This window comes from Filicampus tigris, chromosome 21 (genome assembly GCF_054856515.1).
Source record: "Filicampus tigris isolate MCC_2025a chromosome 21, RoL_Ftig_1.0, whole genome shotgun sequence".
NCBI lineage: Eukaryota > Metazoa > Chordata > Actinopteri > Syngnathiformes > Syngnathidae > Filicampus > Filicampus tigris.
The window spans coordinates 14,644,215-14,788,393 of record NC_141237.1 but is presented as its reverse complement, the minus strand read 5'-3'; the positions used below and the strand labels follow the sequence as shown (position 1 = coordinate 14,788,393).

The following is a 144,179-nucleotide window of genomic DNA, read 5'->3' as shown; positions in this document are numbered from 1 at the left end:
ATTCAGCCTTCTCCAAGTCACGTCATTACGAACCTTTACCCAAGCCACAACACTCCCCGCCTTTTTCGACACCTTGTTCACTGCGTACTACTTCACCTAGTCCCGTTCTTCTAGTTTACCTTCCTCACTATCTGTACTTCCAAGCCCTCCTGTCTCGTGTGCGTCCCAACCTCTATGGTGGCAGGCTGATGATGAGGCAGGGCCCCTTCCCGGCGCCTCAGCAATTGCCGGCCCCCGTCCCAGTGCCTCACCAGTGCCATGCCCTCTTCCCGGCACCTCGGCAACTACAGGCTCCCACGCCGGCTCCTCTGCAGTGCCAGGCCCCCTTCCCGGCGCCTCAGCAAATGCGGGCCCCCGTCCTGATGCCTCGGCAGTGCCAGCCCCCCTTCCTGGCACCTCGGCAACTACAGGCTCCCATGCACCCTGTGCCTCAGCAGTGCCGTGCCCTCTTCCCGGCACCTTGGCAACTACAGGCTAACATGCTGGTTCCTCTGCAGTGCCAGGCCCCCATCCTGGCTCCTCAGTACCACCAGGCTCTGACTCTTCCCCAGAGGCGCAAGCTTTGCAGATTCCTTCCGATCCTGCTATGGCGGAACAAGGTCTTCGGCTGCCCTCTGACTCTGCTCTGGCGGCGCAAGGCCTTCGGCTGCCCACTGACTCTGTTCCGGCGGCTTAACCTCTGCGGCTGCCCTTGAATTCTGCTACGACGGCACAAGGCCTTCGGTTGCTCTCTGATTCTGCTCCAGCAGCAAAAGTCCTTCGGCTGCCCTTTGATTTTGTTCCGGTGGCACAACCTCTGCGGCATGTTGTCATTTGGACCCAGGCTTAAAAATGCACACGCATGTCCTACATGTTATGTTTTTAATAAAACAAAGAAAATATTCGTGGGTTGCTGTAGCTTTTATTGAACATGGCCGCAACATTCGTCTTGGTTCCATACACTGTTTTTCTCCTTCCCATCCTGCCGCTGCTTCTACTACAGATAGTACAGTAGGTTACTTTAGCATAGACAGCCCCCTGGTGGAGTAGCTGTACTCACTAAATAATTTCTAATCGGCACACTCCAAACATTTAATTTGGAACGTGGCTTACAGTCAAATACGTGTGAATTGGATAACAGTGCATTCCTGAGCAAGAGAATGTCTTAGGACGTTGTGAAGTCACGAGGACCCACTGCGCGTCCCTCACCCTGTGTCGTGTTGGGAACACCCCGGCTGTAACTGGATCCTTCTCATTGGTCGACAAAACGCGTACAGGAACGCCCAGTGGCCGTTCTTGTATCCTTACAGGAACGCCCCGGCTGCAGTCGGACCCGTCCCCTCAAGGTTAGCTCATGCAATGAGTCTCTACCATAACAACCATCTCGCCCAGACTTCAAATTCGTGCCAAACCGAATTTACTTCTGTTAGCACTGACGTTAAAGACAGGCTAAAGCACTGCTTCCGGGAAAAGGACCGCTGGTCACATTGTAATCGAGATTTTAAAATATCCCTGCACTTTCGCATTTTGGATTAACATATTTTGGATTCTTCGCAATTATCTGGGAATAAAAAAAATATCAGGAAAACGATACATAATCCAATTCAATGGCTATATTTTTATGCAAAATGGCTTGTATTTTATTTTTTAAACCAGCTCCAATTATTGAAAAACAAAAAACACCCCGTTTTTTGTTTTCAGATTTGCGTACCTAAATTGGAAATAGAATGGGTTCGGCGACAAATTTTAAGAAATGGCTTAACTAAGCATGACCGGAGGTGTATTTTAGTCCGGCCCACTATCGGCACTCGTGTGCGTGTGACGTGCTCGGGAGGTGGCGAAAATTCATCTCAGCCTACTCAGTGAAAGGCATCTTTTCAGGCTTCTTTCTACTCCCGCGTCGGTGCGAGCGACAACTGCTGTTATAGGGATTGTGGCATTGATCCCCCCAGCCCCCACCCCAACCCCTCTTGCAATGGTATGCACCAGTTGCAGGTGGGAGTCGCGGGTTACGTGACGTGACAATGAGCAAATACAAACACGCTTGAGCGCACGTTGCTGTCTCACACTGGTGCGACATTAACAGGTGACATCTATGTATGGCCAAACAGATTACTTATTTTACCTAAATATCCATACGAATGGGCTGCTGAGTTGAATGATCCTAATGAGTCAACATTATACGACTTATGATTTTGATTCTGATTCCAATACTTTCTGTAGGGCATGCTTGTCATGTGCAAGACACAGTATACTAGGTAACTTGAGACCAAGTAACACTTTACCACAATATCCATTTCATCTTATTCATATGTTCATTTATTTTTATTATTATTATTTTTTTAATTGAACCGAAGTAAGGAGAAAATTATTGTTTGGTCATCATAGATGCTTTTTCACAATGGCTAGAACTATTCCCTATACCAAACATTCAGACGCGTTGACGGTGGCAAAAGCACTTTGCAGGGATATCATCTCCAGATATGGCATTTCTAAAATACGTACAATGATGGTGGTACCCGTTTTGTTGACCAAATTGTGGAGAAAATAGGAGTGATGGTTCACATTGATCTGAGAATCTTGGTGCTTACCACCCTCGAAGTGCTGGATTGGTGGGAATAATTAATGGGACAGCAGAAAATAGACAGAGATAATGCATTAATATAACGGGAAGTACTTTTCATAATAAGATAACGCTTAGACAATGTGTACGCGTGAAAGACATGGCAAGTACTTTTCATGATGGAATAACGCTTAGACAACATTACGCAAACGGGGTAGCAAGAGAAGGTTACATTTTTCTCAAACAGTAATGAGACAAAACACACACACACACACACACGGAAGGAACATCTGTTGGCATTTATGGCGTACTTTCAGTAGACCAAATACCAGATGATAACACGCCACTCGATGACGCAATACTGACAGACATGCAAAATAGTGAGTGAACCTTTTGGGAAAATAACTGGGTAATAGGAAATGTTGAATCATATGTAGTAAAGAAGGTGACCCCATCCTTCCATAAGGCCTGTTTACGTGGGTAGCAATTAAGAGTCGTGGGCCTTGTCACGTCTCTTCAGTGGGGAAGGAGGGTATAGATTGTGGAACATCGCTTTGCTGCATATCGATGTCGAGCATTTGACTTGTATAAACCGTAATTCAGAAAGAAATGCTACTTACACATACAAGCACAGTATCCTTTAGGTGGGTTTTTATTATTCGGCTGAACAAAATAGGACTATACTAATATTGCCTAATGCTAATTAATGTGTTCTCAAACTGGGTTGAAATTGCACTATTACTGTGACAAGGACATTGTGTAAATATATCAGTACGGTATACCACAAATGATTTGGAGTGATAATGGAAGTCATTTTGTAAAGATTGTTGAATAACGGGACAAATCTTTTGGTTATCCAGTTAAAGTGCATGACTGGTGAAAAGAACAAGCTGCACTGTAAGAAGATTAAAAAAATAAATAAATAAATAAATAAAAGACCGTCCGTTTGAAATTCTGTATCGAAGACTATTTATGTTACCCATTATAAATAACCCATTAGGTCCTGGGCGAATGGAAGACATTGACTGAAGTAACTATATGAGGAAAATGTTTATGGTCTACGATGAGGAAGTGAAACTGTCTCATGAAATGCCAGATGAATCTCTTCCCCTACAAGAAGGCCAGCCTCCCATCAGACCTTGTGAAACCCCAAGTGTTGGTCCAGGCTGCAATGGGAAGGCCATTCCAAGTGGTGTTGACAACCTTGACTGCTGTGAGGACTTGGGACAACCCCAGCTGTTTTGGAGTTGTGGAGTCACAAGGCCTGGCCATCGCACAGTCACTGACTATCCAGGCTCCCTCTTACGTCGACGGGAGTATGAGATGCGATCTGAACCAAAGGTGGGCTGTCCTTCCCTTGCCTTTCCTGAAGAGGCAGGAGAGAGAACTGGCACAAGAGCATTGTGCAACACACACATTTGATCAAGTACAGGAAGAGAACACCTTTAGTTGCACCACATAGAGAGGTGAAGTGCTGGTAACCTCTCCCTCTTGAAGAAAGAAAGATGATTGGAGCCAAGACGGGACAGCTGGTGGTGGTGCTGAGATGCTCGACTGTTTGAAATGTTTTTTACCCATAAATGTAACAGACCTTTGTGCTCTGGTGACTTTGTTATTACTTGTGTCTGTACATCCCATGCCTGTACAAAAGTTAACAACTAAATGATCCACTGCCATGGCAAAACATTGGCAACATCAGAAAAGAGCCGTAAATTGGCAAAACCAAGATGATCCAACATGCATTGATGCCATTGGTGTTCCCCGTGGGGTTCAGAGTGCGTACAAATTACTAGTGGATCAGATAATAGCAGGATTTGAGTCCTTCCTTTTGTTGGTGGTGTTAAAAACATAGCAAGAACGTAGACAGGATCAACTACATCCATTGCAACATACAAAAATTGGGCAATTGGACACAGAGTGGGTTTGAAGCTGTGCATGAACAGCTATCAGCCACCTAGCTTCTGGCGTTCCAAAACACGACGGTTGTTGATGTGTTGTTGGTTGGGAGAGGAGAATGTGCTATTATTGGAGAGCAGTTCTGCACATTCGTTCCCAACAAAAACAGCTGCAGATGGCAGCCCCACCGAGGCCGTAGAAGGATCCTGATCCCTTGAATGGCAGGATGAAGGAACACTCTGTCCCACGATCCATGTGGGACTCCTGGATGAATGCCTTGGGAAAATGCGAAGCTCTGGTCTCCTCAATTTCGGTATCATTCGCTGTTTTTGCAGCTTCTTGACCTTGTGTGGATATTATTTGTTGTATTCCTTGTCTACGCTCTCTCCTTAACAGATTGACGACAACAGCACTCCCCCCCCCCCATTTGGAACCAAATGGCTCAATTGTATCCTTTACTGGATCGTGACATTAAAGGTGATGATGATGATGATTGTTACATAGCTGATTCATTTCCAGATTTAGGTGACTATGAATACGGATTAACGGTGCTTCTGAGGGTAAATATTTTGTTTTCATAAGAAGTAAGAGGGGTAAATATATTTGTTTTTGATAGAATCATTTTTCAGCACTATAAACTTGTTTTAATTGTGTAAGTTGAAGTTGCTTGTGAAGAAAGTGGAATGTGAGTAGGACGCAGCCGCAAAACAGGAACGATGCTCTTATCGAAGAGCATCCTGTGGTAAGACGCTGAGTCCTTGGGACAGAATAAAACAATAACAATGGACTGTGCAAATGTAAGAAAAACAGAGGGGAATGTAAGAAGAATGATGTATATACTGATTCATGTGTTAGATCTTTCATAATTAAGCTTGTTAGCTTTGTAGGTTTAGCTTTATATTATATAAAAACAGGGGGGGATAATGTATGTTATTATTCATGTGTTGGATTCTTGTGGACAAGGCCTGTTAGCTTTATTAACTCGTGGGTTTAGCTTTAGCTTTTTCCAAATCGACGCCTAACTTGCTTGATGTGCCTTGCTTCCACATATGTATGCTAATGGCTCACACAAACACACACACGTATACAAAACAAGTTCATAGTGTTCCAGCTGCTTTCGCTCCCCTTTCCCTTAGAGCTGGAACACCTTTGTAATCAGGGACTCCGAAGAAAATAAAAAGCGAGGAGACGCGGGAGCCGGGCAGAGGGCTTTAGGAATCTTAATCGTACACTTCCCTGCGCTCTCCTTGCAAGTAAAAAGACAATATTGTTGTAGAGTGTCTTCTCTCCTCATTGTGTACATTGTTTACTAATGTCTCACTTAGTGTGAACCTGACACATTGTAATCGAGATTTTAAAATATCCCTGCAATTTCGCATTTTGGATTAACATATTTTGGATTCTTCGCAGTTATCTGGGAATACAAAAAATATCAGGAAAACGATACATAATCCATTTCAATGGCTATATTTTTATGTAAAATGGCTTGTATTTTATTTTTTAAACCAGCTCCAATTATTGAAAAACAAAAAACACCCCATTTTTTGTTTTCAGATTTGCGTACCTAAATCAGAAATAGAATGGGTCCGGCGACAAATTTTTAAAAAATGGCTTAATTAAGCATGACCGGAGGTGTATTTTAGTCCGGCCCACTATCGGCCCTCCTGTGCGTGTGACGTGCTCGGGAGGTGGCCAAAATTCATCTCAGCCTACTAGGTGAAGGGCATCTTTTCAGGCTTCTTTCTACTCCCGCGTCGGTGCGAGCGACAACTGCTGTTATAGGGATTGTGGCATGCACCACGCAGCTCGTTGCTGCAAAGTAAGCATAAGCAAGCTACTCACCCACGTTCTCCCTTAGCCGCCACCTTCCAGATCCTTAATAAAAGTAAATGCAATACAACTTGTGTCCACGAGTATATTAAGCTGCAGCACTCAAGCATGACGCTGGCACATCAAGGTGGAGTTCATGCACTTCTTTTGGCGTTCACTACTTCCGGAAATACGACAAGCTTGCTGTGTATAGGGGTTTGCGGTTATGCTTTTATTTCGTAGGCCAGGAAGGAGGGGAAGTGTAGAAAATAAATAAGTAACTTGACTACGACCTCTGGCTGGCTGTTGAACCCAAATAATTATACAATATGACAAATCCAGCCCGAGACTCGCAATGCAAGTAAACACGCACATTGGCTACGTACTACTGCTGCATTTGAAGCGTGTCCACAGCAGGTTCAAATTGTAAATTAGCCAGATAATGATCTTTAAAAAGCCTCTGCCGTTAGAGCATTTCTCCCGCGGCGACGTCAATCATGGATATTTTTTTTTTCGACCTGAGCTGGAGCTGTGAAGCCAAGCCTCAAACTGCTTTGGCCTGTTTTTGTCCGACTTTGGCATTGAATGAAGTGCACAATTGGTCAAAAGTAGAAACAGTACAAGGAAGCGCAAAATGCATAAAACTTTTACCTTTGACCTCTTCATGCCAGGAACCATTTTAGAGAGGTTCAAGGTCAGACAAGGGATAAGTAAGTAGTACATGAGTATCATGGATTGGTGAAACTAATCAAGGTCCTACATGGTCACCTATGACTGATTAGCGCTTCATAAGGAGGGACTGAGGCTGGTCTCAGTACATCACTAAGCACAACATACGCACGGCGGCAAGAGCTTTTGGGGGACAAGGATTTGAATTTCCAGCAGCATTTGGCACCTGTTCACAAAATGACCAATATCTACTTTAATAGCCATGGAATAACACGATTTGATTGGACAGCAAACTCGCCTGACTGGAACCCATTGAAAATGAATTGATTGATTTTTTTTTTTTTTTTTTGTATCGTTCTGCCATAATCATCAAAACGGAAACACAAAGTGCATATTGAAATTTGTGTATATTTTTGCTTTAAACTGCATGTTTTTTTTCCTGTAATTCTTATTGTTGTTGGAAAGTGTCTTTGAGTACTATGAAAGCACTTTCAAATAAAATTTATTCTTATTATTTTTAGATAAAGGCCTGAAATGTGTCACTTTGTGTGGTGAACTAATATAAAAAACAAGTTTCACTTTTTCAAACAAATGACTGAAATAAATAGATTTTACCTTGACATTTTTATTTTTTTTTGCACCCACCTGTACTCTGTTTTACTCTAATAATTTTCAACACAGATTAAAGTACAAAATAAAGTGCACTTATTTTTGCATTAATAATTGGTGACTAAATCTTTTGGGGGAAATCAAAGTCACAAAGGATTGCGTACAGAGGAATCGTTGAACAGAAAAGAAGTCGGCAGATGATTTGGTTCTTTTCTCGCATTTGACACATTCTCAAGGAAACAGGGTCAGAGGTCAGCCGTGCTTCTGATTGGGTCCTCACCTTAAGTCATTCAGTATCAGACTTTTGTAGACCCAATGTGAAATGACATATAAATATGTCATTGGGATAGAATGTGTTTTAAAGACAAGTGCACTTCCTTCTTGGATGAGGTGAGCTTTTCGTGTGGTTTCAGACTTCACTGGATGACTGCTCCGCCCCAGCCTCAACCGCTCAGTTATCTGTGATCACACAAGCCATTTGCCACACAAGACAAAAAAAGCAGTTCAATGTGACAAGGTGAAACAAAGCGCCTCACAGGCCAAACCAACAAAAAATAAACTTTGATTTGATCTTTCACCATTGTGCTAAGTAACGCCCCATGAAACAAAACCAAAGTGAAATCCATTACCCAAAGCTAACTTTCTAACACGAAGAGGAGGAAAAGGTTTGAAAGGACATGGCAGCTTATTTCCCTTCCTGTTGTGTGCTTCATTGGAGCAACAACAAACGCACACACCAGGGGCGGAGCCATGGGTGGGCCTGGGTGTGCACAGCCAGTCAATTATCTGGCCTGGCACCTGGGTGGGTCCGAGCATATTTCAGCGGGGGGATGGGGGGCAGTGCCCAATGACCCCCTCATATTGCAGACCAGACATTTAGACAAACCACAGTGCACTGCTAGCACGGTATCTGGATACATATTTAGATTATGGAATACTTCAATTAACATGGAGATAATAATTGAAAGTCAAACTATTTTTAGAATTTTCTTGACTGGTTCCAGATAAACGAGAACACCGAGCTGTATTTCAATGTTGCTCTTTCAGTTTTGAAAGGAAAAATTCACTTTTTCGACTGGAAATGCCTGTTTCCAAAAGTCACATCCCAGTGATCAAGAGAGACACATACAGATCACCCACGAAGCTCAGCACACGTGACTGGTTTGTATGCTTTCACTTTTGTTTCTCCAGATTTGTGGGGCGAGTTTGCTTTTCAGACGTTTAGTTGAGCTCTTTTGTGTTTCCTCGTCACTCCCTGCACATCGAGCACAAAGCAGCAAGGGTAAGCTGCCATTTCCTTTTCTCCTCTTTCTCTTATATGAGCAAATTAGCTTTCAGTACTGCAATTTACTTGAATTTTTTTCCACGGTGGCTTTAAGTAGCACGTTGCCGAAACTTGGATGTCTTTTTGTTGTTTGACTTTTCTCTTGGTTTTACCAGTGTGAGTTGTTGGATTGAAATGTTCTTTTGAAGTGTACAAGTGGTGATAAAGCGCTTTTGTGTGATCCCAGATAACTGCATGCAGGCAGACGCACCGCGGCTCTCCTGAGAGGAATCTTGACTGAGTCTATGTCTTCGCAGGGACTATGGCTGCAAGAGTGGAGGACGACCTCAAATGTTCGTACTGTTTGGACATCTTTAAAGATCCTGTCATGCTGTCGTGTAGTCACAACTTCTGTTGTGCGTGTGTGCAGCAGTGGTGGGAGCAGAAAGGAGATCGATCGTGTCCGGTATGTCGGACTGAGTTTAGATTGATTGATGTACCTATGAAACACCTGAACTACACTTGTACACCATTGTGAATGCTTCTTTGTTTTTTTTAATGATTGAGAATAGCAACCCTTATTTTTCTAATACACCTTGTTAAGGCATCTTCCATACAATTAAGACAACATAATTGTGTAAGGTCTAAGTGCAAAATACCACATCATCTACAAATGTACCTATGAAACTCCTGAACTACACTTGTACATCATTGGACATGCTTGACTATGTTTTTTTTTAATAGACTGAGAAGAGCAACCCTTGTTGTTCTAATACAGCTTGTTAGGACGTTTCCCATACAATTATCAGGTTAGTTTACAATTAAGGCAACACAGGTTGGAAAGTCTAAGCGCAGGTCTCTTCATACCACAACACAAACGGCTCTCCCCCCCCACTCCACCCCTCCTTTTCTGCATGTAAGAAAGACTCCCTAAAATACAGACAGACAACGTGTGTGTGAGTGTGTGCATATCATAAGTCTTACAAAGAGGTGCTTTGTTCATCACGTTAATTAGGAAGTTAGCCTTGGAAAAATGTGTGGGTGTAGGCCTATACAGATTTTTATGTCGTCAGGATGGGAAAGCCCAAAATTCCAAATAACCCATGACCTTTCAAATCGTAAATTAAGAGTCAAATGCAGAGAGGTGTGAACGATATGAACGGAGTGGCACAAGAAGAAGAAGAATCTCGGTGGAGCACCACCTCAAAGAAACTCAGAGACAAACAGACCATAAAAAATGGACAGTAAGTACATACTTTAAAATACTTCTCCTAGTTTCATGACCAACACGAGTTTGTCATCTAAATGTGATCTTGTTTATCGATAATGGATTAAGATAAGATAAGATAAGAATGCCTTTATTGATCCCACAGTGGGGAAATTTTCATTGTTACAGTAGCAAAGATATAGGTCACACAGGGGCGGCGGCATAATGTGGCCATTAATGTATAACATTGACAGCAAACATTTAGAATCAAACCTATGTAGATATACGCAGTAACATGTGTATATACACATGTGTATACACACCAACCTACATCTACATAAAAAATATGAGGAACACTCATTTCGGCCTGTACATAGTACAGAGGAAAAAATACTCTAAGTGACAGTGCTGCAGTGCTGTAGTGAAATGTAAGGAACAGCATTGGATAGAAATAAAACTAGACTAACAGTAGTGGGGAATGTTGAGTATTGCACGGTATTACAGTAGTGGGGAATATTGGGTATTGCACGATATGAGCTCAGGTGCAGGACTGCACAATTGCACTAATGACCGCCAGTTTGTAGATACTACACAATGTTCTTGTTAAAGAGTCTGACAGCAGCAGGCAAGAAGGAACGGCGGAATCTCTCCTTTGCACAGCGAGGGTGTAACAGTCTGTCACTGAAGGTGCTGTGGAGTGCTGTTAGGGTGCCCTGGAGGGGGTGGTCCGGGTTGCCCAGCATTGATGACAGCTTGGCCAACATCCTCCTGTCCCCCACCGAGTCCACAGAGTCCAGGGAGCAGCCCAGGACAGAGCCGGCCCTCTTGACCAGTTTGTCCAGCCGCTTCTTGTCCCGGGCCGAGACGCCGCCTGCCCAGGTGACCACTCCCTGGAAGATGACCGATGCAACCACCGAGTCATAAAAGTTCCTGAGGAGTGTCCCCTGAACCCCAAAAGACCTCAGTCTCCTGAGTAGGAAGAGTCTGCTCTGACTCTTCCTATAGAGGGCGTCTGTGTTGTCGCACCAGTCCAGTTTATTGTTCAGATGAACACCCAGGTACTTGTAAGTTGAGACTCTCTCAACATCTGTTCCCCGGATATTCACTGGTGCAGGTGAAGAGTGCTGGCGCCTACCGAAATCCACCACCATTTCTTTGGATTTCCCCGCATTGATCAGGAGGCGGTTCTGCTGGCACCAGTCCACAAAACCCTGAGTAAGTTCTCTGTACTCCCGATCATCTCCGCCTGTGATGAGGCCGACAATCGCAGAGTCGTCAGAGAACTTCTGCAGGTGACAGGTAGGGGTGTTGTAGTTGAAGTCCGAGGTGTAGAGGGTGAACAGGAAGGGAGCCAAGACAGTTCCCTGTGGGGCCTCCGTGCTGCAGAGGAGCACGTCAGACACACAGTCCTGTGTCCTCACATACTGTGGCCGGTTTGTGAGGTAGTCCTGGATCCATGTGGTGAGGTGGTGCGCCACCCCCGCCCGCTCCAGCTTGTCTCCCAGTAGGGTGGGCTGGATGGTGTTGAAAGCACTGGAGAAATCAAAGAACATGATCCTCACAGTGCTCCCCGCCTTCTCCAGGTGGGAGAGTGAAGTGTGGAGGAGGTAGATGATGGCATCATCCACACTGATGCCAGGCTGGTATGCGAACTGGAGTGGGTCCATTGAGGAGCTCACCAGGGGGCGCAGGTGGACAAGGACCAGTCTCTCCAGGGTCTTCATCAGGTGAGACATCAGCGCCACTGGTCTGAAGCTGTTGAGCTCCTTCGGGTGGGGGGTCTTTGGCACCGGGACCAGGCAGGATGTTTTCCATAGCTGGGGGACTCTGCCCAGCTTCAGGCTCAGGTTGAACATGCGCTGGACAATTCCACACAGCTGGTCTGCGCAGGATTTGAGGAGCTGGGGGCTGATGCCATCTGGACCCGCTGCCTTCCTCGCCTTCATCTTCTTCAGCTGGTTCCTCACCTGAGATGTTGTGAAGGCCAAGGCTGGACAGGAAGGAGTGGTGGCTATCTGGTGTAGCTGGGAGCTGTGGAGAAAAGAGGGGAGGGGGTGACACGCCCAGCAGGAGGAGTAGGTGGAGACTGCAGCAGGAGAGACTGAGTGGAGGCAGGCATCTGATCGAACCTATTGAAAAAGAGATTCAGCTCATTTGCCCACTGCAGGTCCCCCCCAGTCCGGGTCTTGGGTTGTCCGTGGCCTGAGATGGTCTTCAGGCCCCTCCAGACTCCCCTGGCGTTATTCTGCAGCAGCTGCTCCTCCATCCTCTTCCTGTAGGACCTTTTCCCCTCTCTGATCCTCCTCCTCAGCTGGCGCTGCACAGTCCTCCGCTCCTCTATGTTGCCTGACGCAAAAGCCCTCCTCTTCTCCTTCAGGAGAGCTTTTATGTCTGGTGTGATCCAGGGTTTGTTGTTGGAGAAACACCTTACTGTCCTGGTGGGTATGGTGTTCTCCATGCAGAAATTTATATAGTCTGTAACAGTGTCCGTTAGACTACTAATGTCTTCCCCGTGAGCATCGCTGAATACTTCCCACAGTTGTGCTGAAGCAGTCCTTTAAGGCCTCCTCGGCCTCTCCAGACCATCTCTGAACCGTGCGGGTCACAGCTGGCTGCCTGCGGACCAGAGGTTTGTACACAGACTGGAGAGCCACCAGGTTGTGATCAGCTTTGCCCAGCGGGGGGAGGGGCAGTGATGTGTATGCCTCCTTGGTGTTGGCATAGAAAAGGTCCAGTGTTTTATTGTCTCTGGTGTGGCAGGTGACATACTGTGTGAATGAAGGCAGAGAGGAGGAAGGGGAGGCATGATTGAAGTCACCAGAGATGAGTACCAGGGCATTTGGGTGCTGTGTTTGTAGCCTGCTCACTGCTGCAGTCAAGACATCACAGGCTGTGTCGCTGCTGGCAGCTGGTGGGACGTAGACGGTCACCGCGATCACGTGACTAAACTCTCGCGGGATGTAGAATGGCCTCATGCCAACAGCTAGCAGCTCAATATCCCTGCTGCAAAGCTGCTCCTTAATCGTGATGTGCCCAGGATTACACCATCTATCGTTCACAAACACAGCCAGCCCTCCTCCTTTCCTCTTTCCACTCTCCAGCGTCCTGTCCGCGCGTATGATTTGGAAGCCGTCCAATTCTACGACCGCGTTCGGAGTTAGCGTCGTTAGCCACGACTCCGTGAATAGCATCAGGCTAGCCTCCCGGAAGTCCCTCTCGTGCCGGGTAAGCGCCGCTAGCTCGTCCATCTTGTTGGGGAGCGATCTAACATTCCCCATGATAACAGACGGGAGGACGGGATGGTATCGTCTCCTCCTTTCCCTGCGTTTAACCCCCTTTACCCCCTAAAACTTTAACATTTACTAATATTGACCTTTTCTTCATTAATAATGCAAGTATTGTGTAGACTCATATTTAATCACATAACATTTATTCAAATGAGTCAGTCTCAACCTTTAAAGTCATCCACATTTACCTGATGAATCCCTATATTTATTAATAATGCAATTAATGTGTAGACTAATTATAACGTGTATTTGAACATCTGCTATTGTTGAACTTCATGTTTTCTTACATCTCCAGTGTTTAAACATCGACCTGTTACTTTAACAGTGAGTGATGAATATCAAGTCCAACAGCGGCTGACTGTCAATTTGTTGAGATATTTAAGATTGGTTGAAATAGTAAGGTATACATTGTTGTGATGCGGTAAAAGATGATCTGTAATGTTAGGAAGAGTATCTTTCAGTTCATTTGAACCTAGCATGTGTTTAACATGAGAGTAACTGTCAAATGTATACAGTTCTTACACGCAAACCGATTTGAAAGTTTTGTTTGTTGGTTTGCTTTTAAATCATGCCCTGTCTCACTCAATTGTTTGGGTAAGACGAGGGTCCTTAACAAGGAAACCACATGTTGAGAAAAATGAAGGTATCAAGATAAGTTTATGAAGTCATGTCAACTTGAATGTTGGTTTTAAGCTAACCAACAATACAATGTGAGTATACATGCTAAATAAAGTGAATGTCATTATCAAAGTTATTTGAACTCAAATCATAAAAGTTGAAAGCTTTGAATGAAGTGAATGTCATTATCAATGTTATTTGAACATGCTTAGCTCAATGATTTTATGTTTAACTTGCATTGATGTATTTCTAGAGTTACGTTTGAGAGTGTAGAACTGTGACTCTCAGGTTTTTACATGCTTTTTATGACTATCACAATTTTAAGCAGACAAACGCATACTTTTACCAGCACAAATGTTTGAATACAGAATCCTGATATTTTAAAGGTCATTATGAAAGTTCATCTAACAAAATTTTCAAATCGGTTTGTGTGTAAGAACTGTATACATTTGACAGTTACTCGCATGTTAAACACATGCTAGGTTCAAATGAACTGAAAGATACTCTTCCTAACATTACAGATCATCTTTTACCGCTTCACAACAATGTATACCTTACAATTTCAACCAATCTTAAATATCTCAACAAATTGACAAAGTCAGCCCCTGTTGGACTTGGTATTCATCACTCAAGCAGCTGGTTGGAGGCAAATTGGTGAGAGGATGGTTCGCTCAGGGTGTCTCTGATTTTGCATGTAACTTTAATCCTTGTAGTTTTCTCATCCTTCCTGCTAAGGTGGATGTGAGGAGGTCATAAAAAAGATAAGCCATCTTGAACACTCCAGTGAGTGGTGGTCTACTCACGTACTGGTGAGGAACTTTTATTTCATGTCTGTACATGAATATACAAATACGACAGAGTTTTAGGATGAAACAAGTAATATTATATTGTATAGGTTTTACTTCCTGCTTTGATTAATGTGTTTACATCAATCTCTCACCATGATTCTAAGCAAACATTTATGCTAGTAAAAGTATCCATTAAAGTAACAGGTCATGTTTAAACACTGGGTATGTAAGAAAACATGGTCAACAATAACAGATGATCAAATCCACAATATAATTAGTCTATACATTAATTGCATTGTTAATAAAGACAGAGGTTCATCAAGTAAATGTTAATGATAAAGTTTTTAAAATGTTGAGACTGACTCATTTGGAAAAAAATGTATGTGGGTAATTAAATATGAGTCTACACATTAATTGCATTAATAAGAATGATAGGGATTCATCAGGTAAATGATTTTAAATGTTGAGGCTGACCTTTTGTAAAAAAACTTATATAGGTGTTTAAATATGAGTCTACACAATAATTGTGTTAATAATAAAGAAGGTCAGTATTAGTCAATGTTAAGGTTTTTAAGCATTGAAGCTGACCAACTTGTAAAAAACCTTATGTAGGTGTTTAAATAAATGAATTAATTTTTAAATGAAATATTATTTCCACAATAATGGTTTAAACTCTCCCTGACACGTCTGCATTTATGGTTACTGACGGTTGGAGGTTCATAAGCAGACCATTTGGGTACGTTCTTCTTAGGCGCGCAACAGAGGAGGGGGACTTTTTTTAAAAGCTAAGAAAAAAAAACACACCAAGTTACATTGTACGCTCTGTTTACAGACAAGCTAGTGATTAGGGTTCCTTTGTCACTTACCTAATATGTAGGGAACTTGTTACACCTCAGTACTGTTGTGAAAAGAAAAAGAATACATATTAATCATTCAGAATTTTTCAAAAGTGAGTTTATTATTATTCTAGACTAGTTGCCCCTCACCCATCCTAAATGGACACGCATTTTGATGACACAAAGCTTCAAGAAATCGCCGGTAAGCCACCGTTTATCTACATTCTTCTGGTTGACTCCCCCTGCCATGCTCACATGTGCACGCGCATACGCGCACGCTAACAGCAGTCCCGTGGTTGTCAAACGCAGCGTCTGTAAGAGACAGATTGTCAATGAGTGAATTGGAATCCTGCAGTCTACTGTCAACCGCAAACCTACTAGCAGATTGGACACCATCACCCGAAACAAACGCGGCAGTCACTGAGGGAACAGGATCTGGTGGGACGTCAGGCACTTGACTGTCATTCTCTCGCACACAGACATCTGTCGGAAGCCCAGAGACTTCCTCAGACTGCTTCTCTTCTTCAATGTCCACCAACTCATCAATGAACTCCAGTTCCTCTCCGCCAGTGGCTCCTGATGGTAGGGCAGACACCCATGCTCTTGTACGATACTCCACAGAATCCATCTTGCCTTCATCGTCCACCTCAGCCTCACTGGGATCCACAGAACTGGACATGGTAGACACATCTACCTCACATGAAGGAACATCTTCAGAGAGTGGGAGGAAGTTCACCGGCATAATTAAGTTGCGATGCACAACTTTCTCCCGCCCAGTGGAGGTATGCTGGATCCTGAAAGTGTGGCTCCCTTCATTCAATGCCACCACCAAATAGATGGCGTTCTCCCAGCGGTCTGCCAACTTTTTCTTCCCACGCTACCCTTTGTTGGCCAGCATCACTCTCTCCCCCACCTCCACATGTGCTCCACGCACTTTCCGGCTGTAGAGATCTGTGTGCCGCTGTAACTGCCTGGATGCGACAGTCTGCGCAATGTTCATCGCCTGCGACAAGTCCTTCCTCAATGACTGGATGTGTCGATCATAGTCTGGGAATTCGGGGCCACTAAGAACAGAGCCAAAGATGATGTCGACAGGAAGTCTTGGCACTCTGCCAAACATCAGCAGGAATGGAGCAAAGCCTGTAGTCTCGTGGACTGTACAATTGTAGGCGAACGTCAGAGACTTCAGAGCTTCCGGCCACCTGTTCTTCACTCTGGGAGGGAGGGCACGAATCATGTTCTCCAAAGTTAGATTAATTCTTTCACACGAACCGTTTCCCATTGGATGATATGGCGTAGTATGACATTTTTGCACGCCAGCCACGCTCAACAACTCGGCAATCAGAGCACTCTCAAAATTGGCTCCTTGGTCAGAATGCAGACGTCTAGGAAAGCCATAGATGCTAAAGTAATTGTGCCAAAGCTGATGTGCAACTGGTTTTGCAGACTGGTTGGGGCATAAGAAGGCCTGTGCCATCTTTGTGAAATGGTCCGTTACTACGAGCACATCCAAGGACCGATTAGTGGAATCTTCAGCCAACCAGAAGTCGATGCACACCAACTCAAGAGGCTCGGAGGTTCTGATGTTTTCCAAAGGCGCCCTGGCTTCTGATTCGGGTGCTTTGCTCACTACACACCGTCTGCAGCGCCTCACATACTCCACCACATCCTTGTGTAAGTTGGGCCAGTGAAACCTCTGTCTTGCAAGGTACAACGTCCGTTGTTGCCCTTGGTGGACCGCCTCATCATGGACACCTTGCAGAACACTGGAGCGCAATGAGGTAGGGACCACATACAGATGTGTCTTCTTCTTGGTGACATGGTTCTTTGCTACACAATACAGGACACCATTCCGCACCACCAACTTTCCCCAACTCTTCAACAGTCTCACTGCACCAATTGGTTCTCTAGCACGTTCCCTTCTCGGTGGTCGTCTGCCCCTCTATACAAAGAATATCACTCTGCTGAGAACACTGTCATCCCTCTGCTTCTCCATCAACAACTCCGGAGAGAGTACTTCTGCCCCGCCAATCTCCGTCACAGCCTGTGGGCAATGTGCATTAAAAGTGCGTGTGGGCACACCTTGGAATCCTGCAGTTCATGTGCCTCGAAAACAGCTGCCACCTCCTGTGATGTCAAAGTGCCCGTCTGAACCACTGATGCACACTGCAAGGCAATAGGCTGGACGTCAACTGGATGAACAGACCAGCAGAATGCTTCCTGCACTCCATGAGCACACATTGCCGTCGCCTCCGCAAGCAAATCTTCATAGGGCACTCTGGTCAACCGGTGTAATGCACTAGGCTGCACAAACGGTTCGCTGCTCAATGCATCCGCAACTACATTTCTGGGACCAGGAATGTACTTTATATCAAACTGTAACGATGACAACTTTGCAACCCATCGATGTTCACACGCATCAAATCGGGCCTTGGACAGAATTCACGTGAGCGGATTATTATCTGTCCACACAGTAAACTGATGGCCCCTCAAACAATATTGAAAGTTGTCGCATACTGCCCACTTTAAAGGCAAAAAACTCTAGCCTATGAGCAGGATATCTGGATTGATCATAACAGTGATTCACTTGCAAATGCAATGGGCCTTGACATGGATCCACCAGCCGGAACTTGAGAGCACAGCACCAAGACCATTGCAAGAAGCGTCCACTGACAACAAGAGTGGCTCGTCGAAGTTTGGATGGGGCAGAGGGACCTGGTCCAACAGTGCCTGCTTCAACAGCTGAAAAGCCTGCCCACACGCATTGGTCCAGTCTTCAGCACATAATTTTCTCTGCGACTGTTTGCGCTTCTTTCCTTTACCATGCGGACTCTTGTTGCCAGTTGTAAGACTGAACAAAGGCTTTGAAATAGAACAACTTTCAATGAACTGCTGGTAAAACACCACCATTCCAAGGACTGTCCGAATTTTCCGCTGTGAGGGGATCCTCGTTCCAGGCTCCATGAGATCTGATTCAGTTAGAGAGGTTATGGCCACTATTTTGTCCGGATCAGTTTTGATGCCATCAGCGTCGATAATATGCCCCAAAAATTTCACTGACTTTCGGAGGAAATGACATTTCTTTGGGGCAAGTTTGAGGTTATGAGCCTTGAGCCGTCGAAAGACCATCTCCAGCCTCTCTATGGCCAAACACCAAAACGTCATCCAAATAGCACAACAAGCTGAGGAAGTACTGATCTCCAAATATCCCTAGCATCATCCTCATGAATGTTGCTGGACTATTGCATAGCCCCTGAGGCATTCGATTGTATTCGTACAGTCCAAAAGGCGACGTGAATGTTGTGTACTTTCCATCATCAGGATGCACTTCCACATTGTAGTATCCAGCAGTGAGTTCCATCGTGGAAAAATAGGCATTACCTCCCAAGGCAGCCAGGGCGTCAGTTGGGTGTGGGAGAGTGTGAGCGTCTTTCACTGTACGAGCATTGAGCCATCGAAAGTCATTACAGATCCTCACGTCACCAGACTTCTTCCACGCCAATACCAACGGTGACACAAATTCACTGCTGGATCTTCTGATGATTTCTCATTCCTCTATATCATCCAAAGCTTGCCTCAGTTTCTCATATTGCGTTGATGGGATGCGCTGACACGGCAGTCTGAAAGGAGTTTCGTCCACAACTCTAATTCGTTGAAGAAAACCATCGACTTTTCCGCAATCCATCTTGTCCCTGGAAAAGATGGACTCAAACTTAGCAATAAGGTTAACCAAATCGGTCTTTGCAAACTGAGGAGATACCACAGGAGTCAATGTCAGACAGTCCAATGTCAAGCAACATTGAGTGAGACGAATTAGTCAAACATGGCTCCAATAGAGGGGGAGAATCAGGCAAGCTGGAGGCTCCAGTGGTTAGACTACTCATGTCATGGTCGTTTAGCAGTGCTGTTGATTGTACATATTGCTGGACACTCAATGGTGGATCACTGACATTCTCAGAACTGTCGAAGCATTCTACAGCCATACATGAATGCACATCAGCCACTTTAGTATTTCGTCTCAAAGTAACAGGCTTGTCCGTGGGATTTATTACCTTTAAAAGGCAACCACCCATCATCTGCAAGCAAAGCCACGGTCCTTCCCACCATGACTTATTTAGGTCTCGATCTTGCGCTTGTGGGTTCCATCATGACTGTGCTTCCAAACGGCAAAACACTCATTTGCTGCATCTTGCCACAGACCAAGTGTTCAGTCATAGGCTCCAGTGCGACAGCTCTCTTCAACTTAACAACAACAACAACAACTTTCGAGCCATCATCAGACAGGCCGGCCATCTTGGCCACCAAACTCAACAGCTCCCTCTGTCGTCCTCCGTCACTTTGCATCTGAGTGGAACCGTCATCAAAAAAGACTCCTCTCCAGCATGAGACGGTGAACCAGATACCTCCGTAAATTACTGCCGATGATGAGACTATCACTCTGGCCCTCAACCACAAGTATTGGCACAATTACCTTGCAACCATAGGCCTCCACTTCCAGGTCACACACGCCTGATGGTTTAGCTTTCGAACCACCACATCCTATAAAAGACAACATCAGTGGGCTTAAAGGCTGTTTCACTAATCACATTTTGCTCCAACAATTGAGGGACAACAGCGGAGCTCGGGGTACAAGCCATCGAGCCACTGTCCAACATCACCTTGACTGGAACTTTTCCACCTAAAGTTACATTTTCATAAAACAATTCATCATGTGGTTTCAGTCGATTAATGTTTTGGAAAACTGGTCTATGTCCTTGTTCTTTTTCCTCACACATTCTTACATAGATTGATTCCAAATCATCATCATCATCATCATCATTGTCATTCTTAATTTCAAAGGGGTCACGCTCCGGCCTAACACATGTAGGCCAACTAGTTTTCCTCTTGTGGTGCTGAAGGTTTCAGAACCCTGGCTCCGATGGTTCCAGGCCCGGGACACTCAGCCCGTGTGTGATCAGGTGCAAAGTAGGCAAAACACAAGACAACTGGCTCTGCAATGGGAACGAGTATTGTCTCCTGTGTCCCCACAAATTATACATGGAGCCATTTGTCTGTTTACCACTGTCTGGCTTGGTCAGGTAGGGACAACAAGTCCATCAATCCTTGACGTCTGTTGAGACTGCTGTTTCAGCATATGCTCCAACATAGCTAAGATGCGATCGAGACGATCAGAGGAACTTTCACCATGTTGGTCGGCCGGAGGTGTACAGAGAGGTACAGTAGAAGGCGTCCTCTTACTCTCAGATGTCACACACAGACGGGGAGCCACTCCCTGCTGCTGCAATGTTATGGTCGTGGCCTATCTCGGATGTGAAAACAGTCGTTGGTCCCTATTGTGCTCAAAAAGCTTTTCATGGACATCAGCTGCAACGGTTTGCACTTAAACATCAAGGACAACTCTGGATCCGGACAGTGACATGAACATTGCACTCAAGTCATGTGTCAGATCATCAAATGTCTTGTTTTGTCTCTTAAGGCAGTCCTCCATCATTTCCATAGCTCTGTTCAATCTTTACCAGTAGTCAAAGGGGTGTTCACCTGAGTCGGGCAATGTGGCATAAAAGTCAGCAAGAGGCATACCAGAACAGATAGTGTCACTAAAATGCTGCTTCAGTATTTCAAAAATGGGATCTGGACCCACGGACAACTGTAAGGATGGCTTACTGCGCACGCCCACCCTAACCAATTCCCGTGCCCTCCCAACCAATTTACTTAGCACTTCCTCTGCCTGTTCTGCCACCGGAATCCCCTTCTTTCTCATGTAAGACGTCATCATAGCCTCCCATTCCCAAACTCTATATGCATCTTGACCATCCCCTTGAAACAGACCGGCTCCTTACTGTCAGACCTAACCATTACTTTTAGCAATGAATCATCTGCCACTACAATGTTTGATGACCCATGCATGCTAGGACACGGCCCACAGCTTAAGCGTGATTCAATACTGCTATGCGGCTATGCTTTCACCAATTGAGAGGCCTATTTCGGATGCCATGCATGTCCTAAGTTCTTCAGCCCTATTGTTATCCCCCAATTTCGAAGTGAGAGGAACATCCTGAGAAGTCACATGACAAGAAACATAATTTTTCTCAAAAACTGGGTCTTCCTTTGCCTGGCGCTGGCATTGGAGTAAATGGCAACAATCCTTTTCCCCTCCCAAAAACATTACTATCAGCCATCCTTCACAAAAAAAGTAGACCCACAAGTTATGTAAAAAAACTACAAACCCACCAGAGATAAACCCTATTGAAAATAGTACCAGAGAAAAAAAATACAGCATTCACCAACACCGGCATGAATTTAAGCATACTACAGTAGGCAGTGAACCAGAAAACACTGTACATTGAAGCAACACCACCACCTAGTGGTCAAAATATAAATCCTACTGCGACCACAGTTGACGCCATGAAGACCGCGACGTCCGCGCGGCCCCGAGAAGCTCCAGGAAGTAGACGTGAACGCTCGTTCCAACGAGCGCCGGGTCGCAGCACCAATGTAACCCTTCTTGTTTGTGATGGAGCTCAAATCTCCTGCTCTCTGCGTTGTTTTATGTGGGAACAGGTGACAGGAGACATGATGGTTGCTCGGCTCGTTTACTTCCTGTAGAAACACACGACGTGCGATGGTCAGTCCCCAAAAGAGTTATCAGCACGCTCGGTAGCGACACAAATGGACTGGCGGCAATTTCGACACAACCAGCCATATACATCCACCGCATGACAGAGAGGGGCGCTGTTGAGCCATTATGTTTAAACAAGTGGAATCATTCCAGTACCACAGTAACTCTGTTACATACCCCCCTGCCGAATTCCACTTGTACCCAACAAAAAAGAAAATAAAAATCTGACCAACCCACCCTCAACATGAACATCACAGGTATAACCACCACAACAACATTCATACATAAATACTGTAAATCTCTCCTTTCTTGTGAAACTGATGGACATACAACCTAAAATTACAGTCATGGTACCCAGTTATTACAACCATTTCAAACAACAATTAGTATGGGAAAAGGCTAGTCAAACTTCATCACCATACACAGGGAATGTAAATATGCCTGTTACATATCTACAATCACGACTATGAATTTCTCACACAAAATACCTCGAATCCTATTATAAAAGGTGCAGTAACAACAAATCACAAACTATAACCCACATTGCCTAATGCATGACCTCAATAAGTCTAATAACAGGTTTAATCGATCTCACTCACCTCGGCGGCGACACAAATGGACTGGCGGCAATTACGACACAACCAGCCATATATATCCACCGCATGACAGAGAGGGGCGCTGTTGGGCCATTATGTTTAAATAAGTGGAATCACTCCAGTACCACAGTAACTGTTACATGTGCAATAAGGTATTATACAACTTGCACGAAGCGGCGCCTGAGAACTAGGGCTGCCAAGATTAGTCGACTAATCACGATGATCAAAATCGTCGACCCGTCGTTTATTTAGATATTTATTTAGGGCATCATTTTTCTCTGGAAACTGCCGCTTCTTGCGCTTCTCCTGCTAGCTGTTTTACTGGCTGCAACACACGCGCAGTACTGGTAATCCTGCAAAACACATGCGCACTACTGGTAATCCGGGTCATTTGGGATGTAAACATAAGCATTGTGGCTATAGGAGTGTAAGGGCTAATTCGTGTTGACAACTGAGTCCGAAAGTTGCGGCACATTTCACCAAATATACTCAATACAATGCAAACCTGCCTTTCATGGCAGCACTATGGGGGTGCCCGATCATTTAAAAAAAAAAAAGCTGATTTTATTTCTGACATCGACACACTCATGTCCAGAAGCTAACTGCAGTTAGCATACACACGTTACAGTGCATGTTTGATGTAACGTTGTAACACAATGTCCTACTTTGTACGTGAAAATATCGTAGCATCTACTATGGATTAAGGAGCCATTAGTCAATGAACTTGCATTTATTAACAACCAAAACTGTGTGTGTTTATGGACATCAAAGCAGGAAGAGCTCGCTCTCTCTCTCGCGAATAGAGTGATGCAGTCATGAACTGGGAAATATCAGCACTCAACACAAACATGACATAAGAAACTTTGTCCCAATTGGCATATTTGACTTGGGCTCACTGCCCACGCGACACAAAGCAATGACCTAAAAAAAAATTGCACATTTAACAAAATAAAAGAGTATGGCCAGAACACATATCAATACCATAAAATTGCCAATTAAAAGTACCTAGAAAGGATTGCACCACATCAAGTAAATGCATCATAAAAGCAAGTAAGACACGAATAAAATATTAAAGTGACCTAGTGCACCTGATGTGTGTCACACCAATTTGTTCAAGATAGCCACGGAAGATGGGACAAAAGAAAGCTTGTATCTGTTGCTTTTACATTTGAGTACTCGATAGAGTCTACCCAAAGGGAGCAACATTTGCCACTGATCGGCATAATATAATTAAATCCATAATAAAGTTTGTTTAAATTATACTACTTTATAGTGCAAAAAGTTGTTCCTTTTTATTCCAGGTGCATACCACATTTTGATTGTGTGCATCAATTTAGTAATTATGAATTATGCATACTAGTGAAGAAAAAAAAAACTTTTGGATAAAGGTTAATTTAAGACCAAATTAAAAACCAATACTGTCAAGTCCGACAAAAGGCGAGGAAAAATGTGGATCCCAAAAACGCAGAATGAGACAAAAGCGACGAACAGAAAAATCTTTGATTACAAAATCAAAAAATGACCGACAAAGTATGAACAAAGGACGCTGGCGAAAACAAGGCCAGGGAACATCAAATAGAGAACACAAATCGCTCGCACAAGGCAAGGAAATATTGACAAAACGAGATTGCAAAAAAAAACCCCAATAACACGAAACACAAAGTGCTCAGTCAAAGTGACGAGGAACAAAAACTTTATATAACAAAACCTTACCGGAAAAATCGAGAACAAGATACGAGAACGTGACGTCCAGAAAACAGCGCTTGGGCTGTGAAGCGAGCAAGGTCAATAATCCGACAATATGTGGTGGTGAACAGTGTCCTTTTAAACCTATCTGATTCTGATACGCCACAGGTGCGCAGCTGAAGGGAACGCCCCCCACTCCAGCTGGGCTGCAACTAACACAGAGAGAAAGAGAGAGAGAGAGAGAGAGAGAGAGAGAGAGAGAGAGAGAGAGAGAGAGAGAGAGAGAGAGAGAGAGAGAGAGAGAGAGAGAGAGAGAGAGAGAGAGAGAGAGAGAGAAGAGAGAGAGAGAGAGAGAGAGAGAGAGAGAGACAGAGCGCGCCTAGAGCAAAACATGACAAATACAGTTGTTTATTTGAATTTTCTTTAGCACTGTGCATTTTCCAAATCGACTCCTCTGATTTCATTATCTTCTATGTTTAAAAAAAAAAGTGTTGGAACCCAAGAAGAGTGAAATATGTTTACAAGTACAGTATTTCTTTTTGTATTTATAGATAATTTCACTATAGTAGTTTAAGTCTGTGCCCTGTGATTGGCTGGCAACCAATTCAGGGTGTCCCCCGCCTACTGCCTGAAGACAGCTGGGATAGGCTCCAGCACGCCCCGCGACCCTTGTGAGGATAAGCGGTATCATAATGGATGGATGGATAGTTTAAGTCTGCATAGTGTATAGTTTTGGTTCCATTTTAAAAGCCACTAAATAATTACAGCAAAAATTTTAAGGCGAGAGTATCGCCGACAATTTAAGTTGCTCCCTCATTTATTAACATGTCAGGAATGATGGTTTAAGTTGCAAAGTTTAATACAAATTGAATGTACTATCATCTTAATTGTCTTTATGATTAGTTTGTACAAATTAAGAATTCAAGCTGTAAACGAATGATGGTTATTAAAGAGCAGCAACTTGCTGCTGCTATTTGCCACAATTTATATATTATCTGATTCGTCGATTAATCGCGACTAATGTTAATGATTAGTTGACGAGCAAAATAATAGTTTCTGGCAGCTAACCATAAACCAATATGGCAATTCCACATTTACGGACATCGCATAATCAGTTAAGTGTTAGAGTCAGCGTGCCCTGATCTGACCAGTCTTCAGAGGATCAGCCCTACAGACCGGGCCAGCCAGGGAGGAGACGAGCCCACATTACTGTATGTTTCGATTTTGAAGACAGTATAAATGTGAGGGCTGCATGTTAGACCAGGCACCTTTCTGCCCTCGCTTGTCTCGGGTGAGAGCATTCGCGAGGATGGAAAAGCTGCGCAGATCTGATCATTGTATGATTCCTGAACTTCAGAGATGGAAAAGAAAAGAGACGAGAAAATTCATTCGACTTGTGTGAGTCTTTATTTACATTGGATACTGTTGGAAAATTTCAGCAGGTCACTCACTTGGGATGTAAGCTCAATTATTAGTTCACAAACAACAACCATTTTCCAATGCGTGTTTGTTAAAACTTTCACGAAAGCATCCAATGTAAACACACAAGTTGATTGAATTATCTCGTCTATTTCTTTCAATCTCTGAAATGCAGGAATCAGACAAGGTCAGATATGGGCTTCTTTTCTTACCTCGCGAGCATTTACACCCATGGGGGCGAACTGAGAAAAAGGGCGCTGTCTAAGATGCAACCCTCACATATATAGTGTGTCCTGTCAGATAAGTCTAATAAAAAATGTGGTTTCTGATCTTCTCCATCTATGGGTCATCACTCCAAGGACCAGCTCATCTGGGCTGGAGACATTCTTGGTCACAAAGTTCTTCTACCCCTGTTAGATGTTCCTCAAAGCCACATTCTATTCCACTAGACAAAGTTGTATGCGTGCACTTATGTGAAAGCCTGTTAGTGTGTGTGTTACACAATACACAAATAGTTTTCTTTCTTCCCTTACTATTGATTGTTATATAACTGCTTAAGTGTAAGGACATTTAACGGTTTGTGTGTGATGACCATAAATGTGTAATGCAATTGCCGTCTGATCAACATATGGCTAGCATATTGGCTAATATAAAGCCATCCATCTAGAGTCAGTAATTACCAGCCTAATATTGGACAAATCCTTCAATACCTAGTAGGGAGTTGTTTTTTTTAATTTGCTGATTGGGTTTATGGCCTCGAGACCTGCAAAACACACAGCTGTATATTGCCGTGTCTCCCGATGACACAGGAACCATTGATACCCTTTTATATTGCATTTTAGATATTAAGTCATGGATGGCAGAGAGTTTCTGTCAGCTCAATCACGACAAAACTGAGGTTTTAGTTATCGGTCAGAGAGAGAAACTTTTACAAAACTACAAGATTTTAAACCCTCAGAATGTGTGAAGAACCTGAGCGTCATCTTTGACTCTGAGCTCAGCTTTATTCCTCATTTTAAAAATGTAACTAAGTTACTAAGTTGTCATGTCTTTTTAACGCAGTTTATCAGGTTGTGTGCGTGCATGTGTGCGTGCGTGCGTGTGTGTGTGAGTGCTGATGTACTGGCGGATATATGTCTTTGGGTTTATTGGGACGGAGGACGGGATACGGGTCTTCCTTTTATGTTGTGTTTTTGACATTTTTATTGCACAGCACTTTGAGATGCATTTTTGTGTATGAAAAGTGCTATATAAATAAATTTGATTGATTGATTGGAAACATTCCAACACTAGTAGTATGTTCTTTTATTTATTTATTTTTATTGCATGTTTGCACTTATACTGTAGGTACTGTATATATGCTGACCAGTAGTCTGATGATATCATTTTTTTTTATACAGGAAGTCCTCAATTTACAAGCGAGTTCTGTTTCTACACTGGCTATGTTACCTGAATTTCCGTGTATGTCGGATTTCACCGTTAAAGTCGAAATTTACATCAAAATGCATGGTATAAAAAAACGAAAATACATTAAAATAAAAAAAGATGCTGTACTTTGCATTACTGCTGAGAGTTGGATGGAGAAGAAGGAGAGGAGGGCGAAAAAGGCAAAGATATTGCTGGCGCGCAGGCACGATCGAGACACTCTGTGCATGCACAAGCGCAAGGAATACTGGTCTTTGTAGTACAAGAAGTAATTGTATGCGGATGTGCGGTGGTTGCACGCCAAATACACAAGCAGAGCTAAATAAGATTAGAGACGCAGCACAAAAGAGAACTTTTGGAGCGATGAGGAAACCGGCTGCTTCATTCCTGTGGTGAGTGACATGAATATCAAATAAAATTGTATTGTATTGTATTGTTTAGCATTTCACTGTAGTGATTAGCACACTTGGCGACCCCTCGTTCGCCTCGGCGGTGAAAACGCTACCTGTTAGTGGGGTCTTTTATTTGTCACAACGGAGCAGATGATACCCAGCTCGTTGCTGCTTTGCACGGACTTAGTATACATAAAGTCTGTGCTGCTACAGGGCAAGCTAACTTACCACCTAGCATTCAAGCAGCTGCGAACAAAATGACTTCCGGGAGTACTGTAGTGTAATCGGAACTCATCTGGCTGTCCTAATCACCTTCAATTCTACAGATAAACCATAATACCATGTGTATTTGACTTCTTGTGTCTCGCAGACATCAGTTAAGATGTTCGTCCTGAGCGGCGGAGGCCAGAGCACCCTTGCATGAAAGAGGAAGAGGAGGATGAGGAAGTCCGCCATTTCAAAGAGGAAGAGGAGCAGATGTCTCTTTGCATCAAAAAAGAGGAGGAGCCGGAGCATCCTGACATGAAAGAAGAGAGAGAAGACCCCCACTACATAAAAGATGAGGAGGAGGAGGAAATGTTTAAGCTACCATCAACCGGTGTCCCTTTGAAGAATGAAGATGACGGTCAAAATAAATGTGAGGTGAGCAGAGGGGCGGAGACTCCAAGCAGCAGCTCATGTCAACACATGTCAACAGAAGGTGATGGTGACCACTGTGGAGGATTGCAAGCAGACGGCCTCTTTGCTCCACTATCAGAGAGTGACGACATGTCGTCACATGCTGATGCTGATGATGATGATGATGATGAGTTTATAGGTGATGACAACAAAAGCTGGAAATGTTCTCACTGTGGAGCACATTTGCTTGTAAGAAGAGTTTGAAACAACACATAAGAATACACACTGAAGAGAAATCTTTCGCCTGCACAGATTGTGGCCAAACATTCTCTCGAAAGGGGAACTTAAAAAGACACACAAGAAGCCACACTGGTGAGAAACCTTTTTCCTGCTCAGTTTGTGGCCAAAGAGTCTCTCAGAAGGGAACTTTAAAAACACACGCAAGAACACATACTGGTGAGAAACCTTTTTCCTGTTCAGTTTGTGGCCAAAGATTCTCTCTGAAGGGAATCTTAAAAACACACACAAGAACACACACTGGTGAGAAACCTTTTTCCTGTTCAGATTGTGGTCAAAGATTCTATGAGAAGACACTTAAAAATACACACAAGAAGCCACACTGGTGAGAAACCTTTTTCCTGCTCATTTTTTTTCACCAAAGTTTCTCTCAGAAGGAAAACTTAAAAATACACACAAGAGGCCACACTGGTGAGAAACCTTTTTCCTGCTCAGTTTGTGGCCAAAGTTTCTCTCAGAAGTGAAACTTAAAAATACACACAAGAAGCCACACTGGTGAGAAACCTTTTTCCTGCTCAGTTTGTGGCCAAAATTTCTCACAGAAGGGAAACTTAAAATACACACAAGAAGCCACACTGGTGAGAAACCTTTTTCCTCAGAAGTTTCAGGTCAAGAGGCACAAGTGTGCTAATGAGAAATGCAGGCATCAAAAAGCATCCAATGAACATTTAAATGTTTAATATCTTACATGTACACCATAATAAGTGTTTGAAAAAGCTGCATTTTGTTTGAATGGGATCTTTTATTATGTCGTCTTGTGGTCTTTGTGGACAAGTGTTGAGAATCAGCACAGGTGCTAAAACACCTGAAGCAATGCACATTGTGCCTTGTCCAATGTTATAGTGATCGCCATATGAACTAAGTTAATGCTTGATGAAACAACAGACTGTGAAGAAACGTTGACTTTTGATGGGGAAAGTGGGGAATTGTAAATATGATTCTGAATGAAATGCAAATGATCAGTAAGTCTTTGTCAACGAAAAAGGTTGAATACAGTATGTTGACATATGAGGTCCTTGTTTAATTAAGCTATTCAGTGTTCAGGTATTTGTTTGCTTATTATCATTTTTTCTTGATTTATGTATATATTTATCTTAGGCTAGGTTCACACCGCAGATCTTAATGCTCAATTTGGATTTTTTGAAAAAAATAAATTTTTTGTGTGTAAGAGTTCATATTACATTATAAATGCGACCTCGGTCTTGACTGCTGTATGAACACATGCGTTGTCAAAGTGGCCCGCATGCGCAGAAGAAGAGACGACGTCACACCCGACGTTGTGTTTGCGGAAGTAAATGTGGTCCATCGTGCCGGGGCATTTATACAATCAAGCGATTAGGTAGCAGGTAGAAATACTGTAAATACAGTATTTGGAGGAAATTATGAGGCAAGGCTTTAAAGAGCCGCTAATATGAAGATCTCTTTTTATTACGTTTTTTAGTCATAAATGCATTTCCCCAACCTGACTACGTGCACAAAGTTGTGAGAGCAACTATCCATGTTTCCCTTTCCTGTGGCCGTTTGAGTCAACAAAGCTCAATCAGCACTGAAAAACGGGCCGTTTCAGCAGTCTGAATATACTTCCCTAACCACACACTAACCCGCCCCTTTTTGGTAGTACGTCCCACACTAAGCGCGAACTCCGCCTTCAGCCGGCATACAATTAAGTGGCTTACGCAGAGGACAACGTGGAAGCCAGAAAAGCCCGTCGAAGCTACTCTGTAACAGGGTGCAAAAAGGACAACAAACACCCTTTTCTTCTCCCTCCATACGAGCCACAGAAAGGCTTGTGGTTGAGGTTTATTTATAAATCGAATGTGCCCAAAGTGTGTTAGTTTGTGGCAAACATTTTGCTGATGACTGTTTCAGCAATTTGGGACAATTCAAACGTGGATTCGCTGGGGCTTTGCCCGGGATCAATACCAACTCTGTCTGGAGCTGAAACTAACCCTGTCCAAGTAAGTCTATTTTCGGAGCAATTTCCTTCAGATGTGATATATTGTGGACTTGTTTGAGTCGTTAGCTTCGCGGCTAACAGCCCAACATCGATGCTATCTCGAAGCGTGTGAATATATCACGTGTTGTGATTCACTTTACAGTTATAAACGAATGCTCTTTGTAATTTAGCTTTATCAATGTCTCTTTCCAATCCTTGAAGTGAGATGCTTATGTGCTTATGTATTTCTGAATCTCCTGCTACTGTTCGACACTGGCGTGTCGTCATTCATCGCAGCCTAAAAGTACTGTAGTAATCACATACGTTAGCTTCGCGGCTAACAGCCCGGTTACTATAACATCGATCTCTAAGCGTGTGAGTATATAGCACGTTGTGAAACTCAAACGAATGCTATTTGTAATTCAGCTTAACAATGTCTCTTTCCAATCCTTGAAGTGAGATGCTTATTTGCTAATGTATTTCCGAATCTCGTGCTGCTGTCTACATTGTTTTTGTCTGCAATCAAAAACTAAATCGGCATGCTGAAATGTTTAATTCTTGACCCATCCTCCCAGCAATGTATATATTGTAGCAAGTCAAACAAGACAGTTGAGTGATCAACACAGTTTTTATGTTTTTTATATTTGTAGTTAATCTGTTTTATTTGTTTTATTAAATGTTTTGGTAACAGGCCAGCACAACTCCGTCAGTCCAATCATTGGCTCAGCAGTCCCCCATTCAAGTAGCAGTGGTTCAACAGGCCATTGTTCACCCCCTCTCAAGGAGTGTTGCCTGCCAGACGGACATATTACCCACACGTTGTGTAGGGACTCAGCTGGCTCAGAGAACAATGCAGTCTCACTTCAGAAGTAAAGGTATGAACAACGTCCAGTCTCCTTTAGAATGTTAAGATCACAAAGCAAATAATTTTATTTGTGTTCAAGCAATGAAAGCAGGAGTGCTTCTCGGATGTTTGTGGTATTCTCAAAAATGGCTCTTTGGTGCTCTTCAGTCGAGGGATAAACGCAGGACTTAAATAAATGCTAGAAACTGAGGCACTCAAAGTTATTTTGAATTAAAAGGCCTTTATTTTAACATGGCCAGTTGGAGAAAATGCCTACGCGTTTCAGCCGTGGCCCAATCGGTGACATCTTTGTTTGTTTGACTATACACGTCAGTCGTAAGTCCATTATTATTTGAGAATGAGTGATGTAAGGATTGTGTTGGCATATAAATATTATGGAGCGGTTCCGGCGACACTTAGGTTATTATAACATTATTGTGTGGTTGTTAGCATTGCTTTTGTGGTGCAAAAAAAATGTTAGATTAGCTGCCTTAAAGTGCAGTGGTACAATTAATATGTAGAGGAAATGTTTGATCTGCTCTACTGAAAAAGATATATTTTTTTGGTCTTCTTCTGTGTTTTGATATAGAGAGGTATTCTCAACCCCCACACACCAGGGCTGTAAGTATATAGTTTATGAGGATTGCATCATGCAGCTTTTCAATAAATGTCCGGTCTGCACTAAGAAATGTGATGTGAGGACCCAGCGGCTTGGAACTTATCTATCGGTGAAGCAGTCCTGCCCACATTGCACATTTTGCAGACAGTGGAATAGCCAACCTGTCCTGGGGAGCACGCCGGCTGGGAACATACACTTGTCTGCAGCTGTGTAACTGAATGGTGCTTCCTTCATTCAACTTGAAAAGGTAAATTTTTTTTCAAAATAAACATACTTTTAAAGCACTCATAGAGCGCAGACCTCTGCTTAGCAAAACAATTTCCCCATATAGTATCCTTGACAGATTTTCTAGTTTTATTGTCCACTAACAAGCACAACAGCAACATAACCTCTTTGGTGGACGTAATAAAAATATGAGTGGATTATTTTTACATCAATTTAAATGTCCATCCATCCATTATCTGTACCGCTTTTCCTCACAAGGGTCACGGGGCGTGCTGGAGCCTATCCCAGCTGTCTTTGGGCAGTAGGCGGGGGACACCCTGAATTGGTTGCCAGCCAATCGCAGGGCACACAGAGACAAACATCCGCACTCACAATCATACCTAGGGGCAATTTAGAGTATCCAATCAACTTACCATGCATGTTTTTGGAATGTGGGAGGAAACCGGAGTACCCGGAGAAAACCCACGCAGGCACGGGGAGAACATGCAAACTCCACACAGGGAGGCCGGAGCCGGGATCGAACCCACGACCTCTGAACTGTGAGGCGGACGTGCTAACCAGTCGACCACCGTGCCGCCTCAATTTAAATGTATTTTATTTATTTCTCTTCCACACCAACAGGTCAACAAAGCAATGAACCTCCAGTATTAAACATTTCGCCGGCATGCCAGATCTTTTATTGAACCGGCAGTTGTTAATCACTGGAAAGTTCAGCAGGATGAGATTCTGCAGCGGCTGTGTGAAGAAAGCAAAGTTATACTTGGTGGTGACACGAGGGCTGACTACCCAGGTATTATGTTACTGGAATATTGCAAATATATGAAGACTGGAGACCGAAGTTAAAAAGTGCACCCTTATTTCAATATTTGAACAAAGTATTTTAACAGGTCCTCAGCAAAGTATGGGAGTTATACCATGATGGATCTCAAGACAAACACAGTTGTGGACTTGCAACTGGTCCAGGTGAGATTTTGAAAAGTGCCGAGTGGCACTTGTCAAGTGGATTGACCTTTGAAAAATCAAAGTCCGTTTTGTATTTTCTCATAATCAGTGTTTTCTATGTTGCCAGAGCAATGAGGTTGGTGGTAGCTACCATATGGAGAAAGTGGGTCTTAAGAGGAGCCTGGCATCACCATTGACTGTATTGTCACAGATCGTCATCCACAAGTGCAAAAGTTTCTCAGGGAGCGAAAGACAACGCACTACATGATGTCTGGTACATGGCAAAAGGTATTTATTTTGATTTTCTGTCTGTTGATAACGCTTCAGGTTTCCCCTCTTCACAGGTTAAGGGTCTGGGTATCATCCTTGACAGCACTTTATAAATCCAATAAGACATCAATAGCACCACCCACTCAGCCCACTTCCACATGTGCAACATGAACCGTTTCAACACTTACCCCACATCAAACACCACCTAATTCCTTGTGAACAGACATGTCATCTGCCATGTGGATAGTTGTAACTCAAATCTCCTTTTTTCCAAGTGGTCCAGAACTCTGCCACCAATACCATTACCCAAACTCCATCCTACATGGTAGTGCAAAAATGGCTTGTTATTTTACTAAATGTATTGTATGTTTCTCTCACTGTAGGAATTGCAAAGAAACTGGATGTGATCAGCAAGACGAAGGACTGCGTAAAACTCAAAAAGTGGATGAAGTGCATCAACAACCACATCTACTGGACAGCAGCTTCCTGTACATCTGGTCCGGAGAGAATTGCAAGGTGGAATGCGATTCTGAACCACGTGCGAAACATCCACACACATGAGGATCCTCTTTACCCAATTTGTGAGCATGAAATCCGCAAGACAACGGACAAAAACAAATGGCTCCAAGCAGGTATATTACCAATGCAGACAACTACACAGCTACAGTGAATTCCACCTGAGAGCAAATTGTACTATAAAAGATATTATTTTCTAAAATGATGTTTCCATTTCATTCACAGAATCACCAGCTTTTGACAAGTTGGCAAGGTTACTTTAAAAAAAAAAAAACGCTGAAGGATTTTGTAAAACTAAGGCCTCACCTACAAACTTCATCTTTGGAATCTTTTCATTCCGGCATCCTTCGTTTTTCCCCCCAAAATGTTGTCTTTCCCTTCATTGGAATGCTCTGCAGGTATAAAAAAAGGGTATATTTGACACTTGTGGTTCAAATTGTATTCATTATTACTATTATTCACACATTTTTCGTAATGCTTCATTTGGCTGCAAAATACTGAGCGACCACAGGCAGAGACAAGGGAAGGTGTGCCTCGCTTCAAACAAAGCACTTCAGGGGGAGTGCAGAGCCAAACCTCTGAAGACAAAGTCAACGTATGGTAAGGGTTCATTAAATTCAAACAATTGTTTTGGGGTTTAAATGTATTTATCTATATATATTACATGAAATATGTAGAAAGACACAATAATAACAAAAATAAACACAATTTAACCAAAGACATTTGTCCTTGTTATATGTTACAGGTTATGTTGAAGACCTGGACCTCATTTTTGATTAAGTCTTTTCCAATCCTGCGCCGTACACTGATGCAATGTTGGCCATCCCTGTGCCTGAGGACCTATCAGCCCAGTATGAGAGGCCCGACAAGGCTGTTGCCAGCTATGTGTCCAGGTTCAGACGAGGGCCTGTTTGAATCTGGTGTACTGGCTGTCGTCCTCTGGAAATTCAGAGCGGATGCGAAGGACCACACGCGCTGGAATATCCACCCTGATTGTGCGCCCAAGGAGTCCCCAGCACCAGTTCACAAAAGAACGATATGCCAGATACCTGAAACGACTACAATAAAAAAAAAAATTTCAGCGTGGTTATTGCATTATTAATTCTAATTTCACTAATTTGTGTTACTAATATAATTTTTTTTTTTTCCCACAATTTTGTTTATTCATGAGACTGTAAATTAAAGCCTTCTCAAAACATATTTTACTGTTGTTCTGTAGTGCAGTGGCCTGTAATCTGCTCTGTAAATCTGCATAGCGTTTTGCAATGAGTACACATTCAGGCAGACAGGGTCCACGCCCTGGCCACGTCTTCGGCCGCGTCTTGGCCGCACCTTGTCCACACCCACCAAAATCTGCTCGTTTCATCCTAGACCTAGGCTGTCAGTGACCTTCCTGTCGGAGCCTATAATTCGACAACTAGGTGAAATTCTTTGAAAAGTGTTTTGATACAGAATTAGGGAGTCCAGAGGATGGTTTTTTTTGTGGGGAGTTTGGAAATATGCCAAATGGGAAACTTTCCATGGGAATTGAGGATCATTTGACTCATTCACTGCCAAACATTTTCGGGCCCTCTTTTGTCCTAGCGTTTGAGATAAAGTTGAAAAAAAAAATGTATATAAATAAATTCCAAAGGTCATATAGTAGCGGCTCTTTAAAGTACAAATCGACCCAAACATATTTTTTTCAAGCACATGTTCCCAGCAGGCCCACTAATTGAAACACGCCATTCTGATTAATATTGCATTTGTGGAATAAGAGTTAAGCAGCAAAATCCGCCCATTTTTAGCCATTTTTAGGGGGGGGGGGGGGTCATTTTGTCATTCCTGTCACCTGAAAATGACATCACAGTTGCTCAGGGCTCACGTAACGACCAATCACGGCACAGTTTCAGAAAACAGTTCAGCCGCGATTGGTCGTTACCTGAGCCCTGCGTCTCGTCAAACTATAAGAGATGGCTCCTATAAGTAGAACAAAAATAATGTTCCCATAAAAGCAAAGCCTTTGTTTTTGTTTTTTTATTCCTTCTTTTAAAATTACATTAAATAATTGACCTGTTTTATCGGCCACTGCTTGTTGCAGACAAACCTCTTGTTTGTTAACAGAGAAGTGGTTCAATTTGCAGCACAAATGTCTGTCGGTGACTTAATGACAGTGCTCAACTCACGCTTCTCCACCTCCACCCAATTTCCAGCAGCCAATCATATCGTAGCAGGGCGTTTCCTGCCCGCCTCTACTTGACCGCAGTCAAAAACACACCCAGCCAAATAATTCTTTCCAAGTTAGTGCTGAACGGACTGGACCCTCCACACGGGACCTCCATCACTACTTGAAAGGACTACAACATCATTTATTAAGTCTTTGTGCCCGGATTAGCTCGTTTTGGTGCGCGTTGATGCCTCTCGGCCTTATCTTATTTTAGCTTCGCTCGCTAGTCGCTAACAAAGAGAAACACTCTACTCATCGTCAAGTAGACATTTGTTTCAATTGTCGTGTGAAAATGTGTGCGAGAACAACACTAAAGTACGAGGAGGAACTTTGTGGAATAAGAGAAGAGAACGAGCAAGATCTTCAAAATGCTGGGCAAAGTTTGTAAGCAGCCTCGTGTTGTGCTACACAGAGCAGGGTTGTACACTTCTTACTCTCATTTGCTTTGTAAAGAATGACTTTCTATTGTTAAAAATATGTCACGTGTTTGTAGGGATGGGAATTTCGACTAATTTGCCCGCCGTCTAGTCTCAAATTTTAATTGCGACTAGTCGACTAGTCTATAAGGAAGAAAACTTGAATTTTAATACATATTGAATTCAAAGTTTAAAATGCAAATGTTGTGTGTATTTAGGGGCTATTTTAGCCCAAACATTCAGGACAGTTTGTTAATTTAAATTCTATTGATGTAACAACAACTGACTGAATAAAGGTGAACAATTGAAAGAGAAATACATTTCTGATACATTTTCCCATGCAATGCATGGCATTTATTATGAATAATGTAATGAGTAACGGTACCGACTCCCAGTCCAGCAGGGTCTTATTCGCTAGCGCCATGTTAGCTGCATTATCATGCACACAGGCGACGACTTTATTTTGTAGTGCCCACGTACCCATCACACTACTCAGGTGAGCAGCTAAGTTTTCAGCTGTGTGTCTTTCCTCCAAGGCGCATGTCTGAAGCACACTGCTGCGGAGATTTCCTTCGTCCACATACGTTATACACGTTATAGTCATGTAAGATTCGGTGGCTATGGACGTCCATCCGTGTGTAGTTAAGGCATTGGGCACACGTGCTTCGAGTCCCAGAGATTAAATTGGAAAAAAAGCACCTCAAAATTAATAATTTGTTCCTCAAATTGATTGGGGAAATTGCCCATCAAAGAAAAAAAGTTATTTCAAGCCGCCTTCTTATTATTATTATTTCATGTCTTCTTGTGTAATACAGACGTCAGTGAAAAATATCTTCGTCCTGAGCAACGTATTTAAAAGGAAAAGGGGGAAAAGCCCTTTCACATCAAAAAGGAGGAGGAGGAGGAGGATATCACCAAGTCACTACTGACTTCTGCCCCTTTAAAGAGTGAAGATGAAGACAAGGGTGAGAATGAGGAGGACAGAGGGGGAGAGTCTCCTGACACTGATGATGACGATGATGATGATGATATTATGTTGATGAATAATTTTGTTTGTGATGATGATGATGATAATTATGTTTATGATGATGATAATTATGTTTATGATGATGACGATGATGATGAAGATGAACAAGCTAAAGGTGATAAGGCATATAACACTGACAACAAATGCTGGAAATGTTCTCAGTGTGGGAAAACATTAAGTTCAAGGAGGTCTTTAAAAGTGCACACAAGAACACACAGTGGAGAGAAACCTTTTTGCTGCTCAGTTTGTGGAAAATGCTTCTCTGTAAAGTCAAGTTTGACAGAACACACCAGAACACACAGTGGAGAAAAACCTTTTTTGCTGCTCAGTTTGTGGCAAAGGCTTCTCTCGAAAGTCACGTTTGTCAGGCCACACAAGAATATACAGTGGAGAAAAAACTTTTTCCTGCTCAGTTTGTGGCAAAGGTTTTTGTGTAAAGTTGCATTTAACAAGCCACATAGGAACCCACACTGGCGAAAAACCATTTTCCTGCACAGTTTGTGGCAAAAGCTTCTCTGTAAAGTCAAGTTTGACAGACTACACAAGAATACACAGTAGAGAAAAACCCTTTTCCTGCACAGTTTGAGGCAAAAGCTTCTCTGTAAAGTCAAGTTTGACAGAACACACCAGAACACACAGTGGAGAAGGGCCTTTTTCCTGCTCAGTTTGTGGCAAAGGCTTCTCTCGAAAGTCACATTTAACAGACCACACAAGAATACACAGTGGAGAAAAACCCTTTTCCTGCTCAGTTTGTGGCAAAGGTTTTTGTGTAAAGTCGCATTTAACAAGCCACATACGAATCCACACTGGCGAAAAAAACTTTTCCTGCACAGTTTGTGGCAAAAGGTTCTCCCAAAGGTCACCTTTAACAATCACACAAGAGCCCACAGAGAAACATTTTTCATGCTCAGATTGTGGTAAAAGCTTCTATCGAAAATCTGATTTAAGAACACATATGAGAACACATACTGAGAATAGACCATTCAGTTGCAGTGCTTGTGCTAAAAGATTCTTCACTAAACAAGTGTGCTGAGAATAGCAGCGATCATTGAAGCTTAAAAAAAAAAGAAAGAAAGAAACTGAAAGAACTAGCTCCTTGTGGTAAGCTGTAAAAGTGAAAATGATTTTTTATGAAATGTGATATATTGAATTTAGATTTTTGCAAAGAGCTTTTAAAGACACATTTTAAAGACAATTTTATCAGTGACAGAAGAACCATTGTCTTAACATGTGTTGAAATGTTTTGTAGGTGATGAGTCCATAAACCCAATCAGCAATTTACAAAACAACTACTTAATCAATGCCTGTTTGTTTTATCTTTCAAGAAAGTATCCAATGTAAATAAAGACTCACACAAGTCGATTGAATTTGCTTGTCAGTTTTCTTTTCCATCTCTGAAGTTCCGGAATCATACAGCTTTTCCATCCTCGCGAATGCTCTCACCCGAGACGGGCGAGGGCAGAAAAGGCGCGGTCTAACATGCAGCCCTCACATTTATACTGTCTTTAAAATTTAAACATAATGTGGGCTGGTCTCCTCCCTGGCTTGCCCTGCCTATGGGGCTGATCTTCACAGCTGGTCCCGTGCTCAGATCAGGGCACTCTGACTGAGACTTTTAACTGATTATGCCATGTGTATTGTATTTTCCGGACTATAAGTCGCATTTTGTATGGTTTGGCTGGGGGTGCGACTTATACTCTAGAGCGACTTATGTGTGAAATTATTAACACATTATTACCTGTTTATCATTTCACATGTTATTGCAGGTCCAACGGCCCACATGTGGGTTTTCGCGTCGTGCCCGCGGGAAATTCGCTATATACAGAACAACTACAAAGTATTCCCGGGCATGTTGTTTATGGTTAGAAAACTGAGTTTCCGCAGATTCGAATGATACCAAACATTATACATATACAATCATATCTGCAGGCTCGACGAGCATTTAAGTCAAACAATCGCTAACACACAAAAAATAAGGAACTCACCATTTCAGCCTCATAAATGTCCGGCACAATTTCATAATCCATCATCATCAATGATCATATTACGTTGACAAGGGTCCAGTAAAAGTATTCCAGTAATATAGTTAGTCCACAACGTGCCTGAGATGCACATCCTTCGATGGCTTTAATCACGAGATTTCAAAGAATAGGCTGGACCTTATGTTTGATTGATTGCTTACTTGATCCAATAAACAAATGTTTCCCGTGTCAGGAGTTCAACAACAGCCAATGAGCAAATTAAATGCGTAAATAGTACCACCCCTGCATATGGACGATTCGTCAATTGTGTTTGCAGTCACAACCAAACTTGCTCAGCTGGTGATTGACACATTCAACGGCCAATGAAATTCTTTAAAAAAACAACCGTTAAGGTGAGTTTAAAGTTATCTTACCTGTTGTAAATTCCTCATTAGTGCTTCGTTTATACATGCATTGGTTTACTGTTTAATTTGTGTGTTTTACACCAGGAATGTTTTTGGGCAGCTCTATTGTATGGGTCCTTTCTTTCTGTTGATTTATGTCGGGCATATTGTTGGACAGCTAAAAGGGGGCCCAACGAGAGATGTTTCGAGTCTGTTAGCCGTTAGCAGCAGATGCGCACCTCTTCGTCGTTGTGTACGCGCCGGGATTGAGCTAGTTGTTGAGCTCTGTGGAATGGATTGGAGTGCTATTAAAGCCACGTTGTTCCCTATCACTGTGTCCGGTCACGCTCTTTGATTCGAGGGACTGTGTGGATGAGGCTCTGGTGAATCCCCCCAAATTCCCCAATTGTGTGTACAATTTAATATTTTGATTTATATGGACACATTTATTAGCGTTACGCGACGAAGACAACTTAGCTTCCGGGGAGTGGAGGGGGGGGGGCTATGTGTAATGTAATGTAAGCATACCGTTCAGCCTTTTGTTGTCTCTATTGTATTTTTATTATAAATTGTTCGTCATTTAAATTTTAAATGACATGTCTGTTCTTGGCGTTGGATTTTATTAAACACATTTCCTCCCAAAATGCGACCTATACTCCAGTGCGACTTATATATGTTTTTTTCTACTTTATTATGCATTTTATGGCTGGTGCGACTTGTGCTCCGGAGCGACTTATAGTCCGGAAAATACGGTAATTCCCATTTTGGTTTTTGGTTAACCTGTTGGCTAATATAAAGCCATTCATATAGATTTAGATCCTTCACACCCTCTTTTGGCCTCATAGGCTGAGGCCGACATAATTTGGAATTGAATAATTTGAAAAAAAAAATCTAATGGATAAAGCGCACTTCCCTCTTTCGGCCTCAGTATTTACATAATTTACAATTTAATAATTTGTTAAAAAAAAGAGCACCTCCCTCTTTCGCCATAAATTTAGACCCATGTAGTGTGCCAGAAAGATCGAGATGCAGCTGTGAAGATAGCCCCTGTGACTATTTGTGACCCCTAATGAAATCAACTAATAAGTGTGCCAAGAGTGTCATAGAAAAGGAAGGCCAAGCAAGAGAAAGGTCACAGCAAGGTAACGGCCCTAAACATATACGCCAAAGGGGCCTAGTCTAACAACCCCATCTGAGTGACTTTATGGATCACTCAGCTAAAACTTGAGCTTTTCTGAAAAATGTTCATCCCTGTTTTGAACTGGCCTAAAGGTCAGTTCATCCCACCCCCGTTTGTGTACCTTGACCCATATGTGCGCGTGATCCCCTACTATTCGGCAATGTTTCAGGGTACAAACAACCCCCCCCCTCTCTTTAATTGCCATTGAGTCACTAGTGTGGTGCCGTCGTGGAAAACGTCTAAACAATGCAACCAAAATAAGTGATCTGTAATGGACTGGGTGCGTGTTATTTATTGGTGTACCCGATGCGAGCAATGAAGGACATGAGCAAGCAAAATCAACCTATATGCTAAATCAGTTATCGGGGACCCTAAACTAGATGATGTCGTTCTCCTCGTTGAAGTCCTCCGGCCTTGGAACCTCCGGGACAGGCATGACGATATGCCCCTCCCACTGGGCGGCCTGGTAGGGTACTATTCCCCACGACTGCCCACCGCACGATTGGTACTCCTGACGACCAAGGCCCTAATGCAAAGAACACACCAGCATCCACAAAAAACGCCTAGCACTATGCCTCTGGACATATAAATAAAGATGTGATGATGATGGCGGCACAGTAGTTGACTGGTTAGCACGTCCGCCTCACAGTTCAGAGGTCGTGGGTTCGATCCCGGCTCCAACCTCCCTGTGTGGAGTTTGCATGTTCTCCCCGTGCCTGCGTGGGTTTTCTCCGGGTACTCCGGTTTCCTCCCACATTCCAAAAACATGCATGGTAAATTGATTGGACTCTCTAAATTGCCCCTAGGTGTGATTGTGAGTGCGGATGTTTGTCTTTGTGTGCCCTGCGATTGGCTGGCAACCAATTCAGGGTGTCCCCCGCCTACTGCCCGAAGACAGCTGGGATAGGCTCCAGCACGCCCCGCGACCCTTGTGAGGATAAGCGGTATCGATAATGGATGGATGGATGTGATGATGATATTTAAGATAAGATGATTATTTATGGCAATAATGAAGATTTAACAGGTAGTCCTTTCCTATTATCCAGCATCGCCATTGTAATGCTCAGACTAATAAACTGAATTCAAAACTTTCCAAATAATCGACAAAGTTAAAGATACTTAACTATCGGAAAATATACAGGAAATGTTTACTGAAAGGGAGGGGAACTTTAAGTTAAGGGGACAACTTAAATTTCAAGGTTTGCGATACACGCACGACAAAAGCTCTTTTGTTGTGCGTGTTAATATACAATGTCCCATAATATTTTGTAAATTAGAATGTTATATGGACATTTTACTGGTAATATTCATAACAGTTATAGCTTTTTAATCTATAACAACCTCTTTAGAAAGCATTGTATAATCGTAGTAATCATAGTTAGCTTATTTTTAAGTACTTAATTATTCTTGAATACTGTATTGAATATTATAGGAAAAGTTGAATCTCACATAAAGGGTAGGACTAGATAAGCTTATATGGGTTTGCCTTTGCCCATATGTTTAATTCCTGTTTATTTTATTTTCACAAAAATTATTTTAGTTACTATTTACTTAATGGTTTTGTTCATCCATCGATGTCTGCAAAGTATCGTAACAGCTCATGAACTAATCAAATTTCGTTTAATTGGTCATAGAATTATTTAATTACTAAAAAATTATTTTGCGCGTCTATTTTTGCCAAGGTCATATCAAATAGTCCACCTTTCAAAAAATATTTTCAAAACAAAATGACGATTTTCTCAATATATTTGTATTATAATTGAAACTCCACTACTTTTGTTAAAATTATCTTAGCAACTATGTCAACACCATTTCCTCAATAACGCTTTTATATTTTCAAAAATGTTGAACAGTCATGTGACATGAAATCAAAATAAAACACTGTTTTTATTCAGACGGTTATGGACAATGTCAAAACCCTTAACGAGGACATTCTACATCCTCCAGCTAACTATCATTTGGGATCTCAATCAAATTTTAAACGTTAATAATGACTCTCACCCACATATTCCACTCACCAAACACATCATCAGTAGGGTAAAACTAACCTGTCTCACGACGGTCTGAACCCAGCTCACATAGTCAATTTTCAGATTCATCAACACCTGTCTTGTCGACGGTCTAAACCCAGCTCACATAGTCAATTTTCAGGTTCATCAACACCTGTCTTGTCGTTTGTCCATTTACAATCCAATTATTAATTTACTTGTTGGATGAATTTGGTGGGTCAAAGATGTTTTTTTTTTCTTTTCTCACAGCAATATTGAAAATCAGTACCTGGGGATGCAATGGGATCATGGGTTGATCAGTCCCACAAACCATTGTTTACCCAGTGCTGAGGAGGGCTTGGTCCAAATCAGGTTTTCTTTCCTGGGGGCTCGTCCCTTAAACATTCTCTCAAATCTCATACATATTCACACCTTTATTCACTTGGTTAGTATTTCATTCACTCCCCAAAAAGGTGCTTTCCAATTGCACTCAGGAACCTCCGTTCTGGCACGTCCGCCATTTGTACACTAGAAATTGTGCTAGCATTTCCTCAATTCAACCAGCGGGTGCCAAATTTTGATCACTGTTAATTTGCCCATCCAATCACTGTGATGTAGCTCCTCTTGTTCCTTCTGGACGTAGCTGAGAATCCGGGACCTGTGATGTCAAACAGCTTGTAGATAACAATATTCGCAGTCTGGTATATCATGAAACGATGTCTTGTCCCTTAAAACTTGTCAAGTCAGAGTGAGGGTAGTATTAACTTCACAAAACGTCTATTGTCCAGCCTAGTTAAATTTAATACAAATAACTTGGTAAATAGATAAAGAACTATTTAATCAATTTTCCTCACCAATTGCAAGTATTTCCTGTCTTAAGCATATTTTTTCTTAAACATGGAAAAAAAGAATGTATTAATTGGAAAACAACCAAAATCTCCCCAAACAGATACTCATCATCCCAAAACATTCACATTTTAAATCCCAAAAATAAAAACACAGCTCTTCTTAAAATGTATTCTAAACACTGCCCCCCGAACTCGCCCCGCCCGCCCCCCACCCCCAATTTTTGTTTTTACACCTTTCCTCAGGTTTGGAATCGCAGAGTGGCCAGGGGTGGCCATGCCCTGTCACCCTGCAGAAAAATGTATCTCTAATTTTTCTGCCATTTTAACATGGATGCAAGAACCTATTTTTTGTCCTCTTGATCCCATATAAAAAGTTTTCTAGTATAAGTGAATAATATGTGGATCCTCTGTGCTGTAAAATAACCACATACCAAATGAATACATTTTAATGAATTTCCACTGGTCAATTCCATAATGATTCGATTCCCCCCACAAAAAAATATATTGTTTATTTTTTGTATACAGTGTATACCTTCAACATTCCGTAGTGATTGGTTGTAGTATTGTCTTTCTCTGCTCCTAAAAGTCATTACAGATAATTGAAGACTAACAAAATCACTCACACTTAGATCGTGAACGAAAACAAAGGCATGCTTGTTAACCCAACAAAATGAAAACATCCATCCATCCATTATCTGTACCGCTTCTCCTCACAAGGGTCGCGGGGCGTGCTGGAGCCTATCCCAGCTGTCTTTGGGCAGTAGGCGGGGGACACCCTGAACTGGTTGCCAGCCAATCGCAGGGCACACAGAGACAAACATCCGCACCCACAATCACACCTAGGGGCAATTTAGAGTATCCAATCAACTTACCATGCATGTTTTTGGAATGTGGGAGGAAACTGGAGTGCCCGGAGAAAACCCACGCAGGCACGGGGAGAACATGCAAACTCCACACAGGGAGGCCGGAGCCGGGATCGAACCCACGACCTCTGAACTGTGAGGCGGACGTGCTAACCAGTCGACCACCGTGCCGCCCAAAATGAAAACATTACTTTGAAAATGAGAACTTACTGAAGGTACATTTACCTTTATAAATTCAACGATATCTCCTGCCAAAATGTCCGTTGCTTCTGTCTATCAATTAATATGAGCCATGAGCTCTCAGGGGACATTCATTCAGTGTCCTCGTCTGAGAAAGTCTGGCACCATAGCAAGATAGTCATGAGACAAAACAAAATCTTAACTGGAACGTAACGGAATGCAACGCATCCGTATCGTAACATACCATCGAGCCCTTGATTGTATAAAGATTTCTGTCAATCAAGGTACTAGAAGCCCTGATATCGAGCAAAAGAGAAGGTGGGTAAGTATAAAAAGAATATAAAAACAACAGTTACTGCTAAAAACAAATAGAAATAAAGATCAAAATAATAGTAATAACAACAAGCAAATATTAGCCATAGCACACTTAAAGGGACGGTTTTCACTAACGAGTTAATTTTATATATATTTTTGATCAGGAAAATGAAAAAAGTTGTCATTTTCTATTTTATCAATAAATTTGGGAGAAATTAGGAAATAAGTGACTCTATGAATAACACCCCTTGTTAATGAGCAGAATGGCCGCGCCCCCTACCGTTCTGTCCTTGTTCGGCCGGAGTCACGCGAGAGACCGATTCCAAACTCTCCATTGGAAATCATTGTACTTTCATTCCTTATAACGTCCAAAAACGGCGATCAATTGGCACCAAAATGTGTGGACATCTCTACTAATGCCCACTTCAACATATCAAAAGGATTAACCTCTCTGTGGCTGATTTATATGAGTATGAGGAAATGTGGAAGTCAGCAGAGCTACATAGGCTGGAACCAGCGCACACTGCTTCATTGCTTTAAAAAAAAAAAAAAAAACCCTACTTCTTTGCTGATCACGGTTAGGACGGGCGAGGCATTAAACACCAGTCAGGATATTTACAGAGACTGAAGTGGAAATGAGACGTGCACATTTATTTGGATGAGGAGTGCCCCAGATTTTCGGCTTACAAAGCGCCGTCCAATTTGGAAGGCAACAGCCGAAATGGCACGTTCCAATGCGGCCACACTCTCGGCTGTGCAGTCAGCCTTGCTGGAACTTTTCGTTCGCTGTTCGATGAGGACTTTTGTCACTCTCAAGCCGCTTCACTCGGGCAGAAGGGGGCTGCTAGCAAAAAGCAGAGACACCGCGCGCGACTGCTTGCGAGGCGACATGAAGACAGGCTCATCTTCACCTCCACACGCTGGGCGGACAGTAAGGAGCTAATGTTGTTGTGCTAACGCCTTTTGTTTTAACGGCCTGAAGCTAGTTGTTGCTAAACGTCCGCTGTCCCAATCCTACCTTTAACCGGGGAGGGAAGCGGGGGGCTCCAATCTTCCTGCTGCTGCTGCAAGCAGCTCCTGAGACACGTGTTTAGCGTCGCTAAATATAACCAGTCGGGGTTCGTGTGCGCATTCATGCTCTTGCCCGCTTCAGCTTGTGAAAGTGGAGGAGCAATCACCACGGTATTTTTGATTTTGTGGAGGTGATCATGATGAGATCACGTTTTATGTCAATAAATCCAAACGATTGTGCAGAACACTTTTATACTTTCACAGTTTGAAGTGGACAAGAGTAGTAATGTGCATTTCAGTCACCGTTTTAGACAACAGAATTGACAAAGCGAGCAATATTACCAAGCATGCCTTCCTCGCGTGACGTAGACCGCTGAGACTGAAAACATAACATAAGCCACGCCCCCTTTTGGGGAGTGGAAATTTGTTGTAAACCTAATCACAAAAAAAGACCTTAAATCACTACAGAGTCTTTTGAGGTGGGCATTTTAGTACTAATGTCGTTTTTACATGCAAACCTATTATACAGATATAAGTGCCAATGTTAAGCTCACCCAAGTGTCCCAAGTCTTCCATGCTCAAAAGAGAGTGGGAAGAAGTCTAAGACTCATTAAATTCCACCCCTTCTCCATTTTTTCTTAATTTATATCTCTATTCTTCATGTGTGGTAAAAATTACTAAAGATATTACCAAAAATGAACCCCTAAATACAGCAAATACTTCAAATGTATAAATACATCAGATATATACCATCATTATAAATCCACTTAGACAAGATCCGGAGTCCATCATCCAAAAATACCAAAACACCCAGACCAAACTCATAGTGAACATAATTATTGAAGTACAAATCAGCAATACTCTTAAACACCTAGTGACGCTCTCCCACTCGCGTTACCTCTGTATTCCCTGAATATATAACATTTATATTTCATTTCAAATTGATTTATGTGTGATAAAGTTAAGGTAGTGTTGATATATCACTCATAAAAGAAGTAATTAATTGTATAATTGAATCCTTCTGCTGTATTTGCAACCAATCATGCAACCATTTTTAAAATAAAAATAGCAAAGGTGATTTCAATTTATGAAAATGGTTAAAAGCCCATTGTGTCAATTTATAGACCCGTTTCTTTTTTACCTCAATTTTGTAAACTACTTGAAAAAATTTATAGAAATACTTGATGTTTTTGTTGAAAATTTTTTTTTAGTAAATTACCACCGGTCTGGCTTCAGAAATAAGAAAATATAGCTATATCAATTAATAAAACCCTATGCTGTGGGTGTATTTATTGATTTACGTAACATTTTATACTATTCGTCACTAATTACTTCCGCAGGATTGCCAACAATATGGCATAATCAGTGTTCCACTTAAAAATGGTTACGCAGTTATTTAAATAATAGGTTTCAATATGTTATAGCAACCCTTGCATCCCCAAAGAGAGTCTCGACTGATACCTAAGGTGTCTGTTTATTTTAGTTGTAGCAGGATCATCGTCATCAAGTTCATCATAGCACCGTGAAAACTGTGTGCCAGGATAAACAAAACAAGCAAGTCACCCTCCAGTCCTCACAAGACAATCATAATTTGTGCATCAATATTAAAACATCAAACAATCACTCATTTACTCCAAATATTCCATATACACTAATACAAAATCACAAGTACAAATACTATTTTCAAACCATCAAAGGAAATTAACAAGCACGTCTCACTGCGCTCACCAAGGATGCTTAATGTTAAATAATCTTCCCTTCTGACACAGGCGTCAAGGTCCCTTTTTGCGTGCAAAAGAAGCATAGGTCAAGCTAGAGCCTGGAGATCAAACTTTGTGGCTCAGGGTCACACAAAGCAGCTTCCTAATTACTCACACCTTTTGTGGTTACCTTTATAGGTCTGCCCCTTGGGGAGCTACGGTGTCACTCAAAGGACGAAATTCAATCGCCAAAGCACACAAAGTCCATACACATTTCAAAACGTCACACATCAACCATTTAAAGCACATATAAAACAGAAAAAAACACTCATTAGATTTTTATATTTATAGAAAAAGGTAAAGTAAACAAAGACACATTTAAGTAATAAAACCTGCTTTAGTGCAGACAAAACATGTTAGGGGGGGAAAAAAAATATTAACACTGAATCACACCTGTGAAAATTAACATGTGGTATTCCATAGGCTTTGGCATCGGGACCTAAATTGTTTATTATTTACTTGAATGATATTTGCACTTCTCAAATATATGAACATTTGTAATATTTACTGGTGATACAAACGTATTTTGCTCAAGGGATAACATGAAGCAACTAATACAAACTAGAAAAGGAATTCATTGTGTTTTAAAAAGTGGTTTGATTGCAATAAGTTATCATAAAATTCAAATAAAACAAAATGTATGATGTATGGTGATACGCAGTTTAACCTCTGACATATTGTTCTCAAGTGTGGGGAAATGTTGATAAAATACAGGTGTCAAAATCAAGGGACATTCATTTAAAACGTTTGTTTATTTGAAATATGAAAAGTGAGGGCCAATATAAAATGCAGATGAGTTTCAGTTTGGGATGTGAAATTATGGAATGGACATGTGATGATGTGTTGAAGCGGTTGTAGTTTTTCGTTGGGGTTTAAGAAAAACTATAAAATGTAAAATAATTCATGCTTATAGTGCTATAGATCAAATGTAGAACAGCTAGAGATAATGTGTGTATATTCATTTCTTTTAGGAAAAAAAAATTCTAGGTGTTTTACGGAACAGTGCCGGATAAACCATAATAAGCTTGGCGCTTCAGTTTATTGCTTTTTTTTTTTTTTTTTGTAACACACACTGTAAGAAACAAGAAATTCAGTTGACTTAAAAAATATTTATGTGGGAACTTGTTGTCTTACAAATAATGAGTAAACTTAACTTGAACTCTTTACGCTTAAGCAAGCTGTTAATATTGGAGATACAGTACTACCACCACTTAATTATTTTGAATCTCTAATTATAGTGCTAAATAGGTATCACGGCTGTCACTCGTATAGCGTTTATCTACATTTGGTACTCAGAAGTGCTTCACACAGTGACCTCATTTATCTAGTGATGACGCAGCATCAGGAGCCACTGGGGTTTCAGTATCTTGCTCAAGGGTACTTCACTATGGTCACAATGGCTGGGGATTGAACCAACAACCTCTGGGTTGGGAGATGATCACTCCGCCGCAGTGCTTATCTATTCGTTTTAAGTCTGCAACACTAACCTTGAATTAATGACAGTTCGATACTAAACTCTCTTTGTAGTCTGAGTGTGCAAAACTTGAACTTTATTCCTTTTAGTGTTAAATATGTTTTTGGAAGTTGCACCTAATGTATAGTAGGTCTTATTTGATTGCCATGCAGTAAAAATCTATAAGATAATGCAAGACTTCAAAACATTATCTGCTCCTGCAAACACACCGATTAACAATTGAGATGTTTTGTCAACATAATCAAAAATAAAATAGAATAAAGGGAGGTGAAACCATACAATCAAGCTAGCAATCCCGCTGCACACGAGCCTGTGTGCATGTTCGAATAATGAAGGAAATTGGTGGCCAAAAACAAGCCTTTGTGTGGAAGAACCCTCATACAGTACATATTGGTGGTTTATGACACCACCTGTCCCCCCATAGACAATGTTGTCCTTTCAAACATTCCCAAAACACTTTCCTCCGAGCTCCACTACCGTTCTACAACTGAATGGAGTGTGTATGGGGGATTCTCCACACAAAGACTTGTTTTTACCAGCAGATGCCTCTCTGCAAGGTACCACAAACATCCTAATGTGCTGTTGACCGGTGTACTAAACAAAACAAAAAAAGTGACTCGTGATATTGTTTCATAATACAAACAAATGTTTATAACCAACACATTTGAGGAGATGCTCGTTTGAATCCCCAAACGATGCCACATTCTGGTGGTGGGGTGATTGATTGGCAAATACAACATTGTAGAAACTTTGATTATGAAAAAAGGTACACGTGTGTCACCTGTGAAATTAGCTCATCAGCGGCTGGACGGAGGGTGGAGGCATCCTGGCTGGTCTGCCTGCTGCCCTCCTCCGCTCCCTGGTGCCCATGAGCAGTGCTGGTGGATTGCATGTGTGACCCACACAAAATATGAGGTCACGTTTTAGTTAATTTGGGATATTCAATTTGATAAGAGGAAATGTATTTTCCAGGTTGACTTAAAATACTGTATTTGTGTGAACATATTTAGGCAGCAGGGAGCAGTATAGGAACCGCGTAGCACCAGTGGTGCAATTGTGTTAACGACAGGCTGCCGTAAAGTGGCGTTGTGTCGGAGCTGCTGTGAGCTTGCCCTTCTGGCACGATCTGTTGAACAAGCACCAACCGTTCTCCTTTGCTGATCATTTCTCCTGCATTTACAGGTTAGTGATGTGCTGAAATGACACCAATTACATTTATGTGTTTTAGTAGTATCGTTAAAATACATTTGTGAAACTTTATTCAAGGCCAACTTTATCTAGTTGGTACATATAAATGCCATGAGGAAGATGTCGCGTGTGAGTTTGTGTAATGGCCGCCACTGTCGTCATCTGAAGCTGTCGTGTACTAAGTTAACCAAGAGGTTAAATGTCTTATGTTCTAAAGAATTCAGATGTGTCCAATTCATTCTCTGATAAGTTGAATTTGTGTTTAGTGTTTATAGGATAAGGAAAACATGTTTTTATATGATTCAAATTTGACAAGACTACAATGGAATGTACAGAAGGATATACTAAGTACAGCTTCACCTTATTAATGACTACAGTATTACAGTAAATGTAAAGATTTCTGTTTTGTTTAATTAATATATTGACTATGCTTTGTGGTGGTAAACTAAAATGTTCTTTGATGAGGGCGTAAAGCCTATGGACAACATTGCTGTGTGTTTGAGAAATTGTAATAAATTCTGGCAAGAGCCAGTGAACAAGCAGCAACCGATCTCCTTTGCTTATCATTTCTCCTGCATTTACAGGACTATTATCTGCTGACACGCCTGCCAAACCGGGGCCTGTTACACATGGATTCGTCCTCTTCTTCACTGTTGGAGGAACTCGTCAGTAGCTGTGCATGTGATGCTGACGCCTTGGAAGAAGGGAATTGCAACACCAAAAATATCAATGAATGTATGCATACAGTACAATATACAATGTGGGGGGAAAAAGCACATCACGACTGTATATTATGTATTGTATGTATGTATGTATTAAATTGACTCTTACCTGGTGTATTACTCTGCCACGTAATTTTGTAATATGTGGGCAGAGGTAGGAAAAACTTGTGAAATTCCACTGGTCCGTAGCTGTTAACAGCTCCTCTGTCCAGACGTCTTGATGCTGTTTGCGATTCCTTCTTCTTGTTTTTTTGTTTTTGGGTTAACTTGAATATTTACTGTTTGACATTTGATGGACTTTATATCTTGTTCAAGCTATTCCTTATGGAAGGATTTAACATCCATCCATCTGAGCCGCTTATCGTCACAAGGGTCGCAGTCGTGCTGGAGCCCAGCGATCTTTGGGCAGCAGGTGGGGTACACCCTGAACTGGTTGCCAGCCAATCGCAGGGCACACAGAGACAAACAACCATTCACACAAGGATTTAGGGTGTTCAATTAACCTACCATGCAGGTTTTTAGAATGAAACCGGAGTACCCGGAGAAAACCCACGCAGGGACGGGAAGAACATGCAAACTCCAGAGAGGAAGGCCGGGGCCGGATTCAAACCAGCGACTTCTGCACTGTGAAGCGGACATGCTTACCAGTCGCCCACCGTGCCGCCGGATTTAACGTGATGTACAAAAAAATTGGGTGTGGTAAAAAGATATATGCCGATCAATTTATGTGCACAGAACTCAAAACATTATACAACATTTAAAAAAGTAACATCGTATTTATTTATGAAATTTGTACTGGCCCAGTCAAGCCATTGTCAGCAACATTCGGGTGGCCCGACACTCATGTAGTGGCCACTGTCAATATAGAACCCTGCAAAATAGTGTGTGTGCGTGTATGCACTGTAATGTACAGTGTATTCTGTAAAAATGTAATGGTCCTTTTTTTTATCTTCATTTTTATGTTTTTTCTCATATTCATTCTAATTCATCGTGGTGGTGTTTTTTATAACAGGAAAGCCTGAAATGTTTTCTGTAATTTCTCACTTTTATTGTATTTTTCATTTGTTATAATTTATTTGCACTTGAAAACAGGGCGCAGGCCAGGGTGAGCGCAGGCCTACCCAGTGAGATTCTTGAAAAAAGATACTTTTGCATTTTTATTAAATTGTTTTTTAATTTGTTTCGTTGTTTTTTTTTAATATTAAGAATGGCATAATTGTGGTTATCTAAGGAAGATCTGAACTTCATATTATGCAGTTTGTCATTTTATTTGAATATACGATATGTCGGGAGAAGGGGATTGTGCTCAGTGAGAATAATATTCAAGCCCACCTTGATTTTTCCAGGCCAATCCATTAGCCACGTCCTAGCTCTGCCCCTGCCTGAAGAGTCGGAAAAAAATGGATGACCAGTGAGAATAAAAGATTTTCTTTAAACGTGAATTGCTGTTTTCTTTTTTCAGTGATCTGTTTATATAATATACAATAAAGACCAACGTAAAGGCAATAAACCAGAGAATAAAAACTATTAATTACATAAAGCCTAACTTTAAGGCTATTATTGACAGTAACGTTGAACATTTAGATAATTATTATAAAATATCGAATAAACGCCATTAAGTTCCACTGAAAACAGCGTTTAGAAAATGTTATGCACACCTTTAAAAATTAATAAGCCTATTTTCTCGAAGATTCAAACATTGAAAAATGTGCTTAAAATGTCAAGATGTCATAACAATACATGTCTTTGGGTTTGTTAGGAGGGAGGACGGTTGCGGTTCTTCCTTTTATGTTGTATTTTGGACATTTCTATTGGACAGCACTTTGAGTTGCATTTTTTTTTGTCTGAAAAGTGCTATATAAATAAATTTGATTGATAACAATACAAAACATTAGATCTAAAACAAAACTACTTTGCTCATTCCATGCCTTCGATTTCTTATTCAACTGAATTTAGACTGCTCAATCAACTTCTGAACAATTAAGGACGTAAGTGACGTTTGTTCACGCTTTGACCGGGATCCGAATACACAATAAAAAAAAAAAAAAAGAACCCTTGCCTCCAAAGGCCGACATTCCTCTCGCAAGACACTCATTTATCGCGATAGTTCAGGCGTGCCCACAATCCGTGGATGGGCTGGCCAAAGCTAGTTTGGCGGGGTTTTTACTTGAGCCGTTTTGTTGAGATTTTTTGTGTTTTTTCGTCGCTCGCTGCACATGATCGAGCACAAAGCAGGAAGGGCAAACTGCCATTTCCCTTCCTCCTCTTTTTCGTATCTGAGCAAGTTAGCTTTTAGGAGTGCATTTTGCTTTCGTTTTCTTCCACCGCGGCTTTACGTAGCACGTTGGGGAAACTTTGATGTGTTTCCAGTGATTCTGTTGGAGGTGTTTTGCTCCCACGTTTGAAATCTGATCTGTTGTTTTGCATGAGAGTTTTTCTACCAAAGAGATATTTGACATGGATTGATCTGTTCAATGAACCCAAAATGAGAATCAATTTGGACTTTTTTGAGATTGTGTAAGAACTCAATCTGAGCGAAATGTCATTGTAGTTTTCCAAAATGTTACAAATAAATAATGACATGTTTCACATAAGGATTTTTGCTGTATTTTATTTCAATATTTATTTACCTCTTTCAATATTTACAGTATTTATTTTATCCATCCATTATCCAAACCGCTTATCACCACGACGATCAGTACTGCCTGGTTTTGCGACTGCCCGGACCTCTCACCCCCAATAAAAAACCTGCACCTTTCAGAGTGGCCTTTTATTGTGGACAGTGTAAGGCCCACCTGTGCACAACTGATGGTGCCTAATCAGCATCTTGATATGGCCCCCCCCCCCCCCCCGGTGAGGTGGAATGGATTATCTTGGCAAAGGAGAAGTGCTCACTGTCACAGATTTAGACTGGTTTGTGAACAATATTTGAGAAAAAGGGTGATACGGGCAGTCCTCGAATTACAACATACAAGACCTATGATATTTTGACTTCACGACGCCGTGCCGTCTTCTCTTCTTTTGTCCCCACCACCATAGCGACTACAGTACGTTCCCATGATGTCAATATTCGGGTTAAGGTCAAAATTTCAATCTCTGAAACATTTTGAATAACCTGTTTACATGAATGAGCGGACAGAGTTGTTCCGGCATTTGAATAACCCAATACGAACGGCAACGCACGGTGTCATGGCCCAAATGGACGTCATTTCCGCTTGTTCATTTCAACTGTCACTCACCACAGGAATGAAGCACTCGGTTTCCTCCTCGCTGTGCTGCGTCTCTGAGCTTGTTTACTTCTGCTCTGACATGCGTGGAAATTCAGGTTAAATCGCCAGTGTAGGAATGGAACTCGTTCGTAAATTGAAGATTTCCTGTATTGTGATTGTGGAAACAGCTTTTGACCTTTGAGTTCATCTCATAAAAAATGGGAGCCAAAACAAAAGTGTTGTGTTTATATTTTTGTTTGAGTATGTGTGTGCGGGTGAGCGCATACATATATAGAGGGGTGCACATAATATTTTTCATGGGTTACTCACATGAGTACCAGGAGATTGACTTTGGTACTCACTAGTGGTTCAACGGATCACATAGGAGGAATCGATCACAGTTCAGATCGGTCACAGATTTTGAGTCACTGATGGGATTGTGTTTCGGATCAGCAAAAAAATAAATAAAAAAAGATATTTAGAACTTTGAGTTCATTTATTTTAGAAAACACGTTTGCCCATTTTTAAAAAAAAATCCTAATGTCTAATATGGCCATTTAGGATTTAAGAATGCAATATAAGGCAGGATACCTTGTTATTGTATACACTGTATAGAATAAAATCAGAACATTCTTATTTTATAGGTGGTACAGTGTGTAAAATAACAAGGTATTCTGCCAGACATTTTGAGCTGAATGTTTTCTGAAAATTATATTTAATGAGAAAAAGTGTTTTTATAAAATAAATGACAAGACAAGGTTTTATTTTTTTCATAATGAAAAAGACCTTGTAGTGCAATTTAAGGCGCCTTCCTTTACACATTGACAGCGCATTACAAAATAATCTCCACAATATTGAAAAAGAAGTTTAAAAAAGGTAAGCCAAGATGTTGAACTACCAGCCAGGCACTTGTGCTAATGACAACAGCTGCTAGCCACTAACGCCGGAGACTTGTGCCGTATCATACAATGACAGCGTAATTAACTAGTGGTTTGTTAGCGTCCTAAATTAGAGACTGAATATACATACATATATATATATATATACATACACACACATATATATATATATATACACATACATACATATATACACATACACATATATATACACACACATATATATATATATACAGACATACATATATATACACATACATACATATATATACATATACACATATATATATACACACATATATACATATATATAGAAATATATATATATATATGTATATATATATATATATGTATATATATATATATATATATAGAAATATATATATATATATGTATATATATATATATATATGTATATATATGTATATATATATATATATATAGAAATATATATATATATATGTATATATATATATATGTATATATATATATATATATAGAAATATATATATATATATATATATGTATATATATATATATAGAAATATATATATATATATATATATATATATATATATATATATATATATATATATGTATATATATATACTTATTAGGTGTGCGCAACAGGTCGTTTAACCGTTTACGATTTACTAAACATTTCGCATTTTACTAGTCGGTTAAACGCGGCATTAAGTATCACGCATCTTGTTCCACACGCCCCTGCCTCGGCCTCTGTAAACAAGCTGAGCACCAAGAGAGAGAATTGCTTCCCCCCCGCACCTACACACACATAGTAGGGGGCGGGGACACTAAGTTTGGGGAAGAATATTTAGAAAAGTAAATTCTGAAGATGCCGAAGCTACCACGAAAAAACCCCAGCACCGTTTGGCAGTATTTTGATGCAGCAGATGACAGTGGGCATGGCGGCGGAACCTGCCAGACGAGCATGACAGCGTTTGTTCCAGCCAGGCGCTGTGATGCTCGCCGCACAGCAAAGATTACCCAACTAATTTGTGAAATGACTACCCGCGATATGCTGCCGCTTTCTTTTGTTGAAGGCAAAGGGTTCGAAAAATTAATGCTGTATATCGAGCCTGAGTACGCGTTGCAAAGTCGCAAAACAATCACGTCCCAACTCGAGAGTAGCCATAACCAAATGAAAGAGGAGATGCTACGAGCGCTTGATGCTACGAGCAACTATGTGGCTCGCTATGTGGAGTTGATCGCTGCTGACTTAGGGCAAAAGCAGAGTACACGCTGGACCGGTCAAATGTCCATTACAGGGCTCTTCATCATTGAAAAACTGTGGTTTCGCCTTCCAAATGAAAATTTAATTGGAATGACAAACATTTTTGTAACATATGTATGTTCCCTCTCTCTCTGTTTTTTGAGAGACATCTGGTGGTCTTGTCTTTTGCTTCATGCTCTTCTGACTTTCCTTTGCTCTCTGCTGGATAAATCATTGGTAGACTTCACTTTCCTTCTTCCTTCCATCTCTTATTTCTTTCTCTTTCCTTTATTAAATATTCTTTGGATTTCACTGGGTCATTGTAACCCTTCGCCTGTACTCTGTCTCTGCTAGGCTTTTTGGCACTTCGGTGTTTTTCCCTTCAAATTAAGATAAAATATGAAAAAGAATATTGTTAAAATCAGAAAGATCTATGTATGACATATGTATTATATTATTTAAAACTTACTTTATTCAAAATTAAACATCATATTGTCAGACAGTTTTGAGCATGTGTACAGAGATAGAAAACAGTACATTTAGCATTAAAATCAAAAGTGCTCATTTTATTGCCGAAATGAGGTGTTCGGTAGTGACGGTCGTTAAAACCACATGCTGATTTTCAGACTTTGGACGGCACATAACTTAATAATGCTGTCAACTAATTACTCGCCATGTGCCCAGTGATGAACATGAAGGTAATGTCTCTTACAGGTGAAATTTCTGGGGATGTGGCTAAAACCAAGCCCTGCATACAGACAAATACTCTTTGCGCTTTGGTAGTGACATGAAAAGTTGGGACAGGTTGTTTTTTTTTTTACATAAAAACCTGTAAATCTTTCACCATACATTTAAAAGCAACCAAAATGTTCTATTAAAGTAAAGCATTTTTTAAATTGGAAAAAATCTACTTTTTTTTTTTTTCATGAATTGAAATTCAGGAGTTAGAGATTGGGACAGCCACCTCCCAATAGGAAGTGACATATAAAAGATTATTTTTTGTACATTCAATTTAATAGTATCTCAATTAATGCTCTGTGGTAAAATAGATCATAACAAGATATTACTAAATATGCAAGGTCTGAACACATTCATTGTTTTCTTAAATTTGATTTTCATTGTGGGACAGCAATTTCAAACAATTCGCTAGAATGGCTCATATATGGATGTACATATATCAAGAAATAATAAGAACAAGCAAACAAATACCTGAACACTAAATAGCTTAATTAAACAAGGACCTCATATGTCCATCCACCTATCCATTATGGATACCGTTTATCCTCACAAGGGTCGCGGGGACCTCATATGTCAACATATTGTATTCAAACATTTTCATTGACTCACTGATCATTTGCATTTCATTCAGAATCATATTTACAATCCCCCACTTTCCCCATCAAAAGTAAAAGTTTCTTCACAGTCTATTTCATCAACCATTAACGTAGTTCATATTGAGATCACTAAAACATTGGACAAAGCATGTGCATTACTCAAGGTATTTTAGCACCTGTGCTAATTCTCAACACTTGTCCACAAAGACTACAAGAAGACAAAAGATCCCATATTCAACGACATGCGGCTTTTTGCAAACACTTATCATGGTGCATAGGTAAGATATTAAACATTTAAATGTTCATTGGATGCTTTTTGATGATTGCATTTCTCACTAGCACACTTGTGCCTCTTGACCTGAAACTTCTGAGAGAATCTTTGGCCACAAACTAAGCAGGAAAAAGGTTTCTCACCAGTGTGACTTCTAGTGTGCATTTTTAACTTTCCCTTTTGAGAGAATCTTTGGCCACAAACTGAGCAGGAAAAAGGTTTCTCACCAGTGTGGCTTCTCGTGTGTGTTTTTAAAGTTCCCTTTTGAGAGAATTTTTGGCCACAAACTAAGCAGGAAAAAGGTTTCTCACCAGTGTGAGTTCTTGTGTGTCTTTTTAAGTGTACCTTTTGAGAGAATCTTTGGCTACAAACTGAGCAGGAAAAAGGTTTCTCACCAGTGTGGCTTCTCGTGTGTGTTTTTAAAGTTCCCTTCTGAGCGAATCTTTGGCCACAAACGGAGCAGGAAAAAGGTTTCTCACCAGTGTGGCTTCTAGTGTGTGTTTTTAAGGTTCGCTTCTGAGAGAATCTTTGGTCACAAACTGAGCAGGAAAAAGGTTTCTCACCAGTGTGACTTCTTGTGTGTATATTTAAGCTTCCCTTCACAGAGAATTTTTGGCCACAAACCAAGCAGGAAAAAGGTTTCTCACCAGTGTGGCTTCTTGTGTGTATTTTTAAGCTTCCCTTCACAGAGAATTTTTGGCCACAAACCAAGCAGGAAAAAGGTTTCTCACCAGTGTGGCTTCTTGTGTGTATTTTTAAGGTTCCCTTCTCAGAGAATGTTTGGCCACAAACTGAGCAGGAAAAAGGTTTCTCACCAGTGTGTGTTCTTGTGTGTGTCTTTAAGGTTCCCTTCTGAGAGAATCTTTTGTCACAAACTGAGCAGGAAAAAGGTTTCTCACCAGTGTGGCAACTAGTGTGTCTTTTTAAGTTTCCCTTCCGAGAGAATCTTTGGCCACAATCTGTGCAGGCGAAAGGTTTCTCTTCAGTGTGTATTCTCATGTGTTGTTTCAAACTCTTCTTACAAGCAAATGTGCTCCCACAGTGAGAACATTTCCAGCTTTTGTTGTCATCACCGATAAACTCATCATCGTCGTCATCGTCATCATCATCATCATCATCATCATCATCATCATCATCATCATCATCATCATCATCATCATCATGTGACGACATGTCGTCACTCTCTGATAGTGGAGCTAAGAGGCCATCTGCTTCCAATCCTCCACAGTGGTCACCATCACCTTCTGGTGTCATGTGTTGACATGAGCTGGTGCTTGGAGGCTCCGCCCCTCTGCTCACCTCACATTTATTTTGACCTTCATCTTGACTCAAAGGGACACCAGTCGATGGCAGCTTGCACATCTCTTCCTCCTCCACCTCCTCCTCTTTGATGTAGTGGGGGTCTTCTCTCTCCTCTTTCATGTCAGGACGCTCTGGCTCCTCCTCTTTGTTGATGCAAAGAGACATCTGCTCCTCTTCCTCTTTGAAATGGTGGACTTCCTCATCCTCCTCTTTAATCTGAGGGCGCTCTGGCCTATGCCGCTCAGGGCGAACATCTTGACTGATGTCTGCGAGACACAAGAAGTCAAATACACATGGTATTACGGTTTTATTTGTAGAATGAATTAGAATGATTAGGACAGCCAGATGAGTTACGATTTCAACATACTCTTTGGCATTAGCAAACTGACTGACTGATTTATTTTTTTTGGGGGGGGGCATCTTTGCGGTGTCCTTCGTATATTTATGATACAATGCAATAGGTTTTAATGATTTCATATTTTGTGTCTTTACACTATCATTTAAGCCACTTTAATAAATTATTGTTGCAAATGCATTCATTGCTATAGCGATGTAATAACCTCACTAAAATCGATGCACTGCAAAGGAATACAGATCGAAGGAATACAAAAGCCTATCAGCTAGAACATGAGGTTGTATCACGTTAAAAGCTGATGAGAAATCAACAAAAAGCAGTGTGACATGGTTCTTACTGCCTTCCAGATGTTTATACACAAGGTTGTATTTTACTCAATGATTTATAGAGACAACCACCGCTGTATACAAAGTGCTGTACAAATAGCAAAAATATAAGTCATACAACAACAAAGAAATCAAATTAATTATGAAGACAAAAACATAATGCGCCTCACATTTTCAATGGGAGACAGGTCTGGACTGCAGGCAGGCCAGTCTAGTACCCACACACTTTTTAACACGTGCAGAATGTGGTTTGGCATTGACTTGCTGAAATAGGCAGGGGCGGTTTTTGACGCAGTGCTGCCTGAGGGATCGAAGGTCATGGGTATTCAGTGTCCCAGCTTTTTTGGAATCGTGCAACCATCAAATTCTAAGGGAATGATTATTTGCTAAAATTAATGTTGATCAATTTGAACATCAAATATCTTGTCACTGTAGTGTATTAAATTAAATATAGGTTGAACATGATTTGCAAATTATTGTATTCTGTTTTCAATGTATTTAACAACATCCCAACTTCATTGGGATTGGGTTTGTAAATGCTTTTCAGAATTGGAATGTCATGGAAACATTTAATTTCAGTTATAATTGAATGATGTTTATATGCTAAAATACTTGTCACTATGTAATGATTTACACTCATGGACAAAATGGTTGGTACCCCTCTGTTAATGGAAAGCAAACAACAAAGTGGGGCCCAAAATACCTGCTGAGAGGTGCAGAAGTCTCATTGAAAGTTGGAAATCCTTTGATTGCAGTGATCGCCTCAAAAGGTTGTGCAACAAAATCTTCAGTTAAAGAAGTCAACCCAAACATATCTTTGTTCAAGAATATGTTCTATGCAGGCCCACTAGTTGAAACAAGGCATTCTGATTAATATTGTGTTTGTGCAATATGAGAAATCCACTCATTTTTAGCCATCTCAAGGGACGGCCATTTTGTCAATTCTGTCGACTGAAAATGACATCACAGTCGCTCAGGGCTCAGATAACGTCCAATCATGGCTCAGCTTCAGAAAACAGGTGAGCTGTATTTGGTCATTACCTGAGCTCTGAGCAACTGTGAACTGTAGGGGTGTAACGATTTATCGAAACTCGATTTTACATCGATATAAATGCTTAAAGCATGCATCAATATAAAAAATAAAAGAATCGATTCTCAACGCCATGTTAACCATAGCTGCTCGCTCACATATCTGCTGTAAACAGACTGAATACGCACATTGGGTAAATTACTTGACATTACAACCGCCAAGATTAGATTACCAACACGACAACTTCAACGATCAAAATCATCAACGGTTGATTTTAATAGTCGACGCGTCGTTTATTCTTCATATCTAATTATTTGCCGTTGTGTTTTTCTCTCGACAAATGCTTCTCCGCATCGCACATGCGCAGCAGTGGTAATCCGGGTCATCCGTGACGTAAACAGAAGCATTGTAGGATATGGCGTCATGTCTCCCGAATTAGCGCTAACGCTAGCAATCGATGCCCGATTTCATTTCTCACATTGGGACGGTCGTTTCGGAAAGCTAGCCGTAGTTACCAAACACTAGGGATGGGAATTTCGACTAATTTGCCCGCCGACTAGTCTCAAATTTTATTTGCGACTAGTCGACTAGTTTATAAGCAAGAAAACTTGAAATTTAATACATATTGAATTCAAAGCTGACAATGCAAATATTTTGTGTATTTACAGTAGGGGCTATTTTAGCCCAAACATTCAGGACAGTTTGTTAATTTAAATTCTATATTTATATTTATTTCAATAAATGTTTTGTTATTATTTTTCAGAAGAGCTTTATTTTTGAGAAGTTCAAGACAATACAATAATCCAGCTGTTACTGAAAGCATGCTACTGAACACCAATTGATTGGCTAACCTTGTCTTGCTTTAGAAAGAAAATATATATGACAACGCTGCATTTTAAGGGCAAGCAAGGAAAGTATCTAATCCAAGCAATTTATGTAATCATATGGTACCTGATGTATCTGTATGTACAGTAGCTGCCGCTACGCATGATATAAGATAAATATTAGCTAGATATGTGCATTTGTGTGTTGAACTTGTTGGCTCAATATTGCAATTAGACGCATTTAGACGATTCTGACTTTGGGTCATGAGCCGCATCGAGGCCGCGTCGGCCGAATGAGCCGGCCAGGCCGGCCCGGATTACCGACCGCGTAAGGGCGACTGCTGCCACCGTGGTGTCCCAGCGGCCGCTGCAGCTGTGGAGATCTGTGGGAAGGGCCCGCCCCGCCCAGAGTCGCCACCGCCGCTGCCCACGCTTGCCGGCCGGAACGAGGAGCTGAGCGCGACTGGGGGCTAGCTAACGTGCTATTGTTGCTAAGCAGCTTGCGGCAGGAGCCCGAGGCTGCGCGCCACACATGTGATTTCTCATCGCTCCGGGACAGTGGTTGTAAGCGAGTTTATGCTTACAATGCCTACAGACGACCTTGTTGTCATCTGCTGCATCAAAATACTGCCAAACGGTGACGTTGTTTTTCGTGGGAGCTTCGACATCTCTTTTCTTCCCCAAACTTAGTGTCCCCGCCCTCTACTATGTGTTCGTGTGGGCGGGAGAGAGAGGAGCAATTCTCTCTCTTGGTGCTTGGCTTGTTTACAGAGGCAGAGAGACGTGAGGAACAAGATGCATGATAATGCAGCGTTTAAACGACTAGTAAAATACTAAACGTTTAATAAATCGTAGACGGTTAAACGACTAGTCGCGCACATCCCTACCAAACACTGGAGGGCGTTTCAGCATGTTGAATTGGCGTCGTAAGTCGTGACATTTGGTCACTCTGATTGGCTGTTAGCTTGCAAATCAGCGCTCGGAGCACCAACGGGAAGTGACAAATGCGAATAAACAGTGAGCACGCCTTTACGGAATTAATCTTCTTACAAGTACAAGAGCGAGGGTTGACATTTTAAGTATTTCACGATACCATGTCAAGAACGTGAGGGTCTTCGCGTTGGAGTTCATCGTGAGCAAAGAATATAGCTGAATGCATTGTTTACGTTTTTATAATCCGTCCCCGGCCAATAGCTTTGCGGTTGGAGTTTTCTAACCATGAAAAATAGTGACTACCGCCGCCGATGGTATGAAAGGGTATTACATTTCACGCATGCGCAGAAGGTACTTCAATGGTCAGCGTCGCTGTCTGTCCTTGCGGTGTAGTTTTCCAGGGTGAAGTGCCGACAGCCGGCCCAACGCCAGAGGGGGTAAGCGTCTGTCGCAGTTGGCCAACGTCGGATTGGTCTATGACTCGTTAGAATGTACTAATTTAGGTTGCTTAAGACTGCAATTTTTTCTCCATTCCAGGTACATACCACATTTTGAATGTGTAGATGAAATTAGGCATACTGTATTAGAGAAGCAAAACAAAACGTTTTGGATCAAGGTTAAATAAAAACCAATTCAAGTGTTTAGTTTAGTTTTATTTAGCGCGGTGCTTTTCCCTAATCTTACTCATTTGATTTCACTCTACTCTACGTTAAAAGAAGGATTGGTGCCCAAAAAAGTGAAATGTTTTTTTACAAGAAAATTTTTTTACTTGTAAAATGGCCACTGAGATGGCTAAAAACTTATTCCACAAACTCAATATTAATCAGATTGCCTTGTTTCAACTAGTTGGCCTGCATACATGTTCAAATGTTTTAGTGTTTAAAGTTTTTAAACTTGTTGGGATTCATCTGGCAGTATGGAGCCCACCTTAAAGACTCATTGTCTTAAGTATAACTTGAATGGCAACCCACAGATGCTATCCTTACAAGTCCTTTTTCCTTTCCAAGATGTATAACATATTGAAGTTGTTCAAAGGCGAACTCATTTTATTTTCATATGGTTACAGAATTTAAAGCTCTTTCTATTTTCACAAAACATCTATGAAGCTCCATTTTCAGAGAAAACGTGGTCAGTTGTATGCTAGATTTGGTGTAAGTGACAATCTACGACTTGTCAACAGTTTCTGCACTCAAATATATCCATGTCGCAATGAACGGTTTCTCAAATTGATACTCATTAACTGAGTATTTAATGGATTTAGCATTACGCTTTGAAATCTTCCGGGTGGGCGAAATCGTGAAGAAGGCATGACGTCATCGTCACGTCTCTAACTTGCTGGCTGTGAAGTGTGCCCGTCATGGTTTTCGTCATTTCGATTCTCCTTTAATTGAACAATAAAATGGAGCGAGAAATACTTACCGACAGCTTGTCAACGCCATCTTCAGAGTCTAAAGACGCCGCCGCTGGGCAAGCGACGTCACGCACGCACTCAGCTGGCCAGTGGGCTGACCCAGCTCACGAAAAAAAATCGACTTTTCTGCATCTTTTTCGAGGCCTTTTCATTTTTATTTTTTACCAAAGTAATCATTGCAATCTTATTATTTGTACTTGTACTCCTTCTTAAAGTTTTTGTAGGTAATTTTTTTCCGTGTCCCATACATTTTAAAGATCAACACAAAACGGAAGTCTTTCTGATCAGTTTACAGATTCAGATTTCATGAGATGGCTCACAAAATTGAACAGCAGCAAAGTAAATATCGTTGCCAAAGGGCTGAAATGATACTCTTGGGGTCATCTGCATCTCTTGAAAAATGTCAGTTGTCCATCAGTCTGTGGGCATGCTGTGTGTGGAACAACGATTGCTCATATGGTTATCACAAGGAAGTCGACTGGTTTCCCACTCAATGTAAGGAATATCCATGCCTATAAACACAGAGAATTTTAGATTGTATGAAGTAACAGCAGACCCAATTTTAAATAGCACTTGTAGCTGGTCAATTAGAAAGCTAAACATGAACTAAATGTTTGATTCAAATCACATATTTGCATGTACTTTACCTGTTGTCTGATCCTGGAACTGGATAATGCAGTCGATGTGGCCGAGCTCCTCCAGCTGCTTAGGAGTGATGTGGCTCTCCGTTCACAGTGGATGGTTGTTCCAACCAGTGCGGAAAGTATCAACCTGCAAGCAGTGAGAGGAACACAAAGGAGCAGGAGAAGACATGTGTTTCAGTGGCAATGCTGAGGAAGTGCTCTTCTTCAAGGAAGTGGAGAACATCATAGATACTTACAGGTCACAGCTGCCCACAGGTTTCTTCAACTGCCGCTCAATCCTTGAAAAAATAAACAGTATATCTAAGTTATTTAAAAAAATATATATTTTATCCACAATGAGTGCACATATTTAAACTTTAAAATATCCAACCTATTTGAAACCATACATTTGTTTGTTTTGCATTTGTGCTTAACCCATTTGTTTGGAATTAGGGGTGGGCAATATGACGATATTAGATCATTAAGCGGTTTAACATGTTCATGATCTCATAAAGCCGAAAGATCGTTTGATCGTCTACATGGCACATTCTAAACAGCTTAGCTCAATGGCGGCGCAAAGCCGCTGACGCGTGTGCCCGACCAACCAATCACAGCAAGCACAGTGCACGGTACGTGACACTCCCCGCCTCCCTGTTTGTTTGTATAGTGGGAAGCTATAGCGGAAAGTCACCATGAAGCAGAGTTGGTCCCGAAAAGAAACTCCACATCCACAGTGTCGATTTCGTTTGGTTTTTCGTCGGAGGAGAAAGCGCAAACCAGTTATTTGCAAAGTTTGCAGAGGCCCGGTCCAGATGTCAGGGCCGACAGCCAAAGCAAACGGAGATCAGCCAGAGGAACCCGCTAGCTCCAAGCTAACGCAACCCGCGGTAACGGTCATTTAACAAGAGCACTCCATATGAAAAAACAAGCAAGCAGTGTAAAGAAGTAACTGAGGCAGTGACTTATTACCTTGCTGAAGACATGATTCCATTTCCAAAACTGTGGAAAACGAGGGCTTTAAAAGATTCTTCAAAGTACTAGACCAGCGTTACGAGCTGTGTTTTTATGTTTACATTATGATACCTTTTATGTTTTTACACTCACTGCACATTTTGATAAAAACTGTCACTATTCAAATTAAAACCTGTTCAGAAAGCTTAGCTGACTTAGTCATTTTTTCCTTTTAGAGTTTTATACACATTTTAAATATGTTTTATATGTTTAACATGAGGAAATGGTCAGAAATGTGCAAATTAGTCTTAAAAAAAACAAACAAAAAAAAAGAATCGTGATAAAATCGTGATCGTGATTTTATTTTTAAAAAATCGTGACATGATATTGCCCACCCCTATTTGGAATTTAACCTTGTTTCATATTGCATGTCATTACCCCCTTGTGCAAGTGGGACACAAACAGAACGATAAACTCAAGAGTGTAACGACTTTGGTTGAGGCAACCGACAGTAAAATTCTGAAAATATTTTCAAAACGTTGTTCAACATTCTAGTTCCGCATTCATCATCTCAATTATTAAAGGGCAAAAACAGGAGTGATGTAGGCTTTAACCATTTCCACCCTGTAATCACAAACAATACAAAACAAGTAAGAACGGTGTCTCAAACTAGTAGTACAAAGACGTTTCAAACATTGAAATGTTGCCCTGCGATCAATCGGCTGGCAACCAGTTCAGGGTGTAACCCTGCCTACCTACCTGTGACCCTTGTGAGTATAAATGACTCAGATAATGGATGGATGGACATATAAATGTTATTGGCCTTGTTTACTGTATTCCGATTGAGTAAAATGAGGAGACTTGAAGTACGCCTCCTCTGTAGATACACAACAATTTTATGCAAGTCATGCAACACAATTCAGGCTTAGTCAACATCCTTGTGATGACTTGATTTATGTTGACATCCTTGACGATGCCGAAATAACAATGATAAAAATCTCTCTTGAACTATAAACACTACAAACGTAAGGAAACACGCCGTCGCCCCGGAATGGGACAATAATTCATTCTAAACACTTTTGTTTCAAATATTTGCCATTGAGTGAGAACAAAGTCGAATCCAGGCCACTGCAGAAAGCCGAGGTGACCGTATTTTCACGACTATAAGATGCACTTAAAAGTCAAATTTTTTCTCCAAAATGGACGTTGCGCCTTATAATGCGGTGTGGCTTACGTGTGCACCGAGTTCCAATATCTGTGACTGTTATGTGACTTTGTTGAGCGCTGCGTTTGACTGACTGGGAGCGTTTGCTGCCCACCCCCATGCTTAAAAAGAGAAAAGGCGGACCTGAGTGAGGACACCATGTGGACGTTAGGGACGTAAGGGAGAAAGGTGGGCGTGACAGAGGACACTAAAGACATGCCCCAGTAGTGTCGGTACAGTATATGCATTCATTGTACGTCACAACATTGAAAATAGCACCCATGAAGACCTACAAAGCACAGTTCAAACTGCAAGCTATCAGCTAGAGAACGAGAAAGACAAAGAGAGAGAGAGAGAGAGAGCAAAAATGCTTGCAGAAGAAATGAAAATTGAACATTTTCACGAAGGTCTGTCTCGGTGCTATCTGTCTCGGTGCTATCGTTTTATGAAACGGCGCCATCTATACATCCTGTTAAAGTGTGGGTCTTTTATTCGAACATGCATCTTATCAGCGTCAACAACCTGTTACACATTTGGCTTCCATTCTCTCAACAGTGCATGACTGCGCCCTATTGGCGTAATCTATATTTATTAATACTTGTGTATTATGTACCTTTGTCTACTGTTTGTAAAGTCCTTTGCTACAGTTCTAGCTGTTATGAAATGCGCTATTTAAATAAAATTGTATTGTATTGTATAACTGATAACAAAATAAACTGGAGGTTTTTGGGAGTGTAACTCAAAATCCATTAAATATTTGGTTTATGTGTACTGATATATAATTTGCTCTTCTTGTTCATATACTACCAACAAATACATAGAAGTACCCCATCTAAAGTTTTTACCACAAAAACATCAATGACAATCGATAATTTGTTCAAAGATAAACCTCACTCCCCACTCGTGTCACTACATTTCTGTTAGAGATAGCTCAAAGTACAGTGAAAAAAAATGCTGTGCACCATTTACTCAATTTTAATTCTTCAAGTGGTTTCACAAAATATAATCATCTGAATCCAGATACATTTTTACGTAAACAACTTTAAAAAAGATACATTTTTTTAAGTAAACTACTTAAAAAATGTATCTGGCTCCAGCTTATTTTATTTTGTGCAAGCACCTGACGAAATATAATTGAGTAAATTCAACCATCATTTTTTTCAGTGTATAACTAAATCGGACTCAGTGACATGTATACGAACTAGAACAAATCATGGGACATATTTTGCTTAAGTTTTTTTCACAATACAATGTCTTTGTTTTTTTTGTGTTATGCGAGACTACTTAATCAATAAAAACGGAGCGACCAATTAAGCAAGAAGTATTAACAGTATCCATACAATACATACATTGTGCTGAATTGTGGGTGCAGATGACTACACTACAGTATGGTGACAGATACGACTAAACGTTGAAAACAGAGCTACATTAGCCACGTTCTAATGCTAACAATGAAACGCATCATTAGATTGCAATCTACAGCTGTAAGGCTGTGAGTCCGAAGCTATTATTTGAGACAGAACGACTTTACAAAATAAATATGATTAATAAATTGGATATACATGTTGCTGACTTTACCTGCTGTGAAGATGCGTCTCCTGAGCCGTTGGAAGCGCCGTCCGATCCGCTCGCGTTCGCCTCTTTGTTTTGTTCTCCACGCATGCGCAGGTGGAGGAATCACAGCTTGATGAGCTCCCCTTGGCACCTGCCTGTGGCCTGCGTGACGCCATCCTAATTTGCATGATGTGTTGATTCGTCCTCTCACAAAAGTGATTCGTATCCTCAGCTGGCAATTCGTAAGTATGGTCTTCCAGACTGCATTTCAAACGGACTTAACTGTTCTGCTCCTTTCATGATTCTCTTTTACATTTTTCCATTCGTTCTTTTCATCAGCTGTGCACTTTGTGGATGTTATGAACAACGGTGCTTTACCTGGATAACTAACGTTTGTCCTGTTTTCTCAACAATATTTACAAAATGACTTTCATTATTACTCCAAATTATTTGTGATATATGATATATTTACACAATGTCTTTGCCACAGTAATAGCATCGGAGTGTTTCGCTGGAGAATTTCAACCCATTGTGAAAACACTTTAATTAGCATTAGGCAATATTAGTATTGTCCTATTTTGTTCAGTCGAATAAAATCCCTTTGCACCACCTACTGTGCTTGTAGAATTTGACATTGCCTTATGAATTATGTTTTATACAAGTCACACATGCTCAACATCGATATGCAGTAGGGCTGTCCCAAACAATTATTTTTCTCCCGATTAATCTATCGACTATTTTTAAGATTAGTCGATTAGTCTAATAATTAATTTTTCGACTAATCTAGCAATTATTTTTCACTTGACGATTATCAATTCCAAAAAACACTTCTGAAATCTTATTTAAATTCTTTGTTTATTAAAGTAAAAAAAAACGTATCTCTTTTAGGAAGGAAGGCATTATGACGTGTGAACATGAATGAGGTATTTATCTATAAATAACGGTGAAACAATGTGTGCGTGCATGTGCAGCAGCCCAAGTAAAAGAATTAACAAAAATAAATAACTAAAAATAAATAACATCAGTTTGCTTAAACCTGAAACAGATAAAGTAGTGCATACTTAAATATTATAACAATGAAAAAGCACACATTATATATTAGTACAGTCTATGGTTAGCAGGCCAGTATTTCCTCAAGGTTTTTTTTTTTTTGTTTTTGTTTTTTTTTTTTTAAGCAGCGGGGGCAGGACATCATCCTAAATACGATCTGCATGGTGTGCTGCGCCCAGTGCCCACAGAGAGCTTTCCGGAACACCGACACAATTTGACTGGAGTGAAATAGCTCCCCGAACAATAGCTACATAATGCACAGTTGAAACACAACACGGCGTAACTTTGACTGAAACCCGCTGCTGCGATAAATGAAACTTAACGATGCACGTTAATAGTCGGACATAACAGCAATTTCAGTAAAACCGGGGGATATTAGTTAGTTAGATGGACTTAGGATACTGCAGCTTTCTGCTTTCTCTCGTCTTCCAGTAGTACTCCTGAGTGACGTCGCTTAAGGTGTTCGTTCATGGCTGATGTGCTGCTGTGGTACGCCAACTCAGCTTTACAGAGGGTGCAGATGACCAACTCGTTTGAACTTTCTTTGAAGTATGTCCATACTTTGGACGTTTTTGTCCTCTTTTTTAGCGGTATCCGGCGCCTCCGCCATTTCTACTGTGCGCGCTTGTTTACAACTGACGCAATGCACGTGTTGACGTATTTACGTCATCGACACTCGAGCGTACGTACGTGCCGACGTATTTTACGTCATCGACACTTGACGTCGACGGTATGTTGTGCGTCCCGATTTACGTCTTTGGCCACGTCGACTATGCCGACTAGTCGGGACAGCTTTAATATGCAGTAGAGTGATGTTCCACTATCTGTACCATCCCCCCCCCCCCCTGTCGAGACGTGGCAAGGCCAGGATGGGTTCACCTTCTTTACTACATATGATTCGTCATTTCTCATTTCCCTTTTATTTTTCCAAAAGGTTTACTCACTTTCTGATGCACTATTTTGCACCTCTTTCAGTATTGTGTCGTCGAGTGGTTTGTTTTTATCTGTTATTTGGTCTACTGAAAGTGCTTCATAAATGCCAACAGCTGCATCCTTTGCTTCTTTGTGTGTGCGCACGCATGTTTTTTTCTTGTTCTACATGCTCATGAATCATACAAAAATGTAACTTTTCCTTGTTACTTTTAAATTAATTCCAGGTTTCGTCCTTGAATGTAGATAAACTTCTATTAAAGTATTTCCTTATCTAATTTTTCCTCTGTCTTTGTACTTTTTGTTTTGAGTTTTTCTTTTCGTTTCCTGTCTTTTTTATAATTTATTCCTGCAACGCGGCCACTTTTTGTGTATTTAATTAACCATTAAAGCCGTGATCAGCTATCCATGTGTCTAAATATTGGATTTCATCGGGATCCTGTTTTTCAACAAACTTCCAATCTTACACTGCATCCTGGATTTAATTTTACTACATATTTTCCCCAATTTATAGCGAATTTAGTCAAGTTTGTTAACACCTCGGGCGTTGTATAGACTGGTTTCTTATCAGTAGGACAGCAACTCAAATTTTCTGTTGTGGTAATTCTTACTTCAACCTTTTCAAGTGGATAATTCTTGCTTCTGCATCCTCACCAGTCTGCTGTTTACAATCTTACTACATTATATGGAATAAAATACCTTGTGGTATTTTAATTCCCAATCACATTGTCCACTCACACACTTCACACAGGGGTTTCACGAACGATTTGCGCAAGCATACACACACAGAATTTATGGGTACACAGGACTCCGCCATCCTTTCTTTTGAACAGTTTTTTCGTTTCGTTCTTATTTTGTCCTTCAGGTTCATTAGCTTTTGTGTTAAGCTGGCCAGCAAAGTCATATTGGGTTATCACAAAAAGAATAGTATAGTATATATAGTTCAACTTCCAAGAATAACCTTGTTAAGAATTTAGAATTTAGATTTATTGTAGTACGGCGGAAAAAAAGCATGTTCCCCAGGGTCACACGCTCAGCATCGCACCGCGCCCTCCAGGGGGTCCCGCCCCACTATTTGAGAATCACTGCGTTATCCAAAGGTTGAAGTGTTTTATTTTGGAAGGACAATGACGCTCCACAAATTTCCAGTCTTTACATGGTGTTCTTTAGAATAATTTTTTATCACTGATTTTACTGTTAGATTTACCCATTCTTTTAATGTATCTTAAAACAGGGTGACAATCAACACAGTGCGTGGCAATCCTCAAGCTTCTACCACAAGTGGCGGAGGATTTTTGCCTATGCTTTCACAAAACAATGAACTCACAGATTATTGATTCGTACTCACAAGAAAACATTTCACACCCAGAATTTTGATTCGTACTCACAAAAAAAAAATCAAACCCTCACAATTTTGATTCGTACTCACAAAAAACATTTCACACCCACAATTTTGATTCGTACTCACAAGAAAAAAAAAATCAAACCCTCACAAATTTGATTCGTACTTACGAGAAAAAAAAAAATCAAACCCTCAAATTTGATTCGTATTCACAAGGAAAAAATTCAAAACCTCACAATTTTGATTCGTACTCACAAGGAAAAAATTCAAAACCTCACAATTTTGATTTGTACTCAGGGAAATAATTAAATTACGGATATGAATCATTAATCATGCATATGACTTTTTGACAGCTATCTTACTCCATATAAAAGTGGGTGTATTTTGCTGCTTAACTCATATTCCACAAACGCAATATTAATCAGAATGCCTGGTTTCAACTCGTGGGCCTGGATAGAATATATTCTGTAATAAATACGTTTGGGTTGACTTCCTCTTTAAGGGTCCAATCAGTTTTGTCCATCCCTTTTTCAAGAGTTAGTTTTTAAAATAATTCTGCTGAACCACATTTCAAAAGCAATGTCTGATATTTAATAGTTAATTTAGTTAATTAACAAAGTGGTATCAACTTTTTTGTTCACCTGTATATAGTAACAAGTTAGAAAGACAGACAGAACGCCCAGTATACTGTTCAAATTGGAAAGCATTTCCTTAAAAAGTGAAAGAAGTGACCAAACCTGCTCTGCGGGGAACGATTCTTGCCTGCATTCTGCTAATGGCGTCCAGTAGTTGACGTTGGCCTCTTTTGCTCCAAAAAGTTCTTCCTCGTACTCTGCTGTCCTTCTTGCGCAAATTTTCACTCGACAATCACCACAACACTTGCAGCTCAAACTTGATCTCTGCTGAAAGATGTTGATCACAAACGCGTCTTTTTGTTAGCAGCTAGCGAGCTAAGCTACACTTAGCTAAGGTAGGCCAAGAAGCGCAAACGTGCACCGAGACGACTTTAATCGGACACAAAGATTTAGCGTAAGATGTTTTACTCTAGAAAAGTAGTGATGAACGTCCTGTGTTGTGGTACTAGTACATCTGAGAAAAAGAAATCGTGGAGAGGTACGTTCGTTCCTTAGTCAGTGTATGTGCGCGTGCGGCGGGGAAGGGCGGGGGGGGGGGGGTTGTGCGTACCAGAGGGGTCTGATTTCAGACCGTAGACCACGGAACGTAATGCCCCTTCCCGCCAGGGCCCTGACGGGCCGGGGAGGGGTACTTTCAGGCCGGAAAAGCACTGTCAGACTGGAAGTGGTGGCAAAGATTTGCAAATAAAAGCGTTTACATTTTCGACAGGAAGTGCTGGTCGTAAAGATTTGAAAAGTTAAAAGTCATGAAAATAAAAGCGATGAAAATAAAAACGATTACATTTTCTTGTAAAACTTGTAAAACGCGCATTAAAACCGCTTACTAATGGCACTAAACACACACACACTTTTGTGACGATCAGGCAGCGTAACAGTAACGTGATTATGTTTAAAATTTATAGTTACTCCATAGGCTGGTAGACATCTGCTCCTGAGATCAGTACGAGCCCTTAAGTTAGTTTCCTCTGACTTGCTACGACGTCAAGTATCTTGAAGAAGGTCCAGAACCAGAATTTTGATTGTCAGAACCATAATTTTATAACATTTGGCTATTTTTAACTAGTATAGAAATTTAGAAAAGTCTTTGTAACATGGACGTGAGCACGTTGTACTCTTTGTACTTACTCACTCAATATACTCAATATTTCTACTTATACTTAGAATTTCTAAAAAGTCATGTCATGGTGTTGCATTATAAGAAACTTGTCATAATATTTATATACAATGTCCTATAATATTTATATACCTGTATCAGAATGTTATGACCAGTAACTGTTTGTAATTTTCATGTTTTGTTGTTAAATATCTACATATTTAGAAAGACTCAGCATTGTATAATTGTAGTAATCATAGTTTATTTATTGTTACTTATGTATTTTTTCAATACAGTACAGAATATAAGAGGAAAAGTGGGATCTTATGTAAGAGGTAGGACTAGATATTAGTTTATACTTCCTCATACACCCTTTCGAGCAATTTTAATTTATTTTCTTCGTTTGACCCATAGATAAATGTATATTTGTATTTCAATTTTAATTTGAATATTATTTTATTTACATGTACGAAATAAAGACAATCAATCAATAGTGGTTGCTGCATAAAAGATAAAAAACATTGCATATAAAATCGTAATGTATGAATCAACCAACTGTCTGCTAGATGCATTTTTCACTGCAGCGTTTGGCTTATAATGGTTCTAATTAACATTGACACAAGACTGAACCTCTACTTTCTATGTATACATGCTGTTGGAGCATTAATGAAATAACTGAATATGAACGATGAGATTGACACAATCATTTATTTAAGATAGTCTGTTCTTGTCTTTGATACTTTACCTTAGAGGTCCAACATCATTTGCCATGATTAATGATGACAAAGACTGCATTCTGTTTGTACTCAACAAATTGACTGTTCAAAAAGACACATTCAAAAAGTTTAATTAAGTCAAATTTATTAAATGAAAAAAGTCTCAGGGCTTTAAAAAGACCACGAGGACATCCCCTGATGTTAATCTCCACGAGGGCTAGAAAAAACTTCAAATACAATTGAGAAAATTGAGAAAAATTGAGGAACTTTGACAAGGAGCCACAAATAGGGGGAATCCACCTTCCAGGATGACCAGGCTGCAATGGATGCTGAGTGGCAACAATTAACAGACAATGCAGTGCTATATAACGCAAACTTGAATAGTGTGTAAGTCCATTTCAAGATAATGCGCTGCAGGATGACTCCTTTGGAGAAGTAGGTCCTCCTCAGAATCCGGCCCGGTTGGTCAATCTCCAGTGCAGCACCACATCATCTGTTGGATCTCGACTTTATCACATGTGGGTGCAGCCGGTTGCTCCTCTTGCTTCAATTTTTTTTCCCATCATTCAAATACAATTTTTTAAAGTCAATAGCATCAAAATGTATTAAAGAACGTATTTCCCTAAAACTGTCACGGTAAAGAGATTTTTTTGTATCATAAGGAAGGATTTCTCGGTGAAAAGAAACATTGTTATAAAAGTGGGCTTCAGAAATAAATGAAAATATTGATTAAATCAAGCTCAGAAGTGTTGTCCAGCTGGTGCTTCCTAAGTCAGAACACAGGAAGGATTTCACCTCACAGAAATGCCTTTGAAACATCCATCCAGTGTGCAAATCATTTCCCGTAGCTGAAATAAGACATAAACATTACATAACATTTTTCATTCAAACAAATTATACAGTTGCACAGTGCCAACCTGCCAAGGATGAAGTTTTCCATTAGTAGTATACACCACCATTTCTTCAATACAGGCATGTCAGTTTAAAAAAAAAAAATGATATCTGCATTTTTTTAGCCATGTAGAAACACACAAAAAATGTGTCTGTTAGTTTTGAGTCACACAAGTATTAAAGTTACAAACAACTATAACTAAAAGAACATTTGGGACCTGACAGGTCCTGCAGTACCGAATAATTACCACTGTGCAAGTGAAAAAGAGAGTAATCAAAAAGTACAGTCAATGTCAACAAAGTCTTCTAGAGCTTACTTTAAAAATAATAATAATTATTTAATTTTAAAAAAAGATGGTTAACTTACAATGGTGATGTTGGCACATCAAGGTCCGCAACATATATGGTCTTTCCATGTGTGATATATTGTAGAGAAGATATCAGCCATTCAATTACATAGTATAAGTATAGGACAAAGCACATTTAGAGAACGCATTTTCTATTATTTTTTTCACCTGTGATTGGGCAATCTGCTGAATGAGGTCAAAAACACTGTTTCTTATCAGCAATTGACAATTTGTTTGGCTTTTCTGTATGTCAATTTGAACATAATCAAAAGACATCCATCTGTAAGTGACCTACAGTTTATTCCATTGTCCATCCAAAGGTTGGCACGCATCAGGGCAGCGGTCTATGTTTTCACTATCAGCTCTTTTCCTTGCTTTTTAATGTCCAAGTCATAGTCTAGTTGATTAAAACACACACACACACACACAAGATCTATTTTTAAACAAAAATACAATGTACCACTATCTTATCAGGTACCTTTGGCTTCAATCTACAGTACTATTCAATAATACATACCAGCTGCTCTTGGGCAGAATGTAATTCTAGTGTCCATGAAGTGTCCACAGATGCATTTTAGCTAGAAATACACAAACTGGCATTACCTTGAAACGTAATTGCATTAGAACTTAACAGATATGAGCAGGTTTGAATTGGGGGCAAAGCGGGCAGTATATTTGCAGCATTGAGTGCAGCGCTGCATTGCAAACTTCACATTCCGCTGAATGATCGAGTGATGCATCTGCAAAGAGCGAATGTACAAATGTAGTGAAAAATATATAACTTGGCCATTGCATTTTACTGTTTGGTAAAACAACATGAAACTACACATTTGAGAGTCTGATGAAAAATGATTGTTGTGATTATTACATATAGAACAACATTACAATAACCAAGCAATAAAGTTATCCACGTCCACCGGGAAACAACACGGCATTCTCACTGAAATATTATGATGAAATTTACAACATTACAATAACTAAGCAATAAAGTTATCCACGTCCACCGGGAAACAACACTGCATTCTCACTGAAATATTATGATGAAATTTACGCGGGTAACGATAACCAAAGTTATTTTTGATAAAGTTGTAACAATAAACAGTCAGTTTTATACCACTGTGGGATCAATAAAGGCCTTCTTATCTTATCTTATCTTATAATTTGTGTTGAAATGTTTTGTAGGTCAGGAGCCCATAAGCCCAATTAGCAATTTACAAAACAACTACTTAATGCGTGTTCGTTTTATCTTTCAAGAAGTTATCCAATGTAAATAAAGACTCAAACAAGTCGATTGAATTTTCTCGTCAGTTTTCTTTACCATCTCCGAAGTTCAGCAATCATAAAATGATCAGATCCGGGCAGCTTTTCCATCCTGGCGAATGCTCTCACCCGAGACGGTCGATGGCAGAATAGGGGCCCGGTCTAACATGCAGCTCTCACATTTAAACTGTCTTCAAAATCAAAACATAATGTGGGCTGGTCTCCTCCCTGGCTGGCCCTGCCTATGGGGCTGATCTTCACAGGTGGTCCCGTGCTCAGATCAGGGCACGCTGACTCTGAGACTTTTAACTGATTATCCGATGTGTAATTCCCATTTTGTTTTTTGGTTAACCTGTTGGCTAATATAAAGCCATTCACATAGATTTAGATCCTTCAAATGTAGACCGCTGAGATTCGAAAAAATAACATGCCGAGCTCCATAAGGGGGTGTGCCAATTTGTTATAAATCTAATCACAAAAAAAACCCTTAAATCACTACAAAGTCTGTTGGGGGGCGGGGCATTTATAAATGATGTCATATTTACATGCAAACCTATTATACAAGTGCCAATGTTAAGCTCATCCAAGTGTCCCTTTAACCTGTTGTGATCAATTCAGTGATCAAATTTCAGAAGAGAATATTTTACCTGTGACAAAGTGATCCAAGCAAATGCAAACATAGTCGGTTTTCGGTAGGTTGGCTCGGTTGATTGCAACCAGCCACAGTCGTCTTCGCCTTTCTTTTTTTTTCTGGACGTGAAATTGGCGATCCCTTGCGTAACACGTAACAAGGTTGCCGGCTTGATTAGTCGTCATCTTGCATGATCTTGACTCGTGTTTCACAGACCTTTAATATTATCCACACAAAATTTCCATGACCTCTCCAAAGGTTTAGAGAACATTTTATTTTTCAATAACATTTGAAGAATTTGGAGAAATGAATTTTCAGGTTCAGTTTTTTTTTTTTATAGGATTTTAATGTCCATATGAACCTTGATATTGTCCAGTGAGAGACTATCACACACATACACACGCACATGCACGCGCACGCACAAACACCCACACGCACCCACACCCACACCCACACGCGCACGCACAGAGGTGATAAAAAGCCCTTGGCCTAGAAAAGGAATAATTCATGCTTGGTGGATCCGGGGTCATGGTGGTGGGGGAATAATAAAAAACATTTATCAATTCTAAAATAAAGGAAGTAGAACTAAGATAAATATGTACATAAATCAAGAAACAATAATGATAAGAACAAGCAAACAAATACCTGAACACTAAATAGCTTAATTAAACAAGGACCTCATATGTCAATATACTGTATTCAACCTTTTTCATTGACAAAGAAGATTCACTGATCATTTGCATTTCATTCAGAATCATATTCTCAATTCGCCACTTTCCCCATCAAAAGTCAGTTTCTTCATCAACCATCAACTTAGTTCATATGGAGATCACTAAAACATTGGAAAAAGCATGTGCATTGCTGAAGGTATTTTAGTACCTGTGCTAATTCTCAATACTTGTCCACAAAGACCACAAGAAGGCAAAATGAACGATCCCATATTAAACAAAATACGGCTTTTTGCAAACACTTATCATGGTGTATAGGTAAGATATTAAACATTTAAATGTTCATCGAATGCCTTTAGACGACTGCATTTCTCACTTGCGCATTTGTGCCTCTTGACCTGAAACTTCAGAGAGAATCTTTGGCCACACAGTGAACAGGAAAAAGGTTTCTCACCAGTGTGGCTTCTTTTGTGCATTTTTAAGTAATCCTCCCGAGAGAATCTTTGGCCACAAACTGAGCAGGAAAAAGGTTTCTCACCAGTGTGGCTTTGTGTGTGTTTTGTCAAGTTCCCCTTCAGAGAGAATTTTTGGCCACAAACTGAGCAGGAAAAAGGTTTTTCACCAGTGTGGGTTCTTGTGTGTTTTGTCAAGTTCCCCTTCAGAGAGAATCTTTGGCCACAAACTGAGCAGGAAAAAGGTTTTTCACCAGTGTGGCTTCTTGTGTGTTTTGTCAAGTTCCCCTTCAGAGAGAATCTTTGGCCACAAACTGAGCAGGAAAAAGGTTCTTCACCGGTGTGGGTTCTTGTGTGTGTTTTTAAAGTTACCTTGTGAGCGAATCTTTGGCCACAATCTGAGCAGGAAAAAGGTTTCTCACCAGTGTGTGTTCTTGTGTGTATTTTTAAGTGTGCCTTTTCAGAGAATCTTTGGTCACAAACTGAGCAGGTATGAAGTTTCTCACCAGTGTGGGTTCTTGTGTGTTTTTTTAAGTGTCCATTCTGAGAGAATCTTTGGCCACAAACTGAGCAAGAAAAAGGTTTCTCACCAGTGTGGCTTCTTGTGTGTGTTTTTAAAGTTCCCTTCTGAGCGAATCTTTGGCCACAATCTGAACAGGAAAAAGGTTTCTCACCAGTGTGTGTTCTTGTGTGTATTTTTAAGTGTCCCTTCTGAGAGAATCTCTGGCCACAAACTGAGCAGGAAAAAGGTTTTGCACCAGTGTGGCTTCTTGTGTGTCTTTTTAAGTGTTCCTTCCGAGAGAATCTTTGGCCACAAACTGAGCAGGAAAAAGGTTTCACTTCAGTGTGCATTCTCATGTGTTGTTTCAAACTCTTCTTACAAGCAAATGTGCTCCCACAGTGAGAACATTTCCAGCTTCTGTTGTCATCACCTATAAACTCGTCATCATCATCATCATCATCATCAGCAGCAGCATGTGACGACATGTCGTCACTCTCTGATAGTGTAGCTAAGAGGCCGTCTACTTGCAATCCTCCACAGTGGTCACCATCACCTTCAGTTGTTATGTGTTGACATGAGCTGCTGCTTGGAGGCTCCGCCCCTCTGCTCACCTCACATTTAGTTTGACTTTCATCTTCACTCTTCAAAGGGACACCAGTCGATGGCAGCTTGCACATCTCCTCCTCCTCCTTTTTTATATGGTGGGGGTCTTCTCTCTCCTCTTTCATGTCAGGATGCTCTGGCTCCTCCTCTTTTTTGATGCAAAGAGACATCTGCTCCTCTTCCTCTTTGAAATGGCGGACTTCCTCATCCTCCTCTGACTCTGTAATGTGAGGGAGCTCTGGCCTCTGCTGCTCAGGACGAACATCTTGACTGATGTCTGCGAGACACAAGAAGTCAAATACACATGGTATTACGGTTTTATTTGTAGAATGAATTAGAATGATTAGGACAGCCAGATGAGTTACGATTTCAACATACTCTTTGGCATTAGCAAACTGACTGACTGATCCATTTTTGGGTGTGGGTTGGGGGGGCGGTTCCCATCTTTGGTTATTTGTGAAAAGACTTGCAGAGGGTCTGACATTGCACCTTATTTAGTGGTGGCCCTATCAAAAGCGATACTGGCTTCGTATATTCATGATATAATGCAATAAGTTTTAGCAGAGATGGGCAGTCCGTTCCGGGGCCGGCCCGGCCGGACGCCGGGGTGGATGAGCGGGGGCGGGGCCTGACAAATTTTTAAAAAGGGCTTGACTAAGCATGGCCGGAAGCGGATTTTAGTCCGGCCCACTAATCGGCCCGCATGCGTGTGACGTGGTCACGAGGCGGCCAAATTTCACCTTAGCCTACTCTGCGAAAGGCTTCTTTTTAGGCTTCTTTCTACTACTGCGTCGGCGCGAGCGACGACTAACGCAGTAATTCAAGTGACTGACGCATTGTGCTGTTGGTGACAGGTCTGCAACACATGCGACGCACCCATCAGAAATTGTTGCTGCTCTGATCGGTCCATTATGTCTCATGTTGCAATGACATACAGTTTCCCACACGGAGGGGAGAATGCACCACGCAGCTTGATGCTGCCGCAAAGCAAACTAGTTTGCCAGCGGCGTGGGTGTTATGTCATGTATGTGTGTGGAAAGAAGCTACTCACCCACATTCCCCCTCAACCGCCACCTTCCTTCGTTTTCACGATAAAATTACATGCATCGTCTAGTCATCTCGGTCCCTTTATGGTTGTAGCAAGCACGATATCCATTGTTGTCGCTTTCTTTTTTAAATTAACCAACCTCGCTCTAATTCACCTCTCTCTTTTCTTCGCTACGGAAATACGCCGCAAACCTGCTGGATTGTGGTTTGCTGGTATTCTTTTATTTTGGAGGCCGGGAAGTGTGAAGGAGGGGAAGTGTGGAAAATAAGTAAGTAACTTGTTGAATGCAACTTCTGTTAGACCCAAATAATCATACAATACGACAAAACCAATCCTGGGGTTCGCAATGGAAGTAAGCACACGCAGTTGGGTAAGTACTAGTGGCGCATTTGAAGCGTGTTTGAAGCATGTTTGAAGCGTGTCCACAGCGGGTTTGAATTGTAATGATCTTTAAATAAACCTCTTTTTAAACAAAAATAAATTATTGTTGCAAATGTATTCATTGCTTTGGCGATGTAAGGACCTCACTAAATCGATGCACTGGAATTAAAAAAATTAAAAATAAATGAAATATTAAGGTTTAAAGACTACCTCAATTGTACAGTTATTCAAGTCCCCAGTGGTCCCCAAACTTTTTCCTGTGACGACCACGGAACTTCTCCCTTCTCTGATGGGGGGAAGGGAGGGGGGAGTATGTAACAGAAAGTGTGACGATGGCAGGGGTGCCTAAATGTAAACATTTAGGCCTTGTCTACACGTACCCTGGGTTTTTGCAAAAGGCGGATATTAGCCTGCGGTTTGCCCTATCATCCACACGTCCCTGGAGTTTTTTCATTGAAAATATAAAACTCCGGCCACAGTGGAGGTTTGCGGATATCTCCGGACCCGCGTTTGACTGTGGACAGTTAGACCCGGAGATTTGCGTCGTCACTACGTGACAAAAATGCTCTGACGTCACGTGCGTCAAGCGAGTCAACATGGATGCCCGCGGAGCTGTGTTGGCTATAGCCATTCTCAAGGCGCTTTTTGCATACTTATTTGCCTGCAACCAACTACTTTTTCTTGTTGAAAAGTTTAAAAAGCAGTTCTGACCTCTTGCCAGTCCTCACAAACGAGCCTGGCGCCGTGTTTTTGGTTTCGTAGAAGTGACGTTAAAGGACGGAAGTTCCTTCTGACTGGACAGTATTGGGTCAACTACTGCCGCCTTAGAGGCTTGGCATGAGTTTGAAAACGCACTTCCGCGGTGCAGGGTAGCTGCGTTTTTTACAGACGAGGATGTGTATTCCAACACGGAGTGGGGGAGAAATATTCGTTGTTGATAAAAAGCCCGTGTAGACAATGCCTTATTGTTTTCCAGAAAGCCACACACAACCAAATATTACTACTCTCTATACAAACCCAATTCCAAAGAAGTTGGCCCTTACGAAACAAAAATATATTGCAATATATAGGAAAATATGCAATACATGAAGTAATATAGTCCCATATATGAGATTTATATGTCTCAATGTCTTGAAATATAATCATAGACCATATATATGTACATATTGATAAATGCAAAAAAATGTATTGCAAACAACTGTTTTGACTGTTGACTGTTTTTTGCATTGAAATAAGACTGAAAAAGTGGGGGTCGTCTTATATTCGGGGTCTAGACATTATACCCATTCACGACGCTTGATGGCGCCAGATATCATTGAAGCGAATGCTGAACTTGACTCCGCAGGCCAAAGCAACCCCTGTCACGTGAGGATGACTTGCTATGGGAGGAGCCAGAGGATGGGATTCGGGACAGCGACACTGAGCACAGCGAGGCAGATAATCGTTTGTGAGGAGTAATGTTCTGTCATGATAGATCTCAGCTACTCTCAAGTTAAACCAGTTTGCATTATTCTATTGAAATGTTTTACCTTATTCAGATTTGTTTCAAGTTACAGTTAGACTTCACTTTGATGGTTAATGCAGTTATTGCAATTTTGTTGTTTGATCACAATAGATTGGTTTATTTACATTTAAAAAAACAGAAGCCATTCATTTACGAATGTGATTGCACTTTAGTTCACATATTTAAATGTTCAGATGTTAAGATTTGAATGATACTTCAACATGGTCACAATGGCTGGGGATCGAACCCGCGACCCTTGCGAGGATAAAGCGGTTTGGATAATGAATGGATGGATGGATTTTATTTTTTAAAACTGTTATGCCAACAAGGATATATTAGTTATTGTATGCAATAAATGTTTTTGTAACAGGAAAACAATAAAAATGTGAAGTTCCAATAGGATAGACAGCATTTCACTATGATAAAAAACTACCAGAAGTTCTAAATACTTTATTTGTTTAAGACATGTAAACTCAAGACAACTGTGTTAATTAATTTCTTCGTCAGGAATTATTTACAACTTGATTAAAATGAGTGTTTAGAACAAATGATCAAAAAATGAGTTAGTTCACCACAATACTTCTGAGTAACATGAATGTTTGTGTTTACAGTGTGGCAATCATGTCCTGCTCCATCCTCAGGAAGTAGTAACAATGTAACAAATGTAACAATGTGGCTGGGTTTAACATTGTGCATATCTTTAGTTAGATGTTGTCTCAATAACAGCGTGGTCAAGGTAAATGTCTCGCTAGTGATAAAAAGATCATGGTCATTTGTTAAAACAATGCAGAGACCGTACGTGGCACTCTAAAAATCAGGGTATAGAACAAAACTATGTTTGCACTTAAAAATAAAACAAGAACAATTGGAAACTGAGGCACCCATCCATTGCTTGTTAGTACAGCAATGGATACTGCAATAACTGCTCTTATACAGTGCGGCAATGCACCGTCCAATTCGAAAGAAAAAAATATGCCATTAGTTTCGTTTTGTCTCTATCTTGACGCACCAAAACTGAGGTCAAAAATGACCTTTACAATCTATCAACTGAATAAGGGGTTGCCATAATTTAAGATAATGCTGTACTTAACACTAAAACAGTGGAGTGGAGAATTGCATTTTTTTTCTATTCCCCACTACAATTATTTTTCCAGCACTAACTTTGTGTACCAATTACTTGACTTGTTGTTTCTACATTTGTAGTTTATTTTTTTTACTTTGTACTCTTCTTCAGCTAAATGTTATAATAACGAAGAAGAATTGTTCTGCCTTGTCGCAGGGTCAGACAAGAGAGGCGCAGAGGGCCCAGGCCCAATATAAATCTAAACCTACAAAGCCAATAAAGCTAACAAGCCTAATCATGAAAAATCGAACACATGAATCATTATATACATTATTATTCATACATTCTCCAGCTCTAAGGGAAAGGGGAGCGAAAGCAGCTGGAACAATCTGAACTTGTTTAGTCTACGTGTGTGTGTATGTGTGTGAGTGGGTGTGTGCGTGAGTGGGTGTGGGGGTGAGTGGGGGTGAGTGTGGGGGTGTGTGTGTGTGTGTGCGCGTGCATGTGTGTGAGCCATTATCATAGAAATTATTACTATTACAGATACGAATTGTAAACCACACATATGCCTTTTTGACAGCTATCTTACTCCATATAAAAGCGGGTGCATTTTGCGGCTTACTTCATATTCCACAAACGCAAAATTAATCAGAATGCCTGGTTTCAACTCGTGGGCCTGGATAGAACATATTCTGGAAAAAATGTTTGCGTTGACTTCCACTTTAAAAAGGTTCCAATCAGTTTTGTCCATCAAGTGGATCAAGGGTTTCAAGAGTTAGTTTTAAAAATAATTCTGCTGAACCATATTTCAAAAGCAATGTCTGATTTTTTTATAGTTAATTTCATTTATTAACAAAGGGGTACCAACAATTTGGTTCACCTGTTCACCTATAGTAACAAGACAGACATGTTCACCTATAGTTCACCTGTTCACCTATAGTAACAAGACAGACAAGTTCACCTATAGTAACCAGACAGCCAGACAGACAGACGGCACGCACTGTATACTGTTCAGATTGGAAAGCATTTCCTCAAAAAGTGAAAGTAATAAGCGACCAAACCTGCTCTGTGGAGAAAGATTATTGGCTGCAGTAGTTGACGTTGTCGCTCGTTGGCCTCTTTTGCTCCAAAAAGTTCCTCATCGTACTCTGCTGTCGTTCTTGCGCACATTTCCACACGACAATCACACTTGCAGCTCGAACTTGAGCTCTGCTGAGCGATGTGTTGATCACAAACGCGTCTCTTAGCTGCTATCAAGCTAAGCTACACTTAGCTAAGCTAGGCCAAGAAGCGCCAACGTGCACCGAGACCACTTTAAGCGGACACAACGATTTAAGCGTAAGATGTTTTACTTAGTGATGGGCATCCTGTGTTGGGGCATGAGTACATCTGAGAAAAAAAATCAGGAAAATACAATCAGTCGTGTGGTTCGTGGAGGGGCGCGTTCATGTGCGTGTGCGTGAAGGAGGCGGGGTGATTCTACGGCAAGTCCACTTGAACATACTTATGTGTTGCCCGAATCGACATTAAAATTGAAATTCCTATATTTATATTTTTATAAATCAAATAACTAGGTATTTGATAGAACAGGGGTGAAGATATCAAAATGGAGCCTATTTATGATAGACACAAATAATGAAGTATTTAAAGGCGTTTTTCAGTTAAAGCAATTTGGTCCTTGTGGTTATTACGTACGAGTCTATTTTCATTTCTTTTCAATGCTTTATTGAACAAATTGCACATATATCAGCGTTAACTACCACAGAAGTCATATCAAAATACTGTTGTAAAAAAACAAACAAACAGTGCCAGGGGAATACCAACGCCAAGTGGGCATTAGTAGAAGTGCTCTAGAGTGGTTTAGATCCCATTTGGCCGGCAGGACTTTTTCTGTTAGCCTACACTGTAAACCCGAACGTTCAAAATAATTAAATAAATTAAGTACACAATACTCAAAGTTTTACACAAAGTACTTCTAACTCAACTACGTCAAATTGATGTGACCTATTATGTTTTTATGAGTAGTTTGAACTAATAGTTTTTGATTAAATTGAACGATACTACTCACCCTCCAAAGCAAAAGGTGGCGCTAATGCGGGTTTATCGGCTAGTGGCTACTGGAATAGAAAAAAATGGGAGAAATATTGGGTGTGATCTCATAGAAGAGGACGTTGAAGCAACCTGAGAATTGAAGAGTGAAGACATTTACTCCCTTACGCGGCGTCCCTGAACTTTCTGTAAGTCGCTATTTGTTCACCTCTACTTATTTATGCTTTTGTTGACGTGTTCGTCTCAAGTGAGTGTAAACCTTGGCTGCTAAAGTGTTTTCTTTATGCGACCACTGCTTGCTAACTCATGCTAACAGAGAATGAACGTGAATAATAGGCAAATGTATCTGACTGCAGATGCATGTACGTTCCGTACCGGGCGTAGGGGGCGTTTGTACCATGGTCTGCGGTCTGCAGTCAAACCCCTCTCATAATAATAGCCTTTTTTTATTAAGAACAGTTCATGTATAACTTAAGTGGGCTGGCGATTTTCAAGTTTGAATTTTTTTGCTATGTCTTGGCCGATGCAAATTCTCGCGACGTTGCATCAATTGGGCACCAATTCGTGCTTTTGAATAAAAATAGTAATCACATCTCGCAAATGGGGAGCTTAAACTGACTTCGACCGTTCAAGTCAATGTTCTCCGTTCCCGTCCGACACGCCCTTACGTTTTCCGGGGCCCAAATGAGACTAACTGCGTACACACCTAAATGGTCATTTCAGTCAACCGTTTTGTTTTGGGAAAAGGCCTATCCATTAGTTGGCTTTAGTTTGCAGAAATGGCGCTGCTGTTGTTAGCATGCAATAACGTTTAAGTGCGGGTGTGTTCTTTCTTCCTTTTGTCACAATGTTTGTGACAATGATTATTTTAGTACTTTTGAATCTAATGAAATTACAGTTAAAAGAGAACATTCATGATTGGAAATGTTTACAGTTTGACACTGAGTGCTTTTAATTGTTCATTTTCAGATCAGGTAACTGGACCTGAGAGAAAAAAACCCACAGGTAAAGAACACCCACTCTACTAAGTACTGTATAAGCATTTGTTTTTAAAGTTTTAGAGGACTAAACTTGTCTTTTTTCCCAGCCTTTTAGGTTGCTGGTTCCAAAATGATCTGGAATTGTAAATTGTGTTCTGCTTCTTTCACCTCCAGAATACAGTTGTTTAGACACTACAAAGTTGTATTTATTTTTATTTGTAAATGTTGACATTCATGTTTCTATTTATTTTAAACAATGTCCTATAGCAGGCAGAAAAAGCTGTTTAGTTGAGTCTTTCTCTGACTCTGAAAAATAATCCTCCACTTCCATTCCTAGAGTCTGCTGTTGCCCAAATGACTCCCCCTCTTTCATTAATATTTCAAATTTTTCTGACAAAACTCCAGTTATGTTATTAGAAGCCATCGTGGACGACTGTACTTTCTCTTTATTACCAGTATGAACATGCTTATTTCTAGTCATTGGTATCTGTCTATCATTAGTTGGTTTCTCTTCCGCCAGCAACACTTAAATAAATCATGTAGCCAATAATTTTCTGATCAACGTCACTACTGATTTTACTGGATCATATTCAAAACAATAACATTTATATTGTCCTCAATTTGCCGCTCAAATCTTATTTATCTTATTTGTTGTTTATTTACACTACCATAAAAACCTATGCAGAACGAGTCTGTGGCACGTGGTATCACTATACTGTCTCAGATGCTTCTCTGTAAACCAGATTCTCATTTCTGTCATAGCAGTGTGAGATGGGGGGGATTGATCGGAGGGCTGTAGAGGCATGGGAGTCAATCTAGGGCTTCCACCTCAAGAAGGCCAAGTAGGCGCCGCCTCCCGCCTTTTGTTTCTGTTTGAAGTCAGGCCCGATAAACATAGTTCATGTTAAGCCGTTACATCCGACAGACAATTTTTGTCCTCAGTTCATCACGGTCCCCTCTGGGAACTGTATTGTCAGTCTGTCTTGGCTGCAAATGACGTTAGCCCCGGTTTTGATAAGCTGATCCCTGCCCATCAGCTTCACTGGAGCTCCCCGCTCTTTCTCAGGACACATTAGTGCTTATGTGTATGTCCATCAATGTCTGTCTTTAATGGTATCGAAATTGTCAGACTCATGGGTACCCCTGTAAAGCCCATTAAGGTGGTCGTCTCCCCTCTATGGGCTGCATCCACTTCTTCCGCGTGGAGCTCCTTAGCCTTCTCGTTGAGTTGGGTCCCTCCAGGTTCCACTGGAGGTGCTGTTGCATCTGTGGGGGAGCAATACATTGACAGTACCAGTGTCCATACTGAAGCATGCTCGACTCGGTGGAGGTTGGCAAGCACTTCCCCTGCCTCCATTAGTGTACCCCCCTTTCACAACCCTTGCCTCATCCTCTCGTTGATCCCTGCACCATCCACATCTGCTTTTCTACTTCCAATTTCTTATTCTTTTTCCCTTCTTGTAGGTTGTCAGTGGCCGCTTGTCAGGCCTGAGCCAATTGTAACTTCAAAACTTGTCCTTGCATGTCCTTTATCTCTCGCATGTCCTTTATCTGTCAACAAAAATTTTCAAATGGTGAGACGCCTGACAATTAAGGTAACTCTCGCCCCCTGCCATGAGCGCAGGGTCTTTCATAAGTTTTAACTTCGGCTGACAGCGTGTCAAGCAATGCAATTCTATAAATAACCCTGGGGGTGTGACCCCATCATATCTGTCCAAATACTTATGCAATTTTAGAGCTGTAGACCGGGATCCATGGGAGGTTTGCAATCTGGGATCTTCGGCACCATCAGGAAAACTGTCACAGCTGATCACGAACACCCGTCATCACACCCCAGGCTCATGCCATCCACCAGTTTTTCTCAGGCCTGGAGCCATGTCTCACCCCCAGCAGCCAGTCCGGGCAGCTGCTTCTGTAAACGCCTAAGATCTTTTAAAAACAATTATTGTTGTATTAACCCCACCTTGACTTGGGATCTTTGAATAATGACTGGGAGCCGGGATCTATTTAATTTGATTTAAGATTATGCAATCAAGATTAAGTAGCGTAAAGAAAAATGTGAAAGTGTGCTGCATGGAAGTTTCCTGGAGCATGCAGGTCACAGGAAACATCGGTTGGAAATCATCGATCCTGTATAATATTGATGTACAGTACCAATGCTCCCCCCTTTGAAGCATGTGGCACACCATGATTCAACACATCCGCTCCTTTTTATAATTTGTTACTTTATTTTAGTTATTCGTCTATTATTCAATAGAATAAATTCATTGGTTCATCACGCCTGGATGTCTTCTGACGCTGCGCGCTTTTTTCTTCTACCCAAAGTTCTTGTCCAACTTTGAGGCTTTGTTGCATGTCTCCTAATGAGACATTGTCTAAATGCGTTATCTTCCATCACTAACACATGTTCCTGTCCTGTAACTTCTTAGGTATTTTCTCTGCATACGTGTTCCCTCAGGGCACTCTGTGCCTGATCCATACTAAATTCCGAGGTCACAAAATGACCTTTACAATCTACCATCTAAATAAGGGCTTACTATAAATGACAAGTCTAGTCCCATGCTCAACACTAAACCCTGCAACATTTCACAAAAATACTTTTCTAATTGATTCATTTATTGAAGATATTTTCCTTTTTTGTTCTTTATTTTATGTCACTAACACATGCAGCCATTTTTTTACAATTTGTATATATTTAGACTAGGTCTGTCAAACGAGTACAAATTGAGTATTACAAATAATTGAGTTAATCGCAACTTAAAAATAATTGATCGTAATCAATCGCAATTCGAACCATCTCCAAAATATGCCATATCTTTCTGCGAATCGCTGTTGGAATGGAAAGACAAAAGAGGAATATATACATTCCACATACTGTTCCTATGCAGTGCATCTCTTCCCCATAACAACAAATCCTCATGAGATGAAAATTAAAATTTCCCGATTGAAGCCAGCAACACTCCTTCTGTAGTCGACAGCACCTCTTATTCACCACAAAAACGCAAAAGGGCCTCAGGACAGTGACAGAAAAATTTGCAACCATATATGCAAATAAAGTATGTGTGTATAATGTCCATATTTGTAATATTCTCAGAGTTTATGTATTCGAAGTGGTCCCTGAAGTGCACACGAACGTGATTGTCTGATGTTATGTTATACTATGCTGGAGGTGCTATCAGCACTCCGTGTGTTCTTCCGTTAAACTGACTTTATGAACACAAAACAAGACAGCCCTCTTCTTTACTCGTCCTCAGTCGCTGAGGCAAACCAATTTATTCACCGTTCTGAGATTTAAAACTGCCATCTTCTTTCCAAATGCTTCTCTATACTCCCACGGGTGACACGCATCCGCTCTGCATGCTCACTGTGCACTATTGTGGGATTATGCATCGGCGTTCATTCTACGCCTGTGTTAAATGCGTCAAATATTTTGGCGTGATCAATTACAAAATTTAATTACCGCCCGTTAACGCTGTAATTTTGACAGCACTAATTCAGATTTAGAGTGACACTGGATTTTGCATATTTCCTTTCTGATGACAGTCTCTTGCCCAATATCCTTCTTTACCACAACATTGACCCGATGCCACTCATCTTTCTTTATTCAACACATTCCTTTTTACCCACCTTTTAAACTTATTTTCATCCAGTATTCTTTTCCTTGAAACCATTTGTCTTAATCTTTTTTAAGTTTTCTCCTCCGGGTTTTTAATGTTTAACTCCTGCAACACAGCTATTTCTTGTTCAACTAACCATTAGAGCCGTGATGAGTTATCCATGTGTTTAAGTATTTTATTTGATCAAGATCCTATTTTTTCTCGAACAAACTTCCAATCGTTAGACTGCAGTATATCCCTCGGTTTTATTTTATCACTTCCTATTCCCCTTTTAGATAATTTTGTCCAGTTTATCAGTTTTAAAAACTAGTCTGTAGGACAGCAATTCAATTTTTCTTTTGTGGTAATCTCACTTCACCTGTTGGAATGTTTTGTAGGACTGGAGTCCATAAGCCCTCTTAGCAATTTACAAAACAACTACTTACTCAATGCGTGTTCGTTTATCTTTCAAGAAGGTATCCAATGTAAATAAAGACTCACACAAGTCGATTGAATTTTCTTTACCATCTCTGAAGTTCTAAAATCATACAATAAGCAGGTCTGGACAGCTTTTCCATCCTCGCGAATGCTCTCACCCGGGATAGGCAAGGGCAGAAAAGGGGCGCGGTCTAACCTGCCGCCCTCACATCTATACTGTCCCCAAAATCCAAACACAATCTCCTCCCTGGCTGGCCCTGCCCAGGGGGCTGATCCTCACCAGCTGGTCCCGTGCTCAGATCAGAGCACACTGACTCTAAGACCTCTAACTGATTATGCAATGTGTGATTCCCAATTTGGTTTTTGGTTAACCTGTTGGCTAATATAAAGCCAGTCATATGTATTCGGATCCTTCATAACCTTTTCAGGTAGAGAATTCTTGCTTTTCGCATCCACACCAGTCTGCTGTTTCCAATCCCACTATATTACATTATATTACATGGAATCGAACACCCAGTTGTATTTTAATTCCCAATCAAACTGTTTGCTCACACTTCACACCCGGTCATTCACTTCTCACTTCAAAGAAGTTTGTCTCACCACTGTTGTCTTCTTCCTGTCGGACTGCCATCACTCATCAGGTCCCAGTTGGCGGGTCGAGTTCCAGTCCTAGAAAAGGAGCTTAGGCTCACTCTAGGGAATCTGCCGTGGCCACGGTCTTTCTGGAGTCCACCACGCCCGCCGGAATCCTTAGGTGTATCGACATCTGCCTCGCATCTCTCTTGTGTTTCATCTTGCTTCTGCCTGTTGGCAACACCTGTAGAAATGTTCCTATGTATCCTTGTTAAATGCTTTCTCTTCGTCCTCCGTTAACAAACTTGGGCCCTTTTTCACTTGTTCGCAAGCACGGTCATGCACCTGCCTGTACTTAACTCATGTGGCGTCCTATGCAACTCACGAAGTTCGCTAGTTCGACACACCATCAGTGCAAGTGGAAGCGTCACCACCCAGTTCAATCCTGTGCGCAGACAAATTTTAGCAATTCGGTTTTTTTTTTTAGATCCCATTCATTTTTTCATAAACGCCTTGGCTTTGCGGGTGATATACTGCTTCTAATTGCTGTTTAATCCCTAAGATTTTTTTTGTAGGATAATTTTGACCGTTTTATCCACAAACTCTTTCTATCTTCAAATCAAATTTATTTATATAGCACTTTTCATACAAAAAGAATGCAACTCAAAGTGCTGTCCAGTAAAAATGTCCAAAACACAACATAAAAAGGAAGACCCGCTCCCGCCCTACCTCCCAACAAACCCAAAGATATATATATCCGCCAGTACATCAACACTCGCACTCGCACCTACACGCACCTCCACCCACACACAACCTAATAAACTTTGCTAAAAAAGACATGACAAGGCACAGAGTAACCATATGAGGAAAGGGTACCCAAGGGGGGCTCGTTCACGCTGAGGGGAATGACAGCCCATGGGCCACAAGGAGTGCGATGACGCCCCCCGCGGGAAGGGCAAACACGCCCCCCCAACGCGGAGGCCCCCCATGAGGAAACACTGTAGCTAAAAGCTAACAACAACAGAAAGCAACAAAACAATATAATCTAATAACTAAAATCAGTATGATAAAAAAAAATAGTCCCCATTAAAAAGAAAAAGATAAATTAATAAGTTACTTAAATTATTTAAAAGCCAAACTTAAAAGGTAGGTTATGAGCTTCCTCTTAAAAATATCAACTGTCTCTGCGGACCTGACGTCCTCTGGCATGCCATTCCATAGTTGAGGACCAAAATGGCTGAATGCAGCCTTGCCATGGGTTTTGGTCCTCACCCTAGGAGTAATTAAAAGGCTGGCGCCAGAGAACCTCAGGATCCGCGAGGGTTGGTATGGTAATAGCAAAATCACACAAATAAGATGGCCCAAGACTATAAACACATTTATAAACTAAAAAAAGTACCTTAAAATCGATCCTGAAGCACACGGGTAGTCTTGAAGATATTCAATCAGGAAGCTCCCACCTGTTTATGACCTCCTGACACGAAAACTTGGCAACAGACTGAGTGTCTGTTAGTCTAGTGGGACATGCCACAAGATAAATTCCTCTTGAATCAAACTCAAATACAAAGTGGGTAGTTGCACAATATAGTACCACATCAAACAAGAGAACCGCACAACGTATTTTGCCAAACTCAGAAAATTAATGAAGCTACAACACGCTACCCCCCTTTATCCCTGAGATTCATTTCAATGTTTAGTTGTAACTGTCTTACTAATAAATTAAACGTAAGTTTCCAACTCTAAAGAGTAATTGTCATTACACTATTAGGCATCTCATACGCATATGTCCAGCAAATGACCTCAACTATCACCGCCATACTCAGTTACTGTTATTATTATTATTATTTCTGTTAGGTTCTTTGTTTGGTTTCAATAGAAAAACAGTTCCCTTGATTAGAATGTAGCCTTAATTAATTTCTATGAATACTTGGACTAATACTTGGTTAAAATAGAGCCGTCTAAAAACAATTGATAAGTTTATCTCAATCAGTCAGAAGCCAAGATCATTAATACTAATCGCACGTCACAGTTCTGTAAGCAGGTGTGGGTCTATTTCCTACAAAGAATCTGTCGACGAAAACCACGCAGGCCTTGCTTATGGAGACGCCCTGTTTTGTGACGCTTTCTCCTGGATGGTTGTAGACCCGCCTTGTGTCTACTCTCACAAGGCATTTCCACATAGCCGTCTAAAGCTGACCAAGTCACATGCTCTGTGCACTACCCCACTTCCATCTGTGAGTCAGGGGCGCCATTATAATTCTAGCACTCCTAAATTCCTTTCTCACATGGTTCTACTTAACTTATTTATTTCATATACTTATCAATACTGCCTTGTAGTGGCATCCTGTAATTGCAGCTTGTAAATCACATTGATTCACTCACACAATGCTCCTCCACACCAGCATGACTGCTCCCCCCTTCCCACAGGGAGATGCGAGCCCGCCCCGCGCAACATCCTCCCAGCAACGCCCCTGCTACCATAGCTGAGATGCTCCACTTCGCTCAGCCACTCTGTCCTCCCAAAAAGGGCTCGGCCAACATGGCTTCGTCGCAGGTGTGTACCCCTGCAACGAGCACAGTCAGTCGACCGTATCCCCTCTGGTCACGACACATGGCCTCGCAAGGAAGTAATACGTAGTAGTACGCCACAGGTGCGCAGCTGAAGGGACTGAAGGGAACGCTCCCCACTCCAGCTGGGCTCTCAGGGAACGCTCCCCACTCCAGCTGGGCTCTCAGGGAACGCTCCCCACTCCAGCTGGGCTCTCAGGGAACGCTCCCCACTCCAGCTGGGCTCTCAGGGAACGCTCCCCACTCCAGCTGGGCTCTCAGGGAACGCTCCCCACTCCAGCTGGGCTCTCAGGGAACGCTCCCCACTCCAGCTGGGCTCTCAGGGAACGCTCCCCACTCCAGCTGGGCTCTCAGGGAACGCTCCCCACTCCAGCTGGGCTCTCAGGGAACGCTCCCCACTCCAGCTGGGCTCTCAGGGAACGCTCCCCACTCCAGCTGGGCTCTCAGGGAACGCTCCCCACTCCAGCTGGGCTCTCAGGGGACGCTCCCCACTCCAGCTGGGCTCTCAGGGAACGCTCCCCACTCCAGCTGTGTGTGTGTGTGTGTGTGTGTGTGTGTGTGTGTGTGTGTGTGTGTGTGTGTGTGTGTGTGTGTGTGTGTGTGTGTGTGTGTGTGTGTGTGTGTGTGTGTGTGTGTGTGTGTGTGTGTGTGTGTGTGTGAGTGTGTGTGAGTGTGTGAGTGAGTGAGTGAGAGAGAGAGAGAGAGAGCTCTCTGAGTTGCCACGCGCGCACGTACGTGTCCCTTCTCGCATTTTCCTTCTTATCGGGAACAGAATGAATATTCAAACTTGGTAATTACATATGCATTGGGCATGAATGGCTAATTTCTTTGTCTGTTTCCCACCTGAAAACCTTCAAGAAGAAAAATACCCCCATATGGCTCGAGGCGCCCTAAAGTCTGCTTCAACTTGAAACCCCCTAAAATTGACTACCTTGAGAATGATCAGTTTACGACAGGCAGTTCTTAAGGCTGCTAACACACATGCTCACGTCTTGAGCGCCCCAGGCTCTTCCCCTGAAGGACCAGTGACCTGTTAACCCCAGTAGGCCTGCAAAGTATCTTCCCCTGAGCTAAGAGCATTCCAAAGGTTTAATGTCGATATCTCCCAACTAACTATAGGGGCATTCTAGCTATGACCGTATTAATCTTAAAATATACTTCACGATCTCATAAAGCCGGAAGATCGTTTGATCGTCTACATGGCACATTCCATACAGTTTAGCTCGATGGCGGCGCAAAGCCGCTGACGCGTATACCCGACCAACCAATCACAGCACGCACAGTGCACCGCACGTGACACTCCCCGCCTCCCTGTTTGTTTGTATACAGTGGGGAGCTATAGCGAAAAATCACCACGAAGCAGAGTTGGTGCCAGAAAGAAACTCCACATCCACAGTGTCGATTTCTCCTCGCAGGAGAAAGCGCAAACCAGTTGTTTGCAAAGTTTGCAGGGTTTCGGTTCGGACGTCAGCGCCGACAGCCAAAGCAAGCGGAGATCAGACCATTGGTAGCCGGAGGCAGCCGCTAGCTCCAAGCTAACGCAACCCACGGTAACACAGCTATTTAACAAGAGCACTCCATATGAAAAAAACAAGCAAGCAGTGTAAAGACGTAACTGAGGCAGTGACTTTTTACCTTGTTGAAGATATGATTCCCATTAAAACAGTGGAAAACGAGGGCTTTAAAAGACTCTTCAAAGTACTAGACCTGCGTTACGAGCTGTGTTTTTATGTTTACATTATGTTACCTTTTATGTTTACATTCACTGCACATCTTGATGAAAATTGTCACTATTCAAATTAAAACCTGTTCAGAAAGCTTAGCTGACTTAAAATGTATTTTGTTTCCTTTAAGAGTTTTATACACATTCGAAATGTGTTTTATTTTGTTTAACATGAGGAAAATGGTCAGAAATGTCCAAATTAGTATTAAAAAAACGATGTAAAAAAAGAATTGTGATAAAACGTCATCGGGATTTTATTTTTTAAAAATCGTGATCTGATATTTTTGCCAGATCGCCCATCCCTACTTCCACGTGGTTTTTCATCCCTAAGTTTTTATTTGATTGGGGGTCTACCTTTCCTGCTTGTTTGTAATTACAACATAAATAAGATGCCACTCAAACTACCTGCCTTTCATAAACAGGTGTTATTGGCTTGAAGCTTGATTTCCAAGCATAACTTCTCACCCCAAATGTATTCTTTATGGAATAACAGTAATATATTGCAAAAGAATAAGAGTGTTTGATAACGGTATCTGTTGAGTAAGTCAACTACTTACTCATGAGGGTCACTTGATCAGTCATGAGGAATTTTGTCATCAACGTAACTTTCCTGATAGAGGAATTGCTCAAGTTAGATTCTATCATTGGTGTTTCTGTAACTTTATGTAGAGATGTTTCTGTCCAAGGTGCACATGTTACGAATTCTGTAAATAAAATTTGTGTTTCGCAATATCACAAAAAAAATAATCGAGCCATCCGTTCATCGTTTCAAAGTGAGTTTTCAACTAAACTATACGTTATTTCTGATTGGAGTTCTGAAAATATACCGTTGTATAAAAGCTTGGTTGTTTCCTCACAGGTTTTTGATTACCAACAAAATTAGAAAGGTTTCCTACAAAATTCAACATAAAATTTACCCAGTAAAACATTTTATTATAACTTTTAAAGTTGATATTGAGACAAGTTGTTCATTTTGCTCAGCTTCTCCTGAAACTATATCTGATCTTTTCTGCCATTGTGAGGCTACAATGAAACTATGGAATGATGTAGCAGGATTTATTTGTGACAAACTTGCAAATGTTATGTTGTTTTATGAGCATGTTATTTTTGGTTATTTTGTAAAGAGCAAGAAAGATGACAGTGACCAGGTTTTGGTTATAAATCTGCTAATTATATTGGCAAAAGTTTTACAGACACAATGTAAATTTGTAAATCACAAAAAAACGCATTTTCCAGTATTTTACAAGGATTTTGAAATATACTTCCAATATATTAGTGCCTGCCAGAGCAATAAAGCCGAGAGGACTTTGGTTACATGTGTGAAGTATAAATTGTAAGTGAAAAAATAGTTAACGTTTCACTTCTCTTAATCTATTATCATTATTGTAATTTTTTCTTTACAATAATAGTAGTTAGTTATAATAGTTACAATACAATAATAGTTTGTTTTTTCCATTATACAATACAATACAATACAATACAATACGATTTTATTTATATAGCGCATTTCACAACAGCTACAGCTGTAGATATGGTGCCAGGGGGCCCAGGGCAACAAGCTGGGATGTAGAAGAGCCACTATGATCAAACACCATAACTTCTGTTTTCTTTCTATTGAAATTTAAGAAATTTAGTGACATCCAGGCTTGATGTCCTCTGGACAGGACAAAAGTCTTAAGGAGAAATCGTCTTTTTTGCTCAGTGGGACATCGATTTGACAGTCATCCGCACAGCAGTGAAAGGAAATGTTTTCTAAGGATGGAACCCAGTGGCAGCAAATACAACGAGAACAGCAAGGGCCCCAAAATAGAAACGTGTGGAACACCATACGATAGAGGGGCAGAGCGGGACTCCGAGGAACCTAGGCTAACAGAAAAAGTCCTGCCAGCCAAATAGGATCTAAACCACTCTAGAGCACTTCCCCTATTTCCCACTTGGCGTTGGTATTCTCCTGGCACTGTTTGTTTGTTTGTTTGTACCACAGTATTTCGATATAACTTCTGTGGTAGTTAACGGTGTTATATGTGCAATTTGTTCAATAAAGCATTAAAAAGAAACAAGAATAGACTCGTATGTAATAACCACAACGACCAAATTGTTTTAGCTGAAAAACGGCTTTAAATACTTGATTATGTGTTTCTATCATAAATAGGCTCCGTTTCGATATCTTCGTCCCTGTTTTATCAAATACATAAAGTATTTATATTTTAATGTCGATTCGCGCCCCACTTAAAGTGTGTTCAATGGACTTGCCGTAGATTCAGCCCTACCCCACACAGCACACACGCACTACTAATGAACGCGCCCCTCCACGAACCACACGCTTGATTGTATTTTCCTGTTTTTTTTTTTGTCAGATGTACTCATGCCACAACACAGGACGTCCGTCACTACTTTTCTAGAGTAAAACATCTTACGCTTAAATCGTTGTGTCCGCTTAAAGTGGTCTCGGTGCACGTTGGCGCTTCTTGGCCTAGCTTAGCTAAGTGTAGCTTAGCTTGATAGCAGCTAAGAGACGCGTTTGTGATCAACACATCGCTCAGCAGAGATCAATTTGAGCTGCAAGTGTGATTGTCGTGTGAAAATGTGCGCAAGAAGGACAGCAGAGTACGAGGAGGAACTTTTTGGAGTAAAAGAGGCCAACGAGCGACAACGTCAACTACTGCAGCCAAGAATCTTTCTCCACAGAGCAGGTTTGGTCGCTTCTTACTTTCACTTTTTGAGGAAATGCTTTCCAATCTGAACAGTATACAGTGCGTGTCGTCTGTCTGCCTGTCTTGTTACTATATATAGGTGAACAAAATTGCTGGTACCCCATTGTTAATGAGTGAAATTAACTATTAAAAATTAGACATTTTGAAATGTGGTTCAGTAGAATTAATTTAAAAACAAACTCTTGAACTAAGGATGGACAAATATGTTTGGAACCTTAAAGGAAAGTCAACCCAAACATATTCATTGCAGAATATGTTCTATCCAGGCACACGAGTTGAAACGAGAGGTATCTGGCCGGAGGAGGGGTAATCTCAGACAGGGGTATCGTTAGACCGGAAAGGGTATTCTCAGAAAGGAAGATGTTGGGTTTTCTTTTCTTTTTTTTTTTTTAACTCCTCCCCGTGACGTAACCTGCCTGCAAACAGAAGCGCGTCACTTTCTCAGTATCAGCGGTCGAAGAGCCTTGCCTTTTACTACGACGCCCTGAGAGGACGGTAAGTGACTCTTCATTATCTGTGAAAATATGTTGTATATTACATTTCATTTAAGCAAATTATAAAAATGACTGTTTATGATTGTAACATTATCAAAAATAACTTTGGTTATCGTTACCTGCGTATATTTCATCCTGTTTCCGTGAGAATGCCGTGTTGTCAGCAAAGGACATATGTATAACTCTTTTACTTAGTTATTGTAATGTCATTCAATACGTAGTAATCACTACAATCATTTGTCATCAGGACCTCAAACAGCTAGTAGTTGTTTTATTCGAAGTGTAAGTTCCTCGGACGTCAATTTTTTCCACATTTGAGTCAGACGTTATGTCTGTAATTCATGTCGTTTTACCGAACATTAAAATGCAATGGCCACGTTATATATTTTTATATTCACTATATTTTAACATTCACTCTTCGCAGATGCATCACTCGATCATTCAGGGAAATGTTAAGTTTCCAGTGCAGCGCTGCACTCAATGCTGCAAATTATATCATTGTCCGCTTTGCCCGAAATTCAAACCGGCTCGTCTCCCTTAAATTGTCCAGCACCTGGAAGTGTACATAAAACATGCCATCACGTTTCAAGGTAATGCCTTTTTGTGTATTTCTAGCTAAAATGCATCTGTGTTTGCACGTTTTCCCATATTCATATACATTGGTGTCTGTGAGTGGTTGACGTTTATTCTTTTTTTTTTTTTTTTGGTTGGGGGGGTGTTCTAGATTAAAAAAAAATATGCAGGTGTAATCTATCCTGCAGAAATTGTGCTAATTTTTATTATATTTATATTTTCATTTTCACTGGATTTTTACATTCACGCCTTGCAGATGAATCACTCGATCATTCAGGGGAATGTGAAGTTTGCAATGCAGCGTTGCACTCAGTGCTGCAAATACACTGTGCACTTTGCCCCTAATTTAAACCTACTTGTCTCTCTAAAGTTCTCCAGCACACAAAAAAATGCAATCACGTTTCAAGGTAATGCCAGTTTGTGTATTTCTTGCTAAAATGCATCTGTGGACACTTCATGGACACTAGAATTACATTCTGCGCAACAGCAGCTGTTATGGATTATTGAATAGTATATTGAAGCCATCCATAAGGTACCCGATAAGATAATGCTACATTGTATTTTTGTTTAAAAATATTTTTTTGTTTGTATGTGTGTTTTAATCAACTTGACTATGTCTTGGAAATTAAAAAGCCAGGAAAAGAACTGATAGTCAAAATGCAGACAGCTGCCCTCATGCGTGCCAACCTTTGGATGGACAATGAAATGAAATAAACGGTCGGTCACCCACGGATGGATGTTTTTGGATTATGTTCAAATTGACATGTAAGGAAAAGCCAAACAATTTCAACAATTTTTTCAATTGCTGATAGGAAATGCTTGGTTTGACCTCATTCAGCACATTGCCCATTCACAGGCGAAAAAATAATAGTGTGTTCTCTAAATGTGCTTTGTCTTATACTTTATGTAATTGAGTGCATGATATCTTGTCTACAGTATGTTACACAGGGAAAGACCATATATGTTGCAGACCTTTGTCGTGCCAACATGGAGTCCAACACCATGTGACCCTTTCCTAAGTTTACCAAGTCTGCCTATGACTTCACTATTGTAAGTTAACCATCTTTTTTTTTAATTATTTTTTTAAGTAAGCTCTAGAAGACTTCGTTGACATTGACTGTACTTTTTGATGACTCTCTTTATCACTTGCACAGCAGTAATTATTCAGTACTGCAGCACCTATCACGTCCCAAATGTTCTGTTAGTTAAAGTTTCTTGTAACTTTAATACTTCTGTCGCTCAAAACTAACACACATTCCTTGTGTGTTTCTACTTGGCTAATAAAAATAAATGCTGGTATTATTTTTTTTAGACCGACATGCCTGTATTGAAGAAATGGTGGTGTATACTACTAATGGAAAACTTCATCCTTGGCAGGTTGGTACCGTGCAACTGTATAATTTGTTTGAATGAAAAATGGTATGTAATGTTATGTCTTATTTCAGCTATGGGAAATTATTTGCACGCTGGACGGATGCTTCAAATGCATTTCTGTGAGGTGAAATCCTTCCTGTGTTCTGACTTAGGAAGCACCAGTTGCACATCACTTCTGAGGTTGATTTAATCCATGGTTTCATTTATTTTTGAAGCCCACCTTTATAACAATGTTTCTTTTCACTGAAAAATCCTTATGATTAAAAAAAAAAACGTCAAAAAACTTTGATGCTATTGACTTAAAAAAATTGTATTTGAATAATGGAAAAAAAATGAAGCAAGAGGAGCAACAACAACTTCTATTGGCTGTACCCACATGTGATAAAGATCGAGATTTAACAGATGATGTGGTGCTGCACTGGAGATCGACCAACCGGGCCGGATTTTGAGGAGGACCTACTTCTCCAAAGAAGTCATCCTGCAGCACTTTATTTTGAAATTGACTTACACACTATTCGAGTTTGCGTTGTATAGCGCTGCATTGTCTATTAACTGTTGCCACTCAGCATCCATTGCAGCCTGGTCATCCTGGAAGGGGGATCTCCCCTATTTGTGGCCTCTTCTCAAGGTTTCTCAATTTTTCTCAATTGTGTTTGGAGTTTTTTCTTGCCCTCGTGGTCTTTTTAAAGCCCTCAGACTTTTTTCATTGAATAAATTTGACCTCACTAAACTTTTTGAGGGCGGCACGGTGGTCGACTGGTTAGCAGTCCGGCCTCCCTGTGTGGAGTTTGCATGTTCTCCCCGTGCCTGCGCGGGTTTCCTCCGAGTACTCCGGTTTCCTCCCACATTCCAAAAACATGCATGGTATGTTGATTGGACTGTCTAAAGTGCCCCTAGGTGTGATTGTGAGTGCGGATGTTTGTCTCTGTGTGCCCTACGATTGGCTGGCAACCAATTCAGGGTGTCTCCCGCCTACTGCCCAAAGACAGCTGGGATAGGCTCCAGCACGCCCGCGACCCTTGTGAGGATAAGCGGTATCGATAATGAATGAATGAATGAATGAATAAACTTTTTGAATGTGTCTTTTCGAACAGTCAATTGTACACAGAGTTGAGTACAAACAGAATACAGTTTTTGTAATCATTAATCATGACAAATGATGTTGGACATATAAGGTTAAGTATCAAAGACAAGAACAGACTATCTTAAATAAATGATTGTGTCCATCTCGTCTTTCATATTCAGTTATTTCATTAATGCAGCATAATGTATACATAGGAAGTAGTGGTTCACTCTTGTGTCAGTGTTAATTACATTATAAGACACATAAGACAAACGGTGCAGTTCAAAATGCATCTAGCAGACGGTTGACTCATACGTTACAATTTTATATGCAATGGTTTTTATCTTTCATGTAGCAGCCACTATTGATTGTCTTTATTTCGTACATGTAAATAAAATCATATTCAAATTAAAATTGAAATACAAATATACATTTTTCCATAGGTCAAACAAAGAAAAAAAAATATGGCAAGGCAAATCAGACTATCACTTGCTCGAAAGGGGGTATGAGGAAGTATAAATTAATATTTAGTCCTACCCCTTACATAAGATCCTACTTTTCCTGTGATATTCTGTACAGTATTGAAAAAAATCATTAATTTCTTCTTACAATGCAACATCATGACATGACTTTTTGAAAATTATAAGTACAAGTGGAAATATTGAGTATTATAAGTACAAATGGTACAATGTGCACACGTCGATGTTACAAAGGCTTATCTAAATTTCTATACTATAGTTTAAAATAGCATACATAACCAAATACAATACAATACAACATAATCACGTGACTGTTACTGTCACGCTTATACGCTGCCTGATCTTCACATAAGAGGGGGCAGGGTGCTAATTGTAAGCGGCGTTGTTGTGAAAATGTAATCTTTTTTATTTTCATCACTTTCTTTTCAAATCTTTACTACCATCACTTAATGTTGAAAATGTAAACACTTTTATTTGCAAAATTTAAACGCTTTTATTTGCAACTCTTTACGACCACAAATCTTTACGACCACCACCACATCTTTACGACTACCACAACATCCTTTCTGAGAATACCCTTTCTGGTATGACAATACCCCTGTCTGAGATTACCCCTCCTCCGGCCAAATCCCTTTGGTTGAAACAAGGCATTCTGATTAATTCTGCGTTTGTGGAATATGAGGTAAGCTGCAAAATGCACCCACTTTTATATGGAGTAAGATAGCTGTCAAAAAGTCATATGTGTGGTTTACAATTCGTATCTGTAATAGTTATAATTTGTGTTTTAATTATTTCCCTGTGAGTACAAATCAAAATTGTGAGGGTTTGAATTTTTTTCTTATGGGTAGGATTCAAAATTCTGTGAGTGCATTGTTTTGTGAATACAACTCTCGCTTCTTCGACTACGAATCAATAAATCGATAAATCTTTACATCCCAGCAGTTCACAGTTGCTCAGGGCTCAGGTAATGACCAAATACAGCTATGTATTTTGTTGGTAGTAATATGTGGATGCGAGTGTGCAATAAAGTATTATACAACTTGAACGAAGCGGTGCCTGGGAACTAGGGCTGCCAAGATTAGTCGACTATTCACGATAATCAAAATCGTTGACAATTTTAATAGTCGACGCGTCGTTTATTTAGATCAGGGGTGCCCACACTTTTTCAGCCTGAGAGCTACTTATGACATGACCGAGTCAAAATGATCCCCCACCTACTAAAAATGTAAAACACATTATTTATAAATATATTGAGAATTATTTTTATATGTACCGTATATGCTGGTGTTCCTTGCATGACTGCATCAACATTTATAGCACAATACAACAACAAAAATGTTTGTAATGTTTGTAAAAACCTTACTCTGATGACTTGCACAGAATGGATCAGCCTGGGACGCATAGTCCGGACAGTAGCTGCTGACTGTAGCTGTCTCAAGCAGATTTGCAGCAACAACAATTCGCTCCATTCAGCACGTATAAAACAAGTCAGCTTTTTGCACACTATGTTAATGCTATCAATATTGCTGTCTGTAAAGTTCAAGAACTGTTAAAAAAAAAAAAGCCTCATTATTACAGGTGCATTATTTTTCTCTGGAAACTGCCGCGTCGTGCGCTTCTCCCGCTGGCTGTTTTACTGTCTGCAACACACATGCGCAGTAGTGGTAATCCGGGTCATATGTGATCTAAACATAAGCATTGTGGCTATAGTAGTCATGTCATGTGTCATCTTCCAAACCGCTTATCCTGTACAGGGTCGTGGGGAGGTGCTGGAGCCTATCCCAGCTGACAATGGGTGAAAGGCAGACTACACCCTGAACTGGTTGCCAGTCAGTCGCAGGGCACACACACAGACTGAGCGGGAACCGATCCCACGCTGCCCGCACACAACTCAGGCATGTGTACCACTACACCACCAGCGACTCAGCTATAGTAGTGTAAGGGCCAATTCGTGTTGACAACAGAGTCCGAAAGTTGCGGCACATTTCACCAATTATACTCGATACAATGCAAACCTGCCTTTCATGGCAGCACTATGGGGATACCCGATCATCTAAAAAAAAAAAAAAGGAAGCAAGTTGTGGTTTATGCCTGACTTCATTTCTGACATCGGCACAGTCATGTCTAGATGTAACGTTGTAACACAATGTCCTACTTGGTACGCTAACATATCATAGCATCTACTATGGATTAAGGAGCCATTAGTCAGTGAACTTGCGTTTATTAACAACCAAAACTGTGTGTCTTACTCTTTATGTCCGTGGTGGGCATCAAAACAGGAAGAGCTCGCTCTCTCTTTCTCGCGAATGGATGATGCGTTCATGAACTGTGAAATATCAGCACTCAACACAAAAATGACATCAGATAAGATAAACTTTGTCCCAAATGGGAAATTTGACTTGGGCTCACTGCCCACAGCTGCCAATACAATCCAACACACAACCACACAAACACAAATCAATGACCTAAAAAATTGCACATTTCTCAACAAAATAAAAGTTGGCCATAACACATATCAATACTAGGGATGTTCCAATCAGGTTTCATGACACCGATACCGATCATGCATGAGTGAGATCGGCCGATACCGATTCCGATCACATGGAATACCTGTATATTTTTCCATTTATTTATGGTGACTGCTATTATGCAATATTATCTAAAAAAAAAAACAGCCATATTATTGCCGTAATTTTGACATAATTAATATATATATATTTTCAAAAGCATGAAGAAATACAAAACCGTTGCTGGCACGATACAACAATTACTCAGTCACAAAGATAACTGAAAAACTTTAAAAATTAAACATAAAAATTACCAGCTTTTAGTAACACAGTTTTTAACAGATCAAAAGAATGAGCAGTCTCAAAAGACTTAATTGTGCAAAAAGTCAAATAAATAACATGATAACATGCCACCTAAACATTACATGGTTCCGAATATTATCAAAGTAGAAAAAATAGTCACATGCAGGCTTCACTCGAATAAACTATGCAATGAGTTCCTAAATTGAAACGACTCAGGAACTTGGTTTCTTGTCTTGTGCTGCAAAGACAAACTATCATGTGCATTTGTCAACGAGAAAAAAGTCACTGTTTAATCTTTTTGTGAATTCTAAAATGATATAGTGGGTCTGTTGCCCACAAGTGAACTACAATGCGTCTCCCTGTGGCAATAATGGCACTTATACTGCGCTGTGACAGTAACGCATCATGCATAACAAGTTGCAGCGTGCGTGCCATAAACCCCAATCTCGGTCGCCCATTTATTATTATCGGTCATAGCTTTCCGCATGTTCCGCGCATTATAGCTCAATGCTGTTGTGTTTACAAATACATAGTGTATGATGTGAATGTCAATGTGATACGCTTTACCAATAGAGGGCGCCATTGGTACATGAATGGGTAAATACCAAGCAGGTTGAAGAAAAGAAGAAGTAGAACAAAACAGACCATGTTGTGAGCTTGCACACTCTCCGGATTAAAAAGAAAACTATTGAAGATGAAGTCTTGTTTTCTTTCCACCACCAATATAACAATTTGGTGACGAGGATGAGCGCATCAGTGCCGGGCCCGCCGTTTTTTCTTCCACATGTTGGTGAGCCGCCTATTCCCTTTGCAACGTGGCGGAAGATATTCGATAACTACTTGCTAGTTATCAATGCTACCGGGGTTGCATGGCCAGGTGCTAGGAAGAGGGCAGTGTTACTTCACTGCCTGGGCCCAGAAGGACAGCGCCTCTTCTACACTTTACCGGTCCATGGCGATACTATGGTTAAAGCAATGGATGCGTTGAAAAAACACTTTGTCCTGAAGGTTAACGTCGTAGCCTGTAGACATACGTGCACACAATGTGTTCAGCACTCGGACGAGTCGACTACCCAGTACGTGGCTGCGCTGAGGGAACTGACCGCGCCCTGCCAATTCGGAGCAATGGAAGGTGAGATGATAAGGGATCAGCTCATCTCAAATACACGTCTCAGTGCTGTACGAGATAAACTCCTGCTCGAGACCGAATTGACTCTAGACAAAGCAGTAATCATTGCTGCTCAAATTGAAGCTGTGGTGAAGAATGCTACATTGCTAACAGCTAACAAATTAGTCCCTACGGCGTCAGTAGAGGCAGTCGGGCGTAGATCAAGCTACCAGAGGAAGAGAGATGCGGGTCTTGCACAATCCAATGCACACGACTGGAGCAAACCTACTACAAATGGCAACAAGCAGCAACGAAGATGCTATAGATGTGGATCGAATAAGCACATTGCTACTGACTAGAATTTTCCAGCTGCTTCAGTACTGTGTAACAACTGTGGGAAAAAGGGACATTAGGCCAAAGTATGTAAAGCCAGTGCTAAATCTGTAAACCAAGTAGAAAAAGTGGTTGTGCCAGAGCTAGCTATTCTCTGTGTTGATAATGTAAAAGTAGCAGCTGCAGCATTTGATAAGCTAACATGCACAGTGAATATCAAGGCACCAAAAGGCAATGGACATTCAGTAGAGCTAATAGTGGGTACTGGTGCTTCTGTATCCATTTTGCCAGAGTCATTGTACAAGACACACTTCAGTAGTTGCGCACTTGAGAAGCCAAAAAGGAAACTTGTTACCTACTCCAAGGATTCCTTACCTGTTTTTGGCTGTCTCCAAGCGGAAACTACTAATCCTAGACAAGAAAAGACTGTGCCAGCAACATTTTACATAGTGAAAGCTGGATCTCCTTTGCTGGGCTTGGACTTGATGAAAGCCCTGGGAGTGAACATCATCAATGGCAAAGTGAGACTGAATGGGGACAATGACAATGCAAACATGCCACCTGCTGGTGAGCCCGGAACAGTGCACAATACTAATATAACTCCAATCCAATTACTTGGATGTGTCAAAGGATTTATGCACAAAGTACAAGTCAGCAAAACAGTACAACCAGTACGACAAAAACTTCTACGCCTACCACTCAGCATACGTCAAGAAGTGTCAGAGGAACTACACCGATTACTGCAAGCAGGCATCATTGAAAGAGTGGATGCATCTGAGTGGGTGAGTCCTCAGGTCGTGGGAAGGAAACACAAGGGAGGACTACGCTTGTGTGTTGATTTGCGGGAGCCAAATAAAAGTGTCATAATAGACTGTTATCCACTTCCTCACATGGAAGACCTCTTCAGATAGACTTAAATTCCGCATATCACCAGTTACCTTTGCATCCAGAAAGTCGCAAACTAACAGCTTTCATAACCCATTATGGCATATTCCAGTTCACACATGTCACATTTGGTCTCGCATCTGCTCCATCCGCTTTCCAAAAAATGATAGAGACCATACTGGAAGACTTAACAGGAGTACAGAACTACCTGGATGACATCGTGGTCTATGGAGCTTCAAAGGAAGAGCATGACCTGCTTCTACAAAGAGTCCTCAAGCGCCTAAGTGAGGCAGGACTACAGATAAACTTTTCAAAGAGTACATTTGCCCAAACAAACACTACTTTCCTCGGGCACATCATTTCCAAAGATGGATTGCGCCCCAGTGCGGATCATCTTGCTGCCATCACACAAGCACCTGCACCACAAGACATGTCAGGATTACGCTCATTCCTTGGATTAACTTCATGGTTCCGCATGTTTATTCCAAACTATGCTACACTAGTTGAGCCCCTGCGTCAGAAGCTTAAAATTAGTCCACAAGCTGAACTACAGTGGGATAAGGAGGCAAGTACAAGCTTCACCAAACTGAAATAAACGCTCCTTGGAAGCCCTGCACTTGCTATTTACAAGTCTCAACTGCTGACAATAATCACAACAGATGCTTCTGATTATGGTTTGGGTGCCGTCCTGACTCAGATTCACTCAGACGGTACAGAGCGCATTGTAGCATTTGCTTCACGTACACTAACCCCAGCTGAAAGAAAATACTCAACTACAGAAAAAGAAGCTCTCGCCTGCGTCTGGGCTGTTGAGAGATGGAGAGCATATGTCTGGGGACGCAGATTCATACTTCGAACAGATCATCAGGCTCTGACTACGCTCCTCAACACAAAGGGAATGAACAGAGCAGGGATGAGAATTGCTAGGTGGTCAGTTAGGCTGATGTGCTTTCAGTATGATGTTGAGTATCGCCCAGGGAACCAAAATGTTCTAGCAGATGGTCTCTCACGTCTGCCCATTGAGTCAACTTCACAGACTGAATCCGAACCAGACTTGTTGGTTGAGATAGCTGAAATCTCACCACTTTTCTCCACACTGTCTTTGGCTGACTTTAAATTGGAATCAGAGGATTGTGCTGAATTTAAACAACTCAGGCAGGTGAGCCAGTCTCACTGGCCCAAAACTAAAAAGTATCTTTCTACGGAATTACAGCCCTACTTTCTCGTGAGACATGAACTTGCAGTCGACTTCCCACTGATATTTCATGGCACACCATTGATCGTCCCAGTGTCACTCAGTTGTTAATCTAGCGCATGAGGGCCATCAAGGCATAGTGCGCACAAAACGACGACTCAGGGAACTGTACTGGTGGCCAAACATGGACAGTTTGGTTTACAGAATCCTCTCCACATGCGCAGTTTGTCAGTCATGTGATAAAACTGCCAAAGCGTGTCCTGCCACACTACAGTCTGTTGAGTTCCCCGAAGGTCCCTTTCAACACGTGGCCGTTGACATTGTAGGTCCTTTTGAACTTGGTCCACATTACTGTAGATTTGCAGTCACACTGATTGACTACTTCAGCAAATGGCCAGAAGTTGCCTTAACCTCTAATGCAACAACAGCTGCTGTCCTCTCATTCCTCTCAGCTGTCTTTCAAGTGAAGGTAATCCCTGCACCATAACAAGTGGTAACGGACCACAGTTCATCTCGTGTGGATTTGCCGACTTCTTGAAGGAGAGAGGAATCAACCACATCAAAACAAGCGTGTACCACCCTCAAGCAAATGGGTGTATCGAACGGTTCAACAGAGTTCTCAAAGACTGTATCCGGGGAGCACATGCGACACAAAAGACATGGAAACAGACAGTAACTGCTATGCTACTGAACTGTAGAGCTACACCACACACTACCACCGGTGAGTCTCCTTTCAAGCTCCTGCGAGGAAGAACCATGAGAACAAAGCTCCACATATTGCCCCCAGATGACCACACAGGACAGTATGAAGAGCTGAGGTCGAGAGTAGCTCTCCAACAGATGAAAAGTAAGAGTTACACGGACAAAAAGAGGAGTGCTAAACGTACCAAATTTGCAGTCGGAGACAAGGTTCAAATCCGCAAGTCTTTTCATGTTGGGAAAGGAGAGAGACAGTAAGCCGACCCTGTGGAAGTACAACAACGAAAGCTTGCACAATAGTGCAAGCAGACACTTTATCCCAAGTATCCATAATCCATTCAAAAAGTGCGGCGTAACTTGCCCGGCGCTGCCTCCAAGTCTTTGTGAAGCTGTGTTCACCGTCTGTCATCCATTGCTCCCCGCTCGCAAGGCCCTATTTACACCGATGTCCAGTGGTTGGAGTTCCTTTGTTAAACCTCCGGGAATAATGGCAAGCCCGGAGTTTTTGCTTCACTTGATTTTTCACAGCAGCTGTGAGATGGGCGTGCATGCAGTTTAGATTAACAGCAACGGTGGAAAAAAACATCCGGTATCTTTGGCTAGGTTCACACCGCAGGTCTTAATGCTCAATTCAGATTTTTTTTTTTGTGTGCAAGCGTTCATATTAGGTACACTTTAAATGCGACCTCGGTCTTGCCTGCTGTATGAATACAAGCATCACGTCACGAAAGTGACCTGCATGCGAGACGACGTCACTCCGTGCGGAAGTGAATGTGGTCCAGCGTGTTGGGGCATTTATACAGTGAAGCGATTAGGTAGGAGGTAGAAATAAATACAGTATTTGGGGAAAATCACCTGCAGTCAGCCACTCTCTCATATTCTCCTCATTCATCCAGCCCTTTTGATTGGCCTTGATGATGACTCTGGCCGGAAACTTTTCTTTCGGCAGCGTCTTCCGCTTAAAAATCACCATAGGTGGCAGTTTCTGTATATTACCATGGCAACCAAGCACAACAGTAAAAGCTGACTTCTCGTGCCCCGTATCGCTTCCGCGCTGGTCTCCTTCTTCTCCACAGTGTGGTTCACTGGGATGTCAAAAGTGAGCGGCACCTCGTCCATGTTGGTGATGTGGTTGGCCCCGATGCGTAATCCGCCGGAGGTTGCTGCCGGATGTGTAACAATGTGATATGTTGTTGTTGTTATCAGTTATGCAATGCAATACAATACAATTTTATTTATATAGCGCATTTCATAACAGCTAGAGCTGTAGCAAAGCACTTTACAAACAGTAGACAATAAATAAAGACAATAAAAGCCCGTAATACACAAATATTAATAAATATAGATTACGCCAATAGGGAGCAATCATGCACTTTTGAGAGAATGGAAGCCAAATGTGTAACAGGTTGTTGACGCTGATAAGATGCATGTTCGAATAAAAGACCCACACTTTAACGGGATGTATAGATTGCGCCGTTTCATAAAACGAAAGCACCAAGACGGACCTTCTTGAAAATGTTCAATTTTCATTTCTTCTGCAAACATTTTTGCTCTCTCTCTCTCTCTTTCTCTCTCTCTCGTTCTCTAGCTGATAGTTTGCAGTTTGAACTGTGCTTTGTAGGTGTGTCTCTTCATGGGTGCCATTTTCAATGTTGTGACACACAGTGAATGCGTATACTTAGGGGTGGGCGATATGACGATATTAGATTGTTAAGCGATTCAACGTGTTCACGATCACATAAAGCCGGAAGATCGTTTGATCGCCTCTACATGGCCCATCCTATACCAGGGGTGTCAAAGTCAAATGGACGGAGGGCCAAATAAAAAAAATTGTGACAAGCTGAGGGCTGGACTGATTGTATTTTTTTTTAATTTCCGCTGATTATGTCACGCTTTTGTATTTCTGTAATATATTTATTTGCCTCTATGTTTGTCACCCCCCTGGTTGTTATATTTTTATGTTCGGAGTTAGTAAATAAAAAATAAAATAAAGTATGAAATAAAGCTATTTTTGCGAGGCAGCTCGTACGTCACTTCCGCTTATGAAGCCGCTGCCCGTCTTGTGAAACAAGATCAGTGGAATGTTTGCGTTTCTCCTGCCAAACTGGAAACAATTCTCTGGTTGACTCGGGCTGCAAGATTGTATGAAGTTTACATAATGTGATGTAAAACGGAGAGGATCATATGATTGGTATGATGTCTCCAGTGGACTCTATTTTAGAGTGGCAAGGTATAGATGTGGATGCTCCTGTCAGAGAACACATGCCCGTATTCCACTTGACACGTCTAGGTCTGCAACAACACGGACAAAGAATAACCTAGCAACATCAGCCAATGCATATCCATTAGTTAACAATATGCCTAAACATTACAATTCAAGTATTAAGCAATTAAACAGCCAAACAATACTGTACATACAATACACATTCACACGTTTCATCACTAGAATAGTAAGCATACTAGCCGAAATAACTAACTAGTGTTCATCAACGTGACATCACTCACGAGAACATATCTAGGCTATATGTACAGCAGTTACCTGACACGAACCTAAATGATTAAACTCACCTTTTAACATTTACACACAACAGCAAACGTGGTGAAACACGGGAAATCTGCAACTACTGAGTTTGCTGGCACGAAGAAACTATTAGCTAGCTGTGTCGAAGGAGGAGAAAGAAAATAAACCACGTCTCTCTTCTATCGACACTTAGCGCTCGAGGAGCGTTCAAAGCCTGCTCACAGTGTGGGACCTCTCAGCACTACATCGTAACTCAATGAATTTATCAAATGCCATCAATTACTAATAGTAAAACAACGTGAGCTTTCTAACATGAAGTATTTCTTAATAAGGCGTGTTTTACTCCGAATAACTTCACCACAATCCGATTCTGAAAGCCCCGAAAAGTGACTTGAAGTCTTGAATCGGCAGGTAGACGACCGAAGGACGATCCTCGCAAAAGTAGCGGTAATGTTTGTTATAACAACAGCCAGGGGGTGGCAGACATAGACGCAAAGAAATATGTTACAGAAATAGTGTAACGAATTGGGTTGTCTGTGTTGTGGTCGAATTTGTGTCTTGCCAAGTTGTGTTGTTTCCGAGGTTAATGAATGCATCGTGCGGCTCGCTTGATGGGAGGGCATGCGAGCGAGAGTAGCGGAGGACGAAGAGGAGAGCTTGACTGAACGGTTGTCGTACTGTATTGGCGTCGGCTGCGGCCCACAGTAGCTGGTTGGACTAATAAAATGTGATAGTTAAACTACGTCAGTGTTCTTGGAAGACGCTACAATATATTTTAAAGCGTGACGTTATCAGCAGGCGCGAAGGACCCGATCACTTCTGCTACCCACACCGGCTTGCTGCGGGCCGGATCTAATAATAAAGCAATATCATCCCAGGGGCCGTAGAAAACCTTGATTTTGACATTTGTGTTCTATACAATTTAGCTCTATGGCGGCGCAAAGCCGCTGACTCGTATGCCCGACCAACGCTTCGCAGCACGCACAGTGCTCCGTACGTGACACTCCCCGCCTCCCTCCTGTTTGTTTGGATAGTGGGAAGCTATAGCGGAAAGTCTGTTCGGTTCGGACTTCAGCGCCGACAGCCAAAGCAAACGGAGATCAGACACATGGTAGCCAGAGGCAGCCGCTAGCTCCAAGCTAAATGGAAGGATGGAAGGAAGATGGAAGATTGTTTATTTAAGAGGTGGTTGGCCCCTGGTGAAAATATCTACACTGCTTGGTGCAAAGTCTGCAAAAACACTTTTTCGTTCGGGACAATGGGTGTCAAAGCCGTCGAGTCGCGAGGAAAAATGAGAGGAGAAAAACACCAGCGGTCTGTAGCAGCTCCTAGCAGGGTCCGGCTAATCCCGGCGCTTGTTGGCGACGTGACATTTCAGCGTAAGTAACGTTATTGTTTTAAATCGCATTTCATTATCTTTGTTGATAGAGCAGTGGGGCAAAATCAATAAATAGGTGTTATCACAAATAACTATTGTTGTCGTCTGTCGTTTGTTGCCATAGCAGTTTACATTCACGTAAGGGCTAATGAGCTGTAAATAGGGATGTTCAAAACTAAGACAGCTGTTGACTTTCTCGTTGACATTTTTGTATTTCAAATATTTTTATTATATGTGCATATTTTTTTCAAGCATGGTGGTCGACCGGTTAGCACGTCCGCCTCACAGTGCAGAGATCGTGGGTTTGAATCCGGGCCCAGCCTTCCTGTGTGGGGTTTGCATGCTCTCCCCGTGCCTGCATGGATTTCCTGCCACATTCCAAAAACATGCATGGTAGGCTGATTGGACACTCGAAATTGCCCCTAGGTCTGATTGTGAGTGTGACTTTTTGTATGTCTCTGTGTGCCCTGCGATTGGCTAGCAACCAGTTCAGGGTGTGTCCCCCCTACTGCCCGAAGTCAGCTCCGATAGGCTCCAGCACGCCCGCGACCCTTGTGGGGTTAAGTGGTTTGGATAATCGATGGATGGATGTTTTTTCAAGCTTTTGGCTTGAGAAAGGCTGTTGTGAGGACTTATCAATGGAAACTACTCTACATGAAATGTTGGAAGGTGTTTTTTTTCATATTAGTCTCCTTATTTGAAAAAAAAGCTCTTTGTTTACAGTGAATTTTTTTTTTCTTCAACAGAGATTGTTGCGACATGTTTTGGTCTTAAATTATATTTTTAAGGTCTTAAAAATCATTAAATTTGACTTTTCAAATGGTGCAAGAACCCTGTTATTACTTTGCTGAATACATGATTCCCATTAAAACAGTGAAAAACGAGGGGTTTGAAAGACTCTTCAAAGTACTAGACCCGCGTTACGAGCTGTGTTTTTATGTTTACGTTATGTTTGCATTCACCGCACATTTTGATAAAAAATTGTCACTCTTCAAATTAAAACCTGTACAGAAACCTTAGCTGGCTTAAAATGTCATTTTTTAAATACGTTTTATATACATTTTAAATATGTTTTAAATGTTTAACATGAGGAGAATGGTCAGAAATGTGCAAATTAGTCTTAAAAAAAACGATGTAAAAAATAATCGTGATAAAATCGTGATCGTGATTTTATTTTAAAAAAAATCGGGATATGATATTTTTGCCAGATCGCCCAAATCTACATATACTGTACCGGCACTACTGGGGTGTGCCATTAGCGTCCTCTGTCACGCCCATCCTTCTCCCTTCAACGTCCACATGGTGTCCTCACTCACGTCCGCCTTTTCTCTATTTAAGCAGCGTGTTGGCAGCAAATGCTCCCAGTCAGTCAAACGCAGCGCTCAACAAAGACACATAACAGTCACAGATATTGGAACTCGGTTCACACATAAGCTGCACTGCATTATAAGGTAATTGATAAGTAACATGATAAGCATTATCTTAATAATATTTGTCAGTTCTGTTGTCTAAAACGGTGACCGATCGCCACCAAAATGCAAATGCACATTACTACTCTTGTCCACTTCAAACTGTGAAAGTATAAAAGTGTTCTGCACAATAGTTTGGATTTATTGATATAAAACGTGATCTCATCATGATCACCTCCACAAAATCAAAAATACCGTGGCGATTGCTCCTCTACTTTCACAAGCTGAAGCGGACAAGAGCATGAATGCGCACACCAACCCCGACTGGTTATATTTTGGACATTTAGCGACGCTAAACTCGTGTCTCAGGAGGGAGAGAGACGCGACTTGCAGCAGCAGCAGGCAGATTGGAGCCCCCCCTTCCCTCCCCGGTTAAAGGTAGGATTGGAACAGCGGAAGTTTAGCAACAACTAGCTTTAGGCCGTTAGCACAGCAACATTAGCTCCTTACTGTCTGAAGATGAGCCTGTCTTTATGTCGCCTCACAAGCAGTCGCGCGCGAGTCTCTGCTTTTTGCTTGCAACCCCTTCTGCACGAGTGAAGCGGCTTGAGAGTGGCAAAAGCCCTCATCAAACAACGAAAAGTTGCTTGGTTGCCACTAAAAGCGAGGCTGACTGCACAGCCGAGAGTGTGGCCGCATTGGAACATGCCATTTTGGCTGTTACCTTCCAAATTGGACGGCGCGTTGTAAGCCGAAAATCTGGGGCACTCCTCATCCAAATAAATGTGCACGTCTCATTTCCACTTCAGTCTCTGTAAATATCCTGACTGGTGTTTAATGCCTCGCCCGTCCTAACCGTGATCAGCAAAGAAGTAGGGTTTTTTATTTTTTATTTTTTGAGCAATGAAGCAGTGTGCGCTGGTTCCAGCCTATGCGCATATTTGAGAGCCGCACACCGGAGGGAAACAGAAGAGCCTTATCCAAATGCACATGCATGTTAATATCCAGCCCATGTTGCAATCTCACCAGCACGAAGAGCTATAGAAATAGGCTGTTTATTCAACACACATTTTCTGTGTGTGTATATGTTACAACATAGGGCTGTGCAATTAATTGAGATTCAATTACATTTTCGATTATTACACTGCACGATTACAAAATTGGCATAATCGTAAAAAACGATTATTAATACTAATTTTGAGTTGTTTTGAGGCATGCGCTCAGGAGTTACTCCGCCGCGCCGCCCTCTCCAAGCTAGCTAGCTAGCAAGCAAGCCCGCGAGCTAGCCAGCCATCCAACCCGTACTCTGCACCAGGGAAGTCACACTGCACACGCTCCTACTCAACGTTTTAACAGAGTAACAGACCTAAAAAATGGCACAGTAACCGCCACAGGAACGACTTGTAAACAAGCAAGGTGTCATGGTCTGTTCTTGTTGTGTTCATGTTTTGTTTTTGTTGTTCCCGGTTGCTCCAGTAGGGGCAGTAGGTGGATCCTCTGCAGCACCTGTTTGTAATTTTAATCAATGGACTATTTAAGGACTGCCAAGCGGATAACTCCTTGTCGGATTATTCCTCTGCTTGCTCGTGACCATAGCACCAAATATAGAATTTTCTTTTCCTTTTGTTGCCTCAAGTTTTTCGCCATAGTAAGTATTGTATCTTGTGTTATTAAAGCTACCCTCGGTTGTACTTTTTGGAATTGGTGTGGACTTGTCCTTTTACGACAAGTAATTTTCGTTAATTCTTTCCTTGCCTTTTGCAAGCGTTTTTGGTTGTTCTCGTTTTCCTGGTTTTGTCATACCTTTAGTTGCACTTTGTCGGTCTTGCGTATTTTTGTCTAATAAACCCTTTTTGCTCAAAACACCATCTGAGTCCATGCTTTTAGAGTCTGCTTTGGTTCCGGGTCCTCCCGGAACCCTGACACAGGGCAAGTCTAAATCGCTTATTTGCTTACATTTTGGGTTCGCCGTGGATACACCAAAGCAAGAAAACACAGAGTCAGATTTGGCGTGGTGCGCAACGTTGAAACACTGTACGCAGCAACCCCCACCCATCAACATCAGAGAGACACAAAAAGATAACAGAATCTATTGCCCGGACAAGCCTTCCAAATGTTTAGGGCACAGACTCCACTTCGCAATCGGCACGAGGGATTTGTTTTAAATAACATATCTTATGCAAATATATATATATATAAAAATAGAAACCATGCTAAACATTATTATTGTGACTTGAGTTACATTTCTTGTGTAGTCTATAATATGAAGTCGAAATGTTTGTGTTTATTTTTTGTTTCAAATTGCTTCAAATGCAATTTGCAAACATATTATTGGTCAAAGAAATGGTGGTGGATTTCGGTAGGCGCCATCACTCTTCACCTGCACCAGTGAATATCCGGGGAACAGATGTTGAGAGAGTCTCAACTTACAAGTACCTGGGTGTTCATCTGAACAATAAACTGGACTGGAGCGACAACACAGACGCCCTCTATAGGAAGAGTCAGAGCAGACTCTTCTTACTCAAGAGACTGAGGTCTTTTGGGGTTCAGGAGACACTCCTCAGGAACTTTTATGACTCGGTGGTTGCATCGGTCATTTTCCAGGGAGTGGTCACCTGGGCAGGCGGCGTCTCGGCCCGGGACAAGAAGCGGCTGGAAAAACTGGTCAGGAGGGCCAGGTCTGTCCTGGGCTGCTCCCTGGACTCTGTGGACTCGGTGGGGGACAGGAGGATGTTGGCCAAGCTGTCATCAATGCTGGACAACCCGGACCACCCCCTCCAGGGCACCCTAACAGCACTCCACAGCTCCTTCAGTGACAGACTGTTACACCCTCGCTGTGCAAAGGAGAGATTCTGCCGCTCTTTCTTGCCTGCTGCTGTCAGATTCTTTAACAAGAACATTGTGTAGTTTCTACAAACTGGCGGACATTAGTGCAATTGTGCAGTCCTGCACCTGAGCTTCTATCGTGCAATACCCAACATTCCCCACTACTGTAATACCGTGCAATACTCAACATTCCCCACTACTGTTAATCTAGTTTTATTTTTATCCAATGCTGTTCCTTACATTGCATTACATTACATACTGCAGCACTGTCACTTACTTAGAGTATTTTTCCTCTGTACTATGTACAGATTAAAATGAGTGTTCCTCATACTTTTTATGTAGATGTATGTTGGTGTGTACATACATGTGTATATACACATGTTACTGCGTATATTTACATAGGTTTGATCCTGAATGTTTGCCATTAATGTTATACATTAATGGCCTGTGTAACCTATATCTTTGCTGCTGTAACACTGAAAATTTCCCCACTGTGTGGATCAATAAAGGCCTTCTTATCTTATCTTATTATATTGTAATGCAATTTATATATGGCCTACTGTAACTTAGAAGTATTGTAAAGATTACTAGTATGTAATAGTCAACATTTAAATTAGTTTGACCATATCAGCATATTAAATTTTCAGAAACAAATTATTTAAATATTACTTTAAAAACAAAACAAAAAAGGCTCCAGACAAAGGTCTAAATGTATGGATGAATAGCATATCTGTTATTCTGTCAAAATTGGCATTTTACTCCAAGCAGTTAACTACTTTGGCAATTTATAAGTGCATAGCAAGTTAACTCCAATGCTCTGTTTGTTTATACAAAGAAGCCATACTTTAATTTATAAATTTGCTCTTTTAAAATTTAAAAAAATAATTTAATAGATATTGTTAGGTCCAAAACGAACTTAAATTATTATAGTGTTTCAAAGAATTTTGTCTTAATATTTTTTCCATGTTCAAACCTGTTCTTGTTTTGTAGCAAAAAATAATCGTTTGAATAATCGTGATTTCAATTATTACCAAAATAATCGTGATTAATATTTTTTGCATAATCGAGCAGCCCTGTTTCAACAGATACTTCACAAGTGATGATTTAAATATAAATAATTTTACATTCAACTGAGTATGCAATTCTTTAGAATTACAAGAAAAATAGTGCTTATATTTTGATTTTTCATATGGCAATGCAATAGCCAGGTAGCGGAATCGGTATCGGGGGCCAAAAAGTGATATCGGAACAACCCTAGTAGCCAGTACCGCTTTTGATAGGGCCACCACTAAATAAGGTGCAAGTCTTGTCACAAATAACCAAAGATGGGCTCCCCAACAAAAAAATGCATCAGTCAGTCAGTTTGCAAATACCAAACAGAATGTTGTCATCGTAACTCATCTGGCTGTCCTAATCACGTTCAATTCTACAGATAAACCATAATCACATGTGCATTTGACTTCTTGTGTCTCGCAGACATCAGTGAAGATGTTCGTCCCGAGCGGAAGAGGCCAGAGCACCCTCATATCAAAGAGGAAGAGGAAGAAGAGCAGATGTCTCTTTGCATCAAAAAAGAGGAGGAACCGGAGCGTCCTGACATGAAAAAGGAGAAAGAAGACCCCCACTACATAAAAGAGGAGGAGGAGGAAATGTTTAAGCTGCCATCGACCGGTGTCCCTTTGAAGAATGAAGATGACGGTCAAAATAAATGTGAGGTGAGCAGAGGGGCGGAGCCTCCAAGCAGCAGCTCATGTCAACACATGACAACAGAAGGTGATGGTGACCACTGTGGAGGATTGCAAGCAGATGGCCTCTTTGCCCCACTAACAGAGAGTGACGACATGTCTTCACATGCTGATGATGATGATGACGATGGTGACGATGATGACGAGTTTAGAGATGATGACAACAAAAGCTGGAAATGTTCTCACTGTGGGAGCACATTTTCTTGGAAGAAGAATTTGAAGCAACACATAAGAATACACACTGAAGAGAAACCTTTCGCCTGCACGGATTGTGTCCAAACATTCTCTCGGAAGGAACACCTAAAAATACACACAAGAAGCCACACTGGTGAGAAACCTTTTTCCTGCTCAGTTTGTGGCCAAAGATTCTCTCAGAAGGGACACCTAAAAATACACACAAGAAAACACACTGGTGAGAAACCTTTTTCCTGTTCAGATTGTGGCCAAAGATTCGCTCAGAAGGGAACTTTAAAAACACACGCAAGAACACACACTGGTGAGAAACCTTTTTCCTGCTCAGTTTGTGGCCAAAGCTTCTCTCAGAAGGGAACTTTAACAACACACGCAAAAAGCCACACTGGTGAGAAACCTTTTTCCTGCTCAGTTTGTGACCAGGGATTCTCTGAAAAGACACACTTAAAAACACACACAAGAGGCCACACTGGTGAGAAACCCTTTTCCTGCTCAGTTTGTGGCCAAAGATTCTCTCTGAAGGGAAGCTTAAAAACACACACAAGAACACACACTGGTGAGAAACCTTTTTCCTGTTCAGATTGTGGCCAAAGATTCTATGAAAAGGGACACTTAAAAATACACACAAGAAGCCACACTGGTGAGAAACCTTTTTCCTGCTCAGTTTGTGGCCAAAGTTTCTCTCAGAAGGGAAACTTAAAAATACACACAAGAAGCCACACTGGTGAGAAACCTTTTTCCTGCTCAGCTTGTGGCCAAAGTTTTTCTCAGAGGGGAAACTTAAAAATACACACAAGAAGCCACACTGGTGAGAAACCTTTTTCCTGTCCACTGTGTGGCCAAAAATTCTCTCATAAGTTTCAGGTCAAGAGGCACAAGTGTGCTAGTGAGAAATGCAGTCATCAAAAAGCATCCAATTAACATTTAAATGTTTAATATCTTAATAATAAGTGTTTGAAAAAGCTGCATTTTGTTTAATATGGGATCTTTTATTTTGTCGTCTTGTGGTCTTTGTGGACAAGTGTTGAGAATCAGCACAGGCGCTAAAACACCTGAAGTAATGCACATGCCTTGTCCAATGTTTTAGTGATCGCCAGATGAACTTAGTTAATGATTGACGAAATCGACTGTGAAGAAACTTTGACTTTTGATGGGGAAAGTGGGAAATTGTAAATATGATTCTGAATGAAATGCAAATGACCAGTGAGTCTTCTTTGTCAATGAAAAAGGTTGAATAGAGTATGTTGACATCTGAGGTCCTTGTTTAATTAAGCTATTCAATGTTCAGGTATTTGTTTGCTTGTTCTTATCATTGTTTCTTGATTTATGTATATATTTATCTTAGGCTAGGTTCACACCGCAGATCTCAATTCTTTTTTTTTGAACAAATCCGATTTTTTTGTGTAAGCGTTCATATTACATTAAAAATGCGACCTCGGTCTTGTCTGCTGTATGAACACATGCGTTGTCAAAGTGGCCTGCATGCGCAGGAGAAGAGACGACGTCACACGCAACGTTGTGTTTGCGGAATTAAATGTGGCCCAGCGTGCCGGGGCATTTAAACAATCAAGCGATTAGGTAGCAGGTAGAAATAAATACAGTATTTTGGGGAAATTATGAAGCGAGGCTTTATTATCTCATTTCATGGAGACATCACTAACGATGACGTCATGTCTTACCCGTGCGTAAAAAATGAATCTATCTGAGCCATGGCTGAATTACTACAATCGCCATAAATGTCCACTTTATGCTTCATGTTTCAAAGTGGATTAAATTAAAGTAAAATATAAAGTCAATATTTTTACTCAAAACAACTTTGCAGATTCGATCCCCTGCTGCCAGCAGTTTCACTCTGCCTGCGCGGAGCACATTTGGGCTCCGGATGACGTCAATGTCGGATATATGCGACCTCGCCGTTCAGACCGCGAAGGCATTGGGGAAGATCGGATACGTATCCGATCTAGGACCACATATGAAAGCCACCCAGGTCGCATTTGAAAAAATCGGAATTGAGCTGTTCAGACTGACATAAAAAAATCAGATACTGGTTGCATATGGGCAAAAAAATCCCAATCTGGGTCGCATTCGCCTGTGGTGTGAACCTATCATTAGATCTGCTTCCTTTATTTTAGAATTGATAAATATTTTTTATAATTCCTCCACCACCATGACCCCCCATCCACCAAGCATGAATTATTCCTTGTAGGCCAAGGGCTTTTTATCACCTTTTTTTGTGTGCGCGTGTGTGTGTGTGTGAGTGATAGTCTCTTACTGGACAAAATCAGGGTTCATATGGACATTAAAATCCTGTAAAAAAAAATGCGTAACCTGAAAATTAATTCTCCAAATCCTTTAAATGTAATTGAAAAATAAAATGTTCTCGAAACTTTTGGAGAAGTCATGGAAATTTTATGTTGATAATATGCAAGATGGCGATTAATGAAGCCGGCAACATGTCACTTTCGATTTTGCCTAACAAGAAAATCCCGATTATTTTCTCTCAAACCCGATTTTATGATTTCTTTGTAAAATGAAAGATTTATGAAAAATTAATTATTTTGAATGTCTTTTATTTAAACTTAATTTTCTTTGAACTCAAAATGCCAGTCAATTTAACTTAATACACACAGAACAATCCATTGGGATTTACAGCATTTTACTTACACTTACTTATTTCAGATCTGTTCTTAACTAAACCAATAATGAAAGCTGAAAGTGCATATACCATCTGAAACGGAATCATCAACATGAGAGAAGGTAGACAGTCAAGTCATTTTGCCAACCAGCTAGTGACTAGCCTTTCACCTTTCTCCCTGGTCTAATTTAAACATAAATCAATGATTAGTGCAAAACTGTCACTCAATAATACAATGCACTGTCAAACTTAAGTACGGATGCATAGTCCGGCTGGACCAGAGGTCCGTTGCAGAGGAGAAAAAAAGGGACGCCTTTCAGACCTTGAGTTACTTGCTTGTGGGTTGTATTGTATATGCGCGGCACACACAGCTCTATATTTGCCTGATTTATTAACTAAACGCTCACTTGCCTGAGCAAATAGCAGAATCGCCGGTAGCCATGGATGGTGTTGTTTTCCGGTATTCGCGCTCGTGGGAGGAAGCGGAAATGCAGAGGAAACTACGGTGGCTTAGTTGCACCAAAAATAAAAAATTCTAACGTTACGATTTGAACGTTTTCAACATCGTTTTATCCAGAAAATTTGGTTTCGGTTCAAAATCGCTTAATTGAGCAGCCCTACCGACTATGTTTGAATTTGCTTGGAACACTTTGTCACAGGTAAAACATTCTGTTCTGAAATGCGATCACTCTTTGTTCTAGGGTTGTCACGATATCAAATTTCTGTTTCGATACCGATACCAATATGTATTTCGATACTTTTTGCAAAAGGTTAAAGCGACACTTGGATGAGTTTAATATTGACACTTATATAATAGGTTTGCATGTAAATATGACATCAGTTATAAATGCCCCCCCAAAAGACTTTGTGGGGATTATTTTAAGGTTTTTTTTTGTGATTAGATTTACGACAAATTGCCCCGCCCCCTTTTGGAGTTCGGCTTATTTTTGTCGAATATCCCCGTCTCGGTTGAGAGCATTCGCCAAGATGGAAAAGCTGCCCAGATCTGGTCATTGCATGATTGCTGAACTTCGGAGATGGTAAAGAAAACTGACGAGAAAATTCATTCGACTTGTGTGTGCCTTTATTTCAATTGGATACCTTCTTGAAAGATAAAACAAACACGCATTAAGTAGTTGTTTTGTAAATTGCTAATTGGGCTTATGGACTCCAGACCTACAAAACATTCCAACACAAATTATAAAGCTGACTGTTTATGGTTGCAACTTCATCAAAAATAACTTTGGCTATCGTTACCCGTGTAAAGTTCATCATATTTCAGTAAGAATGCCGTGTTGTTGGCCAGTGGACGTGGATAACTTTATTGCTTGATTATTGTAATGTTGTTCTTTATGTAATAATCACTACAATCATTTATTCATTCATTCATTCATTATCCATACCGCTTATCCTCACAAGGGTCGCGGGCGTGCTGGAGCCTATCCCAGCTGTCTTCGGGCAGTAGGCGGGGGACACCCTGAATTGGTTGCCAGCCAATCGCAGGGCACACAGACACAACCATTCGCACTCACAATCACACCTAAGGGCAATTTAGACAGTCTAATCAACTTACCATGCATGTTTTTGGAATGTGGGAGGAAACCGGAGTACCCGGAGGAAACCCACGCAGGCACGGGGAGAACATGCAAACTCCACACAGGGAGGCCGTAGCCGGGATCGAACCCACGACCTCTGAACTGTGAGGCGGACGTGCTAACCAGTCGACCACCGTGCCGCCCTACAATCATTTATTTATTATTTATTTCATCATCAGAATCTCAAACGTGTAGTTACGTGTCGTTTTACCAAATAGTAAAATGCAATGGCCACGTTATATATTTTTATTTTCACTACATCTTTACATTCAATGTTTGCAGATACATCACTCGATCATTCAGGGGAATGTGAAGTTTGCAATGCATCACTCGATCATTCAGGGGAATGTGAAGTTTGCAATGCAGCACTGCACTCGATGCTGCAAATATACTGCCCGCTTTGCCCCTAATTTAAACCTACTTGTCTCTGTAAAGTTCTCCAGCACACAAAAAAATGCAATTACGTTTCAAGGTAATGCCAATTTGTGTAATTCTAGCTAAAATGCATCTGTGGACACTTCATGGACACTAGAATTACATTCTGCCCAAGAGCAGCTGGTACGTATTATTGAATAGTACTGTAGATTGAAGCCAAAAGTACCTGGTAAGACAGTGTTACATTGTATATTTGTTTAAAAATAGATTTTGTGTGCGTGGGTGTGTGTGTATGTGTTTTCAACTAGACTATGTCTTGGACATTAAAAAGCAAGGAAAAGAGCTAATGAAATGTGAAAACGTAGACAGCTGCCCTGATGCATGTCAACTTTTGGATGGACAATGAAATGTAATAAACTGTAGGTCACTTACAGATGGATGTCGTTTGACCGTATTTTCCGGACTATAAGTCGCGGTTTTATTCATAGTTTGGCCGGGGTGCGACTTATGCTCCGGAACGACTTGTGTGTGAAATAATGAACACATTATTACCTGTATATCATTATTACAGGTCCATCGGCCCACGGGTGGTTTTCGCGTCGTGCCCGTGCAAAATTCGCTATATTGTGACACTCAAAAATATGTGGTCACAATTGTTTTGTTAATAAGAGCATATTTTGTACTCAGAATTTATTTTACACGTAAATCTAAATGAAACCATATTTTTTCAAATTCATTTTGATAACTGTGGATAGGAAACAAAGAACGGAACCATTGTTGTCAAGTGTTGCACCCAGGTTCCTAGTTAAGTGACTCCCCCCTCCCTTCAGAGGAAATTTGGGATGGAAAGAAAGCGGTTCGTGTCTTCACTCCTTCTCCACATTTACCTGTGTTTTTCAGGTTAGTAATGTTTAGAACGTACTTTTAATCGAATGTTTGACAAGTTGCACTTTTTTACATGAGTATGATGGATGTAGAGTAAATATCTTTTGCGGCCTGTGTTAAGCTCATCTAGTCCGCATTCAGGAGGGTGATGAATGAAAGACGGCCTTCAACACACCAATGGGCCACTATGAGTACTTCGTCATGCCTTTCGGCTTGACTGATGCCCCTGCTGTCTTCCAGGCCCTGGTCAACGATGTCTTGCGTGACATGATTGGAAGATTTGTTTTTGTTTATTTGGATGACATTTTGGTTTACTTGAGTTCCCGCTCAGAACATGAAATACAGTGTACGCCAGGTCCTCCAACGCCTGCTTGAGAACAAGCTCTATGTTAAAATGGAAAAGTGCGAATTCCATGTGTTGTGAACACACTTCCTGGGCTATGTCATTGCCGAAGGACGGCTCCAAATGGACCCGGCCAAGGTGAAGGTAGTTGCAGAATGGCCCAGTCCCTCGACGCGCAAAGTGTTGCAACGGTTCCTTGGCTTTGCCAACCTCTGCCGGCGCTTTATTCGTAATATACAGTCATGTAGCGCCCCCCCCCACCCCCCCCCCCACCCCCCACCAACCTCACTTCTACCGCCATACCGTTCCGCTGGTCTGTGGAGGCCAGCCTTGCTTTCGAGAGACTTAAGAAATTGTTTTCATCCGCACCTGTCTTGGCCCACCCTGACCCTGGTAGGCGATTCATTGTCGAGGTGGATGCATCTGAGGTGGGGGTTGGAGCTGTGCTGTCCCAGCGGTCCTCTGGGGATGGTAAGGTCCACCCTTGTGCCTTCTATTCACACAGGCTTTCCCAGGCGGAGAGGAATTACAGTGTCGGCGATAGGGAACTCCTAGCCGTTAAGATGGCACTGGAGGAATGGAGGCACTTCCTGGAAGGAGCAGAACACCCATTTATTGTTTGGACTGATCATAAGAACCTCAAGACCATCCGCTCCGCCATACGACTGAGTTTCCGCCAATCCAGGTGGGCATTGTTCTTTGACCGCTTTACATTTACTCTTACCTATTGTCCAGGGTCGAAGAACAACAAGCCCGATGCCTTGTCTCGCCTGTTTGCGGTTGACAAGCCCTGTACCGGTCCCGAACCAGTTTGCCACCCACCTGCCTGGTAGCTTCTATCACCCTCGAAGTGGAGAAGGTGGTCAAGGATGCCCTGGGGAACCACCCTGTTCCTGGGGGTTGCCCCGCGAACTCCTTGTTTGTCCTGTACTCCGTCCGTTCTCAGGTGCTGCAGTGGGGGAACTCCTCAAGACTTACCTGCCATCAAGGGTAATGCCGCACGCTAGCCTTCCTGCGGCAGCGCTTCTGGTGGCCCACTATGGAGGAGGACGCACAGGCGTTCGTATCAGCTTGCACAGTCTGCGCTCAGAACAAGTCTTCGTCCAAACCCAGTTCTGGCTTACTTGGGCCGCTTCCCATCCCCAAGAGGCATGGTCACACATTGCTCTGGACTTCGTCACTGGACTATCACCCTCTAAAGGTAACGCTGTCATTCTAACCATAGTGGATAGATTCTCTAAGGCAGCACACTTCCTAGAGCTCCCTAAGCTCCCTTCTACCAAAGAGACTGCTGACCTCCTTGTCCAACATGTTTTCCGCCTGCACGGCATTCACGCTGACATAGTCTCTGACCGTGACCTTCAGTTTACCTCGCGGGTATGGAAGTGTTTTTGTGCAGCCCTTGGGATCGGTGTCAGTCTGTCGTCAGGTTTCCATCCTCAGACCAATGGACAATGTGAGCACACCAACCAGCAGCTAGAGGCTGCCCTCCGCTGCATGTCTCAATCACACCCATCCTCATGGAGCTTCCAACTTGTATGGGTTGAGTACGCCCATAACTCTCTACAGAGCTCTTCGTTAGGCATGTCTCCATTTCAGTGCTCCTTGGGCTACCAACCACCTCTGTTCCCTTCGCAGGAGCGCGATCTAGCTGTTCCATGTCCGCAAGTGCCACAAGGTCTGGAGGCAGGCCCATTCCGCTTTGCTCCGCTCCTCTGCCGGTTCTCAGAAACAGGCCAACCTGCCGCCGCATCTCTGCCCCTTCAAACTGTTGGGCAGAGGGTATGGCTCAGCTCCAAGAACCTGCCGCTCAAGGCCAAGTCGAAGTCGAAGTTCCCCCCGCTTCATTGGACCTTTTGAGGTCGCAGCAGTAGTGAACCCATCTGTGGTGCGTCTCAAGCTCCCGGCCACTCTGCATGTCCACCCCACCTTTCATGTATCCCAGGTCAAGCCCGTTTCATTGTCCTCGCTGTCCCCCCCTTTGCCTCCCCCTCCTCCTCCGCTGGTGATCGATGGCCACCCTGCCTTTACGGTGCGCAGGCTCCTGGATGTGCGTCGCCGTGGCGTCCAGTACCTCGTTGACTGGAAAAGCTATGGGCCGGAGGAGCGCTGCTGGATCCCCGCCTGGCAGGTCCTGTCCAAGTCATTGATTTGTGACTTTCGCCACGCTCAGCCTGATCGCCTGGTGGCGCCCATGGGAGGGGGCGTACTGTCAGGGCCGCTGCCTCAGCGCCCTGAGGTGTGTGTGTATGTGTGTGCGTGTGCATCCGGGAGCAGGTACATGGGGATTGGCAGCAGCTGTGATCCATTCCTCCCAATTAAGGCAGCGCCTACTTTAGCGGTTCTGGGATGCAGACCACTTCGTCTTCAGTCCAAGTCAAGTTTGTACCTCCTAGCCCCCTTCTTGTCGTGTTCAAGAAATTGCTGTACTTACAAGTCTTCGTCTTCGTTTCCTCTAGGTCACCCTACTCCGTGTTTCGACCCTCTCTGCTCGCCTGCCTCCCAGTCTGCCTGCATCGCGGTTGCCAGCCCCTTCACAAGCCCTCACCCCCAAGAGCTCATTAATAAACGTTTGCCCACTACACTTGCCTTTCTCCATTTCTGCGCCTGGGTCCTCTCCCCCAACACGCCTCGTGACATGAAGACATTATAAATGTTAGGGCTGCATGTTGAACCAGGCCCCTTTTCTGCGCTCACCCATCTTGGGTGAGAGCATTCGCGGGGATGGAAAAGCTGCCCAGATCTGATCATCATATGATTCCTGAACTTGAACCTGAAACTGACGAGAAAATTCAATCGACTGGTGTGAGCCTTTATTTACATTGGATACCTTTCTGAAAAATGAAACGAACACGCTTTGAGTAACTAGTTGTTTTGAACATAGCTAATTGGGCTTATGGACTCCAGACCTAAAAAACATTTCAACAGTTAAAAAGTTTACTGTTCTCAAAAAACAAAAACAAAGGGGAGGTGTCAAGATACTGAGAGGGCTTCTAGTACGGCAGAAAGCATGCAGCAAGAAACACAGTTAGAGCACACTGAGAAAGTAGAACAGCGGGAGGAGTAGAAAAGAGCGGCGGTTAACAGGAAAAGGGAAGAGAATTCCATTTTGAAAGTTGAGAGTACTACTTTAACAGCAAATGTGACCGATGGAAGTCCTTAGCCAATTTCACACAAAAATCCATCATCAGGCAAGATACAGACATGTACCAAGTTCCAGGATGTTGGGCCTTCACTTACTCGAGTATCTTGTGTTGGACCTGACCCCTTATCAACTGAGGAGGACAAACTGTCAGCAGAACAATGTTTTGCAGAGGAGTACCCCGATATTTCAGTTTGATTAGAAAATGTGGTAAACTGCAACTTAGTATCTTTTCAGGGTGCATTGCTGTATCTGATAAACAGTATGCAACAATATGCATATATCCAATATACCTTCTGCTTCTGGATATACTGTATATTTTGTTACTTTCCTTTCATTGTAAGTTGTAACAACAGTTGAACAACCAGGAAACATATTTTTCTAAAGTGCAAAAGAAATACTTTATAATAAACACATTCTGTAACCCTACGGCTGTATAGAGTGCAAAATTTCATCTTGACTTTTAACAAGGCAATTAGCCAGATGTACTATTACAGAGGTAATGAATTTTAAATCACAGAACGTAATACGTTAATATGGTAGAAAAGGTTAATCCATTTTAGTTAGACCACAACAATTTGGAGAGAGAACACTGTCAAGACTGTGTGCATCGACAGAGAAATCATCTGGCCTGCAGTTGAGGCACTGGTTGGATATCAGCATCCACTGGTCAACGCAACTTTTTGGGGATAATAAAGAACAAACACATGTAGTTGAAATAACCTAGCATTGTAGTTGATTTGACCCAGAATTTGTAGGTGACACATCACAAACACATTGAGTTGAAACAAGACGTCCCATTCCCTGTGGACTCAGGAGCCACACATTCAGTTGTAAAAGAGTCTGACCTGCCTAAATGCAGATTTGTGATTGATGATCATCTCACGTTGTTCACCCTCTTGGAATTCTGTACGCAGTGTTTTCTTTGTCTCACTCGCACTCACACAACATAAATTTTATGAAGTTCCTGCCATGACAGTTTCCTCCCTCACACTTTAGCCAGGTGCTGTTTCAATTTTTGTGCCAGATGCTGCTTCAATACCACCAGAAAACAAGCAACGTTACAATAGCTGCAGGCAGGAAGCACAAAACAGTCCAAGTAAAAGGTTAAATCACTGGTCATTATGTGTGCAAATTTATTTCTCAAATAACCATGTTTTTAACGTATTTTTAAAACATACAAGAGTGTCTACATTATGTATATGGGGAGGAATGGTGTTCCAAAAATGAGCTGCTTTTACTGAAAAGGCCGATTGGCGGAAGGACCTTTTCCTCAAAGGGACAAACAAATTATTGGAGGAGGCAGATCTAGTCTGTCTCCTGCTCAGGTTTGAGAAGTTGGAGAGCTGAGCTAGGTGGGGCCATGCCATGCAAAATTTGAAACTCAAGAATATCATCTTGGAAGTTGACAAAATTTTCCCAATTTAGCAGCTTGTATTTGTCCAGCATGCTGGAATGGTGATGCCGAAAAGGTTTCATGTCGAGGACTTTTAGAGCCTGCTTATAAACTGAGTGCATTGTTGTCTTGCGACCAGCTGCTCACACAGTTTGAGAGATGCGGCATGATCATTGCATGAACAAAATAATTTAGCAGCTTCAGTGTTTAAATACTGTCTGATATACTTCAAATTTGCCAAATTGTATTTAACTGTTTGGTTAACTTTTTTTTTTACATGCTTTTTAAATATGAACTGGGAATCTAAAATTATTCCCATATATTTATATTCTGTTACCGCATCTTTTGCCCTGCAACACATTAGGATCTGGGGAGTCTCTTTGTAAAACACATACACTCTGTTTTGTGAGCATTTTTTTTTCGAGCCATTTAGGCGTAAGATCCATATTTATTGAAAGTTTGATAGCCACTTCGGCCTTATCCTTCCCATGTACATAAATTACAGTATCATCAGCGTACATTTGTATCTCACATCCAGAGCATACTGACGGCAAGTCATTGATGTACACACTTAGAATCAGGGTTGCTGATGGCGTAGAGGTACATTTGCCTGAGTGGTGTGCGGGCAGTGTGGGATCGGTTCCCACTTAGTGACGGGGTCTGTCTGTGTGTGTGCCCGGCTGGCGACCAGTTCAGGGTGTAGTAGTCCACTTTTCGCCTGTAGTCAGCTGAGATAGGCTCAAACACCTCCCTGCGACCCTGATAAGCAGTCTGGAAGATGAAATGACTAAATAGAATCAGACCCAGACTTGAACCCTGAGGCACACACCAATCGTCATCTACAAAAGAAGACAGCCTGTTTCTTGGCAGGGTGGCATGGCTCAGTGTAGGGCTGTTCGATTTTGAACCGAAAACTAATTTTCTGGATCAAACGATGTTAAAAACGTTCAAATTGGCACGTTCGATTTTTTATTTATTTTTGGTGTATCTAAGCCACCGTAGTTTCCTCTGCATTTCCACTTCCTCCCACGAGCGTGCGTACCGGAAAAACTACACCATCCATGGCTACCGGCGATTCTGCTATTTGCTCAGGCAAGTGAGCGTTTAGTTAATAAATCAGGCAAATATAGAGCTGTAGTGTAGTGTGTAACCCGCATGTACAATACAACCCGCGAGCAAGTAACTCAACGTCTGAAAGGCGTCCCTTTTTTTCTCCTCTACAACGGACCTCTGGTCCAGATGGACTAAGCATCCGTACTTAAGCTTGACAGTCCATTGTATTATTGAGTGACAGTTTTGCACTAATCATTGATTTATGTTTAAGTAAGACCAGGGAGAAATGTGAAAGGCTAGTCACTAGCTGGTTGGCAAAATGACTTGCTGTCAGCAGTCTGTCAGACTGTTTGGTTTACAGACTTGACTGTCTACCTTCTCTCATGTTGATGATTCCGTTTCAGATGGTATATATGCACTCTCTTCTTTCACACTTGAGTAGGCTTAACATTGGCACTTATATAATAGGTTTGCGTGTAAAAATGACATTAGTACTAAAATGACCACCTCAAAAGACTCTGTAGTGATTTAAGGTCTTTTTTTGTGATTAGGTTTATGACAAATTTCCCTGCCCCAAAAAGGGGCGTGGCTTATGTTATGTTTTGTCTCAGCGGTCTACGTCACGCGAGGAAGGCATGCTTGGTAATATCGCTCGCCTTGTCAGTTCTGTTGTCTAAAACGGTGACCGATCGCCACCAAAATGCAAATACACATTACTACTCTTGTCCTCTTCAACCTGTGAAAGTATAAAAGTGTTCTGCACAATAGTTTGGATTTATTGACATAAAACGTGATCTCATCATGATCACCTCTACAAAATCAAAAATACCGTGGCGATTGCTCCTCCACTTTCACAAGCTGAAGCGGACAAGAGCACAAATCCGCACACGAACCCCAACTGGTTATATTTCGGACATTTAGCGATGCTAAACTCGTGTCTCAGGAGGGAGAGAGACGGCGGCTTGCAGCAGCAGCAGGCAGATTGGAGCCCCCTGCCTAACTCCCCAGCTAAAGGTAGGATAACGTAACGGCTAATAGCAACAACTAGCTTCAGGTCGCTAAAACAAAAGATGTTAGTACAACAACATTAGCTCCTTACTGTCCGCCCAACATGTGGAGGTGAAGATGAGCCTGTGTCTTCATGTCGCCTCGCAAGTAGTCGCGCGTGGTGTCCCTGCTTGCTTGCTTGCAGCCGCGACCTGCCTGAGTGAAGCGGCGTGAGAGTGACGAAAGCCCTCATCAAACAGCGAACAAAAAGTTTCGGCGAGGCTGACTGCACAGACGAGTGAGGCCGCATTGGAATGTGCCATTTCGGCTGTTACCTTCCAAATTGGACGGCGCGTTCTAAGTCGAAAAAATTTGTCCATTCCTCATGCAAATAAACGTGCACGTCTACTCATTCCCACTTCAGTCTCTGTAAATATCTTGACTGGTGTTTAATGCCTCGCCCGTTCTAACCGTGATCAGCAAAGAAGCAGTGTATTTATTTTAATTTTTTTTTAAGCAAAGAAGCAGTGTGCGCTCGTCCCAGCCTAAATCTATGTAGCTCTGCTCACTTCCACATTTCCTCATTCTCATATTAAATCAGACACGGAGAGGTTAATCCTTTTGATATGTTGAAGTGGGCATTAGTAGAGATGTCCACATAGGTTTTGGTGCCAATTAATGGCCGTTTTTGGACGTTATAAGCAATAAAAGTACAATGATTTCCAATGGAGGGTTTGGAATCGGTTCCTCGCGTGACTCTGGCCGAACAAGGCTAGAACGGTAGGGGGCGCGGCCACTGTGCTCTTTATCAAGGGGCATTATTCATGGAGTTACTTATTTCCTAATTTCACCAAAATTAATGGATAAAATAGAAAATGACAACTCTTTTCATTTTCCTAATCAAAAAATATATCAAATGAACTTGTTAGTGAAAACGTGGCCATCCCATCTCTTTAAGAACAGATATGAAATCTATTGTGTAAGTAAAATGCTGTTAATCCCAATGGATTGTTCTATGTGTATTAATTTAAATTAACTGGCATTTTGAGTTCAAAGAAAGAAAAATTAAGTTTCAATAAAAGACATTCAAAATACTTAATTTTTCATTATTTTACAAAGAAATCATAATCGGAAAATCGGGTTTGAGAGAAAATAATCTGGACTTTTTGTTCGGCAAAATCGAACAGCCCTAGCTCAGTGGTAGAGTGGTCGTCTCCCAACCCGGAGGTTGTGGATTCGGTCCCTGGACATTGTGACCATGTCGAAGTATCCTTAAGTAAGATACTGAACCCCATTTGCTCCTGATGCTGCATCATCAGTCGGTAGATAAGGTACCTACATTGTGAGGCGCTTTGAGTACCAAAGGTAGAAAAGCGCTCTCGTGAAAGCCCTTTTACCATTAGCCATTTTACCCTTGTGTTCTATGTTCCAGATAAGATTGGACCCATTTTGTGGCCTCAGGTGAGAAGCTCAACCGTGACAGTTTTGACATAATAAGAATAAGAATTATTGATCCCACAGTGGGGAAATTTTTAGTGTTACAGCAGCAAAGATATAGGTCACACAGGGACAGCGGCATAATGTAGCCATTAATGTATAACATTAACGGCAAACATTCAGGATCAAACCTATGTAAATATACGCAGTAACTATGTATATATACACATGTTTATACACACCAACATACATCTACATAAAAAGTATGAGGAACACTCATTTTAGCCTGTACATAGTACAGAGGAAAAATACTTTAATTAAGTGACAGTGCTGCAGTGCTGCAGTGAAATGTAAGGAACGGCATTGGATGAAAATAAAACTAAACTAACAGTAGTGTTGAATGTTGGTTATTGCACGATTAAGCTCAGGTGCAGGGCTGCACAATTGCACTAATGTCCGCCAGTTGCACTAATTGCAAATCAGAACTTTGTGACTAATGGTATCAAAAGCCTTTTCAAGTCCAGGAATACAGCCCCAACAACAACCCCCCCATCCATCTTGGATTTAACATTTTAATCAAAAAAAGCAAGTAGCATAAGTGGTGGAATGGTTGGCCCTAAAGCCAAACTGCCTGGTTTGTGGCTTTTATGGTTAAGATGGGCCACTAGCTGGTTTGCTACACACTAGTCAGCAATCTGTGATACCACAGGGAGCATGCTGATAGGCCTGTAGTTTGTTACCTCACTCGTGTTTCCTGACTTGAAAACTGGTGTAACTACAGCTGGCTTCCAGTCTGGAGGGCACAGAGCCTGTCTAAACGCATTTGCATTGCAATGCATTTATAAGTTTAGTTATGGGACCAGACTAGAAATCTCTTTATGTTTCTTGAACAATATAGAGTCAATCCTAAACAGTTGATTTTGAGTTTTTGAGACAATTTATAATTTTGACAACCTCTGACTGTGAAACTTCCTTGATACAAAATAAAGCATTGGTTGAATTCATCGGCTCTGTATCTGTATGCTCTTTGAGTGGACTGTGTGTGAGGAGTTTAACCAACCCAACAAAATGCTCAAGAGCAGAAGCAATTTGTAATGTTTTTCAGTCAGGCATCCATTTATGTGTAGTTGAAATTGACTTTCTGCAGATTTATGTTCCTTCCCTGTCAGTTTCTTCGGGACGCTTTGGCGTGTGTTAGTTCTTTTACTACTTTATTTCTGAGTGTTATGTACTTTCGCTTGTTATGTATTTGTTTGGATTTTAATGCTACTTTTAAGACAGAATCTCTCTTCTGATTTGACCAGCGTGACTTTTGGAAAAAGACAGCAGTGTCCAAAGAATCCAGAGCGGTTCAATTGGAACGATGCACTTGGCCCTGCGCTGACCTCAGCAACACACATTTGGAATGTGGAGATGGGAGACAACACTGACTGGGAATTGGGGGTGGTGTGTGGAGACCCTTTTTTGCCACATGACATGAAAGCATGCAGCCTGGCGCCAGGAATAGACCTTGAGCATTTGAAAAGGGAGTGACAAACACAAACACGCACACACACGCACACACAGACAACCCAGAGACTTGAACGGCAAAGTATGCCACCCACAGAGACCTTAATTGTGCTCCCGAGGCCTTCCAACAATTTCCATCGATTGTTTCGAACATGTGCCCTGCGACTGGCTGGCGACCAGTTCGGGGTGTAGTCTGCCTTCGCCCATTGACGGCTGGGATAGGCTCCAGCAACTCCCCGTGACCCTGTATAGGATAAGCGGTTTGGAAGATGACATGACATGACATGACATGTTTCAAACATGTTGGGAAAGATGTCCCATTCCTTGTGGACTCAGGAGCCATGCATTCTGTTGTAAAAGAGTCTGACCTTCTTAAATGCCGATTTGTGATTGATGATCATCTCACGTTGTGCACCCTCTTGGAATTCTGTACGCAGTGTTTTCTCTGTCTCACTCACACCTACACAACATCAATTTTATGAAGTTCCTGGCACCAGCCACATATTTCACTACTCAAAGGCACACGCTTATCAGTGGAGGATTTGGGTCCTTGAACCAAACATGATAGTCTCCTCCCTCACACTTTTGGTGTGCTTTTGGTGTGTTTTACTCCTTTTCATGGAGCAGAAAATATCCCACTTGTCTGCCTCCAGGTATCTTTAATGCACACGTGTCTTTTGGACACGGCAAATGTTTTTTCTCTTGCATCTGATTTTGCTTTGGAGCCTCTTCCATGTCACCTCTCAGCGCAGGCTGCGGAGCTCATTGCCCTCATTGACACTTGATGTTTGGCTACCGCTGTCCGTTGCCGGTAAATAAAACAAAGCATCTAACCAGATGTCCAAAAACAAATGATATGAAGTAGTTGATTGGTTGATGGAACGCTGAACAATGAAAAAAAAATCAACAATGACTTGAACTACTTTACTGTATTTTAAAACTTGTGAGCTGAACTTTGAATTAGTTTGCGTAGAAAAGGAACTTTTCCAACACTGCAGATAATGCATTAAGGGATTACTATTTCATTAAAGCAATTTTACATATGCATTTCAAATAAAATGATTGGGTAATTGAATTATTGTACACAAAAATAAATAATATTTTACACATTTACCCTAAAAAAAGAATTTGACTAAATATTGGGTTAATCATACATGATTACATGTAAAACTGAGAATGAATGATTTCATTTATTAATGTATTATTTATACATAAACTAATAAGCCAATAAAAAAAAAACAAATGTACAAAATACTAATGTGTATATCAACAATGAGCAAACACAAATATAATTTTGCTTTAATCGAAACAATTTTCCGTGACGCCTCCCAGACCCGTTCGTACAAAGTTCGAAAACCTTAAAAGTCTCGGAAAATAATAAATACATAAATACATCTTAAATGAGACTCTGTGGTGACATCGCGATTGTCCAGGAGCCAACAGGCGCAGACCCCAGTTGAAGGGTCTGCAATTTATGTGGGAGTTTATTATAATTTCCCATATTTCATATTGTGTTCGTATAAATAGGTTCTAGTTTGTTACGCCTGTTTGTATACTAGGTTCTAGTTTGTTCTGTGGATGGTTAAGTGATTGTGTTTAAGTGTTACGTCATGCGACTGTACTGTACAATATTAGTACGCCCGCGGCGAGCGCGATAAAAGGTTGGACATTTTTACCCACCGTACGGAGCAACACGAGAAGCCGAGTGAGTCGAAGGAAACTAACAGTCAGCGAGTTACTAGTTGCCGAGTGCCTCCACCTTCAGCTAAAGAACTTGAGGAGTTGTTCACCACAGCGGAGACAAGGCATTCGCCGTTTGAAGCGCGTTCTCAGCCCGCGGCCACCAGACACGATCGCGAGCTAGGTAGAAGCAGCTAGCTCACCACACGGACACCAAGGGACACCCGCAGCCGTTCGTGGTGCGTCACGGTCTGCAAGGGCAGGCTGGGAGCCTCGGCTGTACTGGGCAGCGTCTTCGGAGTCTCTCGTCGTCACAACGGTCGGCCGCCCTCGACAGTGGAGCTCCTCCCCGACGTTCGCAGCAGGTGCACTTGCTCACTCGCCGGCGGAGAAAAGTTTCCCCGCCTCTCTCCGTCATTAACCGCGGCAACGTTGGCCAGAACATTTTATTAGTATCAATTTGGGCGCTCAACTAAATTTGTTTGCTATTTATAATCACTTGTTGATAAATTCTAATTGTTGATTTGGTTCCCTCTCGCTCTCTCTACACCTCATTTGAATTTGGTACAAGTAATTAAGTAGTTAAGGCATCCGCCAAACCCCTAAAGCGAAATTCCTCTAAGCTCCAGCACACCAGTTGCCATCAGGTCGCCAACTCGTCTCCAGGCCAGCCAAATGGGCGCTGACCTTCAAAAACCATTGAGAGATACTGGGACTACTTGCTTTAATCTTTCTTATTTTTCTTGTAGCTCACCTTCTAGCTCGGTTGTTTGTTTCACATTTTCACACAGTGTAATGCTGGCAGGCCAGTTGAGCAAGTGGAACAAGTGATTTCATTGATGATTGTGGAAAAGGGCTGCGATTTCAGAAGCAGTGTTTCTTCTCATGCAGGATTATAAACACAACCAAAAACCATAATGTTCACAAATGATGTTACAGGCAAAGAATATTGACATCCGATTTCATTTACATGTTAAGACAATGGTTCTTCTGTCACTGATAAAATTGTCTTTGTGTCTTTAAACGACCTTTGCAAAATTCAATATATCACATTTTATAAAAAATCATTTTCACTTTTACAGCTTACCACAAAGAACCAGTTCTTTCAGTTTCTTTCTTTCTTTTTTTTTTTGAAGCTTCAATGATCGCTGCTATTCTCACCAGCACACTTGTGTTTTTCACACCATTTTTAGTGAAGAATCTTTTAGCACAAGCACTGCAACTGAATGGTTTCTTCCCAGTATGTGTTCTCATGTGCTCAATTAAATCTGATTTATCAACAGTTTGTGTGGTTTGTTAAACTTGACTTTTCAGAGAAGCATTTTCCACAAATCAAGCTGGAAAAAAGTTTTTCTCCGCTGTGTGTTCTTGTGTGTTGTGCTAAACTTGACCTTTGAATGACTTCCGGCGCCGCGCGAGTGGCAGCCCGCTACAGTAGCTCCGGCTCATCGGTGAGCCTTTTCGTGTGTTTTTGTTCTTTAATATTACTCTACCTCATACCTTTTTCGTATAATTGATAGTCGTAACTTGCGTAGCAATGGACACCCAAACTGCGGTATTCTTGCTGCTGCTGATTGCTATTTTTTGCGCGATCGTGTCCGGCGACTTGGCTCGGAGCCGAGCCCCCATTGTTTACAGCCGGAATCAGCTGTTAGCACTCCGTGCTAACCATGCGCCGGCTCCCGGGGCGAGACCCGATATCCCCCGTGAGCTGAGGAGGAAGAGACGGGGATCTCGTGCGGGGGTTAAACGCCGGGAAAGGAGGAGACGATACCATCCCGTCCTCCCGTCTGTTATCATGGGGAATGTTAGATCGCTCCCCAACAAGATGGACGAGCTAGCGGCGCTTACCCGGCACGAGAGGGACTTCCGGGAGGCTAGCCTGATGCTATTCACGGAGTCGTGGCTAACAACGCTAACGCCGAACGCGGTCGTAGAATTGGACGGCTTCCAAATCATACGCGCGGACAGGACGCTGGAGAGTGGAAAGAGGAAAGGAGGAGGGCTGGCTGTGTTTGTGAACGATAGATGGTGTAATCCTGGGCACATCACGATTAAGGAGCAGCTTTGCAGCAGGGATATTGAGCTGCTAGCTGTTGGCATGAGGCCATTCTACATCCCGCGAGAGTTTAGTCACGTGATCGCGGTGACCGTCTACGTCCCACCAGCTGCCAGCTGCGACACAGCCTGTGATGTCTTGACTGCAGCAGTGAGCAGGCTACAAACACAGCACCCAAATGCCCTGGTACTCATCTCTGGTGACTTCAATCATGCCTCCCCTTCCTCCTCTCTGCCTTCATTCACACAGTATGTCACCTGCCACACCAGAGACAATAAAACACTGGACCTTTTCTATGCCAACACCAAGGAGGCATACACATCACTGCCCCTCCCCCCGCTGGGCAAAGCTGATCACAACCTGGTGGCTCTCCAGTCTGTGTACAAACCTCTGGTCCGCAGGCAGCCAGCTGTGACCCGCACGGTTCAGAGATGGTCTGGAGAGGCCGAGGAGGCCTTAAAGGACTGCTTCAGCACAACTGTGTGGGAAGTATTCAGCGATGCTCATGGGGAAGACATTAGTAGTCTAACGGACACTGTTACAGACTATATAAATTTCTGCATGGAGAACACCATACCCACCAGGACAGTAAGGTGTTTCTCCAACAACAAACCCTGGATCACACCAGACATAAAAGCTCTCCTGAAGGAGAAGAGGAGGGCTTTTGCGTCAGGCAACATAGAGGAGCGGAGGACTGTGCAGCGCCAGCTGAGGAGGAGGATCAGAGAGGGGAAAAGGTCCTACAGGAAGAGGATGGAGGAGCAGCTGCTGCAGAATAACGCCAGGGGAGTCTGGAGGGGCCTGAAGACCATCTCAGGCCACGGACAACCCAAGACCCGGACTGAGGGGGACCTGCAGTGGGCAAATGAGCTGAATCTCTTTTTCAATAGGTTCGATCAGATGCCTGCCTCCACTCAGTCTCTCCTGTTGCAGTCTCCACCTACTCCTCCTGCTGGGCGTGTCACCCCCTCCCCTCTTTTCTCCACAGACTCCAGCTCCCAGCTACACCAGATAGCCACCACTCCTTCCTGTCCAGCCTTGGCCTTCACAACATCTCAGGTGAGGAACCAGCTGAAGAAGATGAAGGCGAGGAAGGCAGCGGGTCCAGATGGCATCAGCCCCCAGCTCCTCAAATCCTGCGCAGACCAGCTGTGTGGAATTGTCCAGCACATGTTCAACCTGAGCCTGAAGCTGGGCAGGGTCCCCCAGCTATGGAAAACATCCTGCCTGGTTCCGGTGCCAAAGACCCCCCACCCGAAGGAGCTCAACAGCTTCAGACCAGTGGCGCTGACGTCTCACCTGATGAAGACCCTGGAGAGACTGGTCCTTGTCCACCTGCGCCCCCTGGTGAGCTCCTCAATGGACCCACTCCAGTTCGCATACCAGCCTGGCATCAGTGTGGATGATGCCATCATCTACCTCCTCCACACTTCACTCTCCCACCTGGAGAAGGCGGGGAGCACTGTGAGGATCATGTTCTTTGATTTCTCCAGTGCTTTCAACACCATCCAGCCCACCCTACTGGGAGACAAGCTGGAGCGGGCGGGGGTGGCGCACCACCTCACCACATGGATCCAGGACTACCTCACAAACCGGCCACAGTATGTGAGAACACAGGACTGTGTGTCTGACGTGCTCCTCTGCAGCACGGGGGCCCCACAGGGAACTGTCTTGGCTCCCTTCCTGTTCACCCTCTACACCTCGGACTTCAACTACAACACCCCTACCTGTCACCTGCAGAAGTTCTCTGACGACTCTGCGATTGTTGGCCTCATCACAGGCGGAGATGATCGGGAGTACAGAGAACTTACTCAGGGTTTTGTGGATTGGTGCCAGCAGAACCGCCTCCTGATCAATGCGGGGAAATCCAAAGAAATGGTGGTGGATTTCGGTAGGCGCCAGCACTCTTCACCTGCACCAGTGAATATCCGGGGAACAGATGTTGAGAGAGTCTCAACTTACAAGTACCTGGGTGTTCATCTGAACAATAAACTGGACTGGTGCGACAACACAGACGCCCTCTATAGGAAGAGTCAGAGCAGACTCTTCCTACTCAGGAGACTGAGGTCTTTTGGGGTTCAGGGGACACTCCTCAGGAACTTTTATGACTCGGTGGTTGCATCGGTCATCTTCCAGGGAGTGGTCACCTGGGCAGGCGGCGTCTCGGCCCGGGACAAGAAGCGGCTGGACAAACTGGTCAAGAGGGCCGGCTCTGTCCTGGGCTGCTCCCTGGACTCTGTGGACTCGGTGGGGGACAGGAGGATGTTGGCCAAGCTGTCATCAATGCTGGGCAACCCGGACCACCCCCTCCAGGGCACCCTAACAGCACTCCATAGCACCTTCAGTGACAGACTGTTACACCCTCGCTGTGCAAAGGAGAGATTCCGCCGTTCCTTCTTGCCTGCTGCTGTCAGACTCTTTAACAAGAACATTGTGTAGTCTCTACAAACTGGCGGTCATTAGTGCAATTGTGCAGTCCTGCACCTGAGCTCGTATCGTGCAATACCCAATATTCCCCACTACTGTAATACCGTGCAATACTCAACATTCCCCACTACTGTTAGTCTAGTTTTATTTTTATCCAATGCTGTTCCTTACATTTCACTACAGCACTGCAGCACTGTCACTTAGAGTATTTTTTCCTCTGTACTATGTACAGGCCGAAATGAGTGTTCCTCATATTTTTTATGTAGATGTAGGTTGGTGTGTATACACATGTGTATATACACATGTTACTGCGTATATCTACATAGGTTTGATTCTAAATGTTTGCCGTCAATGTTATACATTAATGGCCACATTATGCCGCCGCCCCTGTGTGACCTATATCTTTGCTACTGTAACAACGAAAATTTCCCCACTGTGGGATCAATAAAGGCATTCTTATCTTATCTTATCTTAAGCTTTTGCCACAAACTGAGCAGAAAAAAGGTTTTTATCCATTGTGTGCTCTTGTGTGTTATGGTAAACTTGACTTTCGAGAGAAGCTTTTGCCACACACTGAGCAGGAAAAGGTTTTTCTCCACTGTGCGTTGTGTGTTTTGTTAAACGTGACTTTTCAAAGAAGCATTTGCCACAAACTGAGCAGGAAAAATGTTTTTCTCCACAGTGTATTCTTGTGTTTTCTTAAGCTTGACTTTTCAGAGAAGCATTTTCCACAAACTGAGAAGGACAAAGGTTTTTCGCCAGTGTGTGTTCTTGTGTGCCCTTTTAAAGACCACCTTGAACCAAATTTTTTTCCACACTTAGAACATTTCCAGCATTTGTTGTCAGTGTTAAATGCCTCATCACCTTTAGCTTGTTAATCTTCGTCATCATCATCAGTGTCAGTAGAGTGTGATGTGTCCTCACTATGTGCTTGTGTTTGTCCACAGTGTTCTGCATCGCCTTATGTTGTCATGTGTTGACTCGAGCTGAAGCTTGGAGGCTCCGCCCCTCTGTCCTCCTCACTCTCGACCTTGTCTTCATCTTCACTCTTTAAAGGAGAAAAAGTCAGTCGTGACTTGGTGATATTCTCCTCCTCCTTTTTGATGTGAAATGGAGTTTCCTCCTCCTCCTCCTTTTTAATATGTTGCTCAGGGCGAAGATATTTTTCACTGACGCCTGCATGACACGAAAACAAACCACTGCTTGAAATACCTTTTTTTCTTTGATGGGCAATTCCCCCAATAAATGACTTCCTTTGAGGAACATATTACTCATTTTGAGGAGCTTTTTTTCCAATTAATCTCTGGGACCTGAAGCAAGGGTTTATTAAATCATCACCATACAGTAACGAAGATTACATTGAAATACAAACCCGTGACATGCATCTTTTTAATGACACGAAGTCATTCAAAGCAAATGAGAGTAAGAAGTGTACAAACTTGCTTCGTGCACACAACACGAGGGTGCTTACAAACTTTGCCCAGCAGTGGAAGATGTTGCGCGTTCTCTTCTCTTATTCCACAAAATTCCTCCTCGTACTTTGGTGTTGTTCTCACACACATTTTATCATGACAATCCCAACAAATTGGTACTTGATCTCTACTTGACGATGAGTAGAGTGCTTCTCTTTGTTAGCGGCTAGCGAGCGATGCTAAGATAAGGTAAAATAAGAGAAACAAGGCAGAGAAGCATCAACGCGCGCCAAAACGAGTTAATCCGGGCACAAAGACTTAATAAATGATGTTGTAGCCCTTTAAAGTAGTGATGGAGGTCCCGTGTGGAGGGTGCAGTCCGTCCAGCACTAAATCGGAAAGAATTATTTAGCGGGGAGGGTGTTTTTGACTGCGGCCGGAGTAGAGGGGGGCAGGGCACGCCCTGCTGCGATATGATTGGCTGCTGGAAATTGGGGGGAGGCGGCGAAGGTTGTGTGGAGCACTGTCATCAAGTCACTGACAGATGTCGCCATTGTGTGTTGAATTCTAATGTTTTTATTTAAATAACTAATTTCCTTCCTGTATGGCATTTTATGTTTAGCCCCTAGCGTTGTTTTCTTTTTATATGTGTGTGTTAAAATGCAAATTGTGTTCACTTTGTTATTGTATTCGGCATTTATCAAACAACGATATTAAAAACAAAAAAAACACACAAAAAAATGTGCTGCAAATTGAACCACTTCTCTGTTAACACACAAGAGGTTTGTCTGCAACAAGCGGTGGCCGATAAAACAGGTCAATTATTTCATTTAATTTTAAAAGAAGAAATATAAACAAAAACAAAGGCTTTGCTTTTATGGGAACATTATTTTTGTTCTACTTATAGGAGCCATCTCCTATAGTATGGCGAGACATTTTGTTTCAAAATATATACATGATTTACACATGCTTTTTAAATGTGTGTTTGCATTTATCATGACTTATCATTGTAGATATTCACTTATACTTGTGAATTCTTGAATGCGTGGTTGCGGATTGGCGGGAACGCGAAATTATTTTTGAGACAAACATCATGCAGTTTTTAAAGCTACTGTATGTATACAGGAAGTGAGCACGTGTTAGCGCCACATCCGGTTACATGCGCGCGACTGAAGGTGCAGACAATTTCATTCATACCACAATTACGTAAGCGTAATGGCAAATACCGCGTACAAAAATGCTTCTCGCCTATATGTAATGTGAAATACTGTGTACAAAAGCACGTTTTGTGAGTTCAAAAATGTGTTTCGCATGTACATAACTAACACACATGCAGAAGATTGTTTTGACTCATTGTTTTCTCTCTGCTGCTCTACTGCTCGCTGATTCACACTTGCAATACAGGTGTTATTATTGTGTTACAATTCTTAACCAATCAGGAGTCTGGTTGATCCTGCTAGTATGCTTGGCTAAA

General features: G+C 41.7%; 3 protein-coding genes, 2 long non-coding RNA genes and 4 pseudogenes across 15 annotated transcripts in view; 7 read left to right on the top strand and 2 right to left on the bottom strand.

Moving 5' to 3' along the window:
- The window catches only part of LOC147127759 (uncharacterized), a 32,409-nt gene extending 26,740 nt beyond the window's left edge, over positions 1-5,669 (top strand). For 3 of the 4 annotated variants that reach the window (XM_086020337.1, XM_086020335.1, XM_086020334.1), the window contains exon 4: positions 1-294. This exon is cut by the window's left edge and continues 2,454 nt beyond it. Coding sequence is in view for 1 of the 4 variants with exons in the window: in XM_086020338.1 (XP_085876464.1) it covers positions 145-695 (551 nt within the window). In the remaining 3 variants the exon portion in view is untranslated. The other variant, XM_086020338.1, reaches the window with a different exon arrangement.
- Positions 5,670-28,915: 23,246 nt separating this feature from the next.
- LOC147127758 (uncharacterized) lies at positions 28,916-35,701 on the top strand (annotated as a pseudogene). The gene is made up of 11 exons (XR_015084184.1): positions 28,916-30,535; positions 31,205-31,388; positions 31,947-31,978; positions 32,121-32,223; positions 32,823-32,991; positions 33,078-33,164; positions 33,271-33,431; positions 33,797-34,045; positions 34,155-34,327; positions 34,441-34,529; positions 34,675-35,701. The product of XR_015084184.1 is annotated as an uncharacterized LOC147127758 (transcript).
- A 1,803-nt stretch (positions 35,702-37,504) lies between these two features.
- On the top strand, positions 37,505-38,907 carry LOC147127757 (uncharacterized; annotated as a pseudogene).
- Positions 38,908-58,609: 19,702 nt separating this feature from the next.
- Positions 58,610-73,426, bottom strand: LOC147127756 (uncharacterized; annotated as a pseudogene). The gene is made up of 2 exons (XR_015084175.1): positions 72,989-73,426; positions 58,610-59,984 (listed from the first exon to the last, which is right to left on the bottom strand). The product of XR_015084175.1 is annotated as an uncharacterized LOC147127756 (transcript).
- Positions 73,427-79,008: 5,582 nt separating this feature from the next.
- LOC147127755 (uncharacterized) lies at positions 79,009-85,510 on the bottom strand (annotated as a pseudogene). Its single transcript, XR_015084174.1, has 2 exons — positions 85,107-85,510; positions 79,009-80,326 (listed from the first exon to the last, which is right to left on the bottom strand). The product of XR_015084174.1 is annotated as an uncharacterized LOC147127755 (transcript).
- Positions 85,511-86,186: 676 nt separating this feature from the next.
- On the top strand, positions 86,187-94,908 carry LOC147127754 (uncharacterized). Its single transcript, XR_015084192.1, has 3 exons — positions 86,187-86,282; positions 87,064-87,099; positions 94,109-94,908. It is a non-coding gene; the product is annotated as an uncharacterized LOC147127754 (long non-coding RNA).
- A 2,418-nt stretch (positions 94,909-97,326) lies between these two features.
- Positions 97,327-126,316, top strand: LOC147127752 (uncharacterized). Of its 5 annotated transcripts, none has more exons than XM_086020345.1 (3): positions 97,327-98,665; positions 119,310-119,906; positions 126,109-126,316. In XM_086020345.1, the coding sequence occupies exons 1-3, from the start codon at positions 98,557-98,559 to the stop codon at positions 126,156-126,158; spliced, it is 756 nt and encodes a 251-aa protein (XP_085876471.1). In that variant the 5' UTR covers positions 97,327-98,556; the 3' UTR covers positions 126,159-126,316. The 5 variants fall into 5 exon arrangements, with proteins under 5 accessions (XP_085876471.1, XP_085876469.1, XP_085876468.1 ...); XM_086020343.1 differs by having other exon boundaries at positions 119,310-119,990; XM_086020342.1 differs by having other exon boundaries at positions 119,310-120,074.
- On the top strand, positions 99,127-102,358 carry LOC147127753 (uncharacterized). Its single transcript, XR_015084193.1, has 4 exons — positions 99,127-99,770; positions 100,690-100,803; positions 101,066-101,130; positions 101,199-102,358. It is a non-coding gene; the product is annotated as an uncharacterized LOC147127753 (long non-coding RNA).
- On the top strand, positions 126,167-129,174 carry LOC147127751 (uncharacterized). The gene is made up of 5 exons (XM_086021589.1): positions 126,167-126,288; positions 126,414-126,549; positions 126,625-126,804; positions 127,255-127,984; positions 128,063-129,174. The coding sequence occupies exons 1-5, from the start codon at positions 126,167-126,169 to the stop codon at positions 128,254-128,256; spliced, it is 1,362 nt and encodes a 453-aa protein (XP_085877715.1). The 3' UTR covers positions 128,257-129,174.
- The last annotated feature ends 15,005 nt before the right edge of the window (positions 129,175-144,179 follow it).

Excerpts from the sequence above, each read along its gene's own strand:
- LOC147127752 (XM_086020341.1), top strand. The coding sequence starts at position 98,557 with ATGTGCGCAAGAAGGACAGCAGAGTACGAGGAGGAACTTTTTGGAGTA. Across the intron at positions 98,666-119,309 it reads AATCTTTCTCCACAGAGCAG|ACATCAGTGAAGATGTTCGT; the intron begins GTTTGGTCGCTT and ends TGTGTCTCGCAG. Across the intron at positions 120,579-126,108 it reads ACACACAAGAAGCCACACTG|GCTTTCCCAGGCGGAGAGGA; the intron begins GTGAGAAACCTT and ends CTATTCACACAG.
- LOC147127751 (XM_086021589.1), top strand. The coding sequence starts at position 126,167 with ATGGCACTGGAGGAATGGAGGCACTTCCTGGAAGGAGCAGAACACCCA. Across the intron at positions 126,289-126,413 it reads CTGAGTTTCCGCCAATCCAG|TTTGCCACCCACCTGCCTGG; the intron begins GTGGGCATTGTT and ends GTCCCGAACCAG. Across the intron at positions 127,985-128,062 it reads TCGTCTTCAGTCCAAGTCAA|GTCACCCTACTCCGTGTTTC; the intron begins GTTTGTACCTCC and ends CGTTTCCTCTAG.